The sequence below is a fragment of the Artemia franciscana genome, chromosome 15 (genome assembly GCF_032884065.1).
Source record: "Artemia franciscana chromosome 15, ASM3288406v1, whole genome shotgun sequence".
In the NCBI taxonomy this organism is placed as follows: Eukaryota; Metazoa; Arthropoda; class Branchiopoda; order Anostraca; family Artemiidae; genus Artemia; species Artemia franciscana.
The window spans coordinates 5,814,089-5,925,866 of record NC_088877.1 but is presented as its reverse complement, the minus strand read 5'-3'; the positions used below and the strand labels follow the sequence as shown (position 1 = coordinate 5,925,866).

Below are 111,778 nucleotides of genomic sequence, written 5' to 3'. Positions count from 1 at the left end.
TACTAGCAACTCGCTGCTCTACCAAAGCCACTTGAAGCCAATGCAGCTCTTTATACTCGTCCTCCATCCCAATCTGTTCAAAGCATTCCTCTTTATACCCTCCCAAGAAGTTCTCACTACCAATAAATTGCTGAATGATTGAATATCTGTGCAAGTTTCGTGGATCTTTATGCTGTAGAGATCCACTTTGTTAAGACAAACAACAAGTACAACGATAGGGATTTTTTGTAAGACATTGAAAATTCAAACTTACATGAAGATTTCAATTCTATATCCAAGGGCCATCCTCAGCAAAACAGAAAATGAAAGTATAAAAGAAACTTATGTTAAAATATGACCATCAAAACAAAAGATTTTTTTTAAACAGTCCCTGCATCCTTACTTCAGGGAAGCTCAACCAGGAGTGATACATAAAGTGAGATTGTAATAGGTTTATGTTTGAAAGGCATTTTATTTATTTATTTATTTTCTTTATTTCCCTCAAAAAATGAGGAGTACGCTACAATATAATATAAAGAAAAAACAACTGATAACACTTACAATCAAAACCTATCAAATATTGATCGAAAACTTTAAAAAAAAAAAAAAAAAAAAAAAAAAAAAAAAAAAAAAAAAAAAAAAAAAAAACAAACAAACACTTGCTAAATAGATTAGCCTATAAATCATGAAGAGCCAGAACTGTTACTAAAAAAAGGAAATAAATTGTGGCCTAAAAGGCTAATTTTCGCCCTATCTTCAAATGTTTTATATTTTTTGTTTATACAGACTACAGGATCCTTCACATTAAGCTTTAAAACAATCTCAGTGTTACTAAAAGAAAGGGGGAAACCAAGTAAAAATTTACAGAATTTAAAATAAGCAACTTTAATGGGCGAAAGATCAGAAGGTCTGAAATTTCGGAAGAGGAGGGACGGGAACAATACGTGAGGCAGAGCAACAGCGCTATACATACGACCAAGGACGTCCCGACGGTAAAGACCCCGAAAACGAATTAAAAGACCAAATGCCTTGCGTAGTTTCATCTGAACATGCTGAACCAGGACTGGTTTGAAATCTCTTTTCGAAGCAGCATAAGGTAATCCCAAATAAGTGACTATTGGCGACGACTGAAAAATAACACCATTGCCGCAATCGAGAGTCGCCCTGACATTATCCTCTAAACAATTTACCACAAAAAATTGACATTTTTCAAAACTGATAGAAAGGCCCAAACCTTTTAAACAATTAATTAAAATATTAAAATTAGAAACAAGACTAGACTTGGACCGGCTTAGAAGGATAATGTCATCAGCATATGCAATGTAAGACAGATTTCGAGATAATGAAACAAACGAGCAGGAAAGAGAATTAAGGGCAGTAGCTAAACAAGAATTGAATATATAAGGAGAAATAATTCCTCCTTGTCTAATTCCTCTACCCACTTGAATTAATTTGGACTGAGATGAAGACGAACTTGGACAGATACGAATCTTTAAACCAGAATACCAAGAGCGAAGGACTCGTATGACAGCTAGGGGCAATCCAGCATGGATTAAAGTGAGCAGAGCGGATGCATGAGAAATGTTATCAAAGGCCCCTTTGATATCAATCAAGAGGGCGTATAGCGGTTGACCAGAGATTCTTGCTTCTTCAATAACTTTACTGAAAGATGCATGGGCATGGTCACATCCCAAACCTCTCTTGAAACCAACTTGATTAGAACCAGTGTCAAGAATTTCAAGAAGATCCTTCAAACACAACTCAAACACATTCCCAATCATAGAACCCCTAGTAATTAGCCTCCAGGAACTACAAGATGACAAGTCTTTTTTCCCGCTCTTAGGAATAGGCGTAACTATGCCAATATAGAATGACGATGGTACTAAACCAGTAGTAAGTAAAAGGTTGAAAAATGCCAGTAGAGTAATAAGAAAAGAAGAAGGAGCAAGTTTGAGGTGATTAGCAAATAAGCCATCATGATCCTTAGCCGACTGCGCCTTTAACGTTTTGATTGCTCCACGTAACATATCCTCAGAAATCCTGTAATCAGTTGAAAAATTCTCCAACCTTTCATCTAATTGCAACACAACACTGTTAGAATCGTACGAAGTCGACAACTTAGAAAAATAATTTTCCCACTCTTTCAGCGATGGTGTGGAATTAGTATCAGGCATGTTAATCCGCCTATTGCCTCGGAGAACATTCCAAAGGAGATCCTTGTCCTTGTCGTTATCAATATTTGAAGAAGCTTCTTCTATGACCAGGTTATTATGACGACGGAGCTCTGCTTGGAATTCAGCCTTTCTCTTTTTCATTAGCAAAAAAACTGTTCTTCGTCTCTATTTACGTTATTTACGATTCGTCAACATTTTGAATGAAAGTTTCACGGAATGAAAGTAATATATATATATATATATATATATATATATATATATATATATATATATATATATATATATATATATATATATATATATATATATATATATATATATATATATATATATATATATATATATATATATATATATGTATATATCCATTAAAAGTCAGTGGTCATATACACAAAAGGAATTAACAAAAGTACAATAGAGCAAATCAAACAATTACATTCAAAACATTGAAATGACAACTTATGTGTTTCTAATCCTATCTCTATAAAACTTTTGACCGCAATAAATAGGTCCCTAAAACTATTCTCCAAAATACCTGGGAGCAGTAATGCATCCTCACGAAAAAACTATTCCTTAAATTCTTTGAACTTTGGCAATTACCCATAAAATATAGGTTTTAAAATGACTTAAAACGAAGTGTTTTTAAAATGCTTTAAAACAGAGTATTTTCAAAATGCTTTACGATCAGAATTTAATTTTCTAACTTTGTGGGTTTATTTCATTCTTATGATATTAGTTATGCTTGCATCGTACTTTTAACATTGTATACCAGAAACAACCTAATAAGCTCTGTGCCATCTGATGCCAAGATCCCTTGAAATTGTGCAGCTAATTATGAACCACAGTCGTAAAGCAGTATTAAGTGACAATGGCAATTAGATTGGACCTAGACCCTCTGATATATTAAATAAAAAAACAAGTTTTTTAAATGAAAGTAAGGAGCGACATTAAAACTTAAAAGGAACAGAAATTACTCCGTATATGAAAGGGGCTTTTCCTTCTCAACGCCCCGCTCTTTACGCTAAAGTTTGACTCTTTCTCTTAACTCTACATTTTAAAACAGTAAAAAACTTTAGCGTAAAGAGCGGGGCGTTGAGAAGGAAAAGCCCCTTTCATATACGGAGTAATTTCTGTTCGTTTTAAGTTTTAATGTCGCTCCTTACTTTCATTTAAAAAACTTGTTTTTTTTATTTAATTTCTGAACGTTTTTGAATCAAGGGATGTTTTGATTTTGGCTCTCCGCAGAGGAATAATTAAAACGAAATTTGTATATTTATTTTTTTTTTGCTAAATGGCTTTCTCATAATTTTGATCGAATGTTTGTGAGAAAAAAAAAGCGGGGGAGATAGCCTATTTGCCCTCCGATTTTCGGTTAATTAAAAAGCCAACTAGAACTTTTAATTTTTTACGAATCTTTTTATAAGTAAAAGATATACGTAACTTATAAATTAGCTTACGTAAAGAACTTTTGTATTCTCATGTTTTTATTATATATATGAGGAGGTTCGCCCCCTCGTCAGTACCTCGCTTTTTACACTAAAGCTTAAATTTTGTCCCAATTCATTAAGAATGACCCCTGAATCACAAAACCCACAGAATAAATAGTTGAAATTACTAAAAATACTTTAGCGTAAAGAGTGAGGTATTAGGAGGAGGTGAGCCCCTCATATGGGTAATAATTTCTGTTCGTTTTAAGTTTTAATGCTGCTGCTTACTTCCAGCTGAAAAAAACTTTTTCATATTTATTTTTTCATTGTTTTTTTTTTAAGTAATGCTAGTAAATCCTGCGCTCCCTTCATGGAAATTTTCTTCCCCCATGACAAATTCCTCTATGGAAAGTTCCCCCAGCATATCCCCCTCTTCTCAACCCCTGCCTCCAACCAAAAAATCCTCCTGAAAACGCATGTACACTTCCCAATAACCATTACTATATGTAAGCACTGGTCAAAGTTTTGAACTTGTAACCCCTCCCACGGGGACTGTGGGGGAGTAAGTCATCCCCAAAGACATAGTTATAAGGTTTTTTTACTACGCTGAATAAAATGGCTATCTCAGAATTTTGATCGGTTGACTTTGGGAAAATAATTAGCGTGGGAGGGGGCCCAGGTACCCTCCAATTTCTTTGGTCACTTAAAAAGGGCACTAGAACTTTTCATTTCCGTTAGAATGAGCCCTCTCGCAACATTCTAGGACAACTGGGTCGATACGATCACCCCTGGAAAAAAAACAAATAAACACGCATCCGTGATCTGCCTTCTGGCAAAAAATATAAAATTCCACATTTTTGTAGATAGGAGCTTGAAACTTCTACAGTAGGGTTCTCTGATACGCTGAATCTGATGGTGTGATTTTCGTTAAGATTCTATGACTTTTAGGGGGTGTTTCCCCCTATTTTCTAAAATCACGCAAATTTTCTCAGGCTCGTAACTTTTGATGGGTATGACTAAACTTGATGAAACTTATATATTTAAAAACAGCACTAAAATGCGATTCTTTTGATGTAGCTATTGGTACTAAAATTCCATTTTTTAGACTTTTGGTTACTATTGAGCCGGGTCGCTCCTTACTACAGTTCGTTACCACGAACTGTTTGATAAAGAGGCAACGGAATTCCTATTGGTAAACCCCTTTAGCCTAGCTAGGTATTAGTACTAGGTGTTTACTGTTTAATTCCTATGATATTAATTATGCTTGCATCGTACTTTTAACATTGTCTACCAGAAACAAACTAATAAGCTCTGTGCCAGCCGATGCCAAGGTCCCTTGAAAGTGTTGAAGCTAATTATGAACCCCTGTCGTGAAGCAGTATTAAGCGGCAATGGCTATAAGATTGGACCTGGACCCTCTGATGCATAAAGAGGCAACGGCATTCCTATTGGTAAACTCTATTACCCTAGCTAGGGAGGTATACTAGGTTCGGGGAAGCCACGATTGTCGACCTGCAAATGGAAAGTCATAGCATACTTTCCTAAACTGCACTATAATAATACTTTCCTAAACGGCACTAAATTTAAAAGATTCAGCAGCTTGATTTATAATAGAATGAATATTTTTAAAATAAAAAAAAAAATGTTTTTGAAAGTTGTTTATTATACTTTATTCTAATTTTTAACTAATAAAGTGATAAATTCTCTATAGACAAGGCTCTAGAACACTATTAACAATTTAGCAACTAGAAATAGTGTTCTTAAAATTTAACAGTTATATTACATCAATTACTTTTGCAACAAAACGTACAATAGAAAACTGAGGAAAAATCAACATTTTCATATCATTAATACTTTTCAAATTAGTCTCAGTTTTCGATATTTTTCCCTGAACTGGTTTAAGACTGCCTAAGGATTGATAGAATTTTTCACTATTTCTTTCTCAACCTGTAAGAAGGACATATTCGAGAAAGGACTCTGACGTATAGTTGTCCTCAACTAGGTTTCTATTGGCTGCATTGCAGAGAAACTCATTTTGCAACTGGCAGAGGTGACTGGGAGTGCCCATGTTAACTGAAGCTATTTATAAACATTTGGGCAGAAATCATTTCTGATATAATTATTGTTATATTAACAATAATTTATTTTGTACCCACTATAAACAACAAGACAAAAGGGTAATAATGAATGACAAAAAAAAATATCAAAATAAAACAAAAAGCAATCACGCAGAAGAAAAGCATGGGATAAGACCATGAAATGGCTGAAACTTTGAAACAGCAAACTCGGACAACTCTTCATGTAAGTGTGTCAGTTTTACCATTATATCTGGAGCGTTAAAGTTCTGAACAATTGTTTTATTCTTAGACCATGTTTACAAATAAAATAAAAACCTCAAATACCAAGAATACGCTGAACGGTGAGCTCGGGTACCTTTTTTGAGGAAAAATTGAAACAAACCAGATAAAGATAAGAGAGTATTCACATTATTCCGAGGATAGTTTCACTAGTGCTTTACGATTTTATTTACTCCTATTAAAAACGTTTTTTGAATACCCAATCTGGAGTTTAAAATTATCGCCGGGAACTCTGCGCGCTCAAAATATCGAAAATTGCTTGTAATCGAGGTTCCCAACCATTTAATAAATTCAACAAAGGGTATAGAAAAATTTTGACAATTAAGTGGTGATCTGCAAGAAGCCTTACGTTAATAGAAAGGAACTCAAACTTATCAACAACAGGACCCCTCTTGCCCCCTCTTTTCCTCAAAGTCGGCTGGTCAAAATCTTGACATAACCATTTTGTTCAGCATAACGGGAAGTTCCAATTCCTATTCCATTGGAGATAAAATGACAACCCACAGCTTCTGGGAGAAGTCTTTAAGTTGTAAGATTTGCACATTGCTTACGTATAGTTTTTGTTATTAGGACGCATACATACATTTTTCGCGTGGAGGGAGGGGGGTGAATTTTCTTATTGGGGGATTTTCCACGGAAAGCATTTTTCATAAGGAAGGATGTTTCTGGGGGATGAAGTTTATAGAGAGTATTTACACTGGGGAATTTTCCAGAATTTCCTATACGAATTTATTTTTGTTTGTCTCACTTTCTCTTCGCAGACTCAACTTTACACGTGGAGATGTTAAGGGGAATTGTTTGGGGGGAAATTTTTAACGGATCGGATTTGTCTAGACTTTCTTTCCGTAGGAGGAGGAAGTTTTCATGGTACAAAACACCAAGGACGGGAAAACTTTTCCACGGAAGAGGGTATTCCTGGAATGGTTTTAGAAGCAATCTTTTTAAATGAAAGTCTTTCAAAAAATAGTCTGTTGCTTCTATTTCAGTTGTCAAGGGATCTTATTTCGATGTGCTTGGTGTTGTTCCATCATCAGATTCAGCGTATTGGAGAACCCTAATGTAGAAGTTTCAAGCTTCCATCTTCAAAAATGTGGAAATTTATATTTCTTTCCCCAGAAGGAAAATCACGGATGTGTGTATATGTGTTTTTTGTTTGTTCTCCCCAGGGGTGGTCAAGTCAAACCAATAGTCCTAGAGTATTGGAAAAAAGCCCATTCGAATGGAAATTGAAAGTTTTAGTGCCCTTTTCAAGTCAACAAAAATGGAGGGCAACTAGAACCCCTCCCATCCCCCTTTTTCCTCAAAATCGTCCGGTCAAAATCTTGATAAAACCATTTTGTTCAGCATAGCTGAAAGTTCCAATAGCTATGCCCTTTGAGATAACACGACCCCCAGAGCTTCTAGGAAAATGTCTTTAAATTATAAAATTTGCATATAGTTTACGTGTGGTATCTGGTATTGGGGAGTATACATATTTTTTCGGTTGGTAGGGGGGGGGGGGAATTTTCTTATTTGGCGATTTTCCACGGAGAGAATTTTTCATGAGGAAGGAACTTTCCGGTGGAATTAACTTTACAGGGGATGTTTTACAATGTGGGAATTTGCCAGAATTTTCTATACAAATTTCTTGACGGAGACGGAGTTGTCTAGAGTGTTTTAGAAGGAAAGAATATTCACGGTACGAATTCGCCATGGGTGAATTTTCTACTGCATAAATTCTTTAGAGGGAATTTTCTGCAGGAACAAATTTCTACTGGGGGGGGGGGGAATAATTACGGTAAAAAACTTTCCAGGGAGGAGGGTGTTTCCGGAATGGTTTTAAAAGCAGTCTTTTTAAATGAAAGTCTTTTCCAAATGAAAGCGCGCTAAAAAGCTTTGTTTTCCTTGGGACCGTCTGCACGAAATTTTTCGGGGTGAACTTTCACCTAGAATGAAATTTTTGGGAGGAATTTTTCTTGAAGGATCTGGGTTTTTACACGGGAATAACATTCCACGGTGGGATTCTCCGTGGGAAGAAGGAATTTCTTATGGAGGGGGAGCCGGATATCCCGTCATAATTTGAATACGATCCGAAATTAAATAAAAAACCGTTTTTCCAACTGAAAATAAGGAGTAATGTCAAAACTTAAAACGAACAGAAATTATTAATTATATGGTAGGGGTTACCTCCTTTTCAATACCTCGCTCTTTACTCAAAAGTTTGAAGTTTTATCCCAATTCTTTAAGAGTGACTCCTGAAACAGAAATGTTACAATAATAAATTGATTTAATTAGAATAAAGAATTTTTTTTTAAACATTCAAAAAAACTTTAGCGCAAAGAGCGAGGTATTGAGAAGGGGACAGTCCCCTCATACAGTTAATAATATCTGTTCGTTTTAAGTTTTGATGTTGTTCCTTACTTATAGTTTAAAAAAAACTTTTAATTTATTTATTTACTAGAGAGTGGGACCTTGGATGTTGTTAAATTAAATCGCCTCTGAAATGTAAATAAATAGACAATTTTAGTGATGACATGATGTAAGAGCTTTTTACTATAAATTTTAAGTGTTTAAGAAGCCAAACAGTAGACTGAGTAAAACCCTCTTAAAATATACATTTTGGTTGCTGATGAGTTACTATTAAAATAGTTGACGAAAGGGAACAATTTAAATACTTATAACAACTTTTGAGATGACTATTAGTTCCGTAAGGTTTGTAGATTTTTTTTTAATTTGGATTTTCAGTTCATTCTTGAGGGTGAAGAGAAGATGAATAGAGGTTAACAATCATTTACTATTTTTGGGGGAGGGGTTTTAATGCTGTCCTACGAAATTGGCTGTTAAAAATAAACTTGACACATCCACTTGTCTGCTAATAAGTCCAGGCAACTTTATAATCTTATGTCAACTCTAAAACCTGGTCAACCTGCCTGCGACTCTAAGCGGGCTTGCCTCTCCCAAAGCTAGCTGACAAGTAATTGTCAAGTACGAGAGGCATAGGTACTCCCACCGTTTACCCTTGACGTTTGCCCGAACACTTGGAAAACTATAGATCTCCCCGTTTGCTTACAAGTCCAGAAGACTTTCCGGTCATGTGTCAATCCTAAAACACGGTAGCCTGTTTGATACTCTAAAGAAAAGAGCATATTAGGCTTAGGTCACGTGTTCTTCGGCGATCCCAGGAAATTCAGTCCCTCATTTTGTTTATGTGTCTAGTAGACCTTATCCGTCATAAGTCAACCCAAAAATCTCGATTATTCTCATAAGAATTCTAGTAGGCTTTCCTAGTAGTGAAAGCTCATATAATAAGTACAACCTCTGTTGTATACAGGACTTCAAAGTCCTGTGAACATGATAAGTCATAAATATTTGAAAACCTTTTATTTGGGGTGTCCAATCTCTTTCCAAAGGCTCATAGAGTATTTAAATTGCCTTTATTCCATCACTACCCACTTTAATTCTGACCTAGGATGGATCAATGATAGACTATTTATCAACAGGTTAGATGAAATCATTATGTTTAATTCTGGAATGGCTTATACCAGCTTTGGCGTCTTACGCAAACTATCTGTCTTGGCTTTTTCTTTAATGTGCTATGGCTCTGAACTTTTTTTATTTACAGTTCACCAACTTGATTTTAATTCAAAAACATCAACTGGAAAACGCTGGAAACAAACACATCAACTTTAATTTAATGGTTTATAGGTATTTCCGATTCATGACTGAGATGAGTGCACCCACTACAATTGTACCTGCCCAGCCATACCCGAAAACAACGTTAAGAAAATTGACACTGTAGTGTCTTTTCGGCATTACGAAGGTTAACTGGCAACTGTGATAAATTCAGAGTTTTTAAGAAACAGAGGAAGAAATAAAATTGCCAATTTATTTGGCAATAATTATTTGTTATATAAATGGGTGGAGGATCACGTGGAAAAGACAAAGGTACATCCAATATACAGACTTTTGAATACTCATAACCTTCTGGTAAACTGTCAACTTCAAATTTTGGTTCCCACCACAATCATCTCCAGGGGTAGTCTTTACCATAATAGTCTATTAGCTGAGAATGTAGCCTATCTGATTGTGTTCTAATGAAAATATACAGTAAAATTCTAGTTTGTTGATTTTTGGCTATCTTGTAAAGGGATTAGGCTAGGAAAATGAAACTTTCAGGGATGGGTCTAAAGGCTAAAGTAGACATAGCCTATGTCATAGGAAGGTATTTTGGGTAAAATTCTAGTACAAAGCTCTCATTGTTCTAAACAACTGGTGAAAATTTCAGAGTAGGATCTCTAAGGGTTTTTTATTATGATTTTGTTGAATTACCACCCATGGTACTGGGACATGTCCCACTACATACCACTTGTGGTATATAGTTGGACAAAAATTCTGTTTGGACAAATTGACCCAGGTGAGGGTTACTAGATTACATTTGCTCATATTTTGCTGGTTAATTAAAATAATTATTTCTAGATGCTTTACTCAGAAAGAACTTTCAAATAGCTTTTATTTGGTATTTTACTTTTGTTTCTAGGTGCAATAGGAGCTGAGATACAGCAGTTTAATCATTGGCTGGTTGGTGTAAATTGGGCAGTTTGGGTTGATGTTCAATGACCCATATCTTGGACACCAGTTCAGCAAAAAATCTAAAATTTTGGTTTTGGGAGTTTCTCATAGGGGTCTATCACTGTGCCAAATATCATCAAAATCAAAGATGATGATGTAGTATTTTTATTCTAAAGTGTGTTGATTTGATACAGAATGTCCCTTCTTTTTGTGGTTATAGTTCTGAAAGTCAAATTCATGTTATTTGTGTAGAAATTAAGCTAAATCAATGTTTTCTTTCTAAATTTAGGATATGTATTTGATGATATTTAAAACATCATAAATTGGGATTCAGCAAAGTTGTGAAGCTAAAAACAGGGTAAAATTCTAGTTTAGTGACTTCTTGCTATCTCAAAAAGGGGTTAGGTTAGGAAAATAGAACTTTCAGGGATAGGTCTACAGGCTAAAGTATATCCTGGGAAGGTATTTTGAAGTACCTACCTCCATTCCCTCTTCCTCTAGAGGGTCCTCACCTTTGATGACCTTTAAAAACATTGTGTTATAGAAGTGAAACCTTACAAAATAGATCTTCTGCTTGAATGAAGTACAACAAAATTGTTTTCAGCTTTACAACTTTGCTCAATCCTAATTTATAAGGTTTTAAAGATATGCAAATACATTTCCTAAATTTAAAAAAAAAAAAAACATTGATATGGCTCAGAATTCTACTCAAATAACAGGAATTGCATTTTCAGAACTAAAGGCAGAGAAAAAGCAACTGGTAACTGAAAATTAAGGTAAAATGTTGTTTTGTCAAAATTTCAATAGGTATAGACCTGTCATGTAGGTGAATTTCAGGGCCCTTTAGAAGGAGTGGAGATGGGTACTTTAAAATACCTTCCCAAGATATACTTTAGCCTGTAGACCCATCCACAAAAGTTTCATTTTTCCTAACCTAACCCCTTTCTGAGATAGCCAAAAGTCACTGAAATAGAATTTTACCCAATATACATTATGAATTCTCAGCAGTAAAAAATTTTCACCTCTTTCTAGATTGTCTGTTCTTTAACAGATTGAGATGCCTTCTACTCTCTTTAACAGTAGCCTAATTGATTTTATTTAATGAAAAATAAAACAAGAAAGTAAAGCTTTTCCCAAGGAAACTTTATAACAAAATTTGTAGGCTAATTCCTTATTTTACTTTACTTTACAAGAAAGTAAAGCTTTTCCCAAGGAAACTTTATAACAAAATTGGTAGGCTAATTCCTTATTTTGGCCTCTTTCCAAATACCATGGTTGCTTTTCTAACCTTGTCCCCCTCCTCCCTTGATGTTCTAAGTTATGGATATAAAAAAAATTATGAAAGGTCCAAACTCTAGCTTCAGGGCTTCTTTCTATCATGAAAATTAGTTGAGTCAAGTGCATGATACTCATGAATATATCCAGAGCCTTAATGATCTCATAGCCTAGGAAGATCTTGGAGGATCTGAAGCACCTAGGCTACCTCCATTCTTCCTTTCTGAGAGTGGTGAGCTTTGATAAACTTAATTTTTTTTTTTATAAAAGTAAAAGCATACAAAATCAATCTTTTTCTCAAATGAGATATAAGAAAAGTGTCTTGAGCCTCATAACTTAACTCAATTTCAATTTATGAGGTTCAATCTGCAAGCATAATTTCTATAGGTCGAGTTATGGAAAAACCTTGATATGTTCAAAATTCTAGCCTGAAAGAACAGAAGTCATATTTTCTAAAACTAAAGCCTATAAAAAAGAGACAAAAATCTAAAAATTAAGGTAGGCTATAACTTTTTACTGTCACAATTGGCTATACATTTTTTTGTCATATAGGTTATACAGCCTTCTAAGGCCTAGGAATAAGAAAAGGATAGACAGAGGTAAATTTTTCACAGTTCAAATAATTGACTTACCCATAAAGTGAACATACCACTTGATGCCTTTTTTAATGTTCTTTACAAATATAATAATTGCTTCTACCACAAATTCAAATCTAAGCACTTTTTGACCTAACCCAACCTAATTGAACCTAAACTAACCTTATTATAAATAATTTTCGCACTAAGAAAATGTAGTAGGCTATTATTTTTTGAAAACAACCAAGAAAACAGCACTGAGAAAACATAGTATTATTTTGTTGAAAACAACCAATAACTCATACTTTAATGGAAAACTTGTCATTTTTAAGAGCTCAAAAAGTGCTTGAATTTGCAGCTCAAGCAATTATCTAGGCTATTTGTAAAGAAAATAAAAAAAGGCATCAATTGTTATGCTCACTTTAATGGTAAGTCAATTATATGAATAGTGAACATTTTACCAACATAGTTGCTTGGTAACACTTTCCCATGTTATATTTTGACCTTGGTTTCATCCCTGAAAGTTTCATTCACCTGACTCAACTACATTACAAGATTGCTAGAAGTCCTCCACTCCCTGTAAAAAAAAAACAATATAATAACAAATTTCTTGCTTCATAATATGGGCTCTTATTTAGCCTAGTGACTATCCTCTGTAGAAGCAAACTGACTTACATTTTTCCCAAGAGTAAATAACTGTATCCTCTCTCCTGCCCTAATATGCAAATATATAACCTAAAACTCAATGAATTTTCTGTTGACATGCACCAACTATTTTCTTCCCAGTACTTACTGTTTGTTTACTGTTAAATTAATTCAAAGAAAAGAGCAAAATATAGAAAATTAACTGGGTATATATAATTTAGGCTATATATATATACATATATATATATATATATATATATATATATATATATATATATATATATATATATATATATATATATATATATATATATATATATATATATATAGATGTTGACTAGAGTGGGGCAAATGCAAAGTAAAGTGATGCACTTTAAAGAGTTATATATATATATATATATATATATATATATATATATATATATATATATATATATATATATATATATATATATATATATATATATATATATAACAAAAAGAGAAATCATCAATGCAACAGCACAAACACATAAAAAAAAGAAAAAAAAAGAAAGGAGATAGAAGGAGAAAGGGAAAACTGTTTTCCTAAATTAATGATTAATATAGACCAGCACTTGAATGAGGCCTTAACCCTACTCATCCATACAACCACATAGGTCAAACAGCATAGCCATACACAATCAACCATAAAGAATAATCCATGGACAGACAGTCATGTCGTCAATAAGTATAAGTTGTCATTTACCAAAAAATAAAAACAGTAAAGACAAATAATTCAGAGACAGCAACCCAACACAAGGGCTCATCAGGAGAATACACTTGCCTATAGGGTTTCGGCACTATATATACATATATATATATACATAGATATATATATATATATATATATATATAATATATATATTATATATATATATATATATATATGTATATATATACATATATATATATATATACTAGCTGTTGGGGTGGCGCTTCGCGCCACCCCAACACCTAGTTGGTGAGGGCGCTTCGCGCCCCCCCCCCCCCCAAGCCCCCCCCGCGCGCGTAAGTCGTTACGCGCCATTGTAGTTGTGTCCCTATGTCCCACCTGTGAATATAGATAGATATATATATATATATATATATATATATATATATATATATATATAATATATATATATATATATATGGTTTTAACTACGTAAAACTTGCGAATATACAACATTCTTTGCTGTCCCATTGTCTTTGCATATAAATAGATTGTCAGGTTTACCGACTCTTGAACATGCAACATATAATGGTCCATGGGAAAACAATCTGTATTCAGATCTATACCTCATGATTCTAATGATTGCCCTTGAGCTTTGTTGATGGTGATTGCTAATCGACCATTCCCTGTCCCGGTGTCCTGGTCGTCATTGACATCCCCCTGTTTCCCCCGGTGTCCCCGTTGTAGTTGTGTCCCTGTGTCCCGGTCGTCATTTATATTCCCTGTGTCCCGGTCGTCATTTGTATCCTGGTGTCCCGGGTCTGTATATACATTCGTTTTTTAGTTTTGTTTTTCTCCTTTATTTTTTTTCCTTTTTTTTCTTTTTTAGCTTATTTAGATTTTTAGATTTTTAGTTTTTTTATTAGTTTTTAGTTTTTTTTTCTTTTTAGTTTTTTTGTCCCGGTTGTCATTTATATCCCCCTGTTTCCCCCGGTGTCCCCGTTGTAGTTGTGTCCCTGTGTCCCGGTCGTCATTTATATTCCCTGTGTCCCGGTCGTCATTTGTATCCCGGTTGTACCGGTCTGTATATACATTCGTTTTTTAGTTTGTTTTTCTCCTTTATTTTTTCCTTTTTTTTTCTTTTTTAGTTTATTTAGATTTTTAGATTTTTTAGTTTTTTTTATTAGTTTTTAGTTTTTTTTTTCTTTTTTAGTTTTTTTTTGTAGTTTTTTACCTTCTTTTTAGTTTTGTTAATTTTTTTTTTTACTTATGTCCTGGTCGTCATTTATACTCCCTGTGTCCCGGTGCTTTGTTGATTGCTAATCGAACATTCCTTTTGTCCTGGTCGCTTTCTCTTTGAGTGTCGTCATTTATTTTAGCTTATTTTTCAGTTTTTTCCTTTTTTTTAGTTTTTTTTATTTTTTATTGTTTTTAGTTTTTTACCTTTTTTTAGTTTTTTTAGTTTTTTTAGTTTTTTAGCTTTTTTACTTTTTATTAGTTTTTAGTTTTTTTTTTTGTAGTTTTTGCCTTTTTTTTAGTTTTTTCAGTTTTTTTTTTTTAGTTTTTTATGGTTTTTACCTTTATTTTAGCTTATTTTTCAGTTTTTTCCTTTTTTTTAGTTTTTTTTTAGTTTTTAGTTTTTTTAGTTTTTTAGCTTTTTTATTTTTTTATTAGTTTTAGTTTTTTTTGTAGTTTTTGCCTTTTTTTAGTTTTTTTAGTTTTTTAGCTTTTTTATTAGTTTTTAGTTTTTTTTGTAGTTTTTGCCTTTTTTTAGTTTTTTTAGTTTTTTAGCTTTTTTATTTTTTTTATTAGTTTTTAGTTTTTTTTGTAGTTTTTGCCTTTTTTTAGTTTTTTCAGTTTTGACGTCACCTGATCCAGTTTTTTCAGGTGACGTCACCTGACACATCCACAGACAGACAACTTATTTTTATATATATAGAAGATATATATATATATATATATATATATATATATATATATATATATATATATATATATATATATATATATATATATGTATATATATATATATGTATATATTATTATTATAATTATCCATGGCATTTGTATGATGTTATACTCAGTGCCCCTAAAAAGAGTTTAATGAATTTTCCTCTTTTAGCGCTCTGGTGTTATTGCTAGTTTTTGGAATGTGCTTGGCATATGTAGTTTATTTTTTTTATTGTGGTACCAATCAATACCCAGGTGTCCAATTCTTGTCTTTTGTTTACTGTTAATTTGTACTAAAGATTGCTCTATTTTTTTTTAAATAAAAATAATATGAGTCAGTGATTTGAAATTCTGTAGTTATCAGAATTTTGTACTGTTTCCCTTTGGAGATTGTAGTTACTAAGTAAGAGCCATAATACATAACAAGTTTCTATTATTCAAATTATTGTATTCCTTTCCATCATTATCTGTATTTTTAAGTACTTTTGATTAATATTCAATATCCCACAGATTAAACATTATTTATGATCAGATATAGGTCTAATGGTTTTGATAGGTCAAAGAAAAACAAACTATTTTTTTCACAAAGAAAACAAAACATTAGTAGATGCAAAAGAACAAATAAATATATTAACTAAGGCTATGCACAGGACCATCAAGAGAGGAGGGGAACATGTAAGAAAAGAATTCCGTGGTATTTGCAAAGAGCATAAAAGAAGGAATCTTATTCTACTAGTTTTATTTTTTGAAACATTTTCTTCAGTGGAGCCCTAATTTTCTGGTTACCTGACAGAATTTTAATTACCTAACAGATTAAATAAGAGATAATTTCCTAACAGAAGTTTCAAGAATATGCAAAGATTCTAAACTATGCTCTAGAAAGGACTATTGAAAGAGGCTTGAACCTAGGCCTCTTGGACAATTTATAGTTTTTATGGCACTTGGTATTTACAAAGTGACATATAGCAATTGCAATTTCTGTCAGTCTGTTGGTCCTGGTTTTGCTAGTTTGGGAACATTCAGATAAGCTAGGACAATGAGATTTGCCAGACATATCAGGGACCAGACCAGCTTAAATTAGAAATAGTAGTTTCCCCAATTCAAACATCTGAGGGGGGGTGGTGGTTAATTTGGAAAAAATTGAAAAAATGAGGTATTTTTAACTTACAAATGGGTGACCAGATCTTAATGAAATTTGATATTTAGTAGGACATTGTGTCCCTGAGCTCTTATTTTAAATCCTGACTGGATCCCGTGACATGGGGGGGGGGGTGGTTGGAGGGAAAAACCTGAAATCTTGGAAAATAATTATAGTGGAGAGATTGGGATGAAACTTGGTAGGAAGAATCCTAGATACGTGATTGACATAACCCAGAATGGGTCTGCTCTCTTTGGGGGAGATGGAGGGGATTCAGAAAAATTAGAAAAAATGAGGAATTTTTAACTTACAAATGAGTTATTGGATCTTAATGAAATTTGATATTTAGAAGGACCTTGTAACTCAGACTTCTCATTTTAAATACTGACTGGATCCAGTGTCATTGGGGGGAGTTGGAGTGGGGGGAAATCTTGGAAAAAGCTTAGAATGGAGAGATCAGGATGAAACTTGGCAGGGAGAATAAGTCCAAGATACATGATGGACATAAACAGACCGGATTGGCTCTCTTTGGGGGAGTTGGGAGAGGGTAATTCTGAAAAAAATTGGACAAAATGAGGTATTTTTAACTTAAAAACAGGTGATCAGATCTTAATGAAATTTAATATTTAGAAGGACCTTATGTCTCAGAGCTCTTATTTTAAATACCGACTGGATCCGGTGACATTGAGGGGAGTCGGAGGGGGAAACTGGAAATCTTGGAAAACACTTAGAGTGTAGAGATTGGGATGAAACTTGGTGGGGAGGATATGCACATGTCCTAGATACATTATTGACATAACCAGACCAGATCTGCTCTCTTTGGGCAAGTTGGGGGAGATTTGCTAGTTTGGGCACTTCCAGATAAACTCGGATGATGAAAGTTGGCAGGCATATCAGGGACCAGACTTGGTCAAATTAGAAATTAGTCTCTTCCCCAATTTGATCATCTGGGGGGGGGGGGGTATGAGTGAATAAGATAGATCAGGAGAATTTTATTGCCAATAAAACAAATGATTGTTCTTCTTAAGTATAGCTTGCAATCTAGGGGTCTGATTCTTCCTTAGGGTGCGAGAGGTCTTAGGTTTGAATCTCAGACTTCCCCAATTTTACATGAAGCAGATCTGAAACTAGATACGTGATCAATACAGCAATCATTGAAAGTCGGCAGCCATATCAGGGACCCAACCAGATTAAATTAGAAATAGTCTCTTCCCCAATTTGACCATCTGGGGGGGGGGGTGGAAGGACAGTTAATTTTGAGAAATTAGAAAAACTGAGTTATTTTTAACTTATGAACAGGTTATCAGATCTTAATGAAATTATGTATTTAGAAGGACCTTGCATCTCAGAGCTCTTATTTTAAATCCCGACTTGATCCAGTGACATTGGGGGGAGTTGGAGGGGGAAACCAGAATTCTCGGAAAACGCTTAGAGTGGAGAAATCCTAATGAAACTTAGTGGAAAGAAGCTCTTGGCTCTTCTGATCGCATCACAAGGGCCAAATGAACTCTCATAAGGTAATAATTGCTTAATGTGCAAATTTTATGTGCTCTCTTAAATGTTCCCTTAAAATGACACCTTGTTATTTGTTATTTCCCAGTAGCAATGGTTCTAATAGTTGATTTGTTTCATCAGTTTTCAGTAACTAATATGCATAACAAGTGAATAATAAGTGAAAAATAACTGGTTTCAATAATTAGTAAAAGTACTTGGAAAAATATTTAAGTCTTAAAAATTGGCTGAAGATAGTCAACAATATATAGAGTTTGGCATTTTGTTTATTTTCAGTTCAATTTATTTCTGACCCATCAGCAAAAGAAAAGAGGGCTTGTAGACCTAGTGACAGAATAAGACAAAAAATAAAATAAAAAGAGAAAATAAACAACCAATGAAAAGAGCGATTACAAACACAAACATAACTACATACTATACGAAGTACAAAGACCACTGGTGGTTGAGTTACATAGCAGAGGATTTATGAGGAGTGTGGGTATAATGGGAAGCAATGCACTTTCAGGGTTGAGATAAGCTATATTTTATGGCTGTTTTAAAGTAGTTTTCTGAATTTTGGTAATAAGTGTGCATTGTCAAATAATAGGGAACAAGGTTTTGCCTTAAATGGCTCAAAACAGAATTTGCAATGGAAGAAATAAATACATGTTGAGAGAACATAAAAGTATATATCAAGTGATGAGTTCACATTATGCCTAGCTAGGTAGAATGTGAAAGACTACACATTTACCAGGCATATCTATGTAACATTGTTGTCTAGGGGAATCTTTTTAAGGATATATATATTCTGTAAGAACAGAGTTGGTCCATTTCATTCTTCAACCAACCCCTCACAAATATTATGGCCATTCTTGTAACAATATGTCCTATCTCATTTTAATGGCACCATAAATTTAGTTTAGGTACTATTTACTAGCTTGACTAGTTGCTGAGCTGGCTTGCTCTAAGAATTATTTCAAATGGCAACAGCAGAGTTTATGCCCTCTCTGAAAGAAACATAACAATAACAAAATATTGCTTTCTGGCTTAGATATAATTCCTGTTCTTAAATATTGCTTTCCCTAGCCTACATATAAAAGTTTGATGATTTCGTTGCTTAGTATCAGTTTGTGAACTTATTTCTCATCAGCAGTTAATTTATTATGTTAATAGAAAAAAATCCAAATAAATTCAGTAGATCTTAGTATGTAGTCTAGGGTTATATAGAGTTAATAGTTGGGGAAGGGGGATGGCTTTCTAGTTAAACTAAAAGTATCTCTTAAACTTCTTCAAATAGAAAGCCTTCAAGTGTAACGAAGTGATACTTTTTATATTGTAATGTTTTCTTTCAAGCTGCCAACTCCACCCCTTCCCTCTTTAGGCCCCTGATTTTATGAGCTTGGAAAATTGTTGTGCCTAGGAAATTTGAAACTTTAAGAAATTGGGTTATCATGTAGTTAAATTTTCCTTATAGTTAAATTAAATAACTATTATACTAGCAAAATTTTACCTTCAGTACACTCACCAGAGCGGTGCTAAAATAAATCTGTATAGAGCAGTGGTTGCCAACTAATTTTGGGCCATGTCCCACCTAGGCATTTCCCAAATTCTGATGCCCCACAGGATATTTAAATTTTACTGTTCAAAATTGTACATATATTCACCAGAAGGAAGCTTAAAAGGTCATTAACCTTGTATCCTTTTTTGGTTGTCCTCTTGGCATTTTCTCTGCCAAGGTGGAAAAAAAAAAAAAATGAAAAAAATTGTCTCAATACAACACCTTTTGTTTTAAGTATAAAACATCATTGTAATGCTAGCATGTATCCTTTTTGCTCTTTAAATGCATTTGAGTGCAACCTCATACATGTTGAATAAGTTTTCTTTTTAAATTAATGCTCTAAAATATAGTGAGCCAAAGGGTGTATGTCTTGTCCATAACCCACCAAAATATTGTCATGTCCCGCTGGTAGGGTCTGCACCCATGTTGCAAATCCTAAATGTCATTTTTTTTCCTGATTTGAGATTAATATCTCAATACTGATTCAGTTCCCATCTCCAAGACTACTTATTTTTTCCTTTCTGTTTAGTTGCACAATAATGATTATAACTTTTACCTAGCCATGTTACCAGCTCAAATTGATTTAAGAGATATTTATAAATACAACAGTTGACTCAGTTAATTGCTGATTATAAATTGTAGACTGAAAAACTAATGCCAAAAAACAGACTGAAAAGTTTATGAGATGACATAAATTGTTTTCATCACTTATACATTCAGATTTCCTTGTGTAGGTGTGTTAAATATAGACATTTTCTTAGCATATCAAAGCTGCAAAAGAATCTATTAGTCTCCTTGTAACCCCCTCCCCCAACATGTTGCACATCTTTGATATAATTTGCTTATTATTTGAAAGTTCCATCTTTACCCTGCCTAAATGTTCACATACTCCAAGGTAAATCCTACATGCGTGCCTGGTTGTTGTTATGGAAATTTTTACTTATATTGAAATTTTCCAGAATACAGCAAAAATGTTAAGACAATCAAAAATATCAATACAGAAAAACTATATTACTGCAAAACCAAATGACCCTAAATTTTATTTGACAGATTGAGGAAAGGGATCTTTTTTAAGAATTGTTGAAATTTCTCCTCTTTTTGTTCAGGTTTGATAAGTTAGGTCAGTGGTTGCAATATTTTTAAGTGACTGAATAAATGAGTATTTTTAACTTACATTAATAGAATATTTGAATAAGAAAACATTGTTCAATGTGAGAGGGGGCTATCTTTTTTGTCAATCTCCCCTCCAATTGGTACCCTTGATTAGAACTAATGCAAATGTAGCTGAGTGGATAAGTGCAGTTTCTAAATGACAGAAAGCAGCTATCCAAGGTCTGTGGAAAAAGGTCTTGCCAAGAGTCAGACAAAAAATAATTTTTAAGGTTGTTAATATACACAGAAGTGCAACCCATGGAGTTATTCAAAAGTCAGCATTGTTTAATACCTAGATAAATAATGCAACCGGCATTGTCAAAGCAAGATCAGCCTTTTTGTCAATGCTTCCAATATAATTGGACCCATAAATGCTCCAAAGGTCTCATTTAAGATGCCTGAAGTCAGTTGAGGTAAATGTTAATATGTAAAATGCAGAACATTGATTTTTTTTCAAATGCTTTGTGCTTTCAGAAAATGGACTTCAACGACAAACTTACAGCCATAGAGTTTAAAAGGACCATAGATGCTGGTTGACAAAATAAATAATTTGACACACATACCCAGACCACTGTTGCTAGAGAAAAAAAATATCCTTTATGAAATAAAAAAAAATTCAGCTGCAATGTCCCCTTAATGGTTACCAAGTTATTTAAAGAGCTTCTTATTCTGGATTCGGACAATATCTAGCCAAACCAGTACAGAAATCAGACAAGGATCCCTTGGAGTCAGCGCATGAAGGGGTAACTAAACATGTAAGGGTTATTTTTGACTAAACATATCCCTCTCAATTGGACAACATAAATTAAAGTTCTTTAATTACTGCTGAATGAAGAAAAAATGATTCTGCCATATAAGACTAGAAATAATAAAATAATCGCTATCTTCTTATTGCTAATTCTTCTAATCACTACCTTATTCTAATAAAGATGTTTGGACAAGAGGCTATACCAGAAACATTTTTAAGGAGTTGGCCAATACAAGGATTGTAAATATATGCTTCTGAAACTGAATATTCAGTTGCTGACGAAAAAGCCAAGTGTTGCTTTAATTTTAATGTTAATGTTTAATTAATTTAATGTTGCTTTAATATTTTAAGTACTAGCACCTCCAGGCAGGATATTGATTAAAATTGCTCTAACAAGCCATAAAAATTGATACAAAAGACAAGGATTGTTACTACTTGTATTTGCTGAACATTTTAACATTATTGGGAAGTTTCATATAAGGTTTGCTGTGTTTCTTACAATCTTTCCTGGGAGAAGGTTAATTTTGCCAAAGTCTTAAAATCCACCTTCTGCCCTCTCCCCAATTCTAACTTGTAGTGCAATTGTAATTCTTAATTAGTGTTAGTTTAATAAATGTTTAGTTTACCTTTTTGTTTTTCAGATAGGAGAAAGAAAGGAAAAGGAAGAGATATTGAAGCAGAATTTGAAGAATCCCTTCAAGATGTTGATGTTTCTGGTAAATTCTTAAAGTTAAAAGTTAAAAGTCTTTTTAAAAGTTAAGATTCCAGGGTTTAAGTATTTTTATCTGGGTTTTGAGATTAAAAATAAACTATCTTGGTTTGTTTTATAGTTGCTTAATAGTAGGTTAATATAGTTAATATATTACTATAGTTAATGGTTAATGTCAAGATGTTTAAAACTTACTCTGATTAGTTCTATTAATTGTTATGCTTTTCTGGTATTTGTTTGGACCTTCATTCCAAGCCAAATAACCAGCAACTCCCAGACTCAAACTCCTGACCTTAGGATTTCAAGTCTGGAGTGCTAACCACTTGGGCAGGATACTTTATGGAGTAGGGGAGTAGGCAAGTGTTATTTGTCCAGAGCTAAACTACAACTATTTTAAGATGTTGTTATTTCTTGTAAGTTCCTTCTATTTAAAAATGAAGCCTCCAGGGTTTAAGTGCTTTTTATCTTGTTTTTCGGACTTGAAATAATATCATTGTTAATGGTAAATCTGAAGAGTTGTTTATTGGATAAATTGAAAAATATTTTTTTGAACTATCTAAAGCTTAAATTTTTCCAAAGAAAATTTTCAGACCTGTCAATAACCAGTTGAACCTACAAAATAGGTTCCAAACAAAAGAGATAGAGAAAAGTGTTGCAGTCTTTATGAATTACATTAAGACAAAACATAATTGGTTTGCTGACTTTTTTTCGATGTAACACCTTAAATTAGGTATTCTCTTCTTAGACCACAAAAAAATTAGACCGAAAAAAATTACGCTTATTATAAAGAAAAGGGAACAAATACCATTGAATATACTGACGAACACTCTATGACGAACAAATAAATTTTCAAATGGGGATACATGCATTTATTTAGACAGTGAAAAAAAAAAAAAAAAAAAAAAAAAAAAAACAGGTATGATAGTCCAGATATTTCGATCGCATATACAGCAATCGTCATCAGTAAATGACGATCGCCATCTACTGATGATGATCACTGTATATGTGATCAAAATATCTGGACTTTTGTACCTGTTTTTTTTTGTATTTTTTCTTTGTCTAAATAAATGCATTTATCCCCATTTGAAAATTTATTTGTTCGTCATAGAGTGTTCGTCAGTATATTCAATGGTATTTGTTCCCTTTTCTTTATAATAAGCGTAATTTTTTTCAACAGAGCATCACTAAAGGGGAAGTGGGAAGATTTTTATGGCACTTGGTATTAACCAAGTGACATATAACAATCGCAAATTCTGTCTGTTGGTCTGTCTGTCCTGGTTTTGCTACTTTAGGCACTTCTAGGTAAGCTAGGAGATGAAATTTGGCAGGCGTATCAGGGACCGGACCAGGCTAAATTAGAAATAGTCGTTTTCCCGATTTGACTCTTGGGAGTGGGGGGGCCTGTTAATTCAGAAAAACAAAAAATGAAGTATTTTTAACTTATGAATGGGCGATGGAATCTTAATGAAATTTGATGTTTGGAAGAATGTTGTGTCTCAGAGCTCTTATTTTAAATTCTGACCAGATCGGGTGACGTTGGGGGGGGGGGGGGTTGGAAGGGTGGAACCTAAAATCTTGGAAAACACTTAGAGTGGAGGGATCGGGATGAAACTTGGTGAGAAAAATAAGCAGAAGTCCTAGATACGTGATTGACATAACCGGAACGAATCTGCTCTTTTTGGAGGAGTTGGGGGAAGGGTTAATTCTGAAAAATTAGAAAAAATGAGGTATTTTTAACTTACAAAGGAGTGATCGGATCTTAATGAAATTTGAAGTTTGGAAGGATATCATGTCTAAGAGCTCTTTTTTTTTAAATCCCAACTTGATCCGGTGACATTGAGAAGAATTGAGGGGGGAACCTAAAATCTTGGAAAACGCTTAGAGTGGAGGTATCGGGATGAAACTTGGTGGGAAAAATAAGCAGAAGTCCTAGGTACGTGATTGACATAACTGGAACGGATCCGATCTCTTCGGGGGAGTTGGGGGGAGGGTTAATTCTGAAAAATTAGAGAAAATGAGGTATTTTTAACTTAGGAAGGAGTGATTGGATCTTAATGAAATTTGATGTTTGGAAGCATATCGTGTCTCAGAGCTCTTATTTTAAATCCCGACGGGATCCGGTGAAGGGGAAGTTTTTTTTTTTTGGGGGGGGGGACGGAACCGAAAATATTGGAAAACGCTTAGAGTTTAGGGATAGGGATGAAACTTGGTAGAAAAAATAAGCCCAAGTCCTAGATACGGGAGTGACATAACCGGAACGGATCTGCTCTCTTTGGGGGAGTTGGGGGGAGGGTTAATTAAAAAAAATAGAAAAAATGAGGTATTTTTAACTTACGAAAGAGTGATCGTATCTTAATGAAATTTCATATTTAGAAGGACCTCGAAACTCAGATCTTTTATTTTAAATCCCGACCGGATCCAGTGTCATTAGGGGGGGGAATCTTGGAAAACGCTTAAAGTGGAAAGACCAGGATGTAATTTGGTGGAAAGAATAAGCACAAGTCCATGATAGGTGACTGACATAACCGGACCGGATCCGCTCTCTTTGGTGGAGTTGGGGGGAGTAGTTTGGAAAAATTAGAAAAAATGAGGTATTTGTAACTTACGAACGGGTGATCAGATCTTAATGAAATTTGATATCTAGAAGGATCTTGTGCTTTAGAGCTCTCATTTTAAATCCCGACCAGATCCGGTGACATTGATGGGAGTTGGAAGGGGAAACCGGAATTATTGGAGAACGTGAAAAACGAGGTATCTTACGAATGGGTGATCGGATCTTAATGAATTTTGATATTTAGAAGGACCCGTGACTCAGAGCTCTTATTTTAAATCCCGAACGGCATTAAGCCTCTGATTTTCCTTTTAAAGCAATCTATTGTTTCTTAGAATTTTGCTAGAGCTCATACCACATGAGTTCTTGGCTCTTGGCTTTTCCGACCTCGTCACAAGTGCCATATGAGCTCTTAGCTCTTGTTCTGTTTAGTGGATGGGGTGGGGAGTAGGTTCAAAATATAAAACTTGCCCTTTTTGCTACTTCATTGATTCTTCTGGTTGGGTCATTTGACCAATCTTGGGAGAGTGGGTCCTATTGACTGTGTGTGAATTTAACTTGTTAGACAAATTAAATTAAATATTCATTTATAATTATTATGAATCACAATAATAAAGTGCATTTGTTTTAAAATGAACTAGTCTTATCTAGTTAATTTTGAGACTATTAATTAAAAAAGGCGTTGGTGCATTCTTTTCACCTTGAAATTCCTTCTTTCCTGAGCTTTCATAACTAATACTCACATAGCCACTTTACATAAGTGACATTTTATAAACTAAATTTTAATACTCACATAGCCACTTTACATAAGTGACATTTTATAATAACTTGCAGCTTTCATAACTAATACTCACATAGCCACTTTACATAAGTGACATTTTATAAACTAAATTTTAATATTCACATAGCCACTTTACATAAGTGACATTTTATAATAACTTGCAGCTTTCATAACTAATACTCACATAGCCACTTTACATAAGTGACATTTTATAAACTAAATTTTAATAGTCACATAGCCACTTTACATAAGTGACATTTTATAATAACTTGCAGCTTTCATAACTAATACTCACATATCCACTTTATATAAGTGACATTTTATAAACTAAATTTTAATACTCACATAGCCACTTTACATAAGTGACATTTTGTAATAACTTGCAGCTTTCATAACTAATACTCACATAGCCACTTACATAAGTGACATTTTATAAACTAAATTTTAATACTCACATAGCCACTTTACATAAGTGATATTTTATAATAACTTGCAGCTTTCATAACTAATACTCACATAGCCACTTTACATAAGTGACATTTTATAAACTAAATTTTAACACTCACATAGCCACTTTACATAAGTGACATTTTATAATAACTTGCAGCTTTCATAACTAATACTCACATAGGCACTTTACATAAGTGACATTTTATAAACTAAATTTTAATACTCACATAGCCACTTTACATAAGTGACATTTTATAAACTAAATTTTAATACTCACATAGCCACTTTACATAAGTGACATTTTATAATAACTTGCAGCTTTCATAACTAATACTCACATAGCCAAGTTACATAAGTGACATTTTATAAACTTAATTTTAATACTCACATAGCCACTTTACATAAGTGACATTTTATAATAACTTGCAGCTTTCATAACTAATACTCACATAGCCACTTTACATAAGTGACATTTTATAAACTAAATTTTAATACTCACATAGCCACTTTACATAAGTGACATTTTATAATAACTTGCAACTTTCATAACTAATACTCACATAGCCACTTTACATAAGTGACATTGGTAAAATTCTAGTTAATTGACTTTTTGCTATCTTGGAAAGGGTTTAGGTTAGGAAAATGAAACTTTCAAGGCTGAATGTACAGACTAAAGTATGTCCCGGGAAGGTAATTTAAAGTGCAAATCTCCACTCCTTCTCCCTCTAGAGGGCCCTGAAATTTGCCTACATGACAGGTCTATACCTATTGAAATTTTGACAAAACAACATTTAACCTCAATTTCCAGTTACTAGTTGCTTTTTCTCTGCCTTTAGTTCTGAAAATGCAATTCCTGTTATTTGAGTAGAATTTTGAGCCATATCAATTTTTTTTTCAAAATTTAGGAAATGTATTTGCATATCTTTAAAACCTTATAAAATGAAATTGAGCAAAGTTATGAAGCTGAAAACAATTTCGTTGTACTTCAATTAAGCAGAAGATCTATTTTGCAAGGTTTCAATTTTATAACACATATTTTTAAAGGTCATCAAAGGTCAGGGCCCTCTAGAGGGAGACGAAGTGGAGGTAATTGCTTCAAAATACCTTCCCGGGACATACTTTAGTCTGTAAATTCAGCGCTGAAAGTTTCATTTTCCTAACCTAAATCCTTTCTGAGATAGCAAGAAGTCAATTAACTAGAATTTTACCGTGACATTTTATAAATTAAATTTTAATACTCACATAGCCACTTTACATAAGTGACATTTTATAATAACTTGCAGCTTTCATAACTAATACTCACATAGCCACTTTACGTAAGTGACATTTTATAAACTAAATTTTCACATACTTGCACATGTAAAGCATTATTTTTTTTTCTATTACAAATGTAGTCTGGGGTATGTTGCATGGCATAATTTATATTAGGTATGTCATAAGAGCTATCTCAAATAGAAATATGGTTTTTCTATCAAGGAAGTCAAGGCGGTTTGGCTACTGCCCTATCCTTCTACGCTCAAAAAGAATATTTATGAAATCATGCTTTTTTAATGAGTATTTTGACTGATTTATTGCTTCTCGTTTACTTTGTGTTACCACCAGATTGTGTGTACCTGTTGGCTCTGGCGTCAATTCGGGGAAACGTAGGGGCGTAGTTTGTTGTGTTTCCGTTTTTTTTAATGGCAGCACTGAAACAATCTATTTTCAATGAAAACATCAAATAAATGTATCTAAAAAAACTAGGGGATGCAATTGTCCTCCCTAATTGACGCTCCTGCCTGTTGAATACTTGCTTGAAACAATGGACATCTGTGTTAGATTAAATAAGACCACAAGGATAAAGGCTCCAAATGCGTGTGCAGTGGCAAGAAAGCTGTTTCAAAATTCAGGTTGCTTCTGGCTCCAAACTGGCTTAACTGGCTCACTGGCTTAACTTACTCGAAAAGCAAGTCTTTATTAAACTGGGTGACAAATAGTATACCTACTAACTCTCAAGTACTAATTTTTAAAGAGGGACTGATCATAAGCGTAACAGAATATATTCTAAGTATCATAGCTTTTTGCTCTCGTGCTGCCTCAAGGGGGCCTGTTCAAATCCGAAAAGAAATTAAAGTTAATAGCGATATCTTTGTATTCCATAGTTGAGATTCAGATGTATCGTCATCTGTCGAATTACATTTATAAAATTTGTTGCATATTGTTTTTTAGACTGAAAACACTCAGAAGATTAATATATAATATTAATATAATATTATGATAAAAGTTGAAAAAGGACAATTTTCTTTTTTTTAAGTAAGTTTAGTTCCTCGCCGTAAGCAATGTCATAACTTTAATTCGGTGAATAGATATATTTGAGACAAATGCATCTTGTCAATTTAATGCAAGTACAGCGGCATACTTGTCGCAAAATTGCTGGTTTAAGAGGTAACCTTGACCCGCTACAAAAAAAAAGAAGAAAAAATAATTATTATAGTCAATACTAATCAAACCAAATTCACTGAAAATCAGTCGCATTATGGTAACTATCCAGTAGGGTTGTATCCAGAATGTTTTCGGGGGTGAGGGTACAAAAAAAATGCATCAAAAACTTGTTTGTATTCTATTTTGCTAACATCAAAGTGATTCGGACAAAAATTTTGGGGTGGAGTCGAACCCCTCCCCCCTGGATATGGCCTTGCTATACCGATAAGTGGGTGATTAACACCTAGTCAAGCATAAAGAAATTCATTAGCCTTGAACCTATTCCTGCAATTTGACCGGCTAGATAGTAAAGAGGATTGCTAAAAAAAGCTATCAAAGCCAAAATGAGAGCTTTATATATTATATTATATTTATTGTATTTATTTATTTATTATATTTTTATATATACATTTATATTCTTTCCTGAACGGCAGACAAATAAAATTGGAACATCAAGAATCAATGTAACCAGACTTGTTTACAGTCGAGGCTCTCTTTGTTCTGAAACTTTAATTGTGATGTCTTCATGGCCAGAACCTTTAATAGCACAAAAATTCGAACGGTATAATTCTTGTACGGGGCTAATTTGTTGAAATATTTCCAAAGATGTTTCTTTTCACTTTTCTTCTCCCTTGTGTTAGCTTTCTATCGTCAGATATTGTTGTACCCTCCTTAAACTGTACAAAATAGGCAGAATAGTGAAAACACGCTCTGTCAAAGCCAAAACAAAAGTTTAAGTTTCTAGAGGTTTTTTACGTGAAGAGTCTCCATACGGTTAGCAATAAAAACTGTAACCGAACAGTGACATAGCAATAACATAGCTAATCGCGTATGTTTGTCTTTCTAAATTTATATAATTCATCACACTTTAATGTATTATCAGTTTTTATTTAGCCTTATTGTTTTGTAAATTTATTTTCCTAAAAAAAGACTTATTAGAGAACTAATGAAAAATTTCCTAGTTATCAGTCAAATTTCTCATTGCTTTCATGAATTTGCATGACGTCATATCTTTTATGAAGCCATTCCAGGTTGTATAAACATATCACTACATATACTATGACGTCATTTTGGTATAAAACATAACAGCGGAGTGACAGCCATGACGTCACTTCTACTATATATACCAACATTCCCAGGCATTTCCATTAGTTATTTAAATAGATCTATAAGATGAGTATCATTAAATGTTGTGCTATTGGGATTCCAGTCTCATGTGCTGGAATAGCAATCACGTGGGCGATTAAGAAATATAGAGAATCCTATATGGATGAAACTTCGAAGGATAATGAATCCGAACCAGTCAATGAGGCTCAGAATGTTAATGCTCCAGCCTCGAAAGAGCCTTTTCAAATCCGACCAGAAATCAAAGTTGACAGTGACACTCTGACTGACAAAAGCAAAGATAATGGTGCAAGTATTAAGAGCTGTGAAAGTAAATCACTTGCGGTAGAAGAAACTGTCGGGGCCAAAGACCGTAGTGACGCAAGACCGAATCCAAAATTCAGATCGATTCTGACTCCTAACTGGCTGAACTGGCTCACTGGCTTGACTTACTCGAAAAGCATGTCTTTCTGCCACTGGGTGACAAATGGTATACCTTCTAACTCTCAATTACTAATTTTTAAAGATGAATTAATCATGAGTATAACAGAACGTATCCGAGGTATCATAGCTTTTTGCTATTGTCCAGTCTCAAAGGGACCTATTCAAATCCGAAAAGAAATTAATGTTGACAGCGATACTCTGACAGACAGAAGCAAAGATAATGGTACAAGTTTTAAGAGGTGTGAAAGTAAACCATCTGCGGTAGTAGAAACTATCGAGGCCGAAGACCGTAGTGAGGCAAGACCGAATCCAAAATTCAGATCGCTTCTGGCTCCTAACTGGCTGAACTGGCTCACTGGCTTAACTTACTCAAAAAGCATGTCTTTCTACCGCTGGGTGACAAATGGTATACCTACTAACTCTCAATTACTAATTTTTAAAGAAGAATTAATCAAGAGTGTAACAGAGTATATCTGAAGTATCATAGATTTTTGCTATTGTCTAGCCTCAAAGGGCTAGACAAAAAAAAAGAAATTAAAATTGACAGCGATACTCTGACAGACAAAAGCAAAGATAATTATGCAAATATTAAGACCTGTGAAAGTATATCACCTGCGATAGAAGAAACTGTTGAGGCTGAAGACCGTAGTGACGCATGATCGAATTCAAAATCCAGATTCCTTCTGGCTCCTAACTGGCTTAACTGGCTCACTGGCTTATTGATTCGAAAAGCAAGTCTTTTTTCCATTGGGTGACAAATGGTATACCTAGTAACTCTTAAGTACTAATTTTTAAAGAGGAGCTGATCAGAAGTGTAACAGAACATATCCGAAGTATCATAGCTTTTTGCTATCGTCAAAGATAAGCAAAATTTAAATGTTGATTTTTCGTATGAACCATTCAAATAAATTTTTGTTATTAGTATTTTTCTATTAGTCAATATGTTCGTAGATATCTTGCTCACTGGCTTAACTTACTTGAAAACAAGTCCTTCTGCCAATGGGTGACAAAGGGTATACCTAGTAACTCTCAAGTACTAATTTTTAAAGGGGAGCTGATCAGAAGTGCAACAGAACATATCCTAAGTATCATAGCTTTTTGCTATCGTCAAAGATAAGCAAAATTTAAATGTTGATTTTTTGTATGAACCATTCAAATAAATTTTTGTTATTGGTATTAGTCAATATGTTCGTAGATATCTTGCTCACTGGCTTAACTTACTTGAAAACAAGTCTTTCTGCCAATGGTGACAAAGGGTATACCTAGTAACTCTCAAGTACTAATTTTTAAAGGGGAGCTGATCGGAAGTGCAACAGAACATATCCTAAGTATCATAGCTTTTTGCTATCGGCAAAGATAAGCAAAATGTAAATGTTGATTTTTTGTATTAACCATTTAAATAAATTTATGTTATCGGTAATTTGCATTAGTGAATATATTCGTAGATGTCTTGTTTAGATCGGAATTAATTATGTAGAAAATCACATCTGAGAAATAACTAAATTTTTTAACTGAAAGTAAGGAGCGACATTAAAACTTAAAACGAACAGAAATTACTCCGTATATGAAATGGGCTGTCCCCTCCTCAACGCCTCGCTCTTTACGCTAAAGTTTTTAATTGTTTTAAAAAGTAGAACTGTGGCAAAGAGTCAAACTTTAGCGTAAAGAGCGAGGGATTGCGGAGGGGACAACCCATTTCATATACTGAGTAATTTCTGTTCGTTTTAGGTTTTAATGTCGCTCCTTACTTTCAATTAAAAAAAACTAGTTTTATTTATTTAATTTCTGAACGTTTTTGAATTAATGCATGTTTGATTTTGGCTCTCCGCACATAAATTATTAAAACGAAATTTGCATGTTATATCTTTTTTTTGGCTAAATGGCTTTCTCTTAGTTTTGATCAGACGATTTTGAGAAATAAGGGGTGGGGAAGGAGGCCTAGTTGCCCTCCAATTTATCGGTTTCTTAAAAAGGCAACTAGAACTTTTAATTTTTAACGAACCTTTTTATTAGTAAAAAATATACGTAACTTAAGAATTAACTTACGTAACAAACTTTTATATTCTTATATTTTTATTATGTATATGAGGGGGTTTGTCCCCTCGTTAATACTTTGCTCTTTACGCTAAATCTTAAGTTTTGTCCCAATTCTTTAAGAATGACCCCTGAATCAGAAAGGCCGTAGAATAAATAGTTGAAATTACTAAAAATACTTTAGCATAAAGAGTGAGTTATATGTCTCCTCCTAAATACCTCGCTCTTTATGCTGAAGTATTTTTAGAACCCCTCATATGCATAATAATCTCTGTTCGTTTTAAGTTTTAATGCTACTACTTACTTTCAATTGAAAAAAACTTTTTTATGTTTATTTTTTTGTTTTTTATAGTAGTGCTAGAAAATCCCGCGCCCTTTTCATTGAATTTCTCTTCCCCAATGACATATTCCTCCAAGGAAAGATCCTCCCACATAGCCCCCTCCCCTCAACCGCACCCCCAAACCAAAAAGTCCCCCTGAAAACGTCTGTACACTTCCCAATAAACATTACTGTATGTAAACACTGGTCAAAGTTTGTAACTTGCAGCCCCTCCCCCAGGACCTGTGGGGGAGTAAGTCATCCCCAAAGACATAGTTATTATGGTTTTCGACTGTGCGGAACAAAATGGCTATCTCAAAATTTTGATCCGTTGACTTTGGGAAAAAATGAGCGTGGGAGGGGGGCTAGGTGCCCTCCAATTTTTTGGTCACTTAAAAAGGGCACTAGAACTTTTCATTTCCGTTAGAATGAGCCCTCTTGCAAAATTCTAGGACCACTTTGTCGATACGATGACCCTGGAAAAAAAAACACAAAAAAACAACAAAAAACAAACACGCACCCGTGATCTGTCTTCTTGCAAAAAGTACGAAATTCCACGTTTTTGTAGATAGGAGATTGAAATTTTCGCTACAGCGTTCTCTGATACGCTGAATGCGATGGTGTAATTTCTATGTACTTTCGTTAAGATTCTATGACTTTTAGGGGGTATTTCCCCCAATTGTCCAAAATAAGGCAAATTTTCTCAGGCTCGTAACTTTTGATGAAAATGACTAAATTTGATAAAACTTATATATTTAAAATCAGCATGAAAATCCGATTCTTTTGATGTATCTTTCCGTTTCCTATTGAGTTTCGTTTACTATTGAGCCGGGTCGCTCCTTACTACAGTTCGTTACCATCGTTACCACGAACTATTTGATGACAACAAATATGGTGTATAGACCTCTGTGAGATTTGAGAATTTCAAGTTCTGCAAATTATGTTGAAAATTTATTGGTCTTAAAAATGTTGACATTTCTGGGAGGGAAAGGAGTACTACCGATGACACCCCCCCCCTTCTGTATATATATCGGTTTGTGAAATAAAATAAACCTGTGAACAAAAGACCAATATCTGACTTATTGAGTTTAAATTCGCTTAGATTCTATAGATTTCTAAAAACTAGACAGTCGAAGGCAAAATGGTTTGTCTGACTAAGAAACTGATCTGCTCATAGTAAAAACAAATAAAAGATTTATAATAAATTTATAATAGAAATATAATTAAAATATAAGAAATATAATATAATTAAATAATATAAATATAATATAATTAAATAATTATAATATAATTATATAATATAAAATATAATATAATTAAATAATTAAAAATATAATAAATATATATAATAAATATAATATAATTTATAAATAAATTTATAATAGACATATAGTAACGAAGTAGAAGAAAAAAGAAACAAATCCAGCCCATCTCTTTTTTTAAAGTAGATTTTGATGTTCAGTGCTTATGTACAGAATTCAGCATTAAAAAGGTAACAAAGGTAACCATACTGTTTCTAATTTCATCGAAATTAATTAAATCTAATTCATCGAAACTCTAAATTTTTCAGCGTTATTGTGTGTCTACGTTTTCAGAGGGAGGGGGAGGGGTTAGATATTCCTTCATTTTCTTTACAAACTATTTCGTTATTAAATGATCAAATTTAATCCCGTTTAATTAGTCGATAAAAGAAATATGAGGTACTTATTAAACTGCCTTCAATTCATTTTGTGTATTGAATGTATCAAATCTAAAAAAAAATATATAGTTTCATCTAGCGCAAGCTGTTTCGATGGTATGGTCACAATTCTTAAAATATTTGGGAGGGGTATACATATTTAAAAACCCCAAATGAGTCAGCTTTGTTTGCTACTCCTTCCTCGGAAAATGCAGGGCTCCCCAGGAAAACACAGAACGTTGAAGGGTCCCAATGACTTGTAATAAACAGTTGCGTTGTTTTCGACATCTTTGTAAGTTTGTACTGGGCTTTGCGCCACATTTTATTGGCGTCTAACTTTGTGATGGCATTATCTTTGTAACGTAATATTTCTTTCTTCTTCAAATTCAGTTTGACTCGTTCTGTTTGTTATTGTTGTTTTTCTTCTAACACCTCAATCCTTTGTTTTTTCTTCCCATTTTGACACACACTCTTGCTCAAAACTGAGGAAAAACTTACAAAGATATCGGAAACAACGCAACTGTTGATTACAAGTCATTGGTATCCCTAAACGTTCTGTGTCTTTACTGGGGAGCCCTCCATTTCCCGAAGAAGAACCTCCCATTTCCCTTGAACCTCTTCTAACGACAGATGAAACAAGCCAGATATTATAGTGTTCTGGCGATTAAGAAGTACATAGAATCCTATATGAATGAAACTTCGAAGGATAGTGAATCCGAACCAGTCAATGAGGCTCAGAATGTTAATGTTCCAACCTCAAAGGAGCCTTTTCAAATCCGAAAAGAAATTGAAGTTGACAATGACACTCTGAATGACACAAGCAAAGATAACAGTGCAAGAAATAAGAGCTGTGAAAGTAAATCACCTGCGGCAGAAGAAACTGTCGAGTCCGAAGACCGTAGTGACGCAAGACCAAATCTAAAATTCAAATCGCTTCTGGCACTTAACTGGCTTAACCGGCTCACTGGTTCAACTTACTGGAAAAGCAAGTCTTTCTGCCACTGGGTGACAAATGGTATACCTATTAACTCTCATGTACCAATGTACCAATGTTGTGTATCTGATCCCTTCTTTTCACCCCAATTCCATTGACTGAAATTTAGTATCATTAGAGACCTATATTTGCAAGGTTTTTTATGCAACAACGTATATTAGAAATACTGGCTTTCAAATCCTTAATACAGATGATAATCTTCAGTAGTCTTGCCTCCATGAATTCTTGTGCAACTCTCTTGTCTGTATTAGTTGTCCGTTTTTTCCTAAATAAAATTGGACAATATATAATTTGCCTAAAAAAAGAGGAGTTGTAGCCAAAGGCTGTAGGGGGAGGAGAGAGAGAAGGGGCCTGAGATCTCACATTTCCCACTAAAGCTGGATAAATGATATACCATTGTGATTTCTGGGGAATATAAGGTACCATTATGGAATTATTAAATAATCTACTACTCATTTTTTATGATAAAATGTACATCTCCCTCCCCTCAGAGTGAGTTCCAACTAGGAAATAAAATTTGGTTATACCTTAGAAATAATTTTGGCAACAATACCACCATTTTCTCACCATTGTAATCTAGATCATTACTTTTTTGCATAGTATGGATCAGCAGAATTTTTCTTTCTGCTTCCGAAGTAGGATGTATCTCAAAATATGTGTATAGAATATTAATGACATGTTTATTCGTCTTGATTTTTTCAACTATCACCTGGCTTAAAAGTATTTGCTATTTTCTATGCCAGACTAAATCCAGGGAAGTTCAAATTAGGGTAAATAACTGCTTTCTTGACAAATTCTCTTTTGTATTTTAAAGAAACTAGTAGCGCCAGGTGAGTGAAACTCTTGGGAATTTTCATCATTATCGGCTCTGAAATTTAAAGAAAAACTTTTTTGCGTGCTGACCATGCTGGTTCATGCTGGCTTAGCTTTTCGGGGTCACACCATTGATCTCCGTTCTAAACCATGTTGCTCCTTAACTTCAGTTGAAAAAACTCTTTTTTTTAATTTGATTTCCTGTGAGACTAACGCATAATGTCTTGTTTGTGTTGTGAAAGGTAAATAAATTAAAACTAGGCACTTCGAAATGCATTACACCCTTAGTAAAGCTCAAGTGAGGCTCTAACCTTTAAGCAGTTCTAAGGCGAGATACCCCTATTTCTATTTGTCTTCGTTTTGTTCAGTTTTAAGCTTAATTAGCAGACAATGACAAATGGGGGTTAGGTATGGTCAGTTCGGAAGGGATGGTCAGATATCAAGTCCTGAAAAGCTCTGAAACATTCATTCACCTAACTCAAGTCTTTATCTTTAAAATATTAAGGGAAGTTTGTCAGGAGAACAATTGTTTATCCTAGTCAAATAAATGGTCATTGATGGTGAAAGTTCTTAGCTTCTGACTAATCTACTTAATTCAAGTAAGTCTTAGAAACTAAATATAAAAATTAAAGTTTTTCAAAGTTTTCTTTGGTTTCCTAAAAAAATATTAGAAAACTAAATAATGAATAATGACTAAAACGGTGTGACTAATGGCTAAATAATGACCAAAGACTTATTTGGTCCTGATTTGGTAGTTAGATGGTCCTGAAAAGCTTTGAAAGTTTCATTCACCTAACTCAAGTCCTTATCCCTAAAATATTAAGGGAAGTTTGTCAGGAGAACGATTGTTTATCCTAGTCAAGTAAATGGTCATTGATGGTGTAATACCCTCTTAACTTCTGACTAATCTGCTTAATTCACGTAAGTCTTGGAAACCAAATATAAAAATTAAAGTTTTCAAAGTTTTCTTTGGTTTTCTTAAAAAATATTAGAAAACTAAATAATAAATAATAACCAAAATATCGTTACTAATGACTTAATAATGACCAAATGACTTATTTGGTCCTGATTTGGTAATTAGATGGTCCTGAACAGCTTTGAAAGTTTCATTCACCTAACACAAGTCCTTATCCTTAATATATTAAGGGAAGTTTGTCAGGAGAACGATTGTTTATCCTAGTCAAATAAATGTTTATTGATGGTATAGGCTGTTAGCATCCGACTGATCTACTTAATTCAAGTAAGTGTTAGAAACTAAATGCAAAAATTAAAGTTTTTGAAAGTTTTCTTTGGTTTTCTAAACAAATATTAGAAAACTAAATAATGCATAATGACTAGAATGTTGTGACTAGTGACTAAATAATGACCAAATGACTTAATTGGTTCTGATTTGGTACTTAGATGGTCCTGAAAAGCTTTGAAAGTTTCATTCACCTAACTTAAGCCCTTATCCTTAAAATATTACGGGAAGTTTGGTAGGAGAAGGATTGTTTATCCTTGTCAAATAAATGGTCATTGGGTAAAATTATAGCAAACAGTATTACTGGCTTTCGTATAAAGTGAATATACCTCTCGATGCCTTTTTTATGCTCTTTACAAATATAATAATCGCTTCTACCGGAATTTCAGATTTAAGCACTTTTTGACCTCTTAAAAATGACCTAAATATGGGAATAAAAAAGGCTAAGAAAATTGGTCTCGAATCTTAAGTACCTTATAACATTGATCTTAAACTTACTGTTTCATTATAAATCAATTTTTTATTAATGTTATATAATCCACAAACACTGATTTTCCAATATTAATTTGGATACATTAATTTTTCCAATGTTTTGACGTTTTCTTCTTCCTTGACATCGAATTTTAAATAAAAGCATGCGTTTTTGGTCGAAAATATGAAAGCCGGCTACTATGAACGCCAGTTATACTGTTTGCTATAAATTTAACTATATTAAATACAGCAATGGTTTGTTTACGTATTTAATATATGCTATGCTTTACCCCCACCCCCTGATGTGCAAATATATAGCCCAAATTTGTTTCTAAACTATTACAGATTTGCAATTTCAAATATCCTATTATTTTGTAAAAAACGACCAAAAACGCATGCTTTAATTGAAATTTCGGCGACAAGGAAGAAGAAAACGCCATAACATTGATAAAATTTATTTATCCAATTTAATCGTGGAAAATCAGTGCTTGTGGATAATATAACATTAAAAAAATGGATTTATAATGAAACGGTAAGTTTGATTCCAATGTTATAAAGTTTGAGACCAACGCTTTAAGCCTTTTTATACCCCATATTTAGGTCATTTTTAAGAGGTCAAAAAGTGATATAATCTGAATTTCCGGTAGAAGCGATTATTATATTTGTAAAGAGCATAAAAAAATGCATCGACTGGTATATTCATTTTATACGAAAGCCAGTTATACTGTTTGCTATAATTTTACCGGTCATTGATGGTGTAATGCCCTCTTAGCTTCTGACTAATCTGCTTAATTCAATTAAGTCTTAGAAACTAAATATAAAAATTTAAGTTTTTCAAAGTTTTCTTTGGTTTTCCAAAAAAATATTAGAAATATTACTAAATAATGAATAATGACTAAAATGATGTGACTAATGGCTAAATAATGACCTAATGGCTTATTTTTTAGAGGGTCTCCCTGGAGCTGCAAAGCAAGATATCGAACGCATAGATTTTTCTGCGCAAGAGGATACATTCGGTGCTAAAGATTATAGAAATGAGATGGTACTCAAGGCAGATCATGAATCTCGTCCTTTGTGGGTGGTAAGGTTATTCTCTGTCTTTCTATTTAATTGTCATTCACTGCTTGGTACCTGTATTATTTTGTAATTTCTATCATTTTTAAAAATAATTAAACTGATTAATACAATATCTGAAATATACATTAGGGGTGGACCGCTAAGAAATACTTCTGGAATAGTTGGAAAAAGCAGTGATCTAAAATTGCACTTTTTAGTGTTTAAATTGCATCTTTTAAGGAGAAAATCATTATTCCCACAGATTATACTTGAAGGTGAGTATGTAACCTAAAATGATGGTGCATTTCTGGAAGGATTGCCTCAAAAGCAAGGTTTATACACAGGACTGGATATAAGAAGAACATTTCCTAATGTATCCCTCCAAGGTCTCTTGTGGATTTACGGTTTTTGCGTACGTGTTTCTTGTTCTGATACTATCACGTAGCCTGTCAAAGTATTGGTTTACCTGGTGGTGTTTGATAGTAGTATTTAAGCAAGGTACACGAAACATGTAAGACTGGGGGTGGTATCAGAAGCATTGGGAAGCTTTTAACCAAGTTTGTTGCACAGCTTAATCTTAATTAACTGGTTAATCTTAACTGGTCCAGCGTATGCTGGACCAGCTCCGATAGCTGAGAAATCGAAGGAGCTGCTACTTACCGGAGCGAAGTTACCACTTGATACCTTGGTAGATTACCTAACGTATTAGATTATCAAGATTGGACCGTAGTAGCATGTTTTACTCTCTCCTTTTCTAATTCTGCCCATCTCCCTATCTGTCTCTCTGTACTTCTCCTTTCTCCTTCCCATTGTGTCTTTCTCCATTTCCTTCTCTATTTCTTCATTGATTAGATCAGCGTTCAAATCTTCTACCAATAGCTCAGAAATGAAAGGAGCTGATAACTTCCCTACCGGAAGTAGGTCACCAAGTCCCTTGAAAGTTTTTTTGAACTACCGAACGTGTTGACTTGGTAAATGCCAGATTATCAAGGTTGGGTTGTATTATAATTACTGTGGTAGTATTTTTTACCCTCTATTTGTCCTTTCTCTCCCTATCTGTCTCTTTAATTCTTCTTTCTCCTTCCTACTCGTTCTTTTTCTCCTTCCCATCCTCTCTTTCCCTCTTTCTTTTATCTCAAAATTGCTCTTTCACTGTCTATCCATGTATCTTTCTTTCTCTCCCGGTTCTTTTTCTTCGGCTAATATTTTGTTCTGCAAAATTTCACTAAATTTGTGGGTATTCTAATTTCTATTTTTTTTTCAATTGTCAAGGAGATATTACTTTCAACGATGGGAACAACTCATTTTAGACACTTGGTCTAGATTTGGCGGGCAGTCGGTGCCTTCATCCACAGAAAAGTCTAATTGAAAATCCACTCATTCTTATGAATAATTCTTTTCCGTTATTTTTGGGTTATACTAATGTTGATGTTTTTGCCGTTTTTTGTAGTTGCCAAATGGTCACATTTTTCTGGAGTCTTTCTCTCCAGTGTACAAACACGCCCATGACTTTTTGGTTGCCATTGCTGAGCCTGTTTCACGACCCAAGTATATACAAGAGGTAAATATTATCTGTAATTTTTTTTTTTGTGAAATTAATTGTGAAATTTAGAGCCAATCGTAGGAATGAAAAGCTGAATTCGACCTCATTGGCTCTCTTGTGGGAAAATTTGAGCCAAAAATCGGGAAGAAAGTTTTTGACTCACCATCTTTTACGAATAGTCCTTTTATGGTTAGACTGTCTGTCGAAGCTCGTAAATTAAAACCAGCTATAAATAAGTTAGTCTTTTTGTGGGAAGGGGGATTGTTTTAAGAGGCGTGGGGGATACTTATAAAGCGACAAATTGTTCAAGTAATACAAAGAAAAGTCATTGAAGTCACTCAACTAGCTATGTGAATTCGCAATTCTTTTAACATTTCTTTTACCAAAGATTGAAATAGACAAGGAAAATTGTCAAAATATTATTGTTTCAACCAGGGTCTGACACGTACGCAGGTGGGGGGGAGGGCTTCGGGCCCCCCGGAAATTTTGTGAAATGTTTAATTTTCCCATGGTTTCTTGGGATTTCTGGCAAAAGCAGGACATTTATTAAGAATCTAGATACATGTGTGAAGCCTTTTTGGGGGGATTTTACAGCATACAATTATCCGGTCAAGTTACTGCCCAACTATTAACCCATTTTGTGTGTAATTTTTTACCCTCTTTGAAGTAATTAGCAATTGTACTGTTATTATTTTTTTTTCGTAAAGAGAGTTTGCTTTCCACAGCAAAATAGAATTATCATTGATATTAGGGCGTTTATTCCCCCCTTTTCAGGATAAAGTAGAGCTTTTAACGGATTAATTTTGGAAACAATCATTTTTCATTAGAATTTACGTTTTTGCAATAAAAGAACTACCCCCAGAGCACCCATATTGCACTGTTAACCCTAAAATTTCCCTTTCAGTGGGATATAATAGATTAATCACTGGTTCTAAATCACTGTACCTGAGCCTAAAACGTTCTTTTGAGGCTTCAGTCTTCTTCCCCCCATCCGCTACAATACTACTAACTAAAGTTAATCTGTATTTTCCAATATACGTGCTTTTCGCATTACTAAATAAAAAAAGTGCTACTTTATGTCTGCTGTTTCAAAGGTTTTACCCCCCCCCCCCCCCTCCCGAAAAAAGTTCCTGCGTACGTGCCTGATCAGGGTTGTTGGATTTTTTTCCCCCAAAAATAGGAATAACCAAACAGAATTGCTTTGTTTCTCTTCTCGTTCTAATGTTCAAACCAGGGTGGTTTGACCTTTTATTTTTTTTTTTTTTTTTTTTTTACAAAAAATAGCAAAACCCAAGCAGAATTACTTTGTTTCTTTTCTCGTTCTAATGTTCAAACCAGGGTCGTTTAACTTTTTTTTTTCCAAAAAAGGCAATACCAAAGTAGTATTGCTTTGTTTCTTTTCTCGTTCTTTTATTTAATTTTTTTTGATAATTAGTCAGCAATCATTTGTTCGCTTTCATTTTGAGCTTTTGAGGCAGTTGCTCATTAAATTTTTTGAATCGGCACATTTTTTAAGGGCGAAAATCGTTCATTTTACACATTTTTCATTAGAAAAATGTCTTATTTTCACTAGTCTCTCTCTCTCTCTCTCTCTCTCTCTCTCTCTCTCTCTCTCTCCTCTCTCTCTCTCTCTCCTCTCTCTCTCTCTCTCTCTCTCCTCCTCTCTCTCTCTTCTCTCTTTCTCTCTCCTTCTCACTTCTCTCTTCTCCTTCTCCTCTCTCTCTCTCTCTCTCTCTCTCTCTCTCTCTCTCTCTCTCTCTCTCTCTCTCTCTCTCTCTCTCTCTCTCTCTCTCTCTCTTTCTCTCTCTCGCTCCTCCTCTCTCTCTCTCTCTCTCTCCTCTCTCTCTCTCTCTCTCTCTCTCTCTCTCTCTCTCTCTCTCTCTCTCTCTCTCTCTCTCCTCTCTCTCTCTCTCTCTCTCTCTCTCTCTCCTCTCTCTCCTCTCTCTCTCTCTCTCTCTCTCTGTGCTTGTGCATCTGGCGGATTGCACTCTTTCTTTTCTTCTCTAATATCCGAAACTGTAGGAAAGGCATAAGCAAGAAAAAACCCCTATAGTTTATGCTCTTTTTTCAGGTTTGGAGGAAATTACCCCTTCCCCCCAACACAAATATTCAAAGTTGCCTAAGCACTTCTTGAACACAGGAAATACTTATTTACAAAGAGAAAAGGTCCTTCCTTCATTTTGATCAAATGGCTTATTCATTTGCCCACGCAAAACAGTGTAATATTGATTTTTCTCCACAAATGCAACTTTTATTCAAAACTGAGTGTATTCTAAAAAAAAAACAATAATAATAGTAATACTATGTCGAGCTCGAACCCTGGCCTCAAAATTGGGAATCGAATACCTAACCGGCCGGGCTTGATGTTTGGTTTCCTTTGCTCGTACACAAATAAATGGGTTCCCATGTGGTAGCATGGATTGGTGCTCTGCTCAGCAACAAGGTATCCGAGATTCAATTCCAACTGCCGCAAGGTTGGGCTTCAGGCTTTCTACCTGTCCCTGTTTGAAAGAACCAGCAAATGAAACATTGACTTGACGCCTTTTGTGTCAGAAATGGCTGTGGAATATTTTGTATATTAATGAGTTTTCTCTGTTGTTAGTTATGCGTAAATAGTAGATGTGCAATTTGCTTATTCGAAATTAAATATCGCCGTAGGATTTAGTAGAAAAGATCACAAAAATATACCAACTGAATTCCGTTACACTGGGCTTGTTGATTAGTTTGAATTATTTCTTAACGTGTTTTCAAATCATGAACAAATTTTAATATTGCGTTTGTAGTTTACTTGTATATTTAAAAACACATATTTTCTTGTTTAGGTTGCTATATTACAGAATTAAAGAAAGAAAAAGGGTATAATTTGAATAAACAGTGGAAAAAAAATGCAACAACAAAGTTTAAATAATAAAAATTTGAATATTTTGACTCCATGTCCAGGAGCCTTTATCGACGGAAAAAAAAGTTATGCTCAACACGTAAAGAAAAACAACCAAATAAAACGGCATAAATAAAAACTCACATCTCAATAACCCTTACATATTAATACCCCTTACATCTTAATTTAAACTCCTCCCCTCTTTCAAGACGGACCTTCCGGTCTGCCTGCTTTGCTACAACTTATCTCTTCAAACAAACAAGCTACGGGTGGTGTGTACATTCCTCAGAGCCTTCTTCAGTTGGTCTTGGAATTGCTGAAAATGAAAGAGCAGTGTTCTCTTTGAAATTATTTACATATGGAGGCTATATTGTTTTGGTTTTACTCGAAAAATCCACATATTTTAGTGACTTGACATTTGTTGGGAAAGCCTGCCATGTTAGTTTTACGTACGGTCTGTAAGAAAGTAAAACTTTTGTCTGTGAATTAAGTTTGGTTTACCAATTATAAATAATTTTACATACTTAATTTCCATAATGTCAGTTATTACGTGGAAATCCCAATAATCATGGCCTAGTCCATGCTTGGTTGTTCTATTGATATTATGTTGGTTTTAAACAGCTTTTTACTAGATGTTTTTCAACAATCACAAAATCTAGTGTAAATTTAAGCAACGAATAACACTTACTCTATGAGTGTTTCCAAGTTTTTTTTTTAGTTCCCATACACGAGAAGTCTAACTTGTCTCTGATTTTGACAATTTTCAAATTTAAAAAAGTATATTCTAATTTGAGTTCTATTGATGTTTAAAATATATGCCATTGTAAAAGGCACATACTGGAGACTTTGACAATGTATAATTCATATGTGTATGATATCCTTTCAGTTTGTAATTGCTCCAAATTAGATGTCATAAGCACTTCCCCCCCCACAAACACACACCAAAAAATTGGTAAAAACTTAGTCTATCAGTCTTTAAGCTGCTCTTGATGTGCCATGGTAACTTCTGGGTCAGTGCTTGTGTGCCTGTGTAAAAGGTACCCACTGCAGATTATGAGAATTTATAACTCCTATGTAAACAATATCTCATTTACTCTTTAACTGCTGCAAATTGGGTGTCCCTAGTAAGCCCCCGCCCCAAACACACAAAAGTAGCCCCCACCCCAAAAAGAAAAGAAAATACTGATAACTTAGTGTGCTGGTGTTGTCTCTGCTTTTGCTTTTCGTTCTTCTGTTTTAGCACAAGTTTATTCATATTTACTGCAATTTGCCGTTAGTGTGCCATGGTATTTAGTTTTTAATTGCTACAAATTAGATGAAATTCACACAAAAATTGAACCCCCTCCCCCACGAAAAAAATGCTAAAAATTTAGCGTGCCAGTGGGCTCCTAAGAGATGCCGGTTAGTGGTACATTGTTAGGGTCTGTTGGTGGCCTGATTCCTTCATTCATTTCCTATTTCAGTACAAGTTGACTGCATATTCGCTGTACGCAGCCGTGAGCGTAGGACTGGAGACTAAAGACATTATTGAGTATTTGAAAAGACTGAGTAAGACAACAGTGCCTAAAGGAATTGAAGAATTTATTACCCTCTGTACATTGTCCTACGGCAAGGTAAGCCAATTGTGTTCATTGTTCTGAGCTTGTATTAATCACATCCCTATATTCATAAGGAAATTGTAGGGTTTACTATACCAGGATGAAAGGTTCTATTTAATCTTCACACCAAGGGTAAACCCAATAAGAAGTTGCGTGCCGAGAGAAAAGAATTTAATATTTTGTAAAAGTATTGATTTGGAACTATCGGAAAGCTGGTTTTAAAACATCTCAGTTTTATAGTACATACTGCCGAACAGTGGCGGATTGGTCAATTAAAAAGTATACGGTTTTTTTTCAGAATGAACAACTATAGTAATACTGAAGGTTTAACACTAGTTAAACATCTGCTATCAGTGGAATCCTTTACAATGGAATCTATTGGTTCTTTTACAGGATGGGAGGGTGTGTCTAAAGCTTCAAAAGCTGCGTTTTTAGTCCCAAATAATTTCTTAGACCGCACTGACTCCCCATTTATAATTAAAATTACAGGGAAATATTGAAAAACGGTTAAAATTTGGTAATAAAACAATCAAAAGATATAGAATAGATAGATAATTACTGTCAGAAGATATAGATAATTACAGACCGTCTTGCTACTTCCTGTGGCGTTCCCCAAGGATCAGTTCTGCGCTCTTGTTTTTTTTTACATATTAATGACCTGGGCAAGTTCCTGGTAAGCTTGTCTGTCAACTAGGGAAGGTTTTATGGTTAAGGCTATTTTACCGAGCTTTGTAGATGATACCCATTGTACGGTGTTTAGAACAGAAAAGGAGCTGCTAGATCTTTTGAAAAGTGGTATGCTATGCTTTGAAAAATGGATGAGACTGAATAAGCTGACGTTGAACCATAAGAAAAGTTCCTTGGTAATTTATGATGGAAGCACTAATTACTATATTTAATCTTTATTACTATATACCCTATTACAATATACTATCCTTGGATTCAGCAGGAACAGTTAAGTGGAAATATCATCATACGTGCCAAGTAATACGTGAAGTTTTTTGGAGTTGTACTGGACAAGTACCTGAGCTTTAAGGATCATGTCTATCACACGTCTGCCAAGAGAAGTTAATTGTATTGTATGTTTGAATTAATTAAAATCATTGAATTTGTGGGTGAAATCGCCCAATAGGATTCTACACTAGAATTTTGGCATTATCATATGTTATTTTCTTCTTCTTTTTTGTTATCTTCTGTTGTTTTCTATCAAATATTGCTGTATTCTTCTGAAGTTATAAATTTTTTATTTTAATTTACTATTCACTTACTTTCAGAATTTTTGTTCTATTTGTGATATTCCTATTTTGAGAAAGTGTTATAAAACATTGTTTTTTTTGGAGTTTTGTACTTTTTAAGCTATAAAGTTTTGAGTAACTTCAAGTTTTCATATCTTTTTAATGTGCATTTAATTCCAGAATTTTTATGCGTAAGACAAGAGTTTTTAAAAAATGTTATAAAAGACCTTATTTTCTTGTTGAATTTTCAGTTTTTGGACTATGGAGTTTTCAGTAACTTCGAGAACTATAAGCGACGAGACTATAAGCGACGTGAGAATTGTCTCACATTTTTGAAATGAATAAAACAAAATCAACTAATTGTTTAGATAAATCCAATGAAAAGGATCTTAAACTTAAAAAATTTCCTATTTCTTAATTTGTTTAACGTAATAACTTAATTAATAATGACAATTATATAGTAACATTATATAACATAATAATAAATTATTATATGTTTTATTTAATGTTCACTTATTTTCAGAATATTCTATGCATAAAAGTCCTGCTCTGGAAAAGATAATAAAAGATTTTTAATTTTTATTAATTTATTTATTAATTTTTATTATTTTATTAATTAATTTATTAATTTAAAAGATAATTTAATGTTTTAGTATTTGTTTCATTTTTTTTTTCTCCACTGTTTGTTTCCTGGCCATAGAGCCTTAGGGGGAAGTCAGTGCTGAAGTGTTTCTGTTGTAAATTTATGTGTTAAATAAATAGATTGATTGGTTTCTTTATATTCTCTTTACATTCTTTTATTTTCTCTTTAGTTTTCTTTATATTCGAGTTTTCTCTTTTTATATTCTCTCTTAAAATACATTGTGGTTATAAATTTTTATTGTAATGGCGTTTTTGACTTGCGTCCGACGTTTCTACTTGTTTTCTCTATTTCAGGGGATTTTTCTCTTTTTTTGTTGAATCGTTGAAAGGTCAAAATGCATTAACTTGAAATTGCTATTCTTTTTTTTTCATTTTTCTTTATCCCCTGTTTTTTTTTTCTGGCCATAGAGCCTTACGGGCAAGTCTATGTTGAAGTTTTTTTGTTGTAAATTTATGTGTTAAAGAAATAGATTGATTGATTCTGTTTTCTTTATATTCTCTTTACATTCTTTTATATTCTCTTTAGTTTTCTTTATATTCTAGTTTTCTTTTTTTATATTCTCTCTTAAAATACCAACACATTGTGGTTGGAAATGTTTTTGACTTGCCCTCGACATTTCTACTTGTTTCTTTATTTCAGGGGATTTTTCTCTTTTTTTGTTGAATCTTTGAAAGGTCTAAATGCATTAACTGCATTTATTTGTTTGTTTTGTTTTTCATTTTTCTGTATTCCCTGTTTTTTTCCTGGCCATAGAGCCTTACGGGCGAGTCAATATTGAAATATTTTTGTTGTAAAATTATTAAAAGTTTCAGCTTTTGAGCGATGAAATATTTATTAGTTTCGATAATTATCAGCTATAAATTTCCAGGTCAAATTAGTGCTTAAACAAAATCGTTATTTTGTGGAGTCTCAGTATGTTGACGTCATTCAGAAGCTGTTGAAAGACCCCAAAATACAAGAAACTCGTGCAACTCGAGGCTCAGCAGATGAAGTTATTAGAAGTAGTCAGGGAAGGGTGGCAGCCGTGACTGTAAATAATTTTAATTTATTTTTGAATTCCGTTGATTGTGTCTATAGATGTATTAGCTGATAAAGCCAAATGAACTATCGTTCATGGAAATGATCAGGTTTAGAGAGAAAAAAATTCTATAAACTCTTTTTTAAACAAATTTTTTAGAGAGAAAAATCCAGTAAATAATGGTAATCCAGTCCGCGGGTCTATATAGATCTTGGCCTATCTGTCTTGGCTTTACTCCAATTACTCATGGCTCTCAAGTTTTTCATCAAATTCTGTCCGTCTTGTAGATTTTAATTCAAAATTGTCTTGTTTTTGAACTCCGTTGACAGTGGATATCGATGTACTTGCTGATAAACCCAAATATGAACTATTGCCCTCTGGAAATACTTGCCTTTAGAGAAAGAAAAAATCATCTAAACTATTTCCGTTTTCAAACAAATTTTTAGTGAGAAAAATACAGTAGATAATGGTAATCCAGTAGATCCAGTAAATTGAGTAAATCCAGTATATCCAGTAGACAATGGTAAATAAATAAAATGCCTGTATATATGCCTGCAGGGTATTCAGGACGACAGCTAAACAAAAAAGAAATTGAATAGAAGGATTTTTTTTAATTTTTCTAATTGATCAATTTTATGTTGTTTGTTTGATAAAGGGGATTTTGGCTGAGAAGTATGGATTTAACAAGAATTTAAACAACTGTAAAGATAGCCAACAATGATAAAAGAATAAAGAAGAGGTTCATAATAAATTTAATATTAAAGTGCGATTATATGTTGTGATCTTTTTATTTTAAATGAGAAAGGGTGTCAGTGAACCCGTCTAAGAAAAGGAGTTATTCCCTCCTCCATCAACTCCTCTCTTGTGCGCATGTATGATATTTTCTCTTACATATTTTCTATATCATATTATTACTTTGTTATTATAAAAATAGCTGCTTCTGAGCTGTGCTGTATGCAAGACTGTGGACAGTCAAGAAAAACAAGAAAGAAACGAAAAAAAAAAAAAAAACGGTAATTAATCATTTTACGAGAAACGCTCGAGAAGTGAAGTTTGATTAATGCTAAAAAGATTTACCGAAGTAAGATAAAAATATAATGGTTTAGAAACAAATTTGGGCTATATATTTGCACATGAAGGGGGGTGGGGGTAAAGAATAGCATATATTAAAACCCGTAATCTAAACAAACCTATTCTAACCTAACCTAACCAAAATACCATCTAAATATTTAATTAAAACATATCTATCTATACTCACTCGGTCAGACACAATATTCTATCACTACATTGCAAAGTAACCGGGATGAAAACCGGGTAATCTCTCGAGTGTTTCTCGTATAATACTTAAGTACCAAAACAAAAAAAATATGTTTGGGGTAAAAGGGAGGTCGGGTCAGTGGAATTTTCTTTCGTTTTTTTTCTTCACCGGCTGAAAATCCCCCTTGTTCTTCATTTTTTGTCGAACGACCATGTTTAGACCCTGCAGTGTTACTATACAATTTGTGTTTAAGCTAAGCAAAATTTGTGAGATTAAATAAAATTATTTAAAAGCTCTATTTATTTGTTCTTTGAAGTTTGGATCAAAGGCTGCTGCGGCTGGACCAAGCAATGATGCTGTCATTACCGGCACTGGAACTGGGTCGGACGCCCCTCCGTTGGTCAGTACTGCAGATATTCCTGAAGATATTTCGAATTTCTACGCCAAAATTGATAAAGACGATGATGACGATGAATATTTATCCAAAGAAATTATATCGTTCGAAATAGATCAAGTACTTTATATGTTTATTAGTTTGACAGTAATTTATTGGTATGCTAGTTTTAAACGCTAAGCATAGATAAGTGGGTAGAGGGGACTCCGGGTTAGGTCACACACCTGAAATATTTTCAGCACTTCCAAGACGTGTTTGCACATGCAGGTGCAAACACATCTGTGTTTGCACCCTCAAATGTGTTTTTTGTGTTTTCCATAAATCCAAGAGACCTCTGTCCTTGGACTTTTTTGACTGTATTTGAAATAAATAATTTGTGAGACTTCACTCGCTAATCATGACAAAACACAAAATGGCAAAGAAAAGAAGAACGAGGACAATAAACAGCCAGTGAAATAAATTTAAAATTATGCAAATATTTCGGTCAAGACCTCCGCTTGACCGTCCTCAGTGCAGAATAAACTGATAAAAATATAAAAAAACTAAACCTTAAAACAATACACAAAACTAAAATATGATGACCCTTTCTCAGTAACGGTGAAAGGGTAACGAAATAAAAAACACAAGTCTAAATGACATTTCCAAATTTCGTCAAACTTACAGCACTCTTAAAGGCTAATCGTTTTCCAGGTAGATTATTATCCGATATTTTATTTGATTATGTAACAAAAATTCGTGGAGGTATGTGAAAACGACCAGAACTAATAATTTTGTCATAAATGGGACCTAGAGAAGTTTCTCCCGTGTCCCTATTGAGAGCTACCTTTTAGTCTTTTTAGTGCTTTTTTTTTGTCTGGGTAGTGGTGTCTATAGAATTCCTTGTTCTTGTGGCCGTTTTTACATTGGAAGAGCCCACAAAAATTAGGGGAGAGGTTATTAGAATATAGGTCCTCAATAGATAAGGCCATGAGGCTACACCAAAGGCCTGAGATTTTTATTCCGCCTTGGCTCAACATTTGTACGACAATCCGCACCATTTTATCTTATTTGACAGCACCTCCATTATTGTCCCCGTTAAAAGTCTCATGCGAGTTTTCAGGGAGGAAGTTGAAACTCCTCAGGGAGGAAGTTGAAACACCTCAGGGAGAAGTTTTTAAGGACTGGGGCACTCATGATGTAGTAACTCGTTAGCGCTTCATGATAGTCGTATTTTTATGTTCAAATTGAGTAATACGGAATTAAAATTCCGTGAATGGTTGTAATAGTTGAAAAGTGAAAATTTGATAAAATGAATTCGCTGCTAAGCGAAACACTGAAATTTCTGAAGACTAAAAATTAAAGCATGTGATATTCATGGTGAAGAATCTTTTATTTTTTATATTAAAATGTCTATATTTTGAATTTTTTTTTTGTATTTTCATGGAAACCAGTTTGTAACCAGAATATACACCAGTTTATCATATAACTTCTAAAAAGTTAACAGATAATAAATAGCAACATTTGCAATCCTGGGGAGAGGACGAACTTGTTGAAATGGGAGGATTTACGTAGCTTCCATACGTTTTAGAGGAGGATTTATATTTGAGTATTTTATTGTCTATTTAATACCTCTTTAAAAGGGGAAGATGATGTTGAGGCGATTGGAAATTATTGCCGCATTAGAGGAATAAGACCTTCAAAATATATATATCTGCTCCCAATTTGGCTGTACTTTTGCCGTCAATTTTTTTTTTATAAAGATTACAGTTTTACCTCTCTTAGCGTAAGTAAAGTTTTCGAATAGTTGGATTAGATGAACTTTCGGCCCATTGAAATGTCAAAGTACATATGTACAGAGAAGGGAGGAGGCAGATAGTTGTCTCTTAGAGAAATAAAATTGATTTGCCGTCCAAGTACGCAAAATTATGGCTGCTTGCGTATGAAGGCACAATGCCAGTACCTGAAGGGTGTGTGTTTGTGCGTCTGGTAGGGGGGTTAAATGATGATTTTTTTAATCGGGTTGATGTTTAATCGGGTTCTTTATCAGCATAAATTTCTTAGGGCGGTTACCCCATCTCTTCCCTGGTCAGAAGATGATTTTTAATCGGGTTTATTGGTGTTTAATCGGGTTCTTTATCAGCAGAAATTTCTCAGGGCGGTTTCTCCGTCTCTTCCCTGTCTGCAAAATTTTTTTGAAGGGATAGGCTATCAAAATAAATTAATGAGCTGTGTAAAGTATTTGAAATGGATTATTGCTGGAAAAATATGGTCAAATTACGGTCAAAATTCTATCATATCCTGCTTGTTGTAAGTTCTACGGTGTAAATGAATTATGCCCATATCAAACTGCGAAATTGTTTTATCCCTTATAATTTAACTTAAGCAATTTTTTGTTTATTTAGATGATTTGTTGTTTATGAACATGGGATTTTCAATAGTAGAAAGCTGCGTAGAGGTGGAAAGGAAATGCTTCTTTTTAAGAAAAAGAAAAATTGATAACCTGCAATATAAGCATTCCTAAATCCTGTTCAAATGTACAACGTCCTAGTAACTAGAAGGGCAATCAGTGAGTAACTGAAAAGGAGGCATTGGAGGTTTGAAGGGAACATTTTGTCCCGTCTACCCTATCTTAATAGCAATAATAGCTAAAGAAGATACAGGTTATTAGCGCAATTTCTAAAAATAAGGCAGTATTCAGATCTTCTTCCGAGGGGAGAGTTGAAATTCGAAAAGAAATACAGAACAGGGAAAGTATGTGGAGATTATTGGAAATTATGGTAAAAACCCTAGAAATAATTATTTTTTTGTGGGGGGGGGTTGTCTGTAACCTTCAGTCCTTGCTGCTTTTGTTTCTTAAATGTGGTGTTCTATCTATCTGGGCCGTATCCGGGAATCTGTTTTGAGGTGATGTTGGGGGTTTAAAAAAATGTATTTGGTGCAAGGGACTGAAGTTTTTTTTTACCTGCATTTATTAGACAAGTATTTAAGTTTTATTTTTTTTAGGAGAAATAGTATAGAAGTATCCTGGAGAAATAGTTCGGGAGAAGTGGCGTGGAGGGTGTGTTAAAATCAAGTAACCCCCTGGATTCACCCCTGCTATCTGCTCTATCTCTGATCACTTATCTGAGTAAAAAATATTAAAACTTTTTTTGGGGAGTGAGGGTATTTTTTTAAGGAGAAATAGCCCTTTTAACAGTCGAACAATATCCCGTGGAGGGGTTATTAAAATCTATTAACCCTCCTGCTATTTACTATGGATCTCTGAATGTTGGTCAATAAATTGTTGTACAACAAATCTGCTCTGGCTTAAAGCTTTGTCATATTTCTCTGCTGTTGTCTGCAAATATGTCTTAGGTTGTTTTAGAAATTGCCAGTCAGTGTCCTGAATTTCTGTTTCTTTGTAGAATCATTTGGAAGCCTTGCAGAAGAGGTGCATCTCGTTGGAGTATCCTCTCTTGGCCGAGTACGATTTTAAAAAAGATACTCGGAATCCGGATATCCCCATTGATTTAAAACCCAATGCAGTCCTCCGTCCATATCAAGAAAAGGCTTTGAGGAAAATGTTCGGAAATGGACGTGCGCGTTCGGGTCTTATTGTCTTACCGTGTGGTGCTGGAAAAAGTCTAGTTGGAGTTACGGCTGTATGTACAGTTCGGAAGAAGGCTCTGGTGTTATGTAATTCAAGTACGTAAATTTTATATCTAAAAAGTACGCAAATACGAAATATGTACGCAACAAGTGTGTAAATTTGGGTTACTACTAGTACTGCTTCGACTCTTACAATTTAAATATATAAAAAGACTAAAGAGGAGTAGATAAAATCTTTTGGGAATGATATAGAGTTTCATTTTTCAGGTCAACTTCGATGAGTTATAAAATTAAATTAGAAAATACTGCTTGTGTCAGGATTAAAAATTGTTGAAAAAGCTTCTCCAACATACAAATAGCAACCCAAACCATGAATTCTTATAGAAAAAAAAACTGAATTATTTTTTTGCATGAAAAAGGCCATGTCAATAAAAAACGAACGGAAATTAATTTTAAATAACTTTAACTATGATCTTAACTGTATTGATTTGACCTTGGAGTCCTTCAAATATTTACACAGTTTTTAAGAGCCCCGAAAAAAAATTAAAATTAATTTCAATTCTAGAAAGTTGCAGTTTAGAAGAAGGCTTTAGCTGTGTAATTCACGTGCATAATATTTGTCCTAGAAATTTACGCAAATACCTAAAATTTACTCCAACAGGTTCATAAATCAAGCACGTACAATGAATTTCTATGAAATAGAATTTTGGTTTAAAAGAGTAATAGTTCGGAAACAAGACTTTCTTGTTGTTTAATTTAAGAATACAAACCTCGGATATAAAACAGTATGTAAATATTTAAAATAATTCTTTTTAAATTGATTCTTTTCTGGATATAAAACAGTATGTAAATATGTAAAGTGATTCTTACAACAAAATATTAATTGAAAAAATCTTTGGAAGAAGGCTCTCATGCTGCGTGATTCATGTACGCAAACTTGTATCTGAAAAGATGCCAAAATAAACAAAATCTACTAAGTTTACCCTTGTTAACATGCAAGGTTTTTATTGAAGGAGTGGTTTTAAAATTTTCTAGGAGGCTCATTTGATCGGAAATTGAAAGCTCTAGTTCTCTTCATTAAGAATAGGAAATGATGGGACGGAACCAGATTCCTCCCTTCTTTTATCCTTTTCACCCCAAATGAATCTAATTAAAGTTTGGAGAATTATGCCCATATCATGGGCATAATTCTCCATATTTTGGAGAATTATGCCATATAAAGTTTGGAGATAGGTGTTTTGTTCAAAATAGTCCTAAGGCAAAATAACTATGCCTTATGGTTTCACAACCCCTCAGTCCCCGGGGATAGGGTTATAAGTTATAGTTTATGGAAGGACGTATAAACTTTGGAAATGCTCATTCGATTGGAAATCGAGAAAGCCCCCTCCAAAGTTAGTAAAGCCTTGTAGCCCCCTCGTAACATGATCAAAAGACCAAAGAACCATACTTCCGAGGTTGAATTCCCCCTCAGCCCCCGGAGCAAGGGCTTTAACCCCTTGAGCTCTTTTTAGGTGCCTCCTCTTCTCAACTCTAATCAACCTTTTGGAATCGCATTTTTTTCAAACTAGTCAAAAGGTCCAATAGCTATACTTTCAGGAATGCGATGCCCCCATAGCCCCGGGTTAAGAATTGTAAATTTAGCAATTTTTTAATTGTTTACCTGCAAAATTTATCATACGGAAAAGGAAAATATTTTATTCTGTGTGTATCCGAAAAGGCTAGGAGCATTAAGTTGAAACCTCGGAGAATGATGAGGGATATTTTATGTTAAATCAAAAGTCACACTTTGCTTCCAGTTTATAAAAAAGGAGGAGCTGCAATATTATAAGAACGGTGGAGGGTATTTAGTTGAAACTTGTAGTAAATGTTGGGAGGGGATGCTGAATAATGACTGCAGGGCCACCGTCTCCCTTCCATGCCTTTTTAGTATCAATCCTTCCAAAAATATTCGGTCAATCTTTTGAAAAAGCACATTTGTTCAAAATAGTCAAAAGCTCAAATAATTATGTGCATATTGTGATGACATAGCCCCCCATAGCTTTAAAAAGAGATGCTGAACATATTAAACACACTATGTGAATGTTCATTGTCAGGGAGATGTTTTACAAATATCTAAGTAACAACTGAGGGGATTAAGTTAAAAATTTCAAGGGATGTTGGAGAGCTATTGGAGGGTAACCAGCCCCTTTGCCCTTTTTAGATGCTCCTTACTCTCATCACTGATCAAAATTTTGGAAAAGCAATTTTGTTCAAAACATTCAAAAGGTCTAGTAAATATGCCTCCAGAGATGCAATGCTCCACACAGCCTTTTGGGTAAGGATTATAAATTTTGCAATTTGTCCCATTTTATGTGCAGGATTTATCATTACGAAAAAGGAAGAAATTTTAATTCAAGATGTGTCCGAAAAGCTTAAGGATATTAAGGTGACAAACAAACATACAGCAGGTATTAATACCTACTACTACAATTAATAACTCACAGCAGCGCCAAGCCGCCTGAGGCCAACACAGCTGCGCAACGCTCCTCCTCCAACCCGATCTATTCTAGGCCTCCCTCTTTACAGGCTCCCAGGAAGCTCCCATTTCCTTTAAATCTTTATTTATGACATCCTCCCACCCCAGACGAGGACGACCTGCTTTTCTCTTAGCCATAGACGGTTGGCCAAAAAGTACAATCTTTAGCAATCTGTCATCCTTCATCCGCACAGCGTGACCTAGCCATCTCAATCTTTCTTTCATTATAGCCCTAGAAAGCGGGATTCAACCACATTTTAGTACAGCCTACTGTTTGAAATACGGTCAGTCAGCTGGGTAAGCAGAACAATCCGTAAGCAATTTCTCTGGAAAACATTTAGTAAATTTTCATCCGCTTTTCGGACCACCCATGCTTCAGACCCATATTTGACCACTGTCTTCACTCTAGCTTCCAATATTCTAATCTTGGTTTGCAGACTTATATTCCTGTTCTTCCAAATCTTTTTGAACTGTGAAAAAACACAATGAGCCTTGGCTATTCTATTTTTATCATCTTCACTGTTCCCACCGTCTTTACTAACAAAACTACCAAGATAAGTGAAGATGCCCTTCAGATCAATCTTTTCGTTACCCAGTGTCACCTTTTCATCTTCACTTATTCCTAGCCCTAGTGACTTAGTCTTCTTAACATTAATTTTCAAACCCATTCTAGCACTCTGAACTTGCAAAACCTCTAAAAATTCGTTCATTTTGGTCACACTTTCATGTAATATGCTTAAATCATCAGCATAAGCTAACTCCAGGAGAGTTTTCTCTCCCCATTTGATTCCTTATTCTCCAATCGCCTTTCCTATGCTCATTAGGACAAAGTCCATCAAAATGATCCATATAAAAGGGGATAGAACACACCCTTGATTAACTTCTGATTTAAAAAAAACCAGCCGCTAACCTCATTTCCTACCTTAACCGCAGCAGTATTACTCTCGTACATAGCACAAATCACTTATTTCAGTTATTATTGTATTTGTCTGGTATACCATGCAAGGATAAGACCTTTGCTAACGCTCTTCTGCCAACAGAGTCGAACGCTTGCTCATAATCGATAAAACTGAAGACGAAAGGTGTTCGACAACGAAGGCACTTCTCAATTATTAACCAAAGAGTGAAAACTTGGTAGACACATCCTCTACCTTTTCTAAGACCGCACTGTTCTTCTCTTAAAACTTTGTTTCTAGCATCTCTCAGTCTAAAAGGTATCATATTACTAAGTAATTTGCTACCTACAGGGGCCAGACTGATGCCTCGATAATTACGACACCTTTCTTATGCAGTAGTTTAATTAAGGTTTTCCTAAAATCATTAGGTACTTCCCCTTTTTCAAAAATCATATTCATAATCTTCAGTAGCTTATTTCTAACCTCAGAGCCACCATATTTAAGAAACTCATTAATCATACTATTAGCACCTGAGGCCTTATTATTTTTTAATCCTTTTAGTACTGTCGCTAATTCTTCCTCACAAAACAAATCTTCCTTCACATCCAAGGTATCACAAACTTTTTCATTTTCATTGATATCTTTTCCTATAACTGTATCTTGGTTTAGCACATTCTCAAAATGTTCCACCCATCTCACTTTAACTCTGTCCTTATCACTAATTGTGGCCATATTCCTATCTTTAACTGGGACTAGTCCAGATTGACTACTCCCTCTCAATTTATTGACATGCCAGTTTGATATTTTACTATTATACCGTCTAGCTGCATCTTCCAGATCCTCGGCAATTTTATCCATGGCCTGCACTTCACTTCTTTTTAGCTTTTTAGTTCATATTTTAATGCTTTCTCCACTTTCTTTATATTCCTTTTGTTTTCATATGATCTATCACTCAGATAATTCTTGTACTAACCCCTTCTACTCTCTATTAAACATAAAGCTTTTTACACTAATTTTCCTAGCAGCAGTCTTAACTTTCTAAATTGATTCCATCCATCTTCCACATTATCAAATTTTAAACTCTCAAGTTTAGTATTCAACTGTTCCTGGAAAGTTTCTCTCAAATTTTCATCCTTGAGTCTACCAACACTATAGCTTCCTGGGAGGTAATTACCCTTCCGAAATTTCAGCTTTAAATTAGCCTCAGACCCTACTAGATGGTGATCTTTACTTTAACATCAATAACAGCACTCCTATATACCTTAGTATCATCTATTGATCCTGCTAGTCTTCGGTTTACAATAGCCTAATCAATAAGGTTTGCTGTCTTACCATCACGTGAATACCATGTCAACTTATGGGGCATTTTGTCATAAAATGAACAATTAGTATTCTATTATTAATACATTCCCAGCTTACACAAGACTTAGCAGCTTCCTTATTCATCATGAGCCCTACTGCCTGCCTATGTACCTCATCCTTCCTGCCTGGGTAAACAAATTCTATGTCACCTAGTTTCATGCTTCCTACCCCTGGGATATGAGTTTCTGAAACTCCTAATAAGTCCAGTTTAAACCGTATGAAGACAAAGCACAGAAGGAATATCCAATAATCAGGATCCCGTGCGAGTGCTGTGTTGTTTACTAGGCTATAATTTCTTCGAGGGTTGCCACTTCTCAAGTGGGAAAAGTTGACTCCAAGATCAACTTTTGCAGGTACCCTGAAAGGGTCGAGGCAGCCCTTTGCAGAGGTCGTCGTCCATGGATCTGGATCTTACGCCCTGCCGCAGTTGTCCTCCTATAGAGGATCGTCCCACTATGGTGTTCTACATCACGATGCAATTTAACCCATTACTGGAAGAAGGTTTGTAACTCATGGGACGTTTGGACACGCCAGTGGGCCCTGTTGAGTGTAAATTTGAGGGGGCTTCTTCCTCCTCCACCTGTAACTATGGTCCCGGGTGAGGGTGCCCCAGTTTCTATTATGAACCCCCAAGGATAAGGTTCCCCTTGGTACGTGCCTCCTATGGAGTTACTCTGCCAATGGATCAAACAATGAAATTAATAAATCTTAAAATGATTAAAATTTCAATTAAATATACAAATTAAGCTAAAAATGAAGAAAAATCACTACAAATAAACTTGTATAATCGCTACAATAAGCTTGGATACCGTCCCCTGACCTTATAGTAAACATCTAAAGCCTACTGCGTCATTGGTGCTTTACTGAAAACTATATGTGTCTTGAACATTCCTTGGAAAAAATTAATAAAGTTAAACTGAATATCTAATTCAAATAATATTAATTGCTGAAAGCTCAGCTGTTAAAAATCTTATTTTACTCGTTCGATCACATATACAGGGAACGTCTTCAGCAGATATATTTGCTGATGACGGTCGTTGTGTATGTTATCAAAATATTCAGAATTTATTGTCATTGTTTTTCACTGTCTAATAAAAGGATTTTATCCCTATTTGATCTGGTATTTGTGCGTCATGGAAAGGCAGTTTGGTCTTCAAAAATACCTGCGTCAATATTGTAATAAGTACAAAGAAAATATGTGTTACTATTTAAAATTTTATTTTACTCGTTCGATCACATATACAGGGAACGTCGTCTACTTCATTTGGACCGATCTGCTGCTATGAGGGGGGCCTCGGTAGCAGCAATGTCGTCCATGTTGTGGGTTCTGAAACCTGTCAATCCATGTGGTCAGAGGTCTACTCCTTGGATGTAACCAACCATGGGATGTCGGGTCAAAGTCGTATATGATGTAGTGGTTGTCGGTGACATCCGAAAGAGATGCCCGAACCATCTGAGAGTTCGCTAGGCAATTTGTGTTGAAAATTGTACTGGGTGAGTAAGGGTGAGGAGCCTTTCATTGCTCACAAAATCTTCCTATCGGAGCCCCTTGATTTGACAAAGTCTTTTTGTCTGGCAGGCGTCTATCATGCTAAAGGTAGTGGATTTGAGAGGAAATGTCTCAGTCGCGTAGAGCAGTCTGATTGAGCTCACGGACGAGTTATGTATGCCCTGTCCAGATGGTATCGACGACAGAAGAAGCTATCGTGATTTGGCTGCTCAGTTTCGTAAAACAGCGCTTAAAGATAATAACTAACGAAAAATTTTAGGAAATAAATTTGAAGAGTCTAAGGACAAGGGGGAAGGAAAATATAGAGAAAAATTAAGACAACAATAAATATGAGTGAATTCAGAATATTATGGATGATCCCTATCTGCAGTTACTTTTTCATTTTTTTTTTTATAAATCTTTTTCTTTTTGAGAAGTGTGCAGATTTTGTTTGTTTTGTGACAAAAGTGACGCTTCGAGCTCAACCTTTCTGCACACCTCTGTTAAAAATACTACACTGTTTTTATTCAATAAAAAAGTTCAATTTCATACATACATACACAGATAGAGGCTCCATGGCCCGTAAAACCAGGAGGTTAATCCTTCGAAATTTTGTTCATAATTGGAATATTATCTTCTTTCTAATTCAAGTTCATTTCTTGCAGCTCCATATTTCTTTGACAATCATCATAAATTATTTTCTTTCATATTTTATCCACATCTACTTGCAAATTATTTATATATTTGATTTTATGTTTATCTTGGATCACTCACTTGTTTTCTTTCTTTTTAATTTTCATTAATCTTTAAATGAATATTTTGAGATGGCTTGGGATATTTGAGATGCGTTCTGCGGATGAAGGATCACAGATTGCTGAAGATTTTCTTTTTTGGTCAACCGTCAAGGGCTGCACGGAAAGCAGGTCATCCGCGGTTGGGGTGGGAGTATGTCATAAAGAAAGATTTAAGGGAAATGGGAACCTCCTGGGAGGGTGTAAAAAGGGAGGTTTTGAATAGACTGGGATGGAAGATGAGAGCGTGTAGCTGTGTTGGCCTCAGGCGGCTTGGTGCTGTGGTGAGCTGTTAGTAGTAGTAGTTTTTGTTATAACGAAATTGTTTATGTATATATGTTCAGTTTGCCTTATATTTTACGGAATCTCATTTTTGGGCCAATAATGATATTCCTAGTTAGGCACTAAAAGGTCATCTGTATTTGTAGATTTTTGTTTTCTGTTAAAATTTTCCATTATATAACTATATACTTTTGGTCAAAAAAAAAAAAAGAAAAGAAAGAGAATTGAGCAAAAAAGTAAAATATTAAGCAGCTAAGTATTAAAAAAACAAAAACGAAAAACAGAAAACGAGATGCGGAAAAGTACCAATTGAAGGAAAAAATTTAAGAGAAACGAGAGGAGGTAAAGAAGGAGGTAAAAGCAGGATTTTCCTGGGATAAGAAAAGACCAAAAGAAATAGATAAAACCTTAAAAGGATACATCTACGAAGATGCTAAGAACTAGTTTGAAGGACGTGACAAGAGAAACGTTTACCGGCATCATAGGACCATTTACCAAGTTGTATAATTGTTCGGGAGATCTGGTATCCTTTTTACCTCCTTTTCCAGATTAAATATATAACTAGAACTTAAAAGTCAGGCATTACCTTAGACATGAGAAAAATTGACAAACTTAAAAGCAGGATTGAGCAAGGATTGAAAAGGATAGAAAGAAAGAAAAAGAGTAAGTGAAAAGGAGAGGCACTTAAGTTCTAGTTTTAAATGTGGAAGAAGGGAATCGCAAGCAGGGGTACTGAGGTCACAAAGGAGGGTGTTGGAGATGAAGGAGGCATCAAACGCCGTTATTAGAGCAGCTCTGATCTAAAGGCTTCTCGTTCTGTATGTGTTATTTTGTATATTGGATTCAAACCTGCTTCCCGTTATCCCCTTTCCCTTCCCTATTAACCATTCCCCCTTTTCATTATCCATTATTCCTTCATTTCATAAGCGAAAAATCCTGCCAAGCTCATGAGAATCTCTTCTATTTTAGGTGTTTCTGTTGAGCAGTGGAAGGCCCAGTTTAAGATGTGGAGCACTGCCACTGACAATATAATATGCCGATTTACGTCCGATGCCAAGGAAAAACCAACGAACGCCAGTATTTTGATTACCACATATCCCATGATAACGTATGGACAAAAAAGAACATATGAAGGAGAGCAGACAATGAAGTGGCTTCAGGACCAAGAATGGGGCATTATGGTTCTTGATGGTGGGTTCCATTTATCTTTATCTTGTGTTCTATTTATTTTTCAAGAAACGAGCATCTAGTTGCCTGCAATTTAAGAACATTTCTAGCTAATCTTAGAACAGATTGAGAGACAGATGATTGTCGGTTGATTCAGCCATAAAAGTTTATGGACAGGATTTTTAACTTCAAAATTTGATAAAACTGAGAAATTCGAGAAATCAGAATCGAATTCATAGTTTTTTTTTAATACCAAATTCATAGGCAGCGCAATACTACTGTCTAAGTAAAGAACAGTGTATTATTTTTTTTTTTTTGGGGGGGGGGTGTTTTAGACCATGTTACTTCGTATCGAAGGAGTTGTAGACACTTCGAAAAGATTCTTTCGATTGGAAATTGAAAAGGCTAGTGCCCTTTTTAATAGTCAAAAGTGATTGGAGGGCAACTAACCTCCCACGCCCATCATTTCCCCAAACTCATCCAATCAAAATTTTGGCATAGGCATTTTGTTCAACGTAGTTGAAAGGTCTGGAAATTATGTCTTTGAGGATGACAATCCCGCCCAGAGCCCACAAGGCAAAGGTTGTAAGTTATACCTTGGGGGATGTAACGTTTTTATAGAAAGCATTGTCGTAGAAACCTAAAAATGGCTCATTAGATTTGGAATTGAGAGGCTTAGTGCCCTTTTTAATAGTTGAAAGTGGTCGGAGGGCAAATGCACCCCCCCCCTCACGAACATCATTACCTCAAACACTTCCGATAAAATTTTTGATATAGCCATTTTCCTCAACGTAGTTGAAAGGTCTGCAAATTATGTTCTCGAGGATGACAACCTCACTCCCCACAGCCCTCAGGGAAAGTATGCCCTGGGGGTATTTAAGGTTTTTGTAGAAAGAGTTGTCATAGAAACTTCAAAAAGGTCTCATTTGATTGGAAATTAAGAGGGCTAGTGCCCTCTTTAATAATCGAAAGTGATCGGAAGGCAAATGACCTCCCCCCCTCCCAAGGCTATAATTTCCTCAAACACTTCCGATCAAAATTTTGATTTTGCCATTTCATTCAACATAGTTGAAAGTTACAAAAATTACCTCTTTTAGGATGACCCCTTCCCCTCCACAGCCCTCAGGGCAAGGGCTGTAAGGTATGTCCTTGGGCCATATAAGGTATTGTATAGAAAGTGTTTTCGTAGAAATTTCTAAAATGGCTCATTTGATTGGAAATTGAGAGGATTAGTGCCCTTTTTATTAGTGGAAAATGATTGGAGGGCAAATGCCCCCACCCTGACGCCTATTGTTTCCCCAAACACTTCCAATAAAAATTTTGAGATAGCCGTTTTTTTAACGTAGTTGAAAGGTCCAAAGATTATTATAGAAAGCGTGGTCATATAAACTTCGGAAGGGGCTCATTGGATTCGTAATCATAAACTCGTGCCCTTTTTAAGAGTCAAAGTGATCGGAGGACACCTCCGTTTACCCCCCTCCCACACGCACAAACGTCGTATTGTCTCGAAATGCATCTAATAAAAATTTTGAGACATCTATTTTCTTCAAAATAGTCCAATATTATTTAACACGGCTTTTGAGGCTAAATCAAACCCCCAGAATCTGGGGGCAAGGGTTGTCAATGCCTTCGTGGCACTTAAGCTTTTTATGGAAGAGATGGTTGTATAAACTTTAGAGGAGGCTCATTTGGTTGAAAATTGGAAGGTATAATTCCCTTTTAAGAGTGTTAAGTGATGGAGTGCAGCTACCCCCCGACCACCCCTCCTCATCAAACGAATCTTATTAAAATTATGAGATAGCGGTTTGGCTCAAAATAGTCCAAAGTAAATATAATAATGCCTTTAGGGTTGACACAACCCCTAGTGTCCTGAGAATAGGGTTGTATATTATGCCCTAAGGACACATACGATTTTTATAGAATGGGTGGTCGTAAAAACTTCAGATAGGGCTCGTTTTAATTTGTAATTAGAATTTATAGTGCCCTTTTTAAGAGTCAAAGTGATTTGAGAGCAACCAGTCCCCTCCCCCCATACACGCTCATCATTTCCCTTGGTCTCGAAACTATGTCTGTAAGGAAGACAACTCCCCCCCTTACAGTTCTCAGGGCAAGGGTTGTAAGCTATGCAATGGGGGCATATAAGGTTTTTATACAAAGGGTGGTCGTATATGCTTTGGAGTGGACTTATTGGATTGATAATCAGAAGTTCTAGTGCCCTTTTTATGAGTCAAAGATATCAGAACGGTAGTACCCCCTCCTTCCCCACACACACACACAAACACGTCATGCTTTCCCAGGATGCATCCAATACAAATTTTGAGAGAGTCCTTTTATTCAAAATAGTTTAAAGATCATATAACAAGGCTTTTGGGGTTGATACAAACCACCAGAGCCTGAGGGCGAACGTTTTAAGCTATGATAGGACATTTAAAGTTTTTATGGAATGGATGGCCGTATAAACTTAACAGATGGCTCATTTGGTTGAAATTTGAAGTTCTAGTTCTCTTTTTGGATTAAAAGGGATGGAGGCTAAGCCTCCCTCCAACTACCCCTTTTTCCACCAAATGCATCAGATTGAAATTTTGCGATGATAATTTTGTTCAAAATAATCCAAATGATCTATAACAATGCCTACAGGGTTGGCACAATCCCCCAGAGCCCTGAGACGATGTCTTTAAGTTATGTCCTAGGGGCATATAAGATTTTTATGGAATGCATGTAAAGGTGTGCATGTTTGACCTCTTCTTTCCCAAAATACGAAGGGCATTAAGACGATTCTTTTAGTGAATGTTGACGGGAGTGTTGAACTAAATAATATCATGTTATGTGTATATGGGTTGTCAAAAGGATGTAACTCAGGAATGACTGAGTATTTTAATTTTGGATTTTCAGGAAAGGATAAGGGAGATGATCAATTGACCAAAAAGGCAGTAATTGCACGCTACTTCTACAGTAACTACTGCTGCTTCTACTGCTACCACAAGTAATATTATTATTTCTACTACTATCACTACAACTGTTACTTCTGTAGCAAGTACTACTAAGGCTGAGGACACTGAAAAAAAAATATATGAGGAAACGTTGAGGGGAAAGTTTAACTAAATCAAAACGTGCTATGTGTATACAGATTGCTGATACGGGCGTATCAGTAATATTTTTGAAATGGCTATTTTTTGGCATAGATCTTTTATTTATTTGAAGGAAATAAAAAAAGAAAAGTTTTCAAAAAAAAAAAGTATCCTTAGGAAACTGAAAGTCACAGATATAATTGATTTTATGAATTTTCTTTTCTCCTTTAATCTTGATTATTATCGTCATTCTTTTTATATCATTGACGAATAGAAGCCACCTGTCCATGAAACATACTGTTTTCATTGAAGTGCTTTCAGAAGGTTTTAGAGAGGATGCCCGACTTTTGTTTACGGTGGTTCTCTTTTGTAAACCCTGATTAATCTTTTGATATTATTTTTCTGTCATGTTGTTCTGATGACAATTAAAAACACACTTTTCATTATCCATTTTCAGTAAAGCGAGAATTTTCTTCGCCATCTAGGTGGTTTAGGGTGGGGGTATGCCCTGCTTTTATTTTTGTTCATTTCTGTTTGTTTTGTTTGACTTGATTATCTTTACTTTCTGTTCGTTTTAGGAGTCATCTTTTCAGCAGTAGCAGTATCTATTATTGTAATGTTTGATTTGATTGTTCATTTTAGCTTTTATTTGTTTAGATTTTATTTATTAATTCATGGTAGTTTCTGTTTAATCTTGAATTTGAGTCATTACAGGACTTCATTTCTGCTCGTTTTGTGTTTTTATTCGGCTTTTTACTTTTTTTGTTAAACATTTTTTTTTGAAAATGTTTGTTTAAACCAATTAAGAACATATAGATGTCGTGTCTATCTATATCCAAACGGTATTAGCAATCTTTGGGTTGTATTCTAATAAACCTTTTATTCAATCGTGGTAAAGGAAGTTCCTAGACTTTGGTGCCTAGTATGTTTCGCTGCTAAAATGGTGTATTACTACCCCACCAATCCTGTTTTATGTTCGGCAATTTTGCAACTGAACCGTAATTGCCAATATGCTTTCGGAATTGCGAGACAACATCCATCTGAATGTCTTTACAACTTAATGTATTCTCAATATGTTTAGCCCTATAGATTGCGGTGTAATTGCGAGATAACATCCATCTGAATGTCTGCAACCTAATGCATTAGAGTCTTAATTATGTCTTAATTATTAGAGTTGTTAATTCATTTATAAATTCTGATTAAAAAGTTTTGCTCAGCATTTTTAAAAATAATTCAAATAAGAAAAACCCAATGTTAGAGTGGCATTTCTCATTGACAATAGGACTGTTAACCCTTGGTTTGTTCTTTAACAAGCCTTTTATTCAATCCTTGTGAATGGAGTCCATGGTTTCAAGTGTCTCTTAAATTCGATGTATCTTTCACTGCCAAAACTTGATATTATTTGTCACAATGCTCCTGTTGTATATCAGGTGACTATACGGCTAAATACGCCATAATTTCTAATAAATTTGAAATATGACAATATCCATACGAATGTTCATTGTGGTGATGCATTTTGTGATGCATGAATGTGATTGTGTTGACAGAGTTTTTAATTTGACTGTAAATTTTGTGAATAAATCTATAAAATAAATTATTTTCTTTTTTTATAAATTTTGTTTATTCATTGCAGAAGTTCACACAATTCCAGCCAAAATTTTTCGTCGTGTTTTAACAATCGTCCAGGCTCACTGTAAACTTGGACTGACGGCCACTTTGTTGCGTGAAGATGACAAAATTGCTGATCTGAATTTTCTAATTGGTCCCAAAATGTATGAAGCCAATTGGCTTGAACTTCAAGAGAAGGGCTACATAGCCAAAGTTCAGTGTGCCGAAGTTTGGTGCGACATGGCACCGGAATTCTACAAGGAATATTTATCCACCAAGTCTGCTAAGCAATTGGTAGATACTTTTCTTAATTTTATAGGAGAAATGTTGTTATTGGAGCTAAAAAAGGGGACTAAAACAGCGAATAAAATGTTACCAAAAACAACATTAAGTTTCAGCCCAATGTTTTAAGCGGGCCAAGAGTAATTGAAGCAATTGTTTTCAGCCTCAAGAGAAGGGCAACGCAACCAAAGTTTAATACACATAAATCTGGCATGACATACCGTCCAAATTTACTAGAAGAAAAATGTTTGTTCAAATGGCCTAGAAACTTTAACCGAAAGGCTACACAACTATTGTTCAATTTAATTGGAATCTTTTGTTGCATTTTGCAAGATAGCTGTGTAAAAAAAAGATTTGAATGTCATAAACATGCATTTTGAAGCCCTCCAAGAGCTACTGGGCGATTTTGGCATTACTCTGCTTGTGTTTTTCCAAGAAATTTGCTGACAATGTTTTTAAATGTCAGTCATGCATTCTTCATTTTTTCTGTCAGTTGTTCTCCTATTCTGTAAGATGTTCCCATAAAAGGCTCATCTTTAGTAAGCTGCCAAATCTTTGGACAGTCAGATACGATAAGATAAGATTTATTATTCATCACGAAACACACATACAATTTTACATTTTACTATTCCCCCCAAAGGCTCTTTGGCCTGTAAAAAAGGGGGAAAATAAACGAGTCACTTACTCAGAGAAAAAAAAAATCACTTAGTCACAGAGAGAAGAGCAAAAAGGAGAAGAAAAGAAAATATAAATCAAATAAAATCTATAGAAAACAAAACTAAATAGACTAATAGATTGAATAGATCAAATTAATTAAGTAGATTAGTAGATAAAATAGACTCCAGTGAAATATATATATATATATATATATATATATATATATATATATATATATATATATATATATATATATATATATATATGTATATATATATATATATGTATATATATATATATATATATATATATATATATATATATATATATATATATATATATATATATATATATATATATATATATATATATATATATATATATATATATATATATATATATATATATATATATATATATATATATATATATATATATATATATATATATATATATATATATATATATATATATATATATACATATACATATACATATACATATACACACGTATAAAAATAGATAAAATAACTTCTAAGAAGCCAAAAAATTTTCAATAATTTTTTTGCACAAACCGAATGAGTGGCACCTTTGAGCTGATTCGGGCAACTTATTCCATATAATATGATTCACCATTAAAGGATTAAAATCTGACCTTACACAAGGAGTAAAAGGAACTTGAACCTGATTTTTGGTATTGCGAAGATTATAATTGTTCTGATCAGAGGTGAAAGATGGTGGAACACTTAGGGGATGGGGGAGGTCACCATGAAGCTGAGAAAAAGTAAAACATGCACACGAAAGAATATACAGTGACTCGAGATCAAGTAATGGGATAACTCTTGAACGATTAGTTTCCTTAATGAGGTTTCTAGCTGTATTGTAAACCTTAGAAAGTGGTTTTAATAATGAAGGAAAGTTTGACATCCATACTATTGGAAAGTAAGAAACATAAGATCGGATCAAGCAGTGAAAAAGAATTTCCAAAATTAATCTAGGGAAAATATGTTTAAGTTTTCCTTAAAATACCGAGACTCTGCATATCTTCATTTTAATCAAATCAATGTGACGTTTGAAAGACAAGTTTTCATCAACAAGAATGTCTAAAAAACGAACATATCGATCTTTAGATCTATGATTTATCCCATTTGGCTGATGAATTTCTGATAACTGGGGATAAATCTGAGAAACTTGCGAAAATATAAAAAAACTGGACTTAGAATAATTTAGGATAAGATAATTAGCATCAAGCCATAAAATTACTCTCTCAAACAAATTTTCCAAATTTAATCGAAGCTCAGATTCACAATTTCCCGAAGTGCAAGTGTGCTATCATCAGCAAAACAAACAAGGACATCAGAAGATAGTGAATTATAATTGGCACTATGGGCAAGGGAAGGTTTAGGGTGACAGAGTCTACGGCAATTAATAGTTTTCTGCTCTTTTACTGCGTAAAAAAGATCATTTACATACATCAAAAATAGCACTGGCCCTTAAACTGATCCCTGAGGAACGCCAAAATTCACTTGTGAGGGTGAACGGAAAAGTGGATCGACAGAAATTAACCATCATTCAAATAAGATTGAAACCAAGAAAATACATTACCCCTAATGCCAAAATGAGACATCTTCGATAGAAGAATTTCATGGGTTAAGGAATCGAATGTCTGGCGAATATCCAGGAATATAGCCGCCGGAATTAATCCCGAATTTAATGTAGAATGTATAAAATTCAAAAGGGACATATAGGCATGCTCAGTGGAGTGTTTCATTCGGAAACTAAATTGAAAATCATGAAGAAACTTTTTAGATTTTAGAAATTTAAGTAGACGAGAAAGCATAGCCTTTTCGAAGATTTTACTAAATACTGATAAAAACAAATTGGTCGATAATTTGCTGGATCATTTCTTGGTCCACATTTATACAGAACAATAATCTGGGCACGCTTGAGAGCATCTGGGAAAACACAACATTTAAATGAAAGATTAACAAGTTTTGTTAGAGACACAACTATTGAAGGAAGAATAGATTTAACTACCTTAGTAGGAATAGAATCTGGCCCAGGTGAGGGCGAGTTTTTCAAGCCATTAACAATTTTAGTAATTTCACTTACTGTTACTGGCTCTATAAGCATAGATTTAATACAAGACGGACCGAGGTAAGATCTAAAGTCCGGCTTAGGCCGAGATAAAATAGCTGGGGAAGCAATATTCTTACCAATACTAGCGAAGAATGAAGTGAATGCTTCTTGGACATTAAGCTCACCCTCTACGGCTTCATCACCAATGACCAGACTCATAGGTAAAGAGCTAGATTGAGAACCAGGTTTAAGCACAGAATTTATTACCTTCCAAGTTTTACGAATATCATTGTCACACGCAGCAAAATTATTTAGATAATATAGAGATTTGGCTTTCCTACACAAGGAATTATATATATTCCGGTAAATCTTGAATTGACAAAGACGAATAGCACTCGCTGAAAGTTTAGCGCATTTATAAGACCTCCAGAGATTATTTTTTCCTTCTCCAGCTTTTGGGAAGTCCGGATGTCATCCAGGGGGTTTAGGAACAATCTTTTTAGACCTGCGATTAGAAGGTGGTACTTTACAAATGCTAAGAATAGCCTCTTTTATGGTTCCATAAAAGGACTCAAATAAAGAAGAAAAATCCTTATCATTATCAAACAAGCTCCACGAATTTTTTGCCAATTTTGACCCAAGAAGAGATAACTCATTCTCACCAAACGTAATAGAATAGAAATCAAACAATTGAGCCCGGTTATTCTTTCCCTGATTAAAGCTGAGCCGAGAATATATTGGAAAATGATCGGAGATATCGAAAGTAAAACAATTCAAAATAGGGATGATACCTTTTTATTGACAGTGAAATATAAAATTATTTAACTGGATATTTCGAACACATATACAGTGTTCATCATCAGCAGTTCATGTTCATGTTTTACTGCTGATGATGAACACTGTATATGTGTTCGAAATATCCAGTTAAATAATTTTATATTTCACTGTCAATAAAAAGGTATCATCCCTATTTTGAACTGTTTTACTTTCGTCATGGAAAGGCAGTGTGGTCTTCGAAGTTATCTACATCGGAGATATCAGTAACTAAAATTGAGTTTTCCTTCAAGCTAAGCGTAGAGAAGATATTGTCAATCAAAGAAGCTGTAACATTAGTTACTCGCGTGGGGATGGAAGTGGTTGTTAGAGTTCTTGCGGCAAGCACGGTTGAAAGAAAATAAACCGAAGCCGAAGAATTTGAATCCATCAAATCTATATTAAAGTCACCCGTTATGGTTAACTGACACGGACGTTTCAATATTATGTCAAGTATTTCCTCAAGATTCCGAAGAAACAACGAAACCACACCACTAGGTGAACGATAAATATTGCCTATGATTAGATCAATACCATTAACTCTAATTCCTATAAATTGTGACTCAAAGATACCTTCAAAATTCCTTGGTAAGGCACTCCGCAAGCAGTAATGCAAATTACTTGATATATATAAATGGCAAGACCTCCTTTAGCCATCTTACAGCGGTTTATATGTTCCATTTTGTAGCCATGGATATCCAATAGTATTTCATTGCCAGAATCCAAAAATGTCTCGCACAAACCAATAACAACAGGCTGTCCATCCGAAGCAACTTGTCTTAAATTATCTATTGACGAGGAGAGACCTTGAATGTTAAGCCCGAGTGCAATCAGAGAAGAATTTCCTTTGGTAACCTCCTCTCCCCCCAAATCCGAAACACATTTACTATTACAAACATGGTTTTTGTTAATCACATTTTGATTAAACTCACCCACAGAATTATTCACAATACTAATTAGATCAAAAGGATTATTTTCAAGCTCGCAAAGGCGTCTCTCACGGCTTAAAATATTGAAAAAGCAGGTTTTACTTGGAGTCCATTTAAATCATCACATGAACAAAAAAGAAATCTTTACCTAAATCTATTACAGAAGAAAAACCTGTCAAAGGATTACAAACACATAAATAATTAATAACACAGTAGGTATTATCGGGATGAACCATGAGCATGGAAAAGAAAAAAAATTAAAGTAAATGAAAGAAACGAAATGAAAAAGAAATAGTAAATAAAATGGCCTGAGGAAAGCATACACAACAAGAAAATATTAACCAGTCACATACTAATACATTCATGCAAATAATTTATTTTGCGTATACGAGTTTCAACGGGAACTTTGGCTAGGACTTGTCCATGATCAGACCAAACGCTTCTTGGGCCAAAGGTGCTACGAGCCACGTTTAATAGATATCGGCGCTTTTTAATTAGGTTTTCCAAAACATATACACCTGACTTTACCAACTTACATTTTGCTGCAAACACTTTACGAGCAATATCTAAGCTTCAAAGTTTTACCAGAACGGGGGCGATTTTCACATTCTCAGTTTGAGTTGCAGGCATGCGGAATCGATTAGCCTTTAAGAGGTCCTTTTTTTTTTAATCTTGCAAGCCCATTATTTGTGTTATCACTCCATTAAGATTTTCTGTCAGTTCTACATTGGGGTGTGGTTTCACAACGTAGAAAATTAGGGTATCAAGTAAAGTATCCTGCTCAAGTTGGTCAAACCTTTCTTCACTGCATTATAATGTTTTTGAAGGGTTGTTTCAATTTTTTTCAAATTTGGCATTATATTCAAGGGAAATCGAATTATTAACTTCATTCACAATATCTTCACTGATAATTTCCGAAGCTCGGCGATCTTTCATTGTATTTGATACAACACGAGAAATATCATTCATTAGGTTGGACTTAGTGTTCATTAGTTCCTCTTTCGTTTCATGTATTATTTCTTTTAAAGTTGATGCTGCTGCAGAAGTTGGAGTTGATGGTGCTAGGCTGGATTTTCCCTTAGTTTTTGCGGGTAGTCCTAAGTAGGAGATAAGCGCTGCTCTTCTAAAGCCTCATTTACATCTTTATCTGTCCTTGTACAAGCTTCTTTAATGTTGTCATTCCAGTTACGGATATGTGCTTCAGCTATATTATGCTCAGAGTGGGTACCATAGCAAAAGACTAGATATCTAGCTTGATTTTTCTGGTTTTTGGTGGTTTTAATAACTACTGATGACCATAAGGAGTATCCCTGAAATGAAGCTAGGACAAGATCGAGCGGTTTTTATTTTACCATTTTACAATTTTCAGTCACAGTGGGGGGGGGGCACCACAGGTAACAAATTTCAACAGTAAAATGTTCCAATTTGCCGCCCCAAAAGTATTCACGTTTGTAATATGTGCTTGGTTATTCACGCAAATTCATCAAATTTTCAGCAAGGACTATATCCTATTCAATTGAAAACTGGTTTAGCTCTTCACTCTTTGAACTCTGACAGTGAACTGATAGCTGTTATGACAGTTATGAAGGTGCTTCAATTACTATTCTTATTAAGTTGACATGCAATAGCCATTCAACTAAAACGATTAGTAATCTGAGTTTCATGTCTGATTTTAATCCCAGTCCATTTTCAGTTATATAAAAAAAGGTAATATGTTTTTATTTACCTACGGCTACTACTAATAACAACAACTCACTGCATCATCAAGCCACGAAAGGCCAACAAAGAAAGGTACGTACGATCCTCATCAATACTAATCTTTTCGAAGGCTCCCTCTTTACACGCTCCCAAGAAGTTCCCACTTCTCTTAAATCGTTTCTTACGACATCCTCCGATCCTGTTATGACACTCCAAATGACAGTTTAGGAAATGTCGAAATGAGATGTTTGAAAGAGTCTCCTTCAGCTGGCAAAGCTTTAATTCATAGTGAGACCCAGCTGTATATGCAGACGTCCAAATATAGTATTCCTCTGTAAAAAAGCTGATTTAGATTGTTTGGATCATCAAGTTCGGGTAATGACCAATTTGATGGCATTCATGATGCGCAATTGTGCAACCATGCACATGATGCGCAACCATGATTGTGCAATTTGATTGCGTTTTTCATAATCTCTGCTTCTCCACATTCACTGAAAATGGAGGAACTTGGTGTATTTAAGTTGCTTACCAAGGTGGAAGCATAACCTTTTAAGGCCGACCCAGTAGGTCAACCCAATGTGGTCTTAAGTTAAATTTTTCGTTAAAAACCGTAATCAAAATAGTGGAATACGAATATGGGAACTACAATTGATGAAAACAACAATTTCAAAATAGGGGAAGATGAATCTGACGAGGACCGAAATAATCGAAAATTATTCTTTCTACTTTATTGTTAAAGTAGAAAGGACTGGTTGGAGTTCAATCACTTTGTTCTTTAAGATTAGCCTTTTACACCTCATCTAAATAATTTCCCTGGGAAATATATAACATAATCTTTCTTTCTTTTTAAAGTCCGGCGGACTTTCTAGAGGCAAATGAACCGGAAGTTTTGAGAATTATCAGATGCATACTGCCGCATTTAAGTTACAAGAGAAAGAGCTTGTGTCTTATGTTAAACCAATGAAGGTAAAGGCAAGGATGTAAAGACAGGCACTTTTAAGTTCACCTCTACTCTGATTCGCTGAAATTTGATGCAAGTTGTAGCCTTTGTAACTTGAATCTTAATTACGCTTATATGGGAACGGGGCATAATGTATTTTTGCTTCTGGTTTCCTTTAGTAATAATTTTTTTTCCTTACTATAAAATGATGTTTTCTTTTTAGCTACTGTATGTGATGAACCCAAATAAGTTCAGGACTTGTGAATTTCTGATTAAATACCACGAGAAGAGGCAAGACAAAATCATCGTTTTCTCAGACAATGTGTATGCACTCAAATATTACGCCACTACTCTTAGAAAACCTTTCCTCTGTGGCTCTACTTCACAGGTGCCGTTTGTATTCATTTTTATTGCTCTTAGAAAACCTTTCCTCTGTGGCTCTATTCACAGGTGTCATTTTTATTCCATTTTTATTGGTATTAGAAAACCTTCTCTTTGTGGTTCTACTTCATAGGTGCCGTTTTTATTTATATTTAGTACTCTTAGAAAACCTTTCCTCCGTGGCTCTACTTTACAGGTGCCATTTTTATTGATTTTTATTACTCTTAGAAAATATTTCCTCTGTGGCTCTACTTCACAGGTGCCGTTTTTATTTATTTTAATTACTCTTAGAAAACCTTCCTCCGTGGCTCTACTTCACAGGTGCCGTTTTTATTTATTTTTACTACTCTTAGAAAACCTTTCCTCTGTGGCTCTACTTCACAGGTGCCGTTTTTATTTATTTTTATTACTCTTAGAAAACCTTTCCTCTGTGGCTCTACTTTACAGGTGCCGTTTTTATTTATTTTTATTACTCTTAGCAAACCTTTCCTCTGTGGCTATACTTCTCAGGTGCCGTTTCCATTAAGTTTTATTTTTCTTTCTACGTTTTTTGTGACTTTAAAGCTTGCTTTTTGTTATTTAAATGTTAATTTTTTTATTTTTCTCGGCTGTTTAATAAAGCAGAATATAAATCATAAAAAGATAAATGAAAGCTAATGAAAAAAAATTAGCCTTTCTTTCTACGTGTTTTGTTACTTGAATGTATGCTTTTTGTTTTCTAATGTCTATTTTTGTTATTTTTCTCGGCTGTGTAATAAAGCTGAACGTAGAGCGTAAAATAAATGAAGGCTAATAGACTTTTTCGTATCCATTTCACTGGTATCTGCTGTGACTGGAAGCAAAAAGATTAATTTCTCCTTCAGTTTATAAACAACATGAAGTTTGACTGACGTGTTATGAATTCACCTCAAAAGGCCTTTTCAATTATAAAAATTTTATTATTATGGGATACATTTTGAAATATTTACCGGGTATCCCCACACTGCCAGTTTATAATAGTTGAATATTGGACGAATTCTTGTTATTTCAGGTATTAACCTACCCATGGGTTGTGTCTCTCATTTTCCTAATCTCGCAGGACAGTGAAACTTACAAGGTGACAGTCTTAGCAAGGAGTATTCCCCCCTCCACTTTACCTGTTTATGACGGTTTAAGGGAATAGAAGAGTAAAACTTTGCAAGGGGTATTTCCCCAAGCTGCCTGTTTATGACAGCCGAATACATTAATTATTTTTATTGCGGATTCTGACCTACCCAAGGGCTACACCTCCCGTTTTTGTAATTTTACAAAAGAGTGGAACTTTCAAGGTAGCTCATCTGGAACCTCAAGCGGAACATCATCTTCTCTGCTTGTTTATGACGATCGAGTATTGGACAGACTCCCTAAGGTCAGTGTCTCCCATTTCCATAACTTTACAAGAGAGTGGAACTTCGAGGGACCTCATGGGGTTGTTTATGACTATTGTATATTGAAAGAATTCCCATTATTTTGCACTGTCCTATCCAAGGACTGAGCTTGCCATTACCATAACTTTACAAGAAAGTGGAACTTCAAGGGACCTCATGTGGAACCTCATCTACTCTGCTTGTCTATGGCGATCGAATATTAGACTAATTGCCATTATTTTGAAGTGACCTACCAAAGGTCTGCGCCTCCATTAACACAATTTTTCATGGAAATGATATTTTCAAGGCGACATTTTTGGTAAGAGTATAACGCCGCGGCTACTGACAACTCACTGCAGCACCAAGCCGTCTGAGGTCAACACAGCTATGAAAACTTCTCCTCTATCCAATGATTTGAATTAAAATTGAATATTTGTGGGAATCAAGCTATGGCTAACTGTAGAAAAGCTAAGACAGATAGTCCGATTGAGTGAGATGCAAATCTTTGAACATAGTTTTTTGAACATTAGTTAAATTAAGTTTTATTAAATTATTAAATTAATTTTATTAAATTAAGTTTTGTTAAATTAATATTATTTTGTCAAAATTTCAATAGGTAAAGAACTGTCATGTAGGCAAATTTCAGGGCCCTCTAGAGGGAGAAGGAGTAGACGTGGGTACTTTAAAATACCTTCCCAGGACATACTTTAGCCTGTAGACCCATCCCTGAAAGTTTCATTTTCCTAACCTAAACCCTTTCCAAGATAGCAAGAAGTCAATTAACTAGAATTTTACCAAAAAAAAGTTAAATTAACTGCAGGATGGGGTCTGCTGGATCCCAGTTTTTAAAATTTCGAAAAAAAAAATATATTTTTAAATGTATTGCAATTTCACTTACAATACACTCAGATATATCAGTTAGAAACACTAAAATGCAAAAATGTTACCACTATTCGCATTTTAGATATAGGAACTTGGCATGTTCCATACACTCACTGTTTTGGCATACATTGTAGGTATACTTTGATTTTCTGTCCTTTCTTCTGGTGCAAATGATGCGACGACCTTTTCGTTCACTGGAACCTGAATGAGACACCTAGGGCAATCTCAGCTAAAAATCGCGCGATGTTTTCGATAAAGAAAACACAGTTCTCATGAGATTGATTGAAAGGGTTTCTCTGATCCTAGGCTGTGGATTGATGAGGCATCGTCCTAGCTCTCAGCATTTTTAAGTCATTTTCTTGGGATCTCGACTAGTTTAGAATAACGTTGGCATAAGCTCAAGCTATGTCCATAATCGCAAGCCACACCGCCATGGATCATCATCTTGTGCGGTGGCTAGTCGTGTAATTAGAACACCTTTGGTCTAGAGAGTCTACTCCACTTTTTGCTGGGTTTTAGGTCATGATTATCTCTGGTTTACTATTCTTGTGATCGATATCTAATGAAAGGTACATCGATGAAGGAAGAATTACTGCTCTATCTTTCTTTGGAACAAACAACACTAGAGCCAGATGGTCACTAACCCCGAAGCTGGACGAGTTGGGCTCTCTTGTATGACTAGCTAGGAAATGGGTGAGATTTCTCTTTTTTTCTTTCTCACTGTGCGTACACGAACCAGTAGTTGGCTGAGATGTTGCAGTTTGAACACTTCAAATGATCGACAAGGATCATGACAGTTCACGTTGGAACTGAAGTATTCCGGAAATCAACCATAGGTGTTTTCTTTCCACCACAAAGCATGGAATTTCTATTCCATGCTTTGTTTGGTTTTGAGGGAATATGTATCTTAAATTTTCGCTGTCCTCTAAATGCAACTAGTATTTCATCAATCATCAAGTACTGGCCTGGTGAGTAATATGCTTTGCAGTTTACGACGAGGAGCTAGAAGTCTACCTATTTCGTTGTGTATGTGCCTATTATTCAACTGAAGTCAGTTCTCCAACTATTGGAATCGCATCAGACTCTTCGTAGTGCGTAAAATGTCCTGCACAGTTCCATCAGCTGCAAAGAGACCTTTGCAATCCTTACTCCCTGACTTGAATTCTTCAAAGAGCTACAGAAGGCCTGAAAAGGCTTGCATTTTGTGATGTCAGCTGGGTATAAATATTTACATCTTAAGACTCATTATCACTCCCAGAGTTTTAGGGAGAGATCCAAGTGTTACAAATAAAAGATAGTTAAGATCACAGTAGAGACTATTAAATCATATAACTCTTTGTTGTGTTTTGATGTGTTCAGAAACATAGCAATTTATTTTGCCAATGCTTTTTTTGTAAATTACCAAGACCAATTTTACTATCTTAAGATAAACGCAATTCGGGTAAACTTTTACAGGGGAACCCATTATGATCTAGGTCCTTTGTTTATTTTTCTGGTTTTATTTTCGTTTTGTCATGATATGTTAAAGGCTTACAAATAGATGAATGTTCTTTCCGTTAATAATACCTTTTATCCTTTATCAATCAAACTATCGTCATCTTTTTCTTAAACTATGACGCAAATCTCTTAGTTTTCCTATTTTACCCAAATTGAGAAGTTACAGAATTTTGGCACGCAACCTGTGAAAAAGATGTTAAGGTCAAATTACAAAAATCAAAAGGAAGCGAGAAAGGGCGTTGTGTTAGCTAAAGTCACACCAGACTATAATAAAAAAAAAAGTTTAGTATCCAGCACTTGCTTATCCAAAAGAATGCGTTAATTCCGTTGGTTTTCAAGAGCCAATTAGCCTACAATGTTCCTCATTTGTGAAAGACAAACAACCTGGTCTTTTTGAAAATAGACCTATACATTAAATTCCGAAAAGGTGTAGCCTGGCATTAATTTAAATAACTTAAAAGTAGTTGTTCTCTAAAAAGCTTATAAAAATTAGACTTAGTTTATCTGCTAAGCCTATAAAAAACTTACACAAACTGCAGGGTGGGCCTGTCGGACCCCAGAGTCTTGTATCTACGCACCTGTCAGTGATTTTAGGATGTTTTTTCACCTAGATTTACAGCCCAACTAGTCCGATGAATGCACGTGATATCGGCTTCTTAGCAACATTTGGTGGTACGAGATCAACAAAACACTCTATGCTGGGGTCTAATAGACCCGACCCTGCCAGTTAAGGGTTAATAATGTATTAAAAATACTTAAATATATCTCCATATTTTCAGGTTTAAAAATATATCATAAATGGCCTTTGGTAAATGGCCTTTTTCACAGTAGATAGATCTTGTCTTATTTTTCTTTCCAGGGAGAAAAATATTATATTTCCATATATGGATATATTTCCATATTTAATATATCTATTAAATATATTTAAATATATCTCCATATTTTCTTGTTTAAAAATATATCCTAAATTGCCTTTTTTTGGTAAATGGCCTTTTTTCACTGTAGATAGATCTTACCTTGTTTTGACTAATTTCAGTTTAAATAATGACTAATGAATGGATTTAATGACTAATATACGAATTAATTTGATTTTGGCTTTTTTGCCTGTCTTTTAGTTTTGGTTGTTTTTTTATTGGATGCTTTTTTGCTCGTCCTTTTTTTTGTACTCGAAATTCAAATTTGTTCTGGCAATTTTGACAGCAATTTTTGAAATAAACATCTTTTTTAAAAGTAAATTTTAAGAGTTAAATTAAGAGTAAATTTTAACTTTCTTGATTGCTCTCTATATGTTTGGCTTTGAAGCAATATTTTGCCTTTAGGATTCGGGATCAGGTTAGATTAATTTTTGTCTTTTATTGGTCTACTTCGAGTTCTTTCAATAATCTGACTAGTTGCTCCAAATCTCCAAAAAGTACCTCACCTCAAAATCAACTTGTATTGAGCACATTTTCCAGATTAGATATTCTCCAGAAAAGTCTTTCAGTCGTAACATTTTATTGCTCATGTTCAAAACGTGATCGAAATCCAAAAAATGATCAAATATCGCATAACCATTTCAAAAGTTAGCATATTACTCCATAAATATATTCTCCAGAATGTACATATTCTCCAGAAAAGTATTTCAGTCGTAACGTCTGTTTCCTCATGTCAGTCTTTATGATCTAGATGGTCTTTGAAAATCGTTTATGAAGGTAGAACTTTCAAGATTGAAGGCTGGGGTGATCTGGGAAGTTAGCCTGGATTCTGACCTTTTCAAAAGGTCAAGGACCATTACCAAGTTTGAAATTTGATCGAATCCGTAATACAGACAGCGAAAAAAACCCACTGAGTTTTGATGTCTTTGCATCATTGGGTTTCTCAATTTTAAGAAGCATGTACGCCATGTTGTGCATATCAGATGCACTTCATTGAGAAATGCAAGCTTATGTGTTACTGACTTTTAGAGCAACATGACGAGGAACAAACTCCATCTGATGGTTACATTAAACTTTGGTTTATTTGTATAAATAGTGCCAACAGTTTTCGATATTTGAATAGACATCCCTTTGTGCCATCCGTAGTGCTAAAACATACCACATGAATAGCTCACTGAGTTTCTATTTTTTGGACGTGAGGGGAAGCTTAACAAATGCTGTTTCAGGTACATATAAAATACCGTATAATATATCGGTGGACCATCCCTAATATTCACTATGTTGAGTATTGTCTTTGAGTATTGACTATATTGAGTATTGTCAGTATTGAGTACTGAGTATTCAGCATGTTGAGTATTGAGTATTGTCCGTGAGTATTGAGTATCGAGTATTTTTAATATTGAGTATTGTCCAAACTATTTGCCTGTGCCTACTCATTCTCCTCTGTTTTTACATTTAGACACGTTTTCTTTTAGCTTTGTATCAGTGTAAATCATTATATATTATATTCTTTTTTTTATTTACCACCATAGTTGATTCTAGCTATCTTTAATATTACGTATTTATTTTTTTTTAAGTTTTTTTAGATAATCTATGCGTTTTTATTTTTGTCAAGGCTGAACGACTCGAAGTTCTGCAAGTGTTTAAGAACAACCCAGCAGTAAATACAATTTTCGTGAGTAAAATTGCTGACACTTCTTTTGACCTGCCAGATGCCAATGTCCTTATCCAGATATCCGCCCATGGTGGCTCTAGACGTCAAGAGGCACAAAGGTTAGGAAGAATTTTGAGAGCCAAAAAAGGTTAGTGTTTTTCTTACCACTTTTCTCACCACTTTCTTACCACTATCTTAGGAAGAATTTTGAGAGCCAAAAAAGGTTAACTTCTGAAAACTGATTTAATAAGATCTCTGGTTTCTGTCTTTCCTTTTTAACTCATTTTTTTTTTTATAGAATAACACTTATAATGACAATTTGTATTCCTGTTTAGTGCCACCCGCTTGATTTACCCTTTGAGTTTAGGTAATCCTTTGGGTTTTTCCCAAGCTAGTCCAAATGAACAGTCTTAATTACTGGGTCATCAAGCGGTATTAACTTAGGCCTTGTGAAAGAATATGTAAATAACGGCTCTAAGGTAAACTAAAATAACTATGATGATTTGCATAATATTATGTAGCTTACCTAGTTCTAGTAGGCCTTGACCCAAGGTAATGGCTGGGCTAAGCTTATTTCACTAATTTAAGATTGACTAGGCCCAAAGGGTAAATCACGCAGGTGGCATGACTTAATTGATCACTTTTTTTAATCCATCATTCCTCACTGTCATCACAGGCGTCATTAATTATCATCGTTAATTCATATGTTCAAAAATATACTTCTATATGTAAGATTTCGAAGTACCAAAGCTAATGAAAAGGAAATTGGGTTGTTTGATTTGATCAAGTGACAATTTACACAATATTGTATATTTCCTAAAGAATTATAAACATGGAAACATGGAAATGAAATTCTATTGAAAAATATCCTGGGAATTAAATTTTTAATGAATTAAAATTTTAATGAAAATGTGCAGCTAGACAGTATTTGGTAGGAATGTGTGTCAAATTAAAGATGGAAAGAAATGAAACGGTGGTGGAAAAACAAGCTTGTTACATTTAGAATTAAATTTGAGCCAATTTATGCTAATTACAATTAAATTAAATTTTAACAAAAAATATGCAGCTAGGGAGTTTTTGGTAACGGTGACCGCCAAATTGAAGAGAAAAAATGAAACGTAGACGAAAACTTAGCTAATTACATTTTAAAGCTATTTACAATTAAATTTGAGCCAATTTAAGCTAATTACAATTAAATTAAATATTAATGAAATTTATGCATTTAGGCAGTTTTTGGTAGTGGTTAGTGCCAAATTGAAGAGAAAAAATGAAACGTAGATGAAAACTAAGCCCATTATATGTGACACCAAGCAGCTTAAGAAAATGTAGCTTTACACCATCGAATACAGTAACATATCAAATCATACTTTAAACATTTTTCGTCAGTGTTGTCACGATGAGGCATGAAAAAAATTAACCAAAACCAATTAGTTGACTTCAACGATGTTTTTCATATGTAAAAAATGAAGCGTTAGACAGCTACATCATCAAAGATGTTTATAATCCTATAACCCTATATCCAGGATATATATGTCTATAAATAATGTTAAAGCACATGTGGCTCAAACATAGGCTCGCTGAAGCTAAATTATTTAACAACACATTTTTCTACAGTTTTAACATTATTTTTGATATCTTGAGAGGTACAGTACAGAATCCATCAAGTGGTACAGTTCAACCTTATTTCACAGGTTTTATCAATGGCTAGGCAACTTTTTATGGATGAAAAATTAATAGATTCCAACAAATTTTGCTTTTGGCTTCTCATGTTTTGCCAAACAAAAATCAGACCGTCTCCAAATGTGTTCGGAAGAAGTCATAAGTCAGGGTTTACAGTGGGACTTTATGGAGAGGGTGAGGGGTGAAACTATTAATAGGTTGAGGTGGCAACAGATGGCTTGGTACTGTCGTAGTCGTTAGTGGTGATAGTATTAACAGCTAAAATAGGTACTAATTCAAACTTAATAGGCTGCTAATGTGCAACAGCAATTTTAAAGGCATGGCATGATAAAGACCTGGGCATGTTCACAAATGCCCCTGCTTTGCGTTGACTACCAAGCTTAGCCAATAAGACAACTTTTGCTATAGAAGATTGAATAGAATTTGATATATTATTACATTTTCATCAGTTCCTCAACCACTCTCCCTCGACAAAAATGTATAATCATTCTCATTATTTTAGTTATTTTTTTCTTAGAGTCAAGCTGAATTGAGAGGTACATCATAGTACCCATCAGGTGGTACAGTAGGACCTTACTTCACAGGTTTTATCAATTTGTGTTCATGATCAATCATGAATGTTGAAACGCAGGTAAAAAATGAGCTAATTACATATGCTAATTAATATGCTAATTATACCAAACAGTTTAAGAAGGTGTAGCTCCCTTATTGGTGTTGTTGTCTTCAAGAATTAGCAAATGTTTAATGCCTTAATTTTTACGGATGAAAAGCGTTGTCAAATTTAGCTAATAAGATACTCATCTATTTATGGTCCCTTGTGGCAACACTGACGACAATCATATAGTACTTAAAAGCTATAATTTTGAAATAATCAAAAGAAGAATATTAGAGGATTGTGGTTCACTGGTATTAATGGTTCTCTGGTAACCAAAGTCGGGGAGTCTGTAAAAAAAATAAGTGTTTACCATTTCTAAACCACAGAGGTTGAAATAATAAAAAGCAAGAGAAATAGAAATATTATGATCGAATTGAGTGGATAACTTTTTGACGAAGAATATAGTGTAAACTCCAGAAAGAAAAAAACTTTAGTGCTCAATAGAAATTTAATATAATGTAGGCAAAGATTTTCTATTATATCCACCTCTGTTAGCTATAATTTCGAGACAAAAAAAAAAAAAAAAAAAAAAAAAAAAAAAAAAAAAAAAAAAAAAAAAAAAAAAAAAAAAAAAAAAAACTGATAAATAATTATAAGATAAATAATTAGTCTTTATTGAATTAAAAATGCAAGTAGGAAGGAAAGATGAAGTACTAAATCCGTGAACCGTTACTTATTTCCAGTAATTTTTTGCGGTACATTCAAAAATAACTCTATTATGTCAAGTGGCTTAGACTACTAGATACCCTCTTTCTCTCTCAAAAATCTGCAAATTTGTGTATATAAGGAAGATAGAGGGATGGACTATCAAATATATATGGTTATATACAGTTACAGCATGTTTGCTTGTGACCGTGTCAATAGTAGAAGTTCTTTTTTTTTATCAGGCGGTAAACAATTAAGATGAATATTTTCGCCTAGCAAAAGCTCTCTTAGCCTAGTCTCTTTGTTTAGCAAAATACCACTTGGCAGGATTATTAGTGACTCTCGTTTCGCTCGAGCGGTAGGCAAGACCCTCTGCCATTGCAACTCATAAGTCCATTCTATTAGACAGAATGAAGGTAGCTTCTCTGGACTTTCATCAGTCAAATAGGATTAATGACTGGTGGAATAAGATGAAAGAGGACTCACTTCCTCCTCTGTTTCTTTCTGACTCTTTCCCCTGTCTTCTCTCTCCCTAATTCTCTCTCTCTGTTTTCCTCTCTTTTTCTCTCTCTTCTCTCTTTCTTTCTATGGCATTCTTTATTTCACGCTCCCTATCTATCTAAATCTCTTGCTTTCATTCCGTCTTTTTTGCCCTCGTCTTTCTCTCTCTCCTCTGTCTCTTCAAAGGCTACTTTTCGTATCTTAATTATCCGTTCTCTTGAGGTGCCATTGCTGAAGATTACAATGCGTTCTTTTACACCTTGGTATCACGTGATACGACCGAAATGGGATATTCTCGGAAACGTCAACGATTTTTGGTTAACCAAGGCTACAGCTACAAGGTCGTTACACATCTTAGTGGAATGGAAGAGGTGGGCTAATTTTCTTTTACAACTTTATTTTTAAAGATTTAAGAACAGGGTGAACAAAGTGATTTGGTCAATTAATACTACTACTACTACTAACAACTCACTGCAGCACCAAACCGCCTGAGACCAACACAGCTACGCACGCTCCTCCTCCGTCCCAATCTATTCAAAGCCTCCCTCTTTACACCCTTCAAGGAAATTCCCATTTCCTTTAAATCGTTCTTCTTGGTATCCTTCCACCTCAGCCGCGGACGACTTGCTTTCCTTTTAGCCCTAGACGATTAGTGATGAGATGAAACTACTTGTTGACAAATATTTCGTTAATATCTGTTTTAGACCAGGTTTGAAAAATGTTTATTTCTTGCCGGCAATATTTCATTTAAAGTGATTTAAATAATTTTCAAATAAATTTTATGTTTTAGAAATTACTACTACTACTACGAACAACTCACTGCAGCACCAACCTGACTGAGGTCAACACAGCTACGCACACCCTCCTCCATCCCAATCTATTCAAAGCCTCCCTCTTTACACCCTCCAAGGAAATTCCCATTTGCTTTAAATATCTCTTCATGACATCCTTCCACCCTAACCGCAGACGACCTGCTTTCTTTTTATTCCTAGACGGTTGGCTGAAAAGTACAATCTTTGGTAATCTGTCATCCTTCATCCGCAGAACGTGCCCTAGCCATCTCAACCTTTCTCTCATTATAGCCCTAGAAATCGGGAATGAGTCACTCTTTACGTACAGCCTAATGTTTGAAATACGTCAAACTTTCGAGGAGAAGTTGAATGCTAAACTGGAGTGTTTAAAATTTGACAATGTGAAAGATGGATAGAATAATATCATGAAAACAAGTTGTTGATGGTTTCTTAGGGAAGAAAGTTAGGATCACAGCTAGGAGTATTGGTGAAAAAGTCCTATGTTTAATAGAGAGAAGAAGGGGCTTGTGCAAAAATTATCTGAATTGATCATGTGAAAACAAAAGGAATTTAAAGAATGTGGAGAATATGAACTAAGGAGGTGTCAAGGGGAGGCCATGGATAAAATGGGAGAGGTTCTGTATAATGCAGCTTGGCGGCATAATAGTAAAATATCGTACTGGTATGTTAATAAATTGAGAGGGAGGAGACAATCTGAACTTGTCCCAGCTAAAGATAGAGACGGGGCCAGAGAGATGGGTAGAACATATTGAAAATATACTAAACCGACATGGAGGTGCAGGAAAACATATAGAGGAAAATGAAAAAGTTTGTGATACCTAGGATGTGAAGGAAGATTTATTTTGTGAGAAAGAATTAGCGACAGTACTAAAAAAATTAGAAATTAATAAGGCTCCAGATGCTGATAGTGTGATAAATGAGTTTCTTAAATATGGCGACTCTGAGGTTATAAAGTTACTGAAGATTATGAATATGATTTTTGAAAAAGGAGAAGTACCTAGCGATTTAGGAAAACCCTAATTAAACCACTATATAAGAAAGGTAATAAAAACGTGTGTGGTATTTATCGAGGCATTAGTCTGGTCTCTGTAGGTACCAAATTACCTAGTACTAAGATACTTTTTAGACTGAGAGATGCTATAGACAAAGGTTTAAGAGAAGAACAGTTTGATTTTAGATACAGTAGAGGATGTGTCAACGAAATTTTCACTCTTAGTCTAATAATTTAGAAGTGTCTGAGTTATCAAACACCTTTGTTCTTCAGTTTTATAGATTAATAACAAGCGTTTGATTATGTTGATACAAGAGCTTTAGCAAGGGTTTTATTTTTGTCTGGTATACCAGACAAATACATAAGGTGGTTATTGCTATGTACCAGAACAACACTGATACTGTTAAGATAGAAAATGAGGTTAGCAGCTGGTTTCGTATTAATCAGGAATTATGCAGGGTTGTCTCCTATCTCCCGTTCTATGGATTTTGTCATAACAAACACAGGAAAAGCAATGGGAGACCATGGAATCAATTGGGGAGGAAAAAGTCTCCTGGAGTTAGATTATGCTGATGATTTAAGCATCCTAGATGAAAGTATGATCGAAATGTATGAACTTTTAGAGGTTTTGCGAATTCAGGGTACTAGAATAGGGTTGAAAATAAATCTTAAGAAGACCAAGTCCTTAAGGCTAGGAATAAGTTAAGATGAAGAATTAACGTTTTGTAACGATAAGATTGATCAGGTGAACAGCTTCACTTACCTTGGTAGTATTTATACTACCATTAATTAATACTGCAGTGGTAGTATTATTAGTACGGTTGGAGCAGTGAATATGTTAAAAGTAGAATAGCCATGGTTCAGGGTGTTTTTTTATAGTTAAAAAAGGTTTGGAAGAATAGGAAGATAAGTCTACAAACCAAGATTAGAATATTGGAAGCTACAGTGATGACAGTGGTTAAATATGGTTCTGAAGCATGGGTGTTCCAAAAAGTGGATGAATTTTTAAAATAATTAATAATTGATTAAAATAAATAAAATAACAAATTTGAATATGTTAATTAAAAATCATGAAAATTAAGATAATTCGAAATCCATTCAAGATAATTTATTATCTCAATAGTATACATTAATGGTAGTCCTTTTCTGATTGGTATTGAAAAGATTTTTTTCTTTGGAATTTTTTTTTTTCTGAGAATACATTAAGAATTGTAATTTCGATCAGGTAAACCAGCTGTTGCTTGAATAGTTTTTGTCTTAGGTCTTTTTCTTGTCAAAATTTGTCGTCTAATATGTCGTCAAATATTTTGTCGTCTAGAATTTGTCGTCGAATATGTTAATTAAAAATCATAAAAATTAAGATAATTCAAAATTCACTCAAGATAATTTATTATCTCAATAGTATACATTAATGGTATTCCTTTTCTGATTGGTATTGAAAAGATTTTTTTCTTCTAGTGTTTTTTTTTTTTTTTTTCTGAGAATATGTTTAAGAATTGTAATTTCGATCAGGTAAACCAGCTGGAGCTTGAATAGTTTTGTGTCTTAGGTCTTTTTCTTGTCAAAATTTTTCGTCTAATATGTCGTCAAATATTTTGTCTAATATTTTTTCGTCTATAATTCACTCAAGATAATTTATTATCTCAATAGTATACATTAATGGTATTCCTTTTCTGATTGATATTGAAAAGATTTTTTTTCTTCTAGTGTTTTTTTTTCTGAGAATTGCAATTACGATCAGGTAAACCAGCTGGAGCTTGAATAGTTTTGTGGCTTAGGTCTTTTTCTTGTCAAAACTTGTCGTCTTCAGTCAGAACTTAACTTCAGTATCGATTGCCAAAAATTGTCAGTCTGAGAAAAGACGAAAGGCTAAAAGTCTCGAAAAGAGACTAAAAAGTCTCTAAAAACGATGTCCCATTGGCAGCCTAAAGGGACTTAAAAAGCATCTAAAAACGGTGGCTGATTTGCAGCCTTCCATCTTCTTAATTAATTTAATAGTGCCATCCTTTTTGGCGCTAAAATTGAATTAGACGATAAACAATGCTGTAGGAAGGGAAATATGTGAGCGAATCTAGTTTTGGTGCATTTTAAGAACTTTTTTTTAATATTAGTTTATTCAGCTCCCCTCCGGCATTGTTTCTTACAGGGCTGAGGTTCAGGTTTGTTTTTACAAGTTGATTCAAAAGCTTGGTAATCTAAAGGTAATTTGAGAGTAGATCAAGTCAGTGATCTTGTAGATATGGTCATTGCTAATGAGAATTTGGTTTTTGAACTATTACTTTTAAATTGAAATTATTTTTATCTTATCTCTGAAGGGAATATTTCAGTTAATGCTTTGAGAGAACCAAAGAGCTTATAATTCATAATTAGAAAACAATTAGTACGATAGTTATAATGGAAAAGAAAAGAGACTCAAGGAAAGAGAGAAAGAGACTCAAGGAAAGAAAGAAAGTGAATTTATCTAAAAATTGGCAAACCTACAACTGAAATAAAAAACGAAACAGCGAAAGAATGGTATAAACAGAAAAAGGATTCACATTAAAATTGAAAGTTTGAGAAAAATTGAGAAAGTTTGGCATAAGTAAATTAATATAACTAATTAAACTAAAATATAAAGGATATATATATATATATATATATATATATATATATATATATATATATATATATATATATATATATATATATATATATATATATATATTAAAATCTAGCCTTGGGAGTTTAGCCTCCCTGTAAACACCAGGCGTGCCCCCCAGGTGGCAGATAGGAGAAAGTCTTTTAGATATAAAGGATACCTCCAAATATATAATAAGGAGGCGTGGACCAGAGGGGCAGCCCTCGAGGATCCATAAAATGAAACCGAAATCCCCATGCGCGGGGGATATAAGAAAACCAAAGAGCTTATAATTCCTAAGATATAATTTCAAGCAAAAAAAAAAAAAAAATGGAAGAAAACATTCAATAATACAACGACAGATACCCATAAAGGATCCATGACCTGTAAAGGATGAGGTTCTCATTGGAACACGAGGGGATCATATGAGAAAATATTACTCACAAGAATAGAGAAAAGAAAAAATATGGAAGAAAATAACTAATAAAAATATTGGAAAAGAAAAGAGACTCAAGGAAAGAGAGAAAGAAACTCAAGGAAAGAGAGAAAGTGAATTCATCTAAATAATGCAAGCCTACAACTGAAATAAAAAACGAGACAGCGAAAAAACGGTATAAACAAAAAAACGATTCACATTAAAGTTGATTAAAATTGAAAGTTTGAGAAAAATTGAGAAAGTTTGGTATAAGTAAATTAAATGACTAATTAATATAACTAATTAAACTAAAATATAAAGGATATATATATATATATATATATATATATATATATATATATATATATATATATATATATATATATATATATATATATATATATATATATATATATATATATATTTATTAAAATCTAGCCTTGAGAATTTAGCCTCCCTGTAAACATCAGGTGCGCCCCCAGATGGCAGATAGGGGAAGTGCTTTAGATATAACGGATACCTCCAAATATATAATAAGGAGGCGTGGACCAGGGGGGACCCAGTCCTCGAGGGTCCATAAAATGAAACTGAGGTTCCCATGCACGGGGGATATAAATTTGTGCACAAGAGGAAAGAGGCCCCCAGATGCTGATGCGCAGGGTTCACCGGCATGTGGACATGTCCCGGCAGACGCGAAACCTCTCATCAATCGAAAAATTGTATTGGCCATGCAGGACGCCAAATGGAAGGATTCTCAGTAGGAGAACAACTATAAAGGGTGGATGAACTCGTACACGAGTCAACAGCCCCTGCTAGAGATAGAGAGAGTAGCTTGTCGCTGTACCGAAATCTAGCTGAGAATCCTTTCTTCTCAGATACTACTCCCAAATTTTATAATGATGAAGACAAGAAAACTTACAGGAACTAATGCTACCATGTCCGGGGTATTATCCCACGATCATGCGATACCATCTACCGCGTCCGGAGCAACTGACGAACCAGATACCATGTCCTGGGCAGCCGACGAACCAGATACCGCGTCCTGGGAAGCTGACGATCTGACGATCGACTCTGCAGGAAATATTACTGATGACCTGACGACCGGCTACACCGCAACCGAAATCTAATGTGACAAATCCTGCATTAGACGCCCCTCCCCCTTTTACCCCTAAAACAACATTGGTAATAGAAACTAAATGTAAGACCCTCGCCAAGGAAGGAAAGAAGGATCTACTTGTACGAGAAATCAACAGCCTTAAATTGTCTGTCAGAAACCCATCTTCTAGTAACTGGTATTGAAAAGATTGGGGACACAACATTACTTTTACCAGGTCGTAACGATGGGTTCATCGTCAAGGAGTAGGATTTATCCTTTGAAGAAAACAAGAAATCACTTATCTGCACAATTCCAGTTTCAAAACGTATCATTGCTATCCGGCTCAAAGGCTCGACTACGAACCTGAGTTTCATCCAGGTTTATGCGTCGGATTATTCTCGTAGCGATGAAGACTCAGAGGAATTTTACAGCCAACTCAAAAGCCTCATAGACTCCATATTCCAAAAAAAGACATATTTCTCGTCATTGGAGGCTTCAATGCAGTAGTGAGCGCGGATTCCATCTGTAATTAAGACGTCTTGGCAAAATTTGGACATGACACTTGAAACAGAAGAGACGAGTGCCTTCTGGAATACTGCCGGAACAACGAGCTAATAGGGGCCAACACTATTTTCAAACACATCGAGGAACAAGTAGTCACGTGGAGATCACCTGATGGAACCACCAAAGACTGCATCGATTCTATGCTCGTCCCGAAACGCTGGAAAACTAGAACGCTTGACACAGTCGTTCTTGCTGGAGGAGACTTTTCACAGCAATCACACATTTGTAACGGCATCTTTCCACCTCCGTCTGAAGTCGGCAACAAAACTCCAGAAAAAAGTCCTGAGTGTCCGTATCGAGCTTCTGAGAGACGAGTCAACTCGCAACCGTTACCCGATTAATCTCGATTTGGCTCTCAAAACCCTTTTAGAATATTTTTCAGTGAGTCGAGAGGAAATGGACATAGACAACCTAGTCGACAAGAGCACAAGATCTTCATACAGACAGCCGAGACAGTCCTTGGAAGAACTAAAGGCTCCTAAAAACCATGGGTCACCGATGAGATCATTCAACTGTGTAAAGATAAGCCTGCTGTCGCTAACAGGCAAGGTCCAGAAAGAAGAGACACTTATAAGTATCTTAAGCGGCTAACGGAAAATAAGATCAAACGCGCTCTAACCACATGTATTCATAACAAATGCGACCAATACTAGCTCAACTTCCAATAGGGCAATACCCATGCTGTGTACAAACGAATATGAGAGCTGCCGAGGCGCAAAACTACACTTACGAATGTACTTCTGGATAAGGACGGGACAGCAGGAATAAGAGAGAGGTGGAAACAACATTTTCAAGAAAAGTTGAACACCTCAATCAATCCTAACCCTGCCTTTCTTAGAAATTTAGCCATCTGCCCGTCGGAACCAAGCCCACCACCACTCAGAAGTGAGGTTGAAGCTGCCTTGAAGCCACTCATATCAAATAAATTGCCTGGACCAGATGGACTGCAAGCAGAACTCCTGAAAGTTGACTCGAAGTCGTAATTTTCCTCTACCACAGAATTGCCGCAGCTGCCTGGCACAAGGAATATTTCCTGAAAACGTGGTGCTCCGCTACCATGGTTCCACTGCATAAAAAAAGGTCCAAAGCCAAATGTGACAATTACCGTCCAATCAGCCTGACAAGCCAACCTGCCAAAGTGGTGACCAAGATACTACTGGACAGAAAAGCATTAACCAGTCACATCATCCTTGAGTATCAGGCGGGTTTCTGAGCAACAGGCTCAACGATAGATCAGGTTTTTGTCATCTGTCAAGTAAACAAATACCTTGAATACAGTCAGTACCTCTATCAACCTTTCAGTGACTTCAAACAAGCTTTCAACTTAATTTTTGAGAGAAGGCCTTTGATATATATTACTGCTTTATGACGTCCCGTCAAACATCGTATCACTTAATCGTAACATGCATGAGCGGTTCAGAAGCCAAGTACAAACATTTGAGGGAACGACCGAAGAATTCAAAACTTCTACTGGTGTTTTGCAAGGATGTATCCTCTCACCTGACATGTTTATTCTCTTTATCCACTGTGTAATGTCGCATGTTGAAGCAACCAATGGGGCGACGATAGGAGGGATCGTAACCGACAAACTGGCATGCGCAGATGACATTGACAAGCTCACCGGATCCGTTGACGAACTCCAAACCAAAGCAGATAACCTGGAAGTAGTTATACGAACGTTCAGAATGAAAATCAACGACGATAAAAGGAAAGCCATGCGCGTGTCAAGGTTCAAAAACCCACCCCCACCAAAAATAAAGCTTAATGGAGCGGAAATAAAATGTGTAGACAACTTCACATATCTGGGGAGTCAAATCGCGAGCGACAATAATCACTCAGTGGACATCAAAAGACGCCTCTCTCTTGGTAGCGCCGGCTTCAAAGCTCTGATTGAAAAATCTCTGATCGAATCTCCGTGAAGCTAAAACTTAAACTATTTTGCTCCCTCATCATTCCTATAGCTATGCACGGCTGTGAAACGTGGACAGTCATAGTAGATGACTGCAGGCGACTAGCCGCGTTGGAGACAAAGCTGCTTTGTTGAATCGCCGACATAATATACGTAGATCAAGTCTCAAATGCTGACTTACTCGAAAGACCGCAGTACAACACTACAATCCTGAACACGGTCCGCGTCCAACAACTCCGGTGGCTTGCTCACGTCCAGCGCATGTTCTTACCCTCGCGGTTGCCTTCCGAAGCGCTGGAAGGAGACCTTCTCCGACTACAACCTCCCTGGTCTTCTCAGATTGGCACAAAGTAGAGAGAAGTATAGGCAACACATATATTTGCTCGTGAGGAGAGAGGCCTCAAGACGACCACTAAGGCCGGATGGTCTTATGTCAAGTAAGTCATATTAAAATTAAAGTTTAGAAGATCAGCTACCGAACATTCGTAAGTCAAAAATAAGGTCTATTGACTGGGGTGTTGTGCTTTGTTTTATTCAGTCTGATTTTATTGTCATAAAACCACAAAGAAAATTTTTCTACTCTCCTAAAACATTTTGTCTTCGATACCCTAAAAAGTAAATTAAAGTCTGAATTTTTGCTCAATCTCTTTTTGAGATTTTTGGTTTATAATTTTGAGTGATTCACGAGAGTGTGTGCGGAGGAATGTTTCATGAGTGTAAGAAATTTGGCGCGATTCCTTCGTCTTACGATGGATCATAGAGCTAGGTTTCTGTGGGACTATGATAGGGCTTTTGTAATTTCTGTGTAATTGTTGCTTGTTTTTATATATTTTGCCATGGCCTATGGGCTTTAAGTGCAATTAAGTTCTATTCTATATCTGTATTGATATAAATATGTCCATGAATAACAACACATTCTTTCAAGTATTTTTTCTTGACCAATTTTTGAAACTGTAATTGAATTTTACTTTCCGCAGAAGAATGCAAATTCTACTTGCAGCGAGTGTTAAATACGGCTAAAAATAAATAAGTGGTATGCTGAAATATCTAATACCTTGAGAATGGCGGAGTGTAGTAGTTCTGGTGTGGTGCACATGCAATAGGTTGCAGATTAGTGGGTGGTCTAAATTTGGATATGGTGGCTGCTTGTGTGTCGGTGAAGTTGTGGCTGAAAATCTGGTGCAGAAATCGGAAGCCAAGAATGTGCGGAAGTGAACCAAATTAAAATTCATAATAAACGGAGGTTTAAAAAATTGTAAGACTCCTACCTTTGGCAGCACTCAAAGAAATTTTTGTCCAAAAACTTAATAAAAATCTAAATCTTATTTGGTCACTTCGGTCTAAACCACAAGAAATTAAGCCTGCCTCTAATTTATTCAGCTTGGCTAGTGAGTATAGCGCTTATTTTGACTTAAAGTTCGAAGCGCCTGGTGTAGTCTTGGAGTCGCATTATGAAGAAGTAAGGCTCCAATATGCATTGTGATGAAATGTCTCATGCTTTGAGCGTGGCAGAGGGCGTAGCAGCTGTAGATAGGCCCGCGTATAATAGGTAGAATATTAAGGATCTAGCAATGTGGATCTGAAGAAAAGTTCATTCAATGCTGTCTGATAATTTTGCTTTCAGTTTAACCGTCTCTTCATTGTCAAGCTATTAAAAAGCTCAAGAGGGTATATTCTAAAGGTGGGGGTAGCGTTTATGTTTACCATCTTATTGCTCTTTTGTTCCAGCTGGTTTAGACACAAGGTATAGTTCCGAGTTGTTTTAATGTGGGTTTGGTCATTCCGGTTAAAAAGAAGTAAAACCAGTAGAAAAGCCTTATTCTTTTAGGTCAGTTGCCAATTCTTCTGTGTTTTGCAAGTTCGTTGAAATCATAATGTTTGGTGGGATTTATGATAAATGTAGAATACTTCCGCATCAGTTTGGTTTCTATAAGGGTTTGGAAAATACTCATATGCTTCACCTTCTTCCTAACATATTACTTGATGCTAATACCTTTGGTTTTGGGCCAGTATGATCTTAGAACAGCCTTTGATTCAGAAATTCATGCCCAGATATGAGTTGAAATGCATAAGCCATGTGCGCGCTCTTCCGTAAGCAATAGGCAATTGCTTTTCCAACTTCGTATAATAAAAGTGTGGATGTTCTTCAACGTTTTGCGGATGACTCTGCTAAATTTGTCTTGATTAGTGACGTCTTTGGAAAATAATTCTTCCTCCTTGAAAAAAGTTATGCGGCAATTGGTCTACAATTTAATGTAGATAAGTCAGATGTTTTGTTTTCTAATTGTCTTGTTGAAGTTAATTCAGTAAGGCCAGGCTAAATTAACTTAATTGTCTAATCACATCATGTACCTTGGCCTACTGATTGGTCCCAAGCTTCGAGAGATTCAGGGTTTACTTCTCTAACATATTTCGAAAAAAGTTTTCGTTTTTTATGCTGGAGTTGTTCCTACCTAGGGAAACTGAAGCTGCAAGTATCTGGGTAGTCTTTCTGGATTGTCAAGGGAACCAGGCTCTTTGCCTCGCGTATTGTTCGGTTCTCCTTAAGGAGATTTTCTGGGCCGTAATAAGAAAGATACCAGGACAGTTTCTTTTAGTATGGAGTGTGTCTGCTAAAAGAAATACAGAAAGAAAGAAAGTTTATTTGAGCCCTACGGCCATACACAACATGATTTAATAATACAACACTTCACAGAACACACACTCAATATAAAACAATACTTATTTTCATTCACGCGGGCTCGACTGAGCCTCTTCCGCCTTTTCCACATATTGTACCATTTTGCAAATGGTTCCAGGCATCGAAGACCTCAGGATATCAGAAAGCAGCACCAACCAATGGTGTAGAAAAGCAGCACCAACCAATGTCTGCTAAAAGTGCTACCTTTCATTAGAAGTCGCCATACTGTTGCCATGTATGATATTATTGAGTCTCTTGGTGCAGTCGGAGAGGTTTTTGGTTCATGATTGGATCCACCTTCTCAGTTAGCTTTGTGTGTTTAGTGTTGGTAATGACTAATTGCTTTTCTTTTTCTTTCTTGTGCTCCGTTTTTTATTGTTGATTGTAAGATTTGTTGTAAGGTGGTCTACAATTCAATTTGAACTATTTTAAAGTTTACAGAAGGATTTCTTTATAATTTCTTCAGCAAAATTAACAATCCATTAGAAGATTCCAGTTCGTTTCTCACAACTAAATTAAAAGCTAAACGGTCTTTTTTCTAGTTTCTCGAAAGTTTGGTGTTATCAGATCTCAGCCTTTACCTGTATGAAAAATTTGAAGGGGGAGATAGAGAGAGTATAACTTATATCTCCTTAGCTCAATTTGGAATATTCTAAAGAATATAATGGTGTAATGCGTTTTTCAGGCATACTCTCCCTGAAAAAATTGTTGAAGGCCTGTTCAGTTCCTTATAAAAGCATGAAGCAGGCCTTTGCTTCACCTCATTCAAAATCATTCCTCTCCAAAAAAAAACCTATCTAGGCATAGGAGTGTTAATGCAGATAAATATAACAAAGGTTCAGCTCTATAAGCAGACACTGGTGTAGAGATCAGGGTTGTATCCAGAATTTTTTTTCGGGGGGGGGGTACAAAAGGATTTTTTGGGGGATTAAAAAAACTAAAAAAAAAACGCATAAAAATTTCTTTTATTCATTTTTGTTGCGTTTCTACGAGCCTGACGAATATTAATTTTTTTTTTGGTTGGGGGAGGGAGGGGCTCAAACCCCCTAACCCCCCCCCCCTCTGGATACGATCCTGGTAGAGAGGAAATTCTGTTTTTTTTGTTAATAGGAGGGAGGAGCATAAAAACGTCACAAAATGGACAAAAGAAATGAGAGTTCTATTATATTTATGGAAAATCGTTAGTAATATTCCAGAATATTTATAAAAGTCATGTCTATTTAGGGTCGGAGGTCGGACCATATACATATCTCCTATGCGTACGCCCCTTTGCAGTCAGTGATGGTAACTTCTCGAGAATCTTAGCGGTCTATACGACAACAGAATGGAAGGAAAAGTAATCTGGAACAGAATAACGTTACTCATTATACAGATTTACCTTAAGAGAATAATCATATTTACCGGAGTAAAAGGGCATATCCAGTATTTATGTTTGGGGAAGGGGTGGCGTAAGAAGAAGCTAGACAAAACATATCAAAATTTGTTTTTTTATATTCTTTTACCTTTTTAATGACCAAAAATTATGGGAGGATATGGGAAGTCAAACCTGATACCCTCTTCTGGAAACGGTCTTGCCGTATCCAATGATTCCAGTCATAGCATTTTATTACTACTGAAAGTTCGTAATCTCTTTGCTAGAATTTGTTTCCAGTGATAAAATACAATATGAAAAACTTAATAAATAAAATTAAAACTATTATTACAAACGTTTATGGTATATGTTCCCTCTGAAACAAGCAGTTTTTTGACAACCCTACAGTTGTAAATTGGGCCAAAAGGAAATACAGTTATATTATTGAATTCACAAGTCTCAGATCCATCCATTCACCCAGTTAAAATTTTAAATACTTAGATTCTGTCTTTTTAGGGGGTTAATACCCCCCTAAAAAGTGTCGGATCAAAACAAAAAGCGCGTCGTTGGAAATGCTTTAGTGGAAAATAGAACAGAGGAAACTCCAAGGCTCTAAGTTCCAAGGCTTGAACTATAAGAAAAATCTATTGACCACTTGGCCAAAGAAGAAATTTATCGGGAGGGAAAAGCCAAAGGCTGGTCCTTATTTTTGTCGTATGTGCGGAGGTTTAAATGACAGTGTATATCGCTTGATGTGTGAATGTGAAGTGCTGAGTGATTAGAGATTTGAAGTGTTTGAAGGAGGATTTTTATTTTGAGCGGTTGGTGACAGTGTGTGAGGATGTGTTTTATGACGGGGGGGGGGGGCAGAAGTTCGGTAAGATTGCTTTGTCTCGAGATGAATCATATAGCTAAGTTTTTGTAGGATTATGTTAGTATTTGTGCAATATCTGAGTAATTGTTCTTTTTTTTTTTTTTTTTTTTTTTTTTTTTTTTCTTTTTTTTTTTTTTTTTTTTTTTTGCATTGGCCAATGGGCTTTTGGGCTTTTAGCGCAAATAAGTTCTGTTCAATTGGCTTTTGCAACAAAGAATATCAATTTTTTTCTCACGGGCAGCATATTTTTTTTCTTTTTCTTTTAAAATGCTATTAGCGGGGCAATGGGACATCACTGAGAGGGGTTTAAGGGCTCATTAAAAACAAAAAATTGTCACGTCTGCTAGTTTTTGCATTTAACCAAAAACACAACAATATTTGAATAAAATCATTTTAAACCAAAATTTAGATTAAAGTGATTTAACAAAGGAATGTCTATGTAATAATTTTGAAAAGTGAGTGTTCCAGTGTATAACTTTTTTTTTTCATGTTTGTTTGTCAGTGGTCAAAAATATCCTTATTACGCCTTTTAGGGAGATTTACATTTTAAAACCAAAGAGGAGCAAATTCATTTACTTCAACAAGTATTGACTGCCAGTGACACAGAAGGACAAGAAGAAACTTTGGCGGGTGAAAAGGCCTCGGCTTACTTCCGGAAGACTGGAACCACTTTTTCATCCCTTAGTGGTGCTGATGATGCTATTTATTCGGAAAGTAGAAGACCTGGAGCTGGATCAAAGCATCCGTTGTTTAAAAAGTTTCGGTCAAAGTAACACTCTACGAGTCGCTAATTTGTACTGTCTTTCGGTTTTTGTATGCAATACATCCTCTTTTTTTTTACTATTTATTGGTGGAGAAAAAAGAATAGGCTAGGAAGTTAGTTTTATCAACTTCTTTATCGAATTTTTGACTTTTTGAAAAGTTTAGAACAAAATAAAACCTTCATTAAGAGTCAATAAGTTTATGTTCGTTTCGTTTTTAGTATATATACCAATCCTGTTTTATGCGAATTCTTTATAGTAATGTCACCTCTGACCTTACTTTGATAGTTCAAGTCACCTCTGAACAGTTTTGCTTAAAGTGAAACTATATTTAAAAGACAATACTATGAACGTGATACGTGTTAGACCCTGCATCCTCCTCGAGTTTCGACTCTAGTCCTTACTGTTTGAGTTAATACCACAGCTTAGACACCAATACAGTGATGAAAACTCGATTTATTTTTGGGACACAGTGTACTGTAGTGATGCTAGTGGCTGGATACAGGAAACTGGCAGTACAGGCTAGATAACCAATATTAGCATCTAAGCTGTGTATGCAACAAAACAAAATTGCGTTCCCGCCTTGGGTGTTGTTGTACGATCTACGCGTCTTAGCGCGTTTTGGAGGAGGCGCCAAGTTCAGAGCTCCGTACCAAAAGCTTCTCATGGGCAAGGTAGGAGTTTTCATAACTGTATCTAAGCTTTTGTTCCGACATACAGACGAAGAACATACGTTTTCTGAGATCGATTATCATCTTGTGTTGTTTAAGTGAAGAGCCAAACCTATAGCCTGGTTTTAATTAATATGATTGAATTAGATGGATATTGTTATACAATTATCATAAACTATTGATAAATGAATAAAAGTCATGCCAAAAATAGACAGAGATTAACTGACCAATTTGATCAATAATTTAAGGCTATATTAAAAGATTATGCTGTGTTAATGCGGACTTTTTGAAGACTTTTTTTTTGTTTTTTAAAGAGTTTAGTGTAAGGAATTATTTGGTTATAAATTGATAGTAGGAATTATAGATGTTAGCTTGTATCTCAGAAAGTATATTAGATAGAAAATAGATAAAGGTTGAGGTAATACAAAAATTAAGTTTGGAGGATTAGGAGCATTATCCAAAATTGAAAAACTTTCCCGTGTTATCTATTAATTTCTTAAATTGTAATGCAAGGTGCTTTAAAAAAAAAAAAAAAATCTGGCTCCCTTAAAATGTTCCCCGACCACAAAACAAATCAACATATTTGAAGAGACAAGGAATATTCAAAGTACTATTCTTGTAATTTTGGTATTAGGCTCACAGAAGTTCTTATTTTGGTTGCTGAATTGCAACCAAAGTGAGTGTGAAACTGAATTTGCTGAAAGTTTTTCTTATGAGTGAATTGAGGGTTTTGAAAGTGAAATTACTGGAAAGTAGCTAATTTCGGAGAAAGAATTAGGTAGACTTATGGGTATAGGCCCCATAGCTTTACTCATGAGAGACACTACTTTGCCATCTATTTTCTATTTTATCAAACGAACGTAAATTTATATTTATTTATCTGTAAATTTCTTTTTTTTTAAATACCCCTATGATTTGTCTGAAAATTGGCATACTATCTTCTTCCGGTATGAGAAATGATCCAGATAGGTAATGATTTTGGAAAAATTTGCTTAGGACCTTAACTTTGGAAAATATATTCCATATGAATGACATCATAATAGATTGTCATTTCAAGCTGGTTCAAGAAAGGCAACTATTATATAAATTAATCCATTATAAATCTATAATCAATTAATTGTAAAACCCAGCTCGGTACGTGTTTGATTTACCCCCTACTTAATATTCTTCTAATATGTTTTTGTGACGCTCTGTCCTAATGAAATATACTAAATTAAGATAAAAAGTACCATACTTTATATACGAATTTGGGCTGTATATTTGCGAACTAAGGGCTTGGGGGCAATGAATAGTTTTCTAACTTCACACTGTCCGAATACTGTACCCCTACCCCTAATGTGCAAATATATAGCCCAAATTATCTATTTCCGTCTATGCTCTAAAAAAAAAAAAAAAAAAAAAAAAAAAAAAAAAAAAAAAAAAAAAAAAAAAAAAAAAAAAAAGTTCTATGATGCATCTATGAATGAACAACTTAAGTGGTAGAGGGTTTATCATACATGTACCCCAGCTCTAAATCTGGGAGAAAACACGGGAAGTGTCGGATCATTTTTGCCCCAACCACGTATTTTGCTTCGGGTCGAAGGCATTTAATCAGGAGATTAGGCAGCATGCGAAAAAGTTTTTTTTTATTTAACAGTAAAATGTAATTGTTAAAATGAATTTAAAGTAAATTTTTAAAATTAGCATGAGACCACTGAAATTGGTGTCAGATCGAAACAAAAGATAGACGATTGGAATCACCTTGGCCTAGAACCTTGTACATGAAATTTATAGTCCCATGACCGAAGCAACAAGGGAAATCACTATTTTGTAATGGTTGTACAGTTATGTCTTCTATTTTCTGTTTTTTCTTATGATGCTATCATGGCTCTGGATGCCATAAAGAGCTGTATAAGGACTCATTTAAAGAAAATTGATATAACTGATGCCTCTGAAGTTAACATAAGCTATATTTACAACAAAATTTATATCTATACAAAAAAATACATCTGCATATACAAGGGAATGAATAACGTTATAGTCTTAGGTTACAACTATAAATGACGTTACGCTAAAACTACTTATAAGATGATATTAGTTGCAAAGTACAATTATAAAAGGATGACAGGTCAAGTCAGTGATAAAAGCTATCCAGAAAAATTTACGAGATCTTTGAGTTTGTATTGAATGTACTTTACCACCTTTAGAGTACAAGCGGCCAAGCCCACTAGGCTTAGGTTTCACTTGTTCGCCTGTGAGTCCAAGCAAATTCAGTCCCAGATTTTGCATATAAGTCCAATAGACATTGTCCGTCATGCGTCAACCCAAAATCAATCCAATATTTCATTCCTTAGTTCTATGACTATCTGCCTTTGTTCTGCCCTAAGAAAGACGTATGGACGGATTATAGATAGACTTATCTATCAACAAATAAAATGACACTATATTTATAACAATCCTAAAAAGTGCTTATGCCAGATGTGCCTCTCACTCACTTGAACTATTTGTCTTGACTTTTTCTACAATTAGCCATGGCTTGATGCCCACAACTACTTGTTTTTAATTAAAAAAAAGTTGCCAAAAGTTATAAAAGCTACCCAGAAAAAATTAAGAGATCGCCCAGGTTGTATTTAATGTCATTTTGAGGGTGTTATGGGCAATAGCGATAACAACGTAGCTTGTTCTTTTCTAGTTCCGGATAAGAAAAAAACAAAGCCATTTCCCTACATATGATCGATATTTTCGATAATTATGGTTACGTCAATCAGTCCGGTTACGTCAATCACGTATCTACGACACTTGCTTATTTTCCCACCAAGTTTAATCCCGATCTCTCCACTCTAAGCGTTTTTAAGATTTCTGACTTCCCCCTCCAACTCCCCCCAATGTCACCATATCTGGTCGGGATTTAAAATAAGAGCTCTGAGACATGAGTCCCTTCTAAATATCAAATTTCATTTAGATCAGGTCACCTGTTCTTAAAAATAGCTCAATTTTTCCGGATTAACAACCCCTCCCCCAACTTCCCAAAGAGAACAGATTCAGTCTGGTTATGTCAATCACGTTTCTAGAAATGGTGCTTATTCTTTCCACCAAGTTTCATCCCGATCTCTCCACTCTAAGCGTTTTCCAATATTTCCCGTTTCCCATCCAACTCCCCCAATATTTCCGGATGAAGTTGGGATTTTACAGGAGAGCTCTGAGACACAAGGTCCTTCTAGATAATAAATTTCATTAAGATCCGATCACCCATTCGTAAGTTAAAAATACCTCATTTTTCCGATTATTCCTCTCCCTCTAGCCCCCCAGATGATCGAATCGATGAAACGACTTTTATAGAGTGAATTTGTGCAGATGCTTGACACACTTACCAATTTTCGTCGTCCGAGCACATCCAGAACCACCGAACTGGCCAAATCACTCGAAATCCCCCCAGCTCCCCCAAAGAGAGCAGATGCGTTCTAATTATGTCAATCACGTATCTAGAACTTGTGCTTATTCTTCCCATCAAGCTTCATCCCGATCTCTCTACTCTGAGCGTTTTCCAAGATTTATAGTTTCCAAGATTTCTGTTTCCTGCCTCCAACCCCCCATGTCTCCAGATCTGATTCGAATTGCAAAAAGAGCATCTGAGACATAAGAACTTTCTATGCATCAAGTTTCATTAAGATCCGATCACCCATTCGTAAGATGAAGATACCTCAATTTTTACGTTTTCCAAGATTTCCAGTTTCCCCCTCCAACTCCCCCCAATGTCACTGGATCTGGTCGAGATTTAAAAAAGAGTTCTGAAGCACAGCCTCCTTCTAAATATTAAATTTCATTAAGATCAGATCACCCGTTCGTAAGTTACAAATATCTCATTTTTTTAGGCATTTTCCGAATTATCCTCCCCCTCAACTCCCCCAAAGAGAACGGATTCGGTCCGGTTATGTCAGTCACGTTAGATTCTGTGTTAAAACCAGGATTCTGCTCTTTAGCACGCTATGGGTTGCCGAGGATGTCCTGAAAGATTACATGCGTAGTACCCTTGTGAAACTGTTCAAAAAAGGTGATATCATGCTGTGCGACAGCTGTCGAGTAATCAGTTTTCTCTCTAATCCGGGAAAGCTTCTTACCTTCATAATTCTGTGCCATATACAGCCAATGACCAACAAGTATTTAAGGGACGAACCACACGTTTTGCGCCCAAACCGCTCCTATGCAGATCTTTTTTTGCCTTACGAATGATGTTAGAAGAGACAAACGAGTAGAGACAGAAGCTATACCTAGTTTTCATAGACTTCAAGAAAGTATTCAATTCTGTCCATTGAGATACATTCTGGAACATTCTCAAGTACTATGGTGTCCCTTAAAAACCCATAAGGCTAATTATGGCCCTGTGCGAGAGTGTTGCGTACATATGAGTGAAGGCCAATCGAGATATTTTTGGATCATATCTGGAATAAAGCAAGGATGTGTCCTGTCTCCTTTTCTCTTCATACTGCTGATTGATTACGTTATCCACGGATACACAAATTACGGAATCCCAATCAGAAACGAAAAGAGGATTGCAGATATAGGCTTCGCACACGACATTAATTTCCTCAAATCACACAAGCAGACACTCAAAAATTTCTTTTATGAGAGAAAATACACTTTGGTTTGGCCTCAAGATAAATGCATCGAACACTAAAAGTAGGGCGGTCACAGGATCCGCCCTCAGCATAAAGTGCACAAACGAGGATTAAGAGTATGTTGTTCAGCTTAAATATTTCTGAAGCACAGTAGAGAACATAGAGGCAATAAACAAAAAAATCCATCCTCGTATTGGACAGTCATTTGGCTGGTTTATGAGGGTTAGGCAGATTTGGTACTCACAGAGCATCTCAAACCGGCTAAGACTTTGAGTCTTCAACAGTAGTGTCCTCCCAGTTAAGCTGTTCGGAAGTGAATGCTGGAAGTTGAATTGGTAGCTTCAAGCCTTTAAGAAAAATTTTCTGCGAAGACAAACGATCTTTATTAAGACTCCTTAATTAAGTTTGTTACTGTCCTGAGTAATATATGCTCTTCTGTACCAGCTTGAAGATGTCAACATAAACTGCACACAGCACTTCTCGAATTAGACAATACGCCAAATTACAGGGCAACCTCTAGTCATCGACATGATCAGGACCCGAAGATGGAAATACTTGGGACATAGTTTAATAATGAATCACGACCGAACACCAAAGTCCATCCTCCAGTGGCAGCCAAGGGAATGTGGGGAAAGGGTACGATAAATACTCATTCGTTTAATTTAACCATATTTAACATCACCTTGTAATAGCTGAATAGGCAAAGGAGCGCCTTCAATTCGTTAAAGCTGAGGTTCCGACTGAACTGATTACTTAATAAGTTTGCTCCTGTTTCCTCGGAAAATGGAAGGTTCTACAGTGAATACATAAAAAGTTGAAAAGTCCCAATGACTTTTAAGCAACACTTGCATAGTTTACATAATCTTTGTAGGTTTGTACTGTGTTTTGTGACAAAGCTTGGTTGTCGTCGAATAGTGTGTCGGCGTTTTTCTTTTTTATTTGGTTCGTGCTCTAATCGTACATTTGTTTGTTCTTTAGTTTTGTTTTTGATCAATTGGGATAACTGGTCGTCATTTGTGTCCCGGTGTCCCAGTCTGTAATTTCTCTTTGAGTATCCCGGTCGTAATTTATATTCCCTGTGTCCCGGTGTCCCGGTCTATATATATATATATATATATATACTAGCTGTTGGGGTGGCGCTTCGCGCCACCCCAACACCTAGTTGGTGGGGGCGCTTCGCGCCCCCCCCCCAAGCCCCCCCGCGCGCGTAAGTCGTTACGCGCCATAATAGTTACGCGCCATTGTAGTTGTGTCCCTATGTCCCACCTGTGAATATAGATAGATATATATATATATATATATATATATATATATATATATATATATATATATATATATATATATATATATATATATATATATATATATATATATATATATATGGTTTTAACTACGTAAAACTTGCGAATATACAACATTCTTTGCTGTCCCATTGTCTTTGCATATAAATAGATTGTCAGGTTTACCGACTCTTGAACATGCAACATATAATGGTCCATGGGAAAACAATCTGTATTCAGATCTATACCTCATGATTCTAATGATTGCCCTTGAGCTTTGTTGATGGTGATTGCTAATCGACCATTCCTGTCCCGGTGTCCCGGTCGTCATTTATATCCCCCTGTTTCCCCCGGTGTCCCCGTTGTAGTTGTGTCCCTGTGTCCCGGTCGTCATTTATATTCCCTGTGTCCCGGTCGTCATTTGTATCCCGGTGTCCCGGTCTGTATATACATTCGTTTTTTAGTTTTGTTTTTCTCCTTTATTTTTTCCTTTTTTTTTCTTTTTTAGTTTATTTAGATTTTTAGATTTTTTAGTTTTTTTATTAGTTTTTAGTTTTTTTTTCTTTTTAGTTTTTTTTGTAGTTTTTACCTTCTTTTTAGTTTTGTTAGTTTTTTTTTTTACTTATGTCCTGGTCGTCATTTATACTCCCTGTGTCCCGGTGCTTTGTTGATTGCTAATCGAACATTCCTTTTGTCCTGGTCGCTTTCTCTTTGAGTGTCGTCATTTATTTTTTTCTTTTTTAGTTCTTTTAGTTTTTACCTTTTTTAGTTTTTTTTAGTTTTTTAGATGAAAATTTTTTTTAGTTTTTTCCTTTTTTTCTTTTAAGTTTTTTATTGGTTTTTACCTTTATTTTAGCTTATTTTTCAGTTTTTTCCTTTTTTTTAGTTTTTTTTTATTTTTTATTTTTTTTAGTTTTTTACCTTTTTTTAGTTTTTTTATTTTTTTTAGTTTTTTACTTTTTTATTAGTTTTTAGTTTTTTTTGTAGTTTTTACCTTCTTTTAGTTTTTTCAGTTTTTTTTTAGTTTTTTATTGGTTTTTACCTTTATTTTAGCTTATTTTTCAGTTTTTTCCTTTTTTTTAGTTTTTTTTAGTTTTCAGTTTTTTTAGTTTTTTACCTTTTTTTAGTTTTTTTAGTTTTTTTAGTTTTTTAGCTTTTTTATTTTTTTTATTAGTTTTTAGTTTTTTTTGTAGTTTTTGCCTTTTTTTTAGTTTTTTTAGTTTTTTAGCTTTTTTATTAGTTTTTAGTTTTTTTTGTAGTTTTTGCCATTTTTTAGTTTTTTTCTTTTTAGTTTTTTTTAGTTTTTTCCTTTTTTTCTTTTTAGTTTTTTATTGGTTTTTACCTTTATTTTAGCTTATTTTTCTGTTTTTTCCTTTTTTTTAGTTTTTTTTTATTTTTTATTTTTTTTAGTTTTTTACCTTTTTTTAGTTTTTTTAGTTTTTTCAGTTTTTTAGCTTTTTTACTTTTTTTTATTAGTTTTTAGTTTTTTTTGTAGTTTTTGCCTTTTTTTAGTTTTTTCAGTTTTTTTTTAGTTTTTTATTGGTTTTTACCTTTATTTTAGCTTATTTTTCAGTTTTTTCCTTTTTTTTAGTTTTTTTAGTTTTTAGTTTTTTTAGTTTTTTACCTTTTTTTAGTTTTTTTAGTTTTTTAGCTTTTTTATTTTTTTTATTAGTTTTTAGTTTTTTTTGTAGTTTTTGCCTTTTTTTAGTTTTTTTAGTTTTTTAGCTTTTTTATTAGTTTTTAGTTTTTTTTGTAGTTTTTGCCTTTTTTTAGTTTTTTAGCTTTTTTATTTTTTTTATTAGTTTTTAGTTTTTTTTGTAGTTTTTGCCTTTTTTTTAGTTTTTTCAGTTTTGACGTCACCTGATCCAGTTTTTTCAGGTGACGTCACCTGATCCACGATCCACAGATCCACAGACAACTTATTTATATATATATATATATATATATATATATATATATATATATATTTATATATATAGATATATATATATATATAAATAAGTTGTCTGTGTGTGTTTGGGTCTGTCGGGTGACGTCATGTTTGTGTGTTGACTGACGTCATGTTTTTGACTGACGAAATTACAGACCGGTACAACGGGACACAAATGATGACCGGGACACTGGCACATTGGGAATATAAATGACGACCGGGACACTCAAAGAGAAAGCGACCGGGACACAAGGAATGTTCGATTAGCAATCACCATCAACAAAGCACCGGGACACAAATGACGACCGGGACACAGGGAGTATAAATGACGACCAGGACATAAGTAAAAAAAAACTAAAAAAACTAAAAAAAAGGGTAAAAACTACAAAAAAACTAAAAAGAAAAAAAAATAAAACTAATAAAAAAACTAAAAAGCTAAAAAACTAAAAAACTAAAAAAGAAAAAAATAAAAAAGGAAAAAAATGAAAAATAAAGGAGAAAAACAAAACAAAAAAAAATTAAAATAAAAAAAACTAAAAAGAAAAAAGAAAAAAACTAAAAAAACTAAAAAAAAGTAAAACCAAAAAATAAAACTAAAAAGAAAAAAAGGGGAAAAATACAAAAATTTATTTCATCATATACCATTTCAAAAACGAATGTATATACAGACCGGGACACCAGGATACAAATGACGACCGGGACACAGGGAATATAGATGACGACCGGGACACAGGGACACAACTACAACGGGGACACCGGGGGGCACAGGAGGATATATAAATGACGACGGGGGCACAGGGAATGTTCAATTAGCAATCACCATCAACAAAGCTCAAGGGCAGTCATTAGAATCATGAGGTATAACTAAAAAAACTAAAATAAAGGTAAAAAACTAAAATAAAAACCAATTCAAAAACGATTGTATATACAGACCGGGACACCGGGACACAAATGACGACCGGGACACCAGGACACAAGGAATATAAATGACGCCCGGGACACTCAAAGAGAAATCACAGACTGGGACACCGGGACACAAATGACGACCGGGACACAGGGAATATAAATGACGACCGGGACACAGGGACACAACTACAACGGGGACGCCGGGGGGCAGAGGGGGATATATAAATGACGACGGCGACACAGGGAATTGTCGATTAGCAATCACCATCAACAAAGCTCAAGGGCAATAATTAGAATCATGAGGTATAGATCTGAATACGGATTGTTTTCCCACGGACCATTATATGTTGCATGTTCAAGAGTCGGTAAACCTGACAATCTATTTATATGCACAGACAATGGGACAGCGAAGAATGTTGTATATTCGCAAGTTTCATGTAGTTAAAAACATATATATATATATATATATATATATATATATATATATATATATATATATATATATATATATATATATATATATATATATCATGAAAAGAAAAAAATCACCAATGCAATATAGACCAGCACTTGAATGATGCCTTAACCCTACTCATCCATGCAATCACATAGGTCAAACAGCATAGCCATACACAATCAATCATAAAGAATAATCCATGGACAGGCTGTCATGTCGTCAATAAGTATAAGTCGTCATTTACCAAACAATCGAAAAAATAATATAGACAAATAATTCAGAGGCAACACCCAACATAAGGGCTCATCAGGAGAATACACTGGCCTATATAGGGTTTCGCCACTTTGAATTCTCTACCCAGCACAGTGTTGTGGCTACCACAGAATATCCATGGCATCCCCGTGTCAGGTATCACCGCCAAAATACATGCCTATGAAAGAAAGAAAAAAAAACAGCAAATGTAAAACAACCAAGTAAAACCAAAACAAGCTTATCCTGTTAATATATCACTCTTTTTAGCAACAATAGGTAAACTAAATATTATAAATTTTACCAAATCACAAATATTAACACATTACAAAAAACCTGAATGAACTAAACAATTATAGAATTCATCTTTACCATGTGGCTAATTTTTAAGAAAATCCGCTCAATTAGAAACACAATTCAAAATAAATGGCGCTGCGACAACATTTCTCGAACCTCTGAAATTAGTTGAAAATTTCTTTAAGTATTTCTAGATAATTCTTTTGATATTTATTTAAAAGTTCGTTATAATGAAAACTAAATTTTTTAAATTGCCAAGTTAATTTATTTGCAGAAAAACCTCTTGATATCAATTTTTGGCTTAAGATTTTACATCTATTTTTAAAATCAATATAATTACTATAAATCCTTGCATAACGAAGTAACTGTGAGAAAAACGCTGAATATGTGATATTTGAGTGAATACGTATGTGAATATGTTTTGATCACTTCAAAATCAAAATCATCCGTTTTATTATACATTTTAAAACTTAATTTATTATTATCACAAATATTAATATTTAAATCTAAGAAATGATCTTCATGACCAGCGCCATGACTAGGCTCAAGAATAAGCTCTGATGGATATATATTTAGAAATATCAATGAAATCCTTACAATTTAAGACCAAAATATCATCTAAATATCTTTTATTATTTGACAAAGCATGTTTTAAATTAATTGGATTATTCTTATCCATCATATATTTATATTCTAGTTGACTTAAAAACAAGTGAGCTATAAATGGGCTGGCATTCCCCCCCACGGGAATTCACACAATTTGCTTGTACTAATCACCCCCAAATCTTATATAAGTATTGTATAAAACAAATTCTAATAACTCAAAAATCATATCCAAGCTGTAACTTCTCAAGTTAACTGTAGTATTAAAGCAATTGGTCCATATAGCTTTTTTATTATAAATGTCTATTTTTAAGAACCTTTTACTAGATAAGAGGAAAGATTTCTTGATAACAGTTTTTAAATTATCAAGCACTAAATTAAGTGATAAATTAGCATACATTGTCGCAAAATCGAAAGACTCAATGTCCGAAGATATACTCCAACGAAAACGGTTAGAGATGTCAGATATGACTTTTGATTTTAGATCAGAAATTTAAAACTATACTTTAGTTATTATAGAAGATTTGTGCGTATGTATGGCAAACAAACCTCTTCAGGATTTGGCAATGCCTTCACCTAATCGTACCGCTGCTGTTTCGACATGTGTAGAATTGGATCGTGAACAAAGTTACAGTACGAGTGATCTATTGTCGTATGTACAAAATAACATTTCCAAGTTAATGTCGGAACAAAAAGACATTTATGATACGATAATGCATTGTGTCGATAACAACGTTGGAGAAATTTTCTTTTTGGATGCCCCAGGAGGTACTGGTAAAACGTTTGTGATAAAAATGATTCTGGCATCAATTCGATCAAAAATGAATGCGTTGGAAATTGTGTCGTCCAGAATTGCCGCAACGTTGCTGCCTGGTGGAAGAACTGCTCATTCCGCTTTGAAATTGCCTCTGAATTTGTATTCTACAAAAACTCCCACGTGCAATATTTCCAAATCATCTGGGATGGGTAAAGTATTGCAGCAATGCAAACTTATTATTTGGGACGAGTGCACAATGGCACACAAAAAATCGCTCGAGGCTCTGGATCAATGTTTGAAAGATTTGCGAGGGAATTCGAAACCCTTTGGCAGCACATTGATATTGCTTGTGGGAGATTTCAGGCAAACATTACCTATAATACCTAGGTCAACCCCTGCAGACGAAATGAATGCTTGCCTGAAAAATTCTAGTTTATGGGCACACGTAAAAACATTAAAATTAACTACAAATATGCGTGTCTGATTGCAAAACGATGACTCTGGTCAAACATTTTCAGATGAATTGCTGGCAATTGGAAACGGAAAGCTCCCAGTAGACTCAATTTCAGGACGTATACAACTACCTGCTGAATTTTGTAATTTAGTGACGTCCAAAAATGAATTGATTGAAAAAGTATTTCTGAATATTCTAAACAATTATAAAAATAATAAAAGGCTAAGTGAAAGAGCGATTCTTGCACCCAAAAATGTAAATATCCACGAAATCAACAATATTGTTTTGAACAAGATTCGAGACCAGGCAGTCCTTTACAAGTCAGTCGACACCGTTTTGGAACCAAATGAGGCGGTTAATTATCCATCTGAATTTTTAAATTCCGTGGATCTTTCAGGGCTTCCATCACACGTGCTACAACTAAAAATAGGAGTGCCCATAATACTGTTAAGAAATATCGACCCACCAAAGCTTTGCAATGGCACGCGACTTGCTGTAAAAAAAAAACAATGGAAAACGTAATAGAGGCCACAATTTTGACAGGGCCTTTTGAGGGTGAGGCTTTTCTTATTCCTCGCATTCCCATGATTCCAACGGATCTGCCTTTTCAATTTAAAAGATTGTAAAACTTGCGAATATACAACATTCTTCGCTGTCCAATTGTCGCTGCATATAAATAGATTCTCAGGTTTGCCGACCCTCGAACCTGCAACGTACAATTGTCCAAGGGAAAAACAATCAGTACTAAGATCTATACCACATTTTTATAATGATTGACCTTGAGCTTTGTTGATGGTGATTGCAAATGCTAATCGAATTGGGAATTGCAATCTTTTAAATTGAAAAGGCAGATCCGTTGGAATCATGGGAATGCGAGGAATAAGAACAGCCTCACCCTCAAAAGACCCTGTCAAGATTGTGGCCTCTATTACGTTTTCCATTGTTTTTTTTTTACGGCAAGTCGCGTGCCATTGCAAAGCTTTGGTGAAGGAGAGCAAGTTGTTAGTATGATTCCAAACAATGCACGAATTTGACTTGTAGTTGACGTTTCGCACGCGTCATTGATGCAGTTATCCCAGTGATGGTCATTCTCCAATAAATTCAGAGCTTGGCATGTACTACGGTAAGTGTCATGTATAGTACCGTTTACAGTTCTCAAATACTCAGAGGATGTCGGACTGGGTACATTCACCAAAAAAAGGCGGAGAAACAAGCATTCATGTTGATTGGGGTGAACGGTGTAGAGTCTTCCTATCGTGGTATCTTTGAAGATGGTGGGTTGGCCGTCGACTGACTTACCCTGTTTTTGACGTTCAAATACTTTATTTTTAGTATCCCACGTGCAATGCGAAGGCACTTTAGTATACAGCAGTTTTTGCAAAAAAATCATTTTTGCATAGCGAAAAGAAAGCAGTTAATTTTGTATCCGGTGGATTCAGGGCTCTTTGTTGCACATTGGATTCTGAAAAATAACAACGTTGACCATTCTGTAAATGTACATGTAGACTCTTTGAGCAGCCTCCTCGACTGTTGACATTGTAGGTTATTCGGTCATTTTACAATTAAACATTTTTCCGGGAACGAAGGTCTTTAATACCTTTAATGACACCATCGTTATAAGAAAAATGACGACAATTAACTTCATGACGACATGACGATATGATGACATAACGTCATTCGACAGACATAACACACAGACAACTTATCTATATATCTATCTATATATATAAAAATAAGTTGTCTGTCTGTGTCTCTGTCTGTGGATCAGGTGACGTCATGTTTCTGTGTCCACTGACGTCATGAAATTAGTT

At 34.7% G+C, this 111,778-nt stretch overlaps 1 protein-coding gene across 2 annotated transcripts; it reads left to right on the top strand.

Moving 5' to 3' along the window:
* The first annotated feature begins 9,731 nt into the window (after positions 1-9,731).
* On the top strand, positions 9,732-97,966 carry LOC136035976 (general transcription and DNA repair factor IIH helicase/translocase subunit XPB-like). Of its 2 annotated transcripts, XM_065717875.1 has the most exons (14): positions 9,732-9,861; positions 22,332-22,406; positions 38,686-38,819; positions 40,245-40,355; positions 44,679-44,828; positions 47,560-47,721; positions 49,284-49,481; positions 52,745-53,024; positions 61,233-61,454; positions 66,132-66,400; positions 73,728-73,892; positions 80,179-80,365; positions 83,921-84,069; positions 97,541-97,966. In XM_065717875.1, exons 1-14 carry the CDS (start codon positions 9,831-9,833, stop codon positions 97,778-97,780), a joined length of 2,373 nt encoding a protein of 790 aa, XP_065573947.1. In that variant the 5' UTR covers positions 9,732-9,830; the 3' UTR covers positions 97,781-97,966. The 2 variants fall into 2 exon arrangements, with proteins under 2 accessions (XP_065573947.1, XP_065573948.1); XM_065717876.1 differs by lacking the exon at positions 73,728-73,892.
* Positions 97,967-111,778: the final 13,812 nt, after the last annotated feature.

Bases quoted from the DNA above. Each gene is read 5' to 3' on its own strand.
- LOC136035976 (XM_065717875.1), top strand. From the start codon at position 9,831: ATGGGTGGAGGATCACGTGGAAAAGACAAAG. The intron at 9,862-22,331 runs GTACATCCAATA...TTTGTTTTTCAG, and splicing joins ATCACGTGGAAAAGACAAAG to ATAGGAGAAAGAAAGGAAAA. The intron at 44,829-47,559 runs GTAAGCCAATTG...ATAAATTTCCAG, and splicing joins GTACATTGTCCTACGGCAAG to GTCAAATTAGTGCTTAAACA.